This window comes from Pleurodeles waltl, chromosome 3_1, assembly GCF_031143425.1.
Source record: "Pleurodeles waltl isolate 20211129_DDA chromosome 3_1, aPleWal1.hap1.20221129, whole genome shotgun sequence".
In the NCBI taxonomy this organism is placed as follows: domain Eukaryota; kingdom Metazoa; phylum Chordata; class Amphibia; order Caudata; family Salamandridae; genus Pleurodeles; species Pleurodeles waltl.
The window spans coordinates 1,578,859,417-1,579,003,595 of NC_090440.1; positions in this window are offsets into that span (position 1 = coordinate 1,578,859,417).

A 144,179-nucleotide genomic window follows, 5' to 3' on the forward strand; every position below is an offset into this window, starting at 1 on the left:
CTCGGCTGCTCATTTCCTTTTTTTATGCTGACCTGCACCATTTTTCATTTTTTTACTTTACTTTTAATTTGACATTCTAAAATGGTTGTCTGCCATGTTAGGTAAATTGAAAATTACTGCCATATTGTCAGGCACACAAGCGCACATTTGTCATGATGGATGCATGTGCATTGGCAGCCATCTTGGAAAAAGTTTTTTTTTCTTTTTTTCAACAAAACACATTTCAAGTTTGCTGGCTCTGCAAGTGGATGTGAAGAGCAATCAAAACAAAGAAGTGTCAAAAGCAATAGTTTGCCTTTTAAGGCAGAGACCTGTTGGCTTTGCCATCCCTTATTTACCTATTTTATTCATTTATCTTTCTTGCCTATCATGAAGCTTCAAGGTTTCAAAGCATCATCTTAAATTCCATAGGATTACCCATTGCCTTTATTATTCTGTCAGACATTAGAACTTCCTGAAGACATGTTTATAGTAAATAGAAAATCCTTGAAACTAGCCACTTGCTTCAAATTCCTCTTCTTGTGAGTATAATGTGAGGTTGGTTGTAATCTTTCTACTGATGATGCTTGGGTCACAAAATGTACTTCTCACCTTCCAACTGACATTTTTAGGATGCTAGAAAAGTAAAGGAGAGTTAAAATCAACTTTTCTAATCTATTAGCAGTGTGCCAATTTGGTCACACATTAAATCCAGGAGGCGGAAAATAAAGTTCAAAAGTTTCTCACAAATTAAGAGCCAAACTAATGTATATGAATATCATGAACATGCTATTTAAGTACAAAATCACAAAAGATGAAGTAAAGTGTTGAAAGGGGGTAAATTCTACAAGCATAAGGCATGCGACAATTTCAGTGGAATCAATACAAACAATGAGAAACAGAATCTGATGAACTGTGGTCAAGCCATGGTCCTCTTTCCTAACCATTGGAGAAACTAAGTTAATCTAAGTACCTTAAATTAAAGGGAAAAAGTGTCAGCAAAACAGAAACCTCAGTTGAAGTTCTGATAGAAAGTTGATCCATAGCATAAAGCCACACAAAGAAGTAAAGAGTAGAGAGGTCTGTATCCCTCTAAGTCTCGAGAGAATCTGTGCTTGTCTAACTAGGTGACTACCACTTAAACCTACAGAACCCTTGAGAAAGCCACATCATCCACACCAGTAGTTTTTCAACTTCCTTGCACAGTTGAAATTGGCAACTTCTCTCAGGTTCCTGATCCCATGAATCGAACATCAGGATGAACTTGAAGACTTCTCGGAGTCTGCTCTCAGTTCGTTAGCACTCCTTGCCCTTGCCAAAGTATTCTCCCAAAATCAATTATCTTCTACACACAGTACGCCTTTCATTACTGTAGACTCACACAGACACATCTGCAAAGAAAGAATATTGCAATGTGAGCAAAACTTAACTTTGAAGGTTAAACACAAGAAACCAAGGGCCTCATTTAGAAGAAACTAGTGCATTGTGATCGATGCTCCAGTTTTTTTGCACTACCCTGCACCCCCCTAACACTATGGGAGCACGGTATTTACTATACAGTGTTCCATGGCACACAGTGTCCACAGCTGCATCAGAAATTCTGACCCAGTTGAGGACTAAACAGTAGCATTGCTAGACTAGCGTAAACATTTTGATGCTAGTCCAGTAATACTGGAGGGGTCCATTGAAAAGAAAATAGAAAAGTTTGTAGATTTCACTGCACCAATTCTGCGGCCCTTTTGTGGGAGAACGCCGACCTTGAATACATTATATCTGGTGCAGGTATAATGTAGTGCAAGGCTTTACAAACTGGCACAATGGTACCATTGTGCCAGTTTGTAAATGTGGTGCTGTGTGGGGAACTGTTTGCGTCACCATAGCGACAAACAAAACTGATGCTATGGCGGTGCAAGGGGTTGTAAATGAGTGCCCAAATGTTTCAGGCCTTCGTTTATGCTAACTTAATATGACATCCAATGCACATTTAAAACATGTGATTCTAAGTGCATCTTGCAATTATAAATAAAACATGATTATAAATGAAACATGATTAAATGCAGTTTCACCATGATACCATAATCAGAGTACATGAATATAATAAACATGCAGGACTACTACATTGCAGCATATTAAAATTAAACATTAGAACACATACATAAATATGAACTTCTAATCACCTACTCTAAATGCACCTTCAATAATACAATTTAGATGCTCCACTTTACATTAGTAATGTTATGCTATTATGTCACTCCTGTAACACAATACGAATAAAGTGTACAAATAAAGTTATGCGTCATCACTCCATCCTCTGATGACAAATTATCATCACAATCATGATAAAATCCTTTAAGGAGACCGACTAATACCTTGTAGTTTTCATCAATTTCCATTTAGACACCTCCAGACGCTTCATACCATCATAATATTAGTACTTAATGAGTTCCAAAAACTTGTAAGAAAAAGAGGCTGGAGGCGGAAGTAGCTCCTGAACGACAAATCCATATACAAAAATGCCTTAAATGATTATCATAGAGCAATTAATAAAGCTCAAGCTGACCTTTTTACAACACAGTTAGATTCATCCCACAATTGATAAAAAATTTACACAGCCCTGCTTCAGACCCTTGCAGCTTCTCCTAAGCTTTACAGCCAATTTTCCATTTGACACGAAAGCCAGCACAATTCTGGACTCTTTGCACCTCACAAACACCGTTCCCATGAATACTGACAGCTCATTAGCTCAGTGGGAGGTTTCATTGCCACTAGGTGGCCAATTATTGCAGGAATTTGTTTCCATCTCCAGAGGACCCTGCTTACGCTTTAAAAGCTTGTAAATCAGGGTTGACAAGCAACCCCTGGCCCCCTCATATCTTGGTCTCCAATTGCACTGCTATTAATCCACTTCTAAATCAGCTTTTATATCAGTCAATTCAACTAGCCACAATGCCTAGTGCGTGGACACAAGCTAAGCTGATCCCAATCCTAAAGAAACCATTGGCTGATAAATCCAATCTTGCCAGCCATTGCCCTCTCTGATTCCAGCCTTCACCACAATGCTGGAGAAGCTCTTTAACAAACAGCTCTCTGCCTTTTTAGAGCAGAGAAAGCTACTCCATCCCCCCAGTTGGGCTTAAGCCTTGGCGTGGTTGTGTTCATTTCTGGAAGATAGATCCTAATCTGTTTGGATGGCCCCTTTCACCTCAGAACCCAAACCATTGGTTTTTGGAGTTCCTTAGGGGTCCACATTGAACCCTACATTGTTCAAAGTGTATATAACCCCTCTGGCAACCCTGATAGAATCGTTTGGTATACGAATTGTTTGTTACGTTAATGATACACAATTGTGTCTCACTATAGACCAAAAAACTCCCAATGCATTGAGTAATTTCAATGTATGTATGACCGCCGTGTTCCTATGGATGCATGACAGCAGCATTCAATGTAATTCCAGCAAGACATACATCTTGCACTTTGGGTCTCCCCTTCAACTGCGACATTGGTCTTTGGCCAAAGGATGTCCCCCCACCACCCTCCCGACTACAATAGTGCATAATTTGTAGGTAAAATTTGCTTTTGGACTAGTTGGTACTTGCTTTGCCTGCTAAAATGCTAAACAAAATCCTGTATCTTCTTCCTCTCCCAGAACAAAAATGAACGGTCCAGGCATTGATCACCTCTAGGATGGACTAGGCCATGGCACTCTACTGGGGTTTGCCTACCTACCTCCTGAGGAGACTGCAACTGATGCAGAACGATTCTGCAAGGCTCTTCCTGCAATTCCCAAGGAGGGCTCACATCCAGCTCTTCTGGGGATTCTAAATGACCTGTACTGGCTGTCCGTTGATTAATCTGTGAGGTTCAAAGGCTTAGTCCTAACTCATAGAGCTTGTCCAACAAATGTACCCAGTATCAACCAATTTTAGGCCTCAGTCCTGTCACAAACATTGACACAAAATGTCCCATATCCTTGGGTTCAGGCATCTCCATTCCACTATACTGCTTGAGCCCATGCAACAGTCTCTCATGGTTTTCCCCGCCGCTGCGTCACCTGCGGCCCCTCACGCCTCCTCCTTCCTCCTCACCGTCTCTGTTTTCCTTGTTTTCCCCGCTGATGTGTCCCCTGCGGCCCCTCCCTCCTCCCCCTCCTCCTCACCGTCTCTGTTTTCCTTGTTTTTCCCACCACTGCGTCCCCTGCGGCCCCACCCCCCTAGCCCTCTCATTCATCAAGCCCTCCCTCCTCCCAGCTGCCACTCACACCCTCCCGTCCTCTTATGGCAACCGCGGCGCGGCCGCGCCGCTGTCGTGCCAAAGGCAAGCCTATCTGCGCCCGTCCGCCCCAAGGCCGCGCCCAGCGCCAGTCCCCCTGGCCCTCTCAGACACACCTACTCCCCCCTCACCCTCCACTCTCTCAACCCAGGCCCCCGCCCCACATGCACCCCATCTAGCCCCACACACACTCATGGCCCCTTCACCTGCCACACCTGCCACTTCTCCTGCTCCTCATCCCTCACACCACACACCAACCATAGCGACCCCACCTTCAACAAACACAACACCCCCAACACAAAACTCACCCGCCCTGCCCCCACCAACCAACCCCGCCACACACCATCCCACAACCAGAACACACCCTGCAACAACACCCTCACGCACCACACCAACGCCACCCACCACAACCACCTCAACTGCCTGCTACTCAACACCCGCTCCCTTCACAAACATGCCATAGAACTCTGGGACCTCATCACATCACGCTCACTTGACATCGCCTTCCTCACGGAAACCTGGACCAACCCCTCCTCAGAACCTGACATAGCCATCACCACCCCCAAGGGATACAAACTCCAACGCAAAGACCGCCTCAACAGGCCAGGTGGTGGCATCCCCATCCTACACAGAGACACCATCAAAGTCACCACCAGCTCCCAAGACACTATCGACAACACTGAACACATGCACTTCCTAATCCACATTAACAACAACTCCACCCTCAGAGGTACACTAATCTACAGACCACCAGGACCACGCCCCGCCTTCTGCGACACCATCGCCGACAGCATCAGCTCGCACGCCCTCACCTCCACAGACTACATCCTCCTCAGTGATTTCAACTTTCACTTAGAAAACCTACAAGACCACAACACTACCTCCCTCATAGACAACCTCACCAACCTCGGACTCAAACAACTGGTCGCCGCACCCACCCACTCAGCAGGACTCACGCTCGACGCAATTTTCACTGCAAGCCAACACATAGCCTACACCCACACCACCGAACTCCTCTGGACTGACCACCACTGCGTCCACTTCTCCTTCACCAAACCCCCCAAACACTACCATCAACACACCACACCCTACCGCATGTGGGACAAGATCCCACAGAACGACTAAACTCCCAACTGGCCCATAACCCCCCCCACGCCAACGACCCCAACACAGGAGCACACAACCTCTCCAAATGGATCACTACCTGCGCATACACACTAGCCCCCCTCAGAAAACACATCGCCACCTGCAACATCAAGAACACCCCATGGTTCACCCCTGAACTCCAAGACTCCAAGCGCAAATGCCGCCAAGCTGAGAAAATATGGCAACTAGAACCTTCCACAACCACCTTCTCCACCCTCAAAACCACCAATTCGCACCCATCACCAACTCATACGCACCGCCAAAAGAGATCACTACAAGACACGCCTTGACAACAACTCTCAAAACAACAAAGAACTCTTCACCATCATCAATGAGCTTGCCAAACCCAAAGCCAGCAATATAGACCTTGCACACACACAGCCCCTATGTGACGCCCTTTCCAACCACTTCCTTCACAAACTCCTGGACATCCACAACAGCTTCATACCACACACACCCACCACACACAACCCTCACTCACCCAACCCAACCCCCACTCATGACCCCCCCACCACACTCTCCACCTGGACCCCCACCACACACGAAGAAACCGAAAAAAACATGAACTTCATCCACTCCGGTGCCCCCTCTAACCCCTGCCCACATCGCATCTACAACAAAGCCAGCCCAACCATCGCCCCATATGATACAACATAATCAACTCCTCTTTCGACTCCGCCACCTACCCAGACCCCTGGAAGCACGTGGAAATCACTGCTCTCCTAAAAAAAAAAAAAGCCGACCCGGAGAACCTCTCCAACTACTGCCCCATCTCCCTCCTCCCTTTCCCCGCCAAGGTTGCAGAGAAATTAGTCAACGCCCGCCTATCCCACTTCCTCAAAGCAAACAACACTCTTGACCCCTCACAATCCGGGCTCCGCAAGAACCACAGCACGGAAACTGCCCTCATTGCATGCACTGTCAACATCAGGACCAAAGTCGACAAAGTCGACAAATTTAAAAATGAAAAAACGGTGTGGATTTCGGATACGTTCAGGTGCAATATAGGTGCAAAGTCGACAAAGGCGAGACCGTCGCACTCATCCTCCTAGACCTCTCTGCAACCTTTGACACCGTCTGCCACCACACACTCCGCACACACCTCCACAACATAGGAATTTGCCACAAAGCCTTAGACTGGCTCACCTCCTTCCTCACCGACCGGACCCAGAGAGTCCGACTTCCACCCTTCCACTCCAACACTACCAAGATCACCTACGGAGTCCCCCAAGGGTCCTCCCTCAGCCCCACACTCTTCTACATGATCCCCCTAGCCAACATCCTCCGAGCACACGGAATCACTATCCTCTCCTATGTAGATGACACCCAGCTCATCCTCTCCCTCACCCGCAACCCCACCACCGCCAAAACCAGCCTACACGCTGCTCTCCTCGACACCGCCAACTGGATGACCACTAACCACCTCAAGCTCAACTCAAACAAAACTGAGATCATCATCTTCGGCCCCAACAAAACCACATGGGACGAGTCCTGGTGGCCCACCGCCCTAGGCCCGCACCCACCCCCGCAAACCATGCACGCAACCTCGGCATCATCCTAGACCCCTCCCTCTCCATGGCACAGCAAATCAATGCTTTAACCTCCTCCTGCTTCCACACACTCCGCACTCTAAAAAAATCCTTCAAATGGATTCCCCCAGAAACCAGGAAGACAGTCACCCACGCACTCATGAGCAGCAGACTGGACTACGGTAACGCCCTCTACGCCGGCACCACACTCAAACGCAAACTCCAGAGAATCCAGGACACAGCCGCATGCCTCGTCCTTGGCCTCCCCGGCCACGAACGAATCTCACCACACCTCAAATCCCTCCACTGGCTCCCCATAGACAAGAGAATCACATTCAAGATCCTCATCCACGCACACAAATCCCTCCACAACACCGGCCCAACCTACCTCAACGAAAGAGTGAACTTCTACACTCCCACACGCAACCTCCAATCAGCCGACCTCGCCCTAGCCACAGTCCCCCGCACCCAATGCACCACCACAGGAGGCAGGTCCTTCTCCTACCTTGCCCCCAAAACCTGGAACTCCCTCCCCACCGACCTTCGCAAAACCAAAGACCTCCTGGTCTTCAGAAAGAACCTCAAGACATGGTTGTTCGATCAATGACCCTCCCTGCCCCCCCCTTGCCTTCCCCCCCCAGCGCCTTGAGACCCTCATGGGTGAGTAGCGCGCTCTACACATTTTTTGATTGATTGATGGTAAGCATGAATCAACTCATTGGGTTCCTGAGTTGTTCTGTCAATTTTGATGCAATCATTATCTCTGGTCGACACCTTTGACTTCAAGAATGTCATCACCTGCTGATATTTTCACATCACAAATGGAGAATGATTTTTCATTACTGGGTCTCTCATTGGTTCTCTTTCAGGCCATTCAATGGCTAGCTTACATTCTGCCCACAACTCACTCAGAACCACAACGTCAAACAGAGTATTCAAATTGACCCACAATTCCTCTGAAATCTTCACAAATCACTCATCCTGCTTGTATCAGTCTACTGGCTTTTCCCTCAGCTTCGGAAAGTCATTAGTGAATGATGCAAGATCACTTCTGCTCCAAGGCACATGAACATAACCTTCAATTGGCACTTCTCTCAGGGGGAAATTTGATGTGCTCACTGCTCTTTCTACAAGAGGAGGTGGTTCTCCTGTCTGTCCTTTTGGTTCTTTTTGTCTTGCTCATCGACTTTCTCATTTGTCTAACTCATTCCATTTCTGAATGTTTTGATTTAGCTTTTAATTTGTATTTTCATCCCTGAAGTTTTCATACAGGTAATGTCTTCTTCATTAAAGCAGACAGAGTACCTCCTCTGCAATGCTTTGTCTTGTTAAAGTCTATCTCATATTTTTGAGCCAACTCAGATAGTTTGTCATAAACTTGCCATGCAAATTTGGTAACATTCTTTCACATGAATACAAGGTCATTTTCTGGGTAAGAGTCCAATTCTAACTTCAGTTTGGCCACTTCGACCAAGTTCTCTCTCTCACTGGTGACTGAATCATTCTCTGATTCCCTCTATTACTCGAAATTATCGGAATTTAAAGGTGGCTCCCCTACAGTCATACCAGAAGTTGGCATTCCCTAAAGTGTAGGTATTCCACCTCATCCTGTGTAATGCAAAATCGAATCCGCAATCGCCACACATAGAGAACTTGTATTTGTTAGGATTAGAGGAATAAATCCTCCCATATCAGGACTCACAGCAGCATTAGCTGAAGCGCCTGCTGCACAGGGGACAGCCAAATTATAAGTTGTCTTTCCTGGGAAATCAGGCTTATACATGGGGACCACATGATCAATAGTTACTGGGACTGTAACAGCATTGGCAGTTTTGGGGAATGTAGGATTAACAGGAACATGAATTCCTGAACCTTCTCATATTGGTTCATGATGCAGATTCACCAGAGTACCCCCACTGAACTAGAATTCACGTTGATTGGGGCAGTAGCTTATCCGAGATTCCCACCACCATTAGTGCTATCTCCCCCCTCCACTCGGGTCTTGTTGTACAAAGGAGGATGTTCTGACAATAATACATCTAGAAGGCTATCACCAGAATCACTGTCACAGATTTCTCCTTTGTCATCTGCCTTCTTTTGCTTTTCATCCTTCACTTTCTTCTCCTTTTTCTTTTCCTTCTCTCTCTTGAGTGCTTCACTTGTTAAGGCTGGGTACAATCTAACTCTCTCTATCATGTCAGTCCTCCATCTCTTTTGTTCAGAATCCCCTCTAGCATCCGCATAGGTATGCACTGCTTTTCAAGCTATTCCCTGATACTTCACTTTCTCTCTGGCACGAGCAGCATGTTCTCATGGATTTAGCATCTCGTACTGTGCAGGTCTAGGAGGTGGTTTAATCTTGCATAATACCATCCTCAAGTTTTCAATAGTTCTCAGATTAAATGTGCCATCTTATAAAAACCTCAATGCACCTTCCTTTTCTGTGATCTTGTGCCACTGACCAGCCCAAACAGATGTGTGAACCTTATATTTACTGCCATATAATGAGCTGGGGTATGTTCGACTGGCGCCTCATCTCCCTCTCTAATAGGCACAGCCACATCTCATCTAAACAAGTCTTGTATGACCTTAAAACAATTTGTTTTTCAACCAAATATCAATAATCATGGATACTATTTTGTTCTGGACCAGGATATAACTGTTTGTCCATAGTTCTCGTTCAACAGCACAACCAATAGTAGCACAACACCTTGTGACGTAGACAACCAATACCAGTATGGCACTACACCGACTGACCAATACCAGAGCGGCAGGCTGTGACACCAATCTCGTCCCTTGCAGTGGTTTACCTTCCTTTACAATCTGCACGCACACACTGTTCTCTGCATCAAACACGAATAACAAAATACAATACAAACAACTTTTGTCTGCTCCACTAAAGAATTGACAGTATTCAGTCATATAAGGTTCAAAGTAATCAAGCACTTCAAACGAAATCTCTACCTGCAGGGTATTATTCAGACTGTATAGATTCACTATACCAACCACATCTCACATTCACACGAAGATAAATGTCCCTATCGCAATTGTGCCGTCGACGAAGTCGCACTACAAGCACCACCAAACTTAGCAGGCAATTACAATATAGTGTCCTGTACACTTTTTAATACTATCCCAGGCTCTTAGGTCATGTTGAACTCAATAGCAACTTAAACTTCTTTTACTAAACATCACACTAACACAACATTCAAAATATCCCAGTAAACTACCATCCAAACTCCGAACGGCATAGCTTGATAAGACTGTGGGGTTGTGGGCTTCAGATTTTCCAACAATCATGCTGGCACATAATGTTAAAATACATTATACAACAAGCAGGGTGCATGAGAGGAGCCTATGGGACAATGGCAAGGGAGATGAATGTGGATTATTAGGAGTGCTAGGTGAGAGAAAAGGCAATATATTGTAAAATAACCAACATTTTCGAGGATTTTGAAAACAGAGAGGGATTGAATGTGTGTGCGTTTCTGTCTTTGTATATGTGAAAATTCCTATTTAAATCTGACAGACACCTCCCCATATCTGACTGAAAACATCTGTACCCAGCTATTTATCAGAAAATACATTTATTAGGGAGATGTAACACCCCAAACTCCCTGCTGATGCTATGCACCTGCAACTCCACATAGCACTGCAAACTAAGCATGAACAACTACAACTCATTACCCTATTTATACTCACTCCTCTGCTGACACAGCTCTTTCCTGAACCTCCAGAACTCTTCCAATCTTCCAAATTCTGGACGTGGCCACTAGTAACTGAGCTCTAGGGACTAAATAATCTAGAATTGAGGGTTCCAGCTCTCCTCACTTTTAGACCCAAACCATCCTTACTCTGCTACCATCTGATAATGCTTGGGCCCATAAATGTATTTCTGTTCTTCAGACTGACCTTTTTAGGATGCTAGAGAAGTAAAGGAGAGTTAAAATCGACTTTTGAAATATATTAACAGTGTAACCTATTTGGTCACACATTAAATCCAGGAGACAGAGGATAAAGTTCAAAAGGTTATTACAAATCACAGCCAAACTAATGTATCTGAATCTCATGAACATACTATAAAAGTACAAAATCACTAAAGGTGAAGTAAAGCATCAAATGAGGTTAATTTGCAAAAACATAAAGCATACAAGAATTTCACTTGGAGCAATACTAAAAAATGAGAAAGAGAATTTGGTATTCATTATATAAGTCATGGTCCACTTGTCTAATTATTGAAGAATCTAAGTACCGTAAACTAAACTAAAGGGAAAACCTAATTAACGGCCTGATCTTGGCAAAGGGGAATGCTCCATCACAAACCTGACGGATATTCCAGGTTCTTGTAAATTTGAAAATGTGTCTAAAATCCATAGGTTTTGCGTGGGATAACCCACCACAACGTCCATGGTATGCTTCTCTGACGTAATGTAAGGCAACGCAGTGACTTGTGTTGCGTTGCCTGCCACCATATCTACAAGGACATGAAAATACCATTCTAAGTGGCTTTGCGTGGCCTTCTAGATATGAGTCTGCACCATGGGCTGCCAGTGTGTCACAAAAAGTGACTCACGGTGGTGCAGGGGGCTTGCAAATATTCCCCCAAATGTTTCAGGTCTTTGGGTATGCCAACTTAATATGGCATCCAATGCACAATCAAATTACATAATACTAAGTGCATCTTGCAATTACTAATGAAACATGATTATAAATGAAACATGATTCTATGCAGTTTCACCAAAATGCCATTATCAAAGCACATGAATATAATACATGTGCATGAGTACTACAATTAACATTAGAACACTCATGTATATGAACTTCTTAACCCCTACTGTGAATACACGTTCAGTAATACGATCTAGATGCTCCTATTCACATTAGTAACCTTAAAGCACACAATATATGTATTGTCCATTACATTAATATGTCAATCCTGTAGCGCTTGATGGTATGAGTCAAATTATGCATTACCACTACTGCAGAGGATTTCTGTTTACAGGCATATTCGGTTGTCTGAACATGTTTCAAATAGGAGAACATTTGTTGCCTGTAGTGACATCATAGTGGTAGCCCGAAATATTACCTTATCACCTGTTATAGGATACAAATGGTATGCTTTCCTACCTTTCCTCACCTGATGACATCACCCAGCACACAGATGGGATTAAAAGCCTGAGTATGGCCTGGGAGCAGACGGAAACACTGCCAGCGTCCTGACCAAGCTAATACATTAAATTTAACAAAACCATTTAGGCTCTCCCCATGTGCGGAGGACATTCTTAATCTCATTATTCACCAGAGAGACCATTGTGTTACCTTCATTGAAGAAATACACTGCATGCTAGATGCTGCTCTGCGCCTAGCTTTGTGTTGTATTTGTTGTTTCGCACGTGTTATTGACGTACCCTTTATGCCTTCGTTTGATCGTCAACTTTCCCATCCATTTGTGGTTCTGTATTTGTATTATTATTCGTCGGTTCTCCAAGAGTTGCCGTACGTACTTCAGGAGGATGCATCGGTCTTGATATGACACATTATCATGGATAATATGGGACAGAAAACAGCGGACATGGGACAAAAGGTAAGACACTATAATCATATAAAGACATGTCAGCACTCGGTGTCTGCATAAAGTCTTCATAAGTCGCAGCACGTTTCTCAGGAAGCTTGATTTACTTGCTCCATGCATGCATTTTAGGGCGTTTTTGAAGATCCTTAGAGACTCTGACGAGTTAAGACAGGCAATCCAAATTACGGTCCCCAGCTCACAAGCCCTCATCTTGAATGAGCACACGGATCTTTGTAGCCGAAAGGAGGCTGAGGTTATCTTAAACGAAAGCACAAGATGTAGTGTGATGTGTAATTAAATGGATGGGGAATGGATAAGTACGGTTTAGCGTTTTAAAGATAAGAATGTGGACTTTGCGTTGGGCATTGATTTTCACCTATAGACAACCGGCTTGACATTGGAAGAGGGTTTTTAGAGTGAATCTGGAGAGTTTGAAAAAAGTCCTGGTTGCCTAGAGTGACCAAGTGACACCTTTGCAAAGGGCAAGCAGTCTTCCTCGACTTTCATAGAAACAAAATCGGTGCCGTCAGAGAGCTTAACCATTTTTTGTTAAATTAAATAAGTGGAGTAATGCACCAGATAACAGTGACTAATAAAAGGAAAGAATTGCTCAGCATAAGTACTGTCCTTGTGACGTGGAGTCATATGATGTCATGCAATGGTCAAGTAGGTTCCTTGTGCCTACCAATTCCAAAGGAGTGCACTTTATTTGAGAGAGGGTACACCTTGGTTTAGTTGCATGGCTGTCCACTGGCTCTTTATCCTGAAAGTTGTTTGGAGACAGTCCTGCCTCTCAACAAGTGCTTAATTTGAGCCGGTGATTACCTTTTGGGGCCACCAGCACTTATTTTTGGTGCCCGGAATTTATTTTCCTCATCTGACATTTCCAGACAGCAAGAAAGGGAAAAAATACAAGGGGGAAAAGGGAGAAAGATGGAAAACCATCACAAAGGGAGAAAGCAGGCTGACGAGTGAAATAAAAAGGCAGGGAGCATTTGGCAGTGGACCAAAGAGTTAGGAGTATCATCCTTGGCACTGGGTGGACTGAGGTTTAATAACGCTGGCCGTGGGCTACTAAGCAAAGGTTTGGGCACTGCCACTCATTGTTTTACAAACTAAGCGCTGCTCTCTGCCAACAGCCCATCACTTGCAGTGCTGCTACTTATAGGCTCAAACCTATAATCTGAAAAGTGACACTGAGGGGCAGATTTAAGAGCCCCTAACACCTCCTTGCGCCACATAAACTTTTTTTTTTACACTAATGTGGCCCAATGAGGCCAAAATGACTGTGCCAAATTTACATAGTGGCGCAATGCATGCATTGTACCACTTTGTAACCCTTTGTGCTACATTATTCATGGGTCAGGCATAATGTATGCAAAGCGGGTGTTCCCCTGTTAGGGGAGGTGAAAAAAACAGAGGCACACCATTGTTTACAATGGGCCTCAATGGGCTTTGCAGGATTACCGTCAACATTTTTTACGCTAATGCTGCAAAATCTCCTAACTTGCATCAACATTTTTCATGATAGTTTCCTAACTACGCCCATGGTGCGATGTATCTTAGATACGGCGCACATATGGTGGCATTAGGGAGGCACTAAGGGCTGCTAGAAAAGTGGCACTGCACTAGATGCAATGCCACTTTTCATAAATCTGGCTCTAAAATCACAGCAGGATAAATGCTGATAATTGAAAATCCAGCAGTAGCTCAAAGTCGCCTCATAGAAATGTGATTGCTAACTGGCAGGGGTCTGAAGTTATCCATGGAAGCTACACCTACCTAAAAGTCTTAATTCATTCTTATCCCTTCTTGAATTAATGTATCTACTCACTCTCACTATCCCAAAATTGATTTATTGAGCCATGCAGCTCAGTCTTGAGTCACCATCAATCCCTACAATGACTGGTCAAGGTTAATTGTTAAAAACTGTGTTGTGGCACCCACCACATTTGCAGTTAAACAACCAATTTGAGGGAGGACCCCTCTACTAAAACCCACTAGCAATGGTCAGGTTTGGTTTCTGCACTCACTCACTAGTATGGGGCTGGTCTGACAAAATTTGCCAGGCTGGCATTTGGTTTCCATGGTAGCCCAATTTGTGAACTGTATAGTTCTTAGCCAAGGCATCTTAGCCAAGGCATGTACATTTCACTTCATTTGAGATAAATCATTTTTGCTGTTGTCTGTGGGTTATGGGACGTTGTCTCCAACAAGATTTCAGACACACTGATTTCATATCAGTCTCTTTGTTTTACATATTGTGCTTTGCTTAGCTGACACTTTGTATTCCACCTCAACATAGCACAGCTCTTCCCATCTCTTGGAGAATGTTTTCTTCTCCTTAAACTATGATTAAGAGTGCAAGCCGTTATTAATCCGGAAACTGGGAATTTCAATTCCTTTTCATAGTCATTTTTTAGAAGCCACTACGTAATTTTCTGCCTATGCTGGCAGTGTGAACATATGCCATGGAATGTGGCTGAATTATTTAAAGGCATCAGAGACCTTGGTCTTCTTGAGTAATGTAAGAAATTTGGTTGGTGGTTGACTGGGGTGCGGACTCTAGTCAAGCAGCAAACACAATCATTGTCAGACAGAGTGCAATAAACCACAAATTAACCTGTGCTTACCCCCTTGGTAGGTTGGCATAGAGAGCTGTCAGGCTTTGTTTAGAGGCAATGTGTAAGGTATCTGTGCAACACTTCAAACAGCAACACAAAGTAAACACACCACAAAAAGAGCCCACAACAGAGTAAAAAAATAGAATAATTTGTAAAAGAAATAAGTCCAAAACAACACAAACTCAATTAGTAGAACTAGAGATGTTGAATTTTAAGGTGTTTAGGAAAAATAGCACCAAATGGCTTAAAGCGCCAACTGTGGGTATCTGGTCATGCCAGACAGGGATAAAGTCACAAGTTCAGGCTGACCCCGATTGAGCGCAGACTGGCTCCAGGGACCCAGTTAGGGCCACTGATTGTTTTATACCCTGGTTTGCATAGCGTTGCGTGGATCTACTTCAAAGATGCGTTGTGTGGCCAAAGTGGTTCTGAGATGCTGGGAGGCTGCAGTGCGATGTCCTGATAGCATCAAAGTTGAGGAGCCAGTCAACGGCGACTTGTGATTTGAAGTCTGGAGTCAGGGATGTGTTTTGCAGTCAGGAGGATGTGTTAGTTCCGAAAAGCTGCAAGGCTGCGTTGCAGTGTCCGGCATTGTCATTGAGACTGCCAATGAGAGACGTGAGGGCCTGCGCTGAGGGTGCATCCTGCAGCGGTAGCTCTGAAGGTGAGATGGGCTGCAGCAGCAATGCAAGTCTTTGAGATGGGTCCCATCCGCACAGCACCAGAGATGAGGCCAGCCAACTAACCCTTGGAACCACTCCGGGTTCTGGGTTCAAGAGATGCAGATCCAGTCCTTCTCATCCAGGCAACAGGGCATCAGGCAGTAGGTCAGCACAGCAAAACAGGAGTGTAGCAGAGTGCCAGTCCTTCAGCAGCACAGCAGTCCTTCTTCCTGGCAGAGTATCCACAGGTTTAGTAGTGTTCTGTAGTGGTAGTGTTTGAGGTCCAATATTTATACTCAGTTGTATAGGGGATATGTAGCCGTTTGTGCGGGGACAGGACTACTTCTTCAGATATAAGCAAGGTTTGGCCCAGCTCCTCCCTCCCATCCTGCCAGTGATGGCCCATCCAGTCACACCTAAGCTCCCATTGTGTGTGACTTTCTAGGTGGAATTCACAAAGCCCAACTGCCAACTACATCCAGTATGTGACCAGAGGGTGCTGCAGGCACCAAAAGGCTAAGACAAGAAAATGCCATATTTCTAAAAGTGCCATTTTCTGAATTGCAGTTTGACATGTGACCTCGCCATAAGTTAAGATTTTAAATTGTAATTCTAGAGACACGAAACATAAAATGATTATCCCTTCTCATTTGGATATTACACTTATAACATGTAATAAGGCAACTCCAATGTTATCCTAGGGGTGAGATAGGCCTCATAGTAGTGAACATGCATATAAGTGTATTTCACATACAGGACATGTGAAACTTAAAAGTACATGTCCTACTTTTTAAATGTAATGCACCTTGCCCTCTGGTGTGTCCAGGACCTACCCTAGAGGTAACATATGTATTAAAAAGGAAGGGTTGAGCCTGGCAAAAGGTTTATTTTTCCAGGTTATAATGGCAGTTTAAAACTGCACACACAGGGTCTGCAATGGCAATCCTGAAACATGTGAAAAGGGCCACATAAGTGGGTGGCACAATCAGTGCTGCAGGCCCACTAGTAGTATTTAATATACAGACCCTGGGTACCTATAGTACCACTTTACTAGGGGCTTATCAGTAAACTAAATATGCCAATTGGGGTTATGCCAATATTTCCATGTTTAAAGGAGTGAGCACATGTACTTTAGCACAGGTTAGCAGTGGTAATGTGTTCAGAGTCCTAATTCCAGCCACAATGATTAAGAAAACAATGGAGGAGGAAACCAAAATGTGCAGTGGGGTGAGACCATCCTAAGGATGACAGGTCTAACATGCAACCTTGAGGATGGCTTTGTTATTGATGAAAAATGTTTTGGTCACCATCCTGAGAAACACAATATAAACAAGGTAAGCATATAGTTAAATATAGGTTTACTATACTTAACTTCACGTATAAATGTACATTAACAATATCTTAGTGGTAGTTCCCTTGAAGAACTTAATTTACCATAGGTGTATGGGAAAGGGTTTTATTTTATTGTATCAAACATAAGAAGGTTTTGCTTAAATATTATTATTTATTCCGCATGAGATTATTAATCCCTGAGTTCCTTTGTGTATTTTTTGCATTTGGGTAACCCAAAATAGATTGCTGTTTGAAGGATGTTTGCAGGAGAATTTCTATTTGGATGATAATATTGTGTGGAGATATAGTTATATCATTTACTATATACTCGAGACTCTAATATATTTTGCATTTGCAGGATGGAGTCCTCGAAATACACTGCTTGATAAACAAATACTTAACCACTGAATATACTTGTTGAACAATGATGACTTAAGAATGAAATATTGGCCTTAATAAATCAAATTGACTCACCAGTTCTTATGGAGTAAAATTATAATATAAAAATGTTTTTCATTCTGAGTAACTCGAATACAAAGTGATTTTTTAAAAGATTATTATTGCAAGGAACATTATGATTTAGTGAAGCAGAATAACGCTTTGTAACTTTCTTTCTTCTCTATATTCACAAGGCTTTTGGTGATGGTTCTGTTTCCCTGTGGTGTTTGCTCTAATGTATATAACTTGGGCGAAATTAGGTGCTCTATGAGACCTATTTTTTAAGGCCCTCAAATGGATGTACTCATTGGTTTTAATCTGCATATGGTGATTTTTTATGTAAAACAAATACATTGAACTTTTGCTAATGTATATTTTGTAACCCTGAAGAATGAAACACGTTGGCTGCTTTTGGCTGCAATCAAATCATTGCAATGAAGTTGCAATAAATAATTGGCAACAGTTCGTGCTGAGGGCCATCCTTGAATACATTGGACGTGAATGGATGTGAACTGCGCGAAATGGAGCAATTCCACACATGGAGATTTAGGGCCAGATGTAGCAAAAATTTGCAAGTCGCAAATGACCCGAATCGCAATTTGCGACCCCGCAAAATCAGAAATGGGATGCAAAAACCCCATTTCCGAATTGCAAATTGCGACGCGACCCATTACCGACTCACAAAATTTGCGACCCCATTGTGCGACCCGCAAATAGGAAGTCGCAATTTGCGAGTCGCAAACCATATGAAAAAGCCACTCGCAAATTGTGACTAGTCGCAAAAAGCCCATTTTGCACACCCAATTTACCACTAACTCAGAGCAGGTGGTAACCAGAACCAAAGTTTAAAAGGAGACCCAGAAGGCATCTGGGTTACTCAAGATGGCGGAGATATATGTGATAGCAAGGAGGAGGAGAGTCCACGCCGCACAGCAGAGGAGGAGGAGGAGCCAGAGACAGGAGAGGATATACAGAACCAGGCAGACACTTTTCCAACAAACAGAGGAGGAGATATATGATAAATACAGACCCAGCAGTGCAGCTATATTAGAATTAATTGATCTACTCAATCCAGAGCTGCAACGCCAGACTGTGCACGGCAGCACCATCCCCACACATGTGCAAGTGCTATGCTCACTGCACCTCTTGGCCTCGGTAGCTATCAGGGGGTCATTGCTGTGGCAGGTGGGGTATCCCAAAGTGCACTCTCACGGTTCTTCAGATGTTTCTTAGATGCCATACTCACACACACATGTCCAGATACATATACCTACCCAGGAATGAGGCAGAAATCAACAGCACCAAGTTAGAATTCTACAGGATTGCCAACTTCCCTCATGTGATAGGGTGTGTAGACGGGACACATATACAAATATGCCCTCATGCAAATCTGGAATATCTGTTCCGCAACCGGAAGTGTACCCACTCACTGAACATTCAGGTGGTATGTGACGCCCATTATGTTATCACTGACATGGTAGCCAAATTTCCAGGGAGTACACATGACTCTTACATTTTCAGGCACAGTGGGATACACCAACGCCTAGAACGTGGGGAGTTTGGAGACGGATATCTCTTAGGTATTGCTGAATACACTCTGAAGCCATACACACAGGTCACTGTAGAAACCATCCATGCCCTGCTAACATTGTCCATTTATGCCAAACAGGTGACAGTGCATATGCGCTACGACCATGGATACTTACCCCGTACCTAACACCCAGCAATGAGAATGAGAGGCGATATAACAGTGCACATAGAAGGACCAGAAATGTCATAGAGAGGACCTTTGGACTGTTAAAGGCAAGATTCCGATGCCTCCACAGAAGTGGAGGTGCGCTCCAGTATGCCCCAATAACAGCATTCAAGATAGTTGGCGCATGCGCTATACTGCACAACATTGCCACCAGACGTGGGCTACATCTCACCCCTGAAGACCCAGATTCGGAGGATGACGAGCAAGAGCTACCACATTGCCATCCTGGGGATAGAAGCATTGCAAATCAAGGCAGACAGAGACGGGACCACATTGCAAACCAATACTTTGGAAGGTACGTGCTAACTGTCACCACACACACTAATGTCACACACAAAGAGCCCAGTTGTGAAGTGGAACAAACAAGAACTTTTATTTAGTGAACCTAAGTAATGATAAACTGAACTTTTGAGAAGGGGCTGTAAATGTCCACCTGCAATGAGGACACATTCACTTCATGTGCCTCAAGTGTCCTACAGTGCATGGACTCATCACCTCCGCCTGGGACGCCCAGCATGGCTAGTGCTTGGTGTGTCAGCAGACCCCTGACCTGCACTGCCACTCCTCAAGACACGTGTGTCTGTGGCAGATGCGCTGCTGACGGTGGACCCCTCCTCACTATCCTGAGGTGTCTCTGCCGTGCCCCTAGCCACCTGTCTAGCCTCCATCATATCCACAGCGTGGCTGATGCGACCCAGTCCCCGAGCCACATCCCCTGCAAAGTGGCCCAAGTCCACCTGCAAACTAACTGTACGGAGTGACAGCCCTGTGGTGTTGACTGCCAGGCGGACGATGGATGCAGCCATGCGGTCCAGTCTGTGTACTAGTTGCCGCTCACTGTGCCTTGCACTCTGTCTCTCAGACACTAATTCTGTGACCAGTTGACGTATGGAGAGTGGTCACCAACATTATCGTTCAATCGTGTGAACTGTGTGTTCACCTGTGCCAGCCCAGTGGTGAAATTATGCTCCATCCATCGCATTGCCCCAGATATGACTCTCATCTGCCTTGTTTGCAGGCGCTGACCAGATATGAGTGCTGCCTCCGCTGTGGACATAGACGAGTCACCTACATCCTGCTGGGACACTGCTGGGACATGGAGTCTGCGTCTGCGACGCGGTGGAGCTTCAGGGTCCTGCTGTATGACACTGTGGCTGGGACCAGGAGCTGTGTCGATATCCACAATGTCCATTGGTGCAGCTGGAGGGGACTGTGGTGGGGTGGTGCTGGGACCTGTAGTGGCTGCTTCGGACTCCTGTGCTGCCTGTTGGCTGCTCTCTGCACCATGGACAGACTGGCTGGTGGGGGTGTCTTGTGGGAGACCTGTGGGACATAGGGAACACACTGTCAGTATCTAACATCTGTTGTATGCCTCCTAATAAACTGTTGCCTATCATCTGACTACTGAACTACATTGCCCATAATGCACCATTCTGGTGGTTGCAAGTCTGGAATGGAGCTAGTTTGGTTGTGCATACTGCTGTGTACTGGGTGGGTGGGGGTATGGCAGTTATGGGTGTACATGCATGTTTCATGGTACTCACTTGTTGATGTCCCTGGTGCTGACGTGTCCAGCACTCCCATTCCAGCCACTGCCTCAGGCTCAAGGGTCTGTTCCACAAGTTCCTCCATAGGTGTGGGGGGTGGGACGGTGGATGGGCCTCCTCCTGTGCCCCGCATCTCCCTGAGGCGTTCTGACACCCTCTCCTTGGTCCTGGAGCGCAGGTCATACCATCTCTTTTTTATCTCCTCTATACTCCTGTGGCTCACCCCTATGGCGTTGACCCTCTCCTGGATGTCATTCCAGATCCTCCTTTTTTCCGTGTCTGGAACACTCAGGGCAGCCCTTCAGAAAAGCTGGTCATGGTGCTGGCAGCATTGCTCTGTCAGCACCTCAAGTTCCTTTTCAAAAAACTTTAGTTTTCTCTTCCTGCCTGCACTGCCAGAGTCTTCCATTCTTGCTGCTGTTCCTCCAGGTGGTTGCTCAGCAGTTAGAAAAGGGTGTGGTCCTCCCTCGTCCCAGGTGTATTTGTTAACTTCCTGGCTGTGATGTCATCAGCAAGAGCCAGGAAGTGTTTTTCATACTGTTATGCTGCACCTGCAAGCAATTTGCGGCACAGTCGCAATTTGTGACACCCACTCGCAATTTGCGAGTCCGTTTTTAGCGAGGTCGCAAAATTTGCGAGTTGCAAAATTAAGTCGCTTTTTCTTGTTGAATACCGTTTTGCGAGTCGGAAATTGCGAGTCGCAGCGACTCGCTATTTCCGACTCGCAATTTTTTAGCTACCTACATCTGGCACTTAGGCCCATATTTATACTTTTTTAGCGCCGCATTTGCGCCACTTTTTGATGCAAAAACGGCACAAACTTACAAAATACAATCGTATTTTGCAAGTTTGCACCGCTTTTGCATCAAAAAATTTCGCAAATGCGGCGCTAAAAAAGTATAAATATGGGCCTTAGAATATTGGACACTGTTATTACAAACGTATACAGTGTGCTGAGTAACGTTATTTCATTTGTAAATGGAGTTTCCCCTGGAAGAGAGTGTGTGGTGGCTGTTCCCTCATACTCTGGCACCTGTTTTATTTTTATCTTTTTTTATTTGTAAATTATTTATTCTTTGTTTTTGGAAAGAGTTGGTGACACTTTTAGGTGTGGGTAAGTTTGTGCCCCAGCCAGTCATTTTTATCATTATATCAAGTAACAGTCATTTATAAATGGGTTCCCTATACTGCCTCCATTTTAGTCTAACCCAGATGTGTATATCATCTTTCCGACCTGCAAAATATTTTGGCCCATATTTATACTTTTTGACGCTAAACTGCGCTAACGCAGTTTAGCGTCAAAAAGTTTTGCGCCGTCTAACGCCATTCTGAAGCGCCATGCGGGCGCCGTATTTATGGAATGGCGTTAGACGGCGCAATCAGACCGGCGCTGCCTGGTTTGCGTGGGAAAAAACCACGTAGACCAGACAGCGCCGGCGTAGGGGGAAAATGGCGCATGGGCGTCTTAAAATGGGGCAAGTCAGGTTACGTCGAAAAAATCGTCTTAACCCGACTTGCGCCATTTTTTAACGACGCCCATCCCCCATCAACATGACTCCTATCATTGTAAAGATAGGAGTCATGCCCCCTTGCCCAATGGCCATGCCCAGGGGACTTCTGTCCCCTGGGCATGGTCATTGGGCATAGTGGCATGTAGGGGGGCACAAATCAGGCCCCCCTATGCCACAAAATATTATTAAAAAAAAAAAAAATACAACTTACCTGAACTTACCTGAATGTCCCTGGGGTGGGTCCCTCCAGCCTTGGGTGTCCTCCTGGGGTGGGCAAGGGTGGCAGGGGGGGTCCCTGGGGGCAGGGGAGGGCACTCTGGGCTCATTTTGAGCCCACTTGTCCCTTAACGCCATGCCTGACCCAGGCGTTAAAAAGCGGCGCAAATGCGCCGTTTTTAGCCACGCCCACTCCCGGGCGTCGCTTTCCCCCGGGAGTATAAATACCACGTAAAGGCCTGGGAGTCATTTTTTAGACGGGAACGCCTCCCTTGCATATCATTAACGCAAGGAAGGGGTTCACGCTAAAAAATGACGCACATTCCGGGAACTTTGGCGCTATTCGCCTCTAACGCCATAGTATAAATATGGCGTTAGTTGGCGTTAGTTTTGCGTCGAAATTGCGTCAAAAAAAACGACGCAATTTCGGCGCAAACGGAGTATAAATATGGCCCTTTATCTCATGGCTTCAATCCGCTCTGGACGAAGGGTCACGTTCCTTCCGTTCTTTTGTTATTCGTTTAGCAGGCTACCAAGCAACCTAAAAAGAGTTTTATGGGCATTTTTTAGCAAGATAACTTTGATTTGTAAAGCAATCCAGTAAGGACAGCCTTAAAAGATGAGGAACGATTAAGTTTAGTAATTTCGCTCAAAGTCTCCTGCAACTTGAGTCTGTAATTCCAGGAGAATCAGTTTCCACATATCATTTTGCAGAACATGGGGTTTTGGAGTAGCACCAGGGAAACATGAGTGGCAGAACCTATCCGTGCTAATACAGAGAGACCATCAATTAATAACTTTTTGTAAAAGTATGTGAATTTTAGCAGCGGCGGCTACTGTGAAGTAAAATGGGGGAGGCAGCTTGAGGGCAGCGTGGGAGAGAAAAATAAGACAAAAATTAAATACCACTTACCTAGCGCTCACCACTTCGGTGGTCTTCTGTTCCTCTGCTCCACTGGAGTCTTGACACTCCATGCACAGGCTCCCAGACTCCCTACACCAACCCAGACGCTGCTCTCATGCTGGTAACACCCAATATGAAAGAAGCACTGTGATTGGTCTGAGCGGTCTGGTTTGACACTCAACCAGGCCCTGGGAGCCTGTGTCTGTTCTCCACCTGTCTGTGCAGCACAGCTCAGGTGGAGAGATCTAACTGCACACATCGGTTTGGCCATTTTAGGATTGCCAGCCAAACCAACGTGCACACTTGCAGCAGTGCCCACCACTCCTCCCTGCTGCTGCTGTCCCTTAGGATGGCCTGGCCCCTCCCCATTCTAGACTCGGCTTAGCGAGTAAAATAAAATCATAATAAGCTGTTTTATTATCATAATATTTTCCATATTTTCACTGCTGAGAGAGCAGTGGGGCGAGGCTCCTCTGCCTTAATGGAGGAGCCACCACTGGATTTTAGAACATACCTTTAAATTTGAAAACAGTTACAATTATTCCTGCTTTGCAGCATTTTCTATGGATTTCCTCAAATATATCATCAGTCCTGGGTTCTCACAGTGAAACTGACATGGTATTTTTGTTGTTCTACATATTTCATTAAAACCAGCTTGACCCATTATGCTCCTTTAGTGAATGTCCCACCTCCATACCTAAAGATACTCATAAAAATCCCAGGATTAGGAAGCCCGTATTATCTCTGTAACCTGCCAAAGGATTTCACTGTGTCATTTTGATTTTAGCTGCATTTTTTAGACCTGTAGTCTATCCAGTTCTGCTTTTCCCTCTGTCACTTCTAATGGAAGTTTGGGATTTGACTGCAAGGGGGTTAATATATGCCATATGGGGCCTGAAGATTTTAATAATGAACTCAAATATTCCTAAGGAGCATTGCATTATGTGAAGCACATTTATAAGAACGGGGTTGGTGGCCTCAATTGGCACTCAGACATATACCATGGTCTCCCTATGTCCACTCTTCGGTGTTAATTTTTAGGAGTCAACCGTCAAAGGTATGACTGCACAATATTGTAACTACGGATGAATTTGTTCCAGTATCTGCAAAGAACTGAAATGGTACATGTTTGGATGTAAGTCTGGCTCATTCTTTCTTGTGGAGGTGAGCTTACTGTAGGAGACATATGTCATAACCACTCTCTAGCAGGAAGTTAAGTAAAGGCAGGCTTTTCTCGGGTGAGCTCCGGCCCTTTACAATAAGGCTTACATTTTCAATCATTCCTAAGCATGTTGCTTGACCTGCTTCTGGAGGAAGCTATTACTGCTGTTTCTGTCCAACCCTCTCCCTCCTTCTTCCCGAAGTTCTGATAAAGTCCACAAACCAATGTGTTGAACACAATACATATAAACGTAATCAAATTAAAAATCCCTCCCCTGAGAACTCACGTAATGGATCCGGAATGAACTCCCATGGTTCGTTTGGAACCATTGGTCTTTGTTATTCTCTGGATTGGCAAGTGAACAGAGGACATGTGGGCTCCCAAGTCTCTTTTTGAGAATGGTCATCTTCTACAGTCCTGATGTGACCTCACTGCCCCCTTCCTCCCACCTTTGTCTCCCTTTAGGTCATCCATCTTGAAATGTTAGTAAGTGACTGCAGCTTCATGGGCCCCCAGGTCCTCAAGGGTTATTGGATTTGCATCTGCTGGGGGTCTGATAATTTCTTCTCTGGATCTTTTCAAGCTCTCCAATTACTTCATGGTTGGAGTGCTCGATTTCTTTTTAGAGGGGTAGTTTCTTTTGCTACAGCCTGCAGCTGTAGTCAATTTCTTTGTGTGTTTCTCTGGTGTAATGTTACTGCTTTTAACCAAGGATGATCCATTGATGATACCCAATATGGTTTGGTCTTCTTTTGGAGGCTTGACAACATCCTTTAGTGAATACAAGGAGGCAATCAGCCAAAATGGATGGGCTCACTGATAGGGAATGCCAAATTGTTGAATAAGGATAGTTTATGACCGCAAAAGCTGATGGTGCTAAAATTTCACATCACCCTCATAACTTCTTCCTTTTCCTTGAAAAAGTGAACTCTCACCACTATGTCCAGAGATGGCTCTCATCTGTTTTCAGACATTGCAATTGTGGGTTGTATCGAGGCAGAATTTTTGCTTACTTGGTTTATTGTATATTGTAAGAACCTCTAAATTAAGCCTTGGTCATCCGGGCCCTCAACTCCATTTGGCAGACTTCTAATTTGTATGTTGCACTTCCTTCTGTGGTTTGCAAAGTATTTCACTTAATGATGAACTTCTGGTAGTGCTCCTCTATAGAGGAAGTTCTTTCCTTGTTGTCTACCCTTGTCCCAAGCTCATTTGCATGTTTCTGTCTTTTTCTCAGATATTCCTTTAGGTTCGTCCATATAGCAGACACTTCATCCTTTACTTTCTTCAGTAATTTCCCAAAATGTAGTCATGAGAGATGTTTTCAGTTTTGGTGTGCTCATCTTTTTGCTCTGAAGTTGAGGAGGGGGGTCGGCCTGTAGCTTCAATCCTCTCTCCTTCCCTTTGCAGTAAGCATCACCTTTTTGATGCTCCCTACAGGTGCTGTTTGCCTCCATTTTGTGATTCACTATTGTGTCCCCTGTACATCAAAGTGTGTTCATACAAACCTCTATTGGATTTTCTTGTGTGACTGGACTGCATGTCTTGTTACTCGGGCATGGGAGAAACCCTCATTTTCTGTGCACTGTTACAGGAGAGGCAGCACTCTCGTTTATGTTCTGCAGTGCCAAAATAATTTACAGACATTTACCAGATGTGTGGCATCAGCTCACCCACTTTGACCCAGTTAGGCTATAAAAGCATGTGTTTCAGCTGTCTGCGAAGATCAGTGTTTGTTGCTGCTATAGAGCTTTGACCTCTTTTTGTACACCAGGTGACGATCTGAGCCACAGCACTCTTACTCCATGGGCCAGCTCCAGTGCTTTGCACGTCTGAGGTCATGCTCAATGAGGCACATTGGGATAGCCTAGGATAGGCGTCACGTCCTGCCTACTGCAAGGGCTCACTCTACCCCACAGCCACTGTCATTCAATTCTCCATGCTTCCACGTGCCTACCTCTTTCCAAGTCCATACCTGCGGACATGCAGTGGCCAAGGCTGAATCTCCAGCTCTGAAGTCCTATCACTGCTGCCTCTATCACATGACTCTGGTAGCTCCAGTCTGTGGGCCATGCTATACGCTGTCATGTTTATTCCACCTAATTTGCCCAAAGCACTCTGTGCACCACTGAAAGATGTCTCAGTCCCAGGTGGGGTGGGAGCCTACCCTGAAATTTCTATTGGTGATTCCAATACAGCAATCTGTAGAGAAAGGCCACCAAAGATGTCTTCTTTAGGATCAGAAACAGATTCGTTGTCCTGAATGTATGTCCTAGTAAAATGTTTGAAACACTGAAGCAGTCCTATCATACGTCTGACTTCATTCTTACTAATTGGGTCCTTGATACACTCAATTCCTGTCTGGGATTTCATAAACTCTGCATACCATGCTAAGAATGTCCCTATCTTGCTTCTTTAAATAGTCACTCCCGTACAGAGTAGTTTGTACAGTACACTTCTTCTCATACTGCATTCTTTTTTCAGGGTGCATTTCCTCTGCTTCCCTAGGAGTTAGCAACATCGAATTGGGCTACTAATCCCTCAAAAACTTTATTTGTTTCTGTTTTTCTGCATTCCATTATAAACACACCCGCTACACCACAGTGTTATACCAGTAACATACAAATCAGTGTAGTTCACCTGCAAAGAATAAATGTAGACAATCCTTCACTTTTTTTTTAAAGTTGTCTTGTCAAGTAATCACTCCTTAAATGCCCATCGAAGTGACCGTTTCAATATGGATTTCATTTACATTTTGGTCCATAAAATAAAAGGGCCAAGATTAGAAAATATAGCAGCAATATCTTTTTTTATCTGTCTCCAGTCACTTAGTTACTAGAAACAAAGTCGAGACTGCATAGAGTACCTGCGTTCCTATATGGTTATTGGCATTTTGAAAGCTGCTTCTTAAGCCACACAACATACAAGTGGTATTATTGAGTCACATCCTTCATTCTCTTCTAAAAATGTATTACTTTGCCCAATTCAGTGAATTGGGACAGTGAACGTCACCAAATATATTAGGAGCAACAAACGCCACCAAAATAGATACCAATTGCAGAAGAACCTTTGGGCACAGTACTTGCTAGAATTTAACCATGATTCAACCGCACTAGCACACAATCTACTTGGTATTTTGCTGTCTGCATTCCAGTGAGCTGCTGAAAAATAATAGCAATGCCCTAGGGGCATCAGTGATACAAGAGAATCATACATCTTGTACCTAATGATGACATCAACCCCAAGTAATGTTTGCATTCTTGCTTTGCGATATACGTTTGTTTTTTTTGTAGCATAACGACAAATCCCTCAGTGCACCTAAAAAATCATAACACAGCAACACACTTGAAACTAATAAGACTATTTACATTGAATGTAATAACTTTCAGATATGCCATCAGTTCGACTGAAGCCAAATGACGTTACCTTTGACTGTCACTTGATTTTGTTCGCTAAGCAGCAACTTTTTTTGGCACATCTCCCTCCACCCAGAACTCCCCATTTCAACAGATGAGTATTGGAATGAGTTCCGATATCTTCCTATTTCCCTCTCACAACCAACCCTGAAATTGATGATGTACATTCGGTGTGGAATGAAGACATGTTCAACCCCTGAGGCTCTACCTCCAGAACTACATCCAGTGTATGCAACAAATACGTTAAAAACAACTATATAATCTGCCTCTTGGTGACTCATATGCAGGCAGTTCCTCATCTCCTACGCCGACGACACCCAGCTGATACTTTCCCTCACCAAGGACCCTACCATCGCCAAGACCAACCTGCAGGATGGAATGAAAGATGTCGCAGAATGGATGAAACTCAGCCGCCTGAAGCTGAACTCAGACAAAACAGAAGTCCTCATGCTCGGAAACACCCCGTGAGCCTGGGACAATTCTTGGTGGCCCTCGGCCCTGGGCACCGCACCAACCCCCTCAGACCACGCACGCAACCTCGGATTCATCCTGGACCCGCTTCTCACCATGACAAAACAAGTCAACGCCGTCTCGTCTTCCTGCTTCCTCACTCTCCGCATGCTCCGAAAGATCTTCCGCTGGATCCCCGCCGACACGAGAAAAACTGTGACCCACACCCTCATCACAAGCCGCTTGGACTACGGAAACACCCTATACGCAGGAACCACCGCAAAAATCCAGAAACGTCTTCAGCGAATACAAAACGCCTCTGCACGCCTCATCCTCGACATACCCCGCCACAGCCACATCTCCGCCCACCTGAGACACCTGCACTGGCTACCCGTCAACAAAAGGATCACCTTCAGGCTACTCACCCACGCACACAAAGCCCTCCACAACAAGGGACCCGAATACCTCAACCGTCGCCTCAGTTTCTACACGCCCACCTGTCAACTTCACTCCGCCACCCTCGCCGCCGTCCCTCGCATCCGCCGCACCACGGCAGGTGGGAAATCCTTCTCCTACCTGGCGGCCAAGACATGGAACTCCCCCCCGCCAACCTCAGGACCACCCAGGACCACCTCGCATTCTGGAGGCAGCTCAAGACCTTGCTCTTCGAGCAGCAGCCCCCCCCCCCCTCATCGCCTTGAGACCCTCACGGGTGAGTAGCACGCTTTATAAATATTATTGATTGATTGAAAGGTGCCTGCAAACCTCAAACACTAATGTCGAAATCAAATCATTATTTTTATAGCTCCCTTTTTCTAAAACTTTCTGTCCTCTTAATCTTCATAAAAAATATAGAGGGTTCCCCTCCAGTTGATTTTCAGATTACTGATAGAGCTGTAGAGGGGCTGAAAAGGCTGAGCTGCCTAATTCAGAGAGTAACAGTTTAATTTCTTTCTGTCTCTTTACTATTTGTAATGCCAGATACTGAAATGTAGAGAAAGTATAGCCAGTGGGACAGCAGGGCTGTTATCAGCCTATTCTCCCTATCCTTAGCAACAAATGTTCCTTTTATTATGAATGCGTGGAAGAACACTACCAGAGCACGTGGATCTCTTCCATGCTTCTGTGGAGTGGGGGGTGGAGGGAGAAAAAGGAGGATATGTGTTTCCACTATACTCAAGCTCTAGAAAACAAATTCTTCTCCACTCCCATTCTAGCTTTCTCACAGTCAGAACGGACACAGCGGATCCTGTGGAACTCTGCTCTCGGACCAGGTCCCACACTTGCTGACCCTTTGGGTGCCACCAGAATTCTTAGGTTGGACCTGCAAGATTAATTTTCCGAATCTTAGCATTTTTTACTAACTTTTTAGATTGATCCTCCAGCTGGCTATGTCTGGGGCATGCTGCCTCTCCTAGATTTTTGATATGTTGTTCCCCACTTCCACATGCCCCTTTCAATGTCCCAAATACTTCATTACCTTTGTCTATTTTCATGTTTAAGTTATCTATATTAGAAACATGTACAGTGTGCACAGTTTTATTCTCGATTTCCTCTCTCAAAATAACCTTGAATATACTTTTGGAAGAGGATTCATCTGATTGGACTGAGGGTTCTGCTGTATCCTGCTTGCTGCCTCAATCTTCAGAGAGTTTTTCTTTCCATGAGATTTGTGAGACTGATTATCCTTTTGAACGTTAATTTTCCTCTCTCCTTCCCTGCTACTTGAGTCTTCAAGATCACTTATCCCAGGAGAATTAGTTGACTGGTGCAGAAAACCCTAACTGGAGCCTTTATCTAGTACAGCGGTTCTTAACCTTTTGACTTCTATGAACCCTCACTGAATCATTACTGGACTTGGGGATCCCCTCTGAGTCATTATTGGAAGCTGGGGACCCCCGGCTTAAGCAAGTTCTATGATTTGAATCTCATAACAATGCACGCAAATACAAAAACTATTATACACCAAACAAATGCTCAGACATTTACATATTTTGTTTAATTCACTGTCAAATGTAGAAAAAGTTTTCACAGTTTACATTTTGTTCCTTAAATTGTGTGTATTTTAATTATAATGTATTCATATTAACATATTAATTATTGTAACACAGTCGCGGACCCCAAGTAGGCCTCAGAGTCTGGAGGGGTTTCGGCAGCCACGCATATATTACTTTTTATACTGCTAATTTCTTGACTGTGCTATAAAGCCACCTCAATTCATTCTTCCATCATCTGGCTGTTATAACCGGGTGGTTGCATCACATTAAGGCCCTTCTACTGACCTTGAACGAAGAGGCAGAAGAGGTAGACTCCCAACAGAAGGGCTTGAGGGTGTGGGGTGATTGCTATTACTATTGACATCTGGGCGCCTCATCAATGTCATAATTTCAGCTTTGATGGAATTCCATTCCAAAAAAGGAATTTCTGCTCCAGAAAGTTTAGTGTTGTCTTCAGTTATGGCTGTAAATATCAGACTTTCCTCTAGTGATCGACGTTAGCCTTCTTTCGCGAGCAGACGTCATCTAAAGCACTACCTAATGAATTTTGAAGTTGCTTCTTCAATGGCTATGCATCACTCATGGTGTACGACATGAATTTTAAGACTGAATATTACAGTGATATTCTGTTTTCCGCTGTCAAAGACACACGCAACATACAGACATAAAACAGATAAAGGTGGGGGCATTAGACATATTCAGAGAAGCAATATTATGAGTGAAAGTTTAGAAATAAAATGAAAACTATTTAGCAAAGTTTCAAAGACACATGGCAGATTGTTAACATTTTTGAGTTTTAGGAAGTAAAAATAGAGTTAAGGCATTACAGATTTTGTGTGCATCATTGTTTAAGCAAGAAACACTGTATTGTGCATTTGCCTGTATCAAACTTGATTGTACGAAATATCTTCAAAAAGAAGGTGCCTGCTTTAATTTCTTCTAACTTCAATGCACATACCTTATGGGTCATAGCACTTAAGGTGGACCAGTGTCTTATTCCTGTGCGAATTCTTGGAAGTATTCCTCCGGCGGGATAATTTTCTCAGTAATCATTATACTCAATTTAATTAAATAGTAATAATTCATCTTTGAGTCATCAAATGAAGCGCATGAACTAAACGTCTCTGGAGTGTAATAATGGCATTCATTATTGAAATGCTTAACTCACGTTAATGAATTTCACTTCAGCTCTTCAATCTTTCAGAATGATATTGCTTTACATGTCCTCATGCACCTGATGCACATGAAGTCAGCTTGTTTCAGGTGCAAAATTGCTTACACATAGCACCACAGAATTAAACCTAAGAGACTGAACACATCACGTCTTACTGGCTCGTGTCCTACCCTTATTTACATGCACCACTGTTTTCAGGGTTAAGGCTGAGTGGCAGATCAGTGACCCATAACGTGAATGCACATATTCTGCCGGTTCAGTTACCAGACTTGCCAACCTTAAGAAAACATTCACTGTTTGAGAAGGACCTAGCTTTGGAAGGGCCAGGGGCCTTGTGCCCAGAACTACATAGAAGGCACTTGTTTGCCCTCCCCCACCAAACATCCTTCTCCTAAAAGCACGCCTGCTGAGTCTGGCACCTATGTCCTGGGTTGTTTTCACACCCTGTAGTGGACGTCGGATGTTAAAAGACTCCAAAAACAAACAAAAAAGACGAGCCGGAAATCGACTTTTTGCAATGGTGTCTATCTTTTTTTTTTCCTGTCACCATGTGATATCGGCTCCTCACTGGGTGACAGTGTAAGGAAGCCAATATTTGAGTTGGTAGGTGTGAGTTAAATACATTTACCAGGGCTCAGAGTTTAATTTGTGCTGGTGATCGGCACCATCTTCTATTTCTAAACACTTGCAGTTTTTAATCAGTCTACCACATATTAACGCCGCCTACCCTTTTTTTAAAGTAGGGCACCTTCGTAGCACATTAAGCATATCAATATACTTTTAAAAATATGATAAAACTGGCACATCCAAGCCTTCCATACTGATTGAACAGAGCTAAAGAGGCCAAAATGTTGCACTTGAAAGAGTGTGGTGGTTAGAAAGCTACTACTGGTACCAGCAATCTGGAGAAGTGGCAGGAGCTGTGGGTGATACCAACTGCAGTAAACTCCTGCAAAATACCTCAGGCCCTGGCACTAACATTTTTACAAATTAAGTACTGCTTTGATTTTAGATCCATGATGCTTACAGTAAGGCACCATTTAACCTCTTCTTAATGTAAGTGTCTGAGGACCTCATTACGACTCTCACTGTCTTAAGACTGCCAGGGCTGCGGTGGCAGTCAGACTGCCACCAATGTGGAGGTCCGACAGCCACAGTACGACCGTGGCATTTGCGCCATAGTCGGACCTCCAGCACCGCCACTTCTCCTCCACTGGAGGGGCTGGTGGTGCTCACGGTCCTAATCTACCAGGGCAACGATGCAAGCAGTGCTGCCCTCGAGATTACGAGTCCCCTCTCTGCTGGTGATTACATGGAGGTAGCCCTGCCATGTAAAGGCTGGTGGAGATGGGGTGCCCCGGGGGGGGCCTGCACTGCCCATGCATTTGGCATGGGCAGTGCAGGGGGCCCCCGGCCAGCCCCATTGCGATTTTCACTGTCTGCTTTGCAGACAGTGAAAATCACGATGGGTGCTGGTTCACCCTATGTACTACAGCATTGCCGCCACCTCTATTACTAGCCAGCGTCAATGCTGTCGGCCATTTCCTGCTGGCCCAGCGGGAAACTCCTAATGGGGCTCGCTGGAAGAATCCGCACAGGTGGTAACATGACCGCAGAAGTTTGGCGGACAGCCTTTTCCATCCGCCAAACTCATAATGACCCCCAGAGTCTTCTGTGCATATCATACTCCTACCTTGCCCCCCTCCCTTCTGCAGTTACTCCACTTACAGAGCTTAACCTCTAACCTACATGTTTACTCTTGTCTTTCTAAGTTAACCACTTTTCCTTCTCCCATTAGTCCCCTTCTTCCTCCTGACCTGACCATGTTTAATGTTGCTCTCTAATGCCCTGCACTTGCTACCTGCTTCTTGTTTTCAACCTTTTAAATGTGTTCCTGCCCTTCATACATAAATCATCTATCTTGAACTCATCTTTTTTCTGTGCTTAGTCTCTCCTTCTCACAATTACCACATCCCTCAGTCATCAAGCTCTCCATGCTGGGTTAAAGCCTTTCTCTCTCTGGCAACCACCCTCCTTCACCAGTGCCTTTCCGTTCCTCCCTGCACTGTACAATGCCATCATACCTCCTCCTTTTCTTCCTATCTCTGTTGGTGCTCAACGTACTCCTGAGCCTCTTTTTGTGGACGCATTCTTCCTCTCCCCCCTATTATGAGTGACTCCTCACCTAGGCTAATTTCCTACTCTAGCATTCATTCTCTCTTGCTTGCACGCTCGTTCCAGCCCCTAACCATTGTCACCCTCTCCTGTTCAAGCTCCTTTTTAGGTCGAGCATAGCAGCGCACAAGCTCTGCTTTTCCCACGTGTTGTAATATATCTGGGCTTTTAACAATGCCCACATCACACCCATCACTACCACTCATTCGTGTGCTTGCCCTTCAAAAATCCTTTGATGACATTTATAAATGGCTTACTTTTGTCCCTCCTTGGAGAGGTTTTGTTACTGCCTTGGCTATCGCCCCTGTTATACGGCTAATTGCACTTTTGCCGATAAATCTAACTGCGAAATTATTTTTCCTTTTGTGTGTCTCTTCACGCTGATGCTCATGGTGGCCATGGCACTGTGAATTGGCTCGCTTATGTGAAACTGTTTTACTTTTAATTTTCAATTTATGTGGCAAGAAAAGTCCGGCTAGGAGGTTACAGTGCCAATAGCTCTAACTCGAGCAAATGCGAGACCCGTTGCATTGCAAATGCTTGTTTCACCTACTTCCTCCTACATGTGTTTCTTTCTTCCAAAATTAATAATCTTTTTTCAATGCAGATCTTTTCCTGCCCAGGCTCAGCCTCACCATTCCCTCTAGATTCATTCCCTTTCGTTTGCACTCATCCATAATGCTTACCATCTAACTGCTGTGCCACACTCTTCCACCTGTGCTTATCCCCTCTCCTGTGCCAGCCAACTGTCCAGGCTCACTCCCTTTGCTTACCTCACCCTTCCAAGATGGTCTTTACTTGCTGCGCTCACCACTTCTTACATTCCCTCTAACTCACTATTAAGGGACGTGGAGAAAGAGAGGCGAGGATAGGTAAGAGGGTACCTACCACTGTACAATTAAGTGTTAATGTTGTCTTTGGCGGCAGGGATGGAAAGTTACACTAGTTATTCCTACATTGCTTTTTCATGAGTTCTTGCTTTCACCTCAGGCACATGAGTTGGGTGGTGGCTAGGAATGGGAGTTTTAGACCCTCGTTAACTTCCATATGACTACAAAGTTTTAATATTATTAACATTCTATCAAAGCTATGAACATAGAAAGAATATCGCCTCAAAAACAAAAACATCCTTATTTGAGGAGCCAGCTGAGAGTAATGTTTGACAATTTATAATGTAAACCAAGTCGCTTTTCTGTACTGGATTGACTGATTCAATAAATGAACACTGACACTTTTATGGTGTTTGCTTAATGACGCACAATATGTACGCATTTATCAGTAGAGATCAGACACTAGGAAACTGAATCATCTACCTGCAGAGGGATGAGTGAACAGAGGAAAGGTTAAATGTTGGATGAGTGGAAGCAGGTTAATTTCACCTTAGTCCGTTAATGAGGAAATTACATTTTCAGTGAAGCGTTACTGGGCTCACTGGTTATTCATCCTTTGACTTCACTTTGAAGATTTCACCTATATGAGCAAGGGAATACGTCAGTCTCCATGGCTAGACCATCCATTTCTTTCCCTCTTTGAAATGAACACGGCTGGCAGGTAACAACGTAGAGAGCTCAGCATTCATTCCATCCTTGGCATCTTTATAATCATACCTATGTTGCACTGCAATTCAGTATCTTCATTTCTGGATTTCACACAGTGTCATTTCCCTGGAAGTCGCAAAACGCTGTGTATACCATCCTGGACATTTCCTTTATCTAATCCTCTGTATTAGATGCATTGGTTCAATTAGGACAAAGCAAGACTGCAATCACAGACTGCACTGATTTCTTAAAAAATAGTCCCAGGCCCAAAGCATTGATGCATGACTTACAAGCAAGGTAGCAACCCTTATGCAGCACGCAATCATTACATTTAGGAGGTTTACATCTTTTAAAATAAAACGTACATTTAATTTTTATGATGTTAACTTATTCACATATTGCTTCTTTTAAATAAGTCAAGCATGTTTTAGGGTTTTGAAACAACTTAAAACATCAAAAGCTACACACACATGCGCTTTAAATTGAATATACATTTCTCATTTATACAGTAGTTCTATTTTTGTATTCATGCTTTCAAAAATGCTGTTGCATTTGGCAACCAGATGGGAAAAAGCAAGCACTCCATGTTTTAATAATTTTTTTGTACTTATCTATATGCATCCCTTTCTTTTTCTTGTTGACAATAGGTTTCATGCAATTAATCCCTGTATTGGGCCAAGGGATGTAACACAGGCCTAAAAAATGATAGGACTAGATTTTTAAAAAGTGGCGCTGCACCCAGTACAGCGCAACTTTCCTTGCACCGCTTAGCGCCTCCTAATTCCACCTTTTGTGCCCTGTGTCTAAGAATGGGTACACCATAGCGGTAGTTAGGGAACTAGCTTCAACATTTTTGACCCTAGTTCAGAGCTTTTCAGGATTAGCGTAATTTTTTTTAACTTTAATCCTGCAAAGCCCATTGAGGCCCTTTGTAAACAATGGTGTGCCTCCTTTTAACGGCTGCTCTGAGCAGGCGTTAAAAGTGCCTAAAAAAATAATGCAAAGAAATTTCTTAGGGCCAGATTTAAGAAAAGTGGTGCTGCACCCAGTGCAGCGCCACTTTTGTTGCGCCCCTCAGCGTCCCCCTAATGCCACCGTGTGTGCACTGTATCCAAGATACGGCGCACCATAGCAGTAGTTAGGGAACTAGCGTTTTGGCGTTAGTTCGGATCCTTGCAGGATTAGCATAAAAACCTTTCACGCTAATCTTGCAAAACGCATTGAGGCCCATTCCAAACAATGGTGTGCCTCCTTTTAATGCCTGCTCTGGGCAGGCGTGAAAAGTGCCAAAACAAATGATGCAAAGAAATTGCTTAGATTTCTCTGCACCATTTTTTTGGCCCCCCTAACTGGGGAATGCCCTCCTTCCATACATTATCCATGGTGCAGGCATAATGTAGCGCAAAGGGTTACATAGTGGCACAATGCATAAATTGCACCACTTTGTAAATTTGGCGCTGCGACTTTGGCATCGTTGGGTCACATTAGCGTAAAAAAATTATGCTAATGTGGCACAAGGAGATGCTAGGGGCTCTTAAATCAGCTCCTTAGATTTATTGGCACCTTTTTGTTTGGCTCCCCTAATGGGGGAATGCCCCCTTTGCATACATTGTGCCTGGTGCAGGCATAATGTAGCACAAAGGGTTACAAAGTAGCGCAATGCATGCACTGCACCACTTTGTAAATATGGCTCCAGGAAAAGGCCACCTTAGTGTGAAAAAAATGACAATAAGGCACTAGTCCCTCTTAAATCCGGGCCATAATGTATTGTATTTTGCCAGTAGGGATTGCTATTGATCACGTAACTTTCACAACAAAGGCCTGCCTCAGAATGATCTCTATATGCGCTGAGCTTTGCTTCTACGATCAGCACCACCAATAAACAGAATATGTTGTATTAGCAATGAGAAGAGGCTAAAATACATCCCTAAGACATGACTCTTACACTGTTCTGTCACTCAACTAATGCCACAGCTAGTAAATCCACATATCAAACAATCCCTTCTTTGCATATTCTAAGTAGCATTGCCATATCCCCACTTGGGCTTTCTTACAAAGTCAACTGAGTGAAATATGTAAATGTGACTAATGATTTACAACCATGATTATTGAGGGATAATTGATTTTTGATAACGGATTTCTAATTAAATAATCTGTCACCAGCATTAAACATGGTATTTCAATTTAGCATGGGGTGTTGTTTTTTTCTTTCTTCAATGCAAAGGACTGCAGTAACATTTCACAGAACCAAATGAGGGACTAATTACGAGTGTGGCGGTCCGACCACCACACTCCAGGTGGTCCGACTGCCACATTACAACCCTGGCGGGAGAACCCACCTAAAGACTGCTGTCCCTGCCAGGTACATGGTTGCCGACGTGGTGACGGCAGCCTAAGCTGTACGAAGCCAGGGCGCGCTGAACTCAGCGCCACGTGGATGATTACAACTCAGCTTTCCTCCAGCCTTTCCATGGCGAGGATCCCGCCATAGAAAGCAGTCCGAAGGTAACATTGAAGTAAGCTCGGGGGGGGACATCACTGCCATGGCGGTGGAATCCCCCCTTCGAGTTTGCTGGTCCCGTGGTGGGACCGTTCAAACTCATAATGAGGCCCAAAATCTGCCAGGCACCAGTGCTGCCAGCAGTGTAGTGGCTCTGACAGACTGACACACACACACCTGTTGAAATTGTATATAATATAATGGTGAAATATTTAGTCTATTATTAGGAAAGTTAATAATAGTTTTACATTTAAAATTAATCAAAGACATACTTATTAACAAAATTTACTATATAATAAAAACAAATATGTGAGGGTTAGAATTTTTTTAAATATTGTTTTGAAATTATATTTTAAATTAAATAAAACAATTACATTTATTTAAATGAATTATTATTTAGGGCACCTTTAATTTGATGGACTGATGTGTTGTACCGTGTTATTTCTACATTAAAAATAAGTATTTAAAATTAACTTACACTGACATTTTACATTTAAATATGTTTTGATTTTTTTTTACAGAAAAATAAACTTTGTTTTCCCTATACTTTCATATAGGGAGATCTCCAGCGCAGTGGTAGCGCTCGCCACCTAACAATGCAGAGTTACTATTAGTAACTTTACTCTCATAAATCCTTTTGTAGGAAGTTTTACCCATCTGACTTCAGTGCATGGATACACGCACATATAGGACATCAAGAAAGGGGGAACAGCAAAAAAGTGTCACATCTAGGACTAGTAGCAAATATAAACATAAATAAATGTGCATGTGCATACCTACCTTTGTGAGTAAGCTCCTAAGCGTTTAACAGCAGGGTTCGTCTGGAAATCCATAGTTGAAGGAGCTAGACTCATTCTTTTCAGATTAGGATATAGTTTGAGTACTTTCAAAAATCGATTTATCATCAGTCAAGAAGGCCTGTTGAATCATCTGGTTCAGAAAAAGGTTTTATGAGTTTGATGAGAAAGAGAGCTATATTCATTTACCTACTGCAATGTTTGTATAGCAATGACCTAACAACAAATATAGCTGTGTCATTTAAATAAAATATTTAATAAAGTGCAGTCTAGTGCAAGAAAAAAGATCAATAATCGAAAATAATAATGAGTGAGTACAAATGGATAAATATTCAGGGGGGTAGAAAGGACAGCTAGGTGAATATATGTTTGATTTATTCTGGCAGAATGATACAAGGGCTTTTTGCATAAGTATTTTTCCAAAGATTTTATGTACTGAGTTGTAGGAATGTCAGGGATGAGAAACCAGTTGCTTCTGATCAGTTTATAGCCTCTATCATCTGTTAGTTTCTCTTTGAGTTAGGTAGTTTGCTAGGCTAAGAGCCTGTAGGGTTTTTTCAGCAACACAATGTAAATAGTGCAGAAGTAATATGGTCCATCACTGCCACTGAGGGTTTCTAGTATCATCATAAGTCCCGAGATGGCAATATAGGACCATATTTGAGAAGCTACCACTTTTGTATTGTTATGGTACATGTTTATTTAGAGTTAGCATAAAAAAAGCTATTTTCGTCAAATGTGTAGCTTACAATAGGCATTGATTGGAATTCAAATGTTTAGGTTTACATTCCAGGAATAAATTTCTGAAAAAACAGTGGACACCATGACGGCTAGCTGATTTATGTGAATCTATGGCTGCACCGCATAAATATGGATTCATAACATTTACAGGTTAATTAGCATTATTCACAGATTTCACACAAAAACATTCTTCGATCACAAATGGATGAAAATGATGATGCCAGAGAAAGTGTCACAAAATTAGATTTTTTTTGCTGCATTTTGCGGTTTAGATAACCTTGCTCCATAATTTGGTCCTCAATACTGCATAATCCTAATAGTCCAGGAAATGGTAAGGTTTTTATGTCCGGGCTCAGCACCCAAACTCCACATTCAAACAACCTCCTCTGTGCATGGCGTTTGGCCTTGCACAGTGAGGAAAGGCTGCAAGGCCTTGCCTTTAGACAGGGCCTGACCTCAATGCCAGCTGGCAGAAATGTACACAACCTTTGGTATAGGACGTTGTTCAGAAGGCCTGGTGAATAGACCAGATCCTGCACCCAACCCTCCATTCATAGAGGGTCGGGCCTCTTTTTATGGGCGAGCGCAAAGCTCCGTCCATCCTGTAATCTCTCTTTGGGCTTCAAACCACGCCCACGTCACGTCAGTCACTTACATTGGTTAGTGGGCTTGCCTTTTAAAATCCGCTGGCTTTCATTTGTGAAAGGCATGCATATGTCATGCCTTTTCTGGTATTTCGCCCACCTACACAGCACTGGTAAACTACTAAAAACATACGAGGCTCGATGTTTTCAGCCTGGGGTCCGGATTACTTTATATGTTTATTTTCCACGCAGCACGATCACGCTGCTTATTACATAGTGCGATCGCGCTGCGTTTTTTTCTTTACACCGCTAATAGCTCTAACTCGAGCAAATGCAAGACCCGTTGCATTGAAAATGCTTGTTTTCCTTATTGTTTTTTTTTTTTTAGAGGTGGGGGAGTAGCATATCTTTGGGCCTGATTCGCAAACTCTAAACGGTTTGTGAGGTTGCAAACCCGGCCACAGGGTTTGTGAATCATGCAATAAAACATGTTTGTTCATTTAAATAATAGGAATGTCCCCTTTGCCTCTCTTACACATGAACCTGGTGATCAGAAGATGCCCCCCTGCCCTTTTACATTTTTTTCTGGACATGGAGGCAAAGCCCCATGAGCCGTAATTGTGGTTCCAGGAGAATATTTTCTCTTACAACCCGTCATTTTGAGTCTTTGGGTTCACAGATCCAGTATTGGGTTTCCTGATGGGAGAAAAGGTTTCCTTGTCCAATCACTCTAGTGTATTTTTTAGGCAAAAAAAATAGAACGACCATTTTGAAACCCATGTTCAAGACAGTTGGAATAATCTGAGTTTGAGACCAATTCTTTGTAAACTTAAATCTCAGTGTTGTTCCTCTTGGCCCTGTTTCACACGAGCCAGTGAGTCAGGGGATGGTCTCTCTGCCCCATTTATATTTTTCTTCTGGACTCATGGACAGAACAACACATCCTGTAACGGCAAACTCAAGAGAATATTTTCTATTGCAACCAGTCAATCAGAGCTTTCGGGTTGTTAGATCCATGTTTGGGTCTGCAAAGTGTAAAAAGGGAGAAAAATATCATGTTATACCATGGTATGTTATATGTAATGTATGTTATGGTAATTTTAATTGTTTAGCACGCATTTACAAAGAACCTCCTGGCAATGTAAAGTATATTTTTTTCTACCAGGTTAAAAATGTAGAGAGCACAGGAAAGGGAATAATAGCACTGGACAACATTTGTGAAAATAAAAATCATATTTAAAATGGAATAGTAAACGGCCCAAAGAAAGTCAAAGTAAGTCGGAAAATTACGGGAGGCGGTATCTGTCTGTGTCTGGACATAATTGTCCAACTTTCTAGAATTGTAAACATTCCAAGGTGCAGGCTTCAAGTAACAGTAATTCATCAGTTATAGATTTCAGTGTACTTGTTCACAAAAATGTGCATTATTTGATAAATATGTAGAGACAAAAAGGTATAATAGAAATCCTAAATACGAATACATTTGTATTGAACATGAATGCAATAATTTGTTGAAAAAAATAATAATTGCCCGTCAACTGATTTTAAGTTTTGACTAAAATGCATTCCACCTGGCAATCGTAGTTTTTATTCAGGTACAAGGGCGGTGGGCAATCATTAACCATGTAAAATATTTTTTTATAAAAACTAACATCAATTGTCAGGCCAGTCTGGCACAAGCTGTCTCCCACGGTGGCATGTTGATGTGATACTACAGCTATGCATGAGGTGGTCTATGGTGACAGCTTGGGTGGGCTGCATGCACTCGCATTTTGTTCAGCCAGTTTAATTGACTTCGTGAATTCTCGCTCCACTGTAGGCCTTCAGCCTCAACAGAACCTCTGTTCATCTCCCGAGGCCACCGCTGATGGCACTGGTGAGAGGGTGCCATACATGATTTGCACTCCCACTCACTGTGGACAGAGGTCTTGGATCCACCTAAAGTGTTCACCCAGTGATGTACCTGCATGCTATGTGTGCAGCTAACAGTTCACGCGGCATGAGTCAGTAACTTTTGAAACCCATTCTTGACTTTCGTGCCAAACTCTAGTGATAAATGCGGGGAGGAGTGAGATAACTGTTGACTCAACAACAATGGTATTCCCATACGCTTGATTCACTCCAGTGCAGTACACATTAGAAGCTACATACCTATCTTTCAGTGATACAAACACCATCATGTTTAAGTCAGGAATTAATTGTGCAGTAATGCATAAATCTAGTAGTTTGTTCAAGACGAAATTGAGTGCAAAGCTTACTGGAAAATTCATCACAGCCCTATTAATTATAAAGAAGATGATACTTTCTGCAATCCTTTATAAAGCCATTTGGAAAGTGAAATGTGTATCACATTGTACAACAGGCAATTAAGCTCCCCCACAGTCTCTCCTTATATAATGAATAGTAGAAAATGTATCGAGTCCATTGTAAACCAGACAGCTGAACACTACCAACATTTTGTATTTTGATTGGCTCCTAGGGGGTGACCACTACCCATAACTAATGCCTGAGATAAGCTTCATTACAGTATCAACTCAAATATTGCTTTATCTTCTGCTGCTTGCGGGGATTACAATGTTCTTACAAAAAATATAGTTTTCATCTAACTCACAGAATTTGCTTTTCCCTGTAAAATCATGAATATGTGTATGAAAATAGTTTTCATCTCTACTGCTACAAGTTCATGAAATGAGACTTCGGAAATAATATTTTGCTGAGGTTTTATGATTTAAAATATTAAAAGTGAACGTGTTGTGGTCCATGAACGTTTTCACTGTATTTTAAAACTGTTGCCTAATTGTTCCATCTGATTTTCAATTTTAAAGAAGCTTAAATATATGTTTTAAATAATTACCTTTGAATATAGTCATTTATAAGGTATACAGAGGGGCATCTTTGTTTAAAATAATTATAAACGCGGTTAATTATTTCCTTATATTTAACTTTAACAAAACGTTTTCTGAAGCCAGTGTATTTTCATGCAAGGTGATGCAACTACTGACAAATAGAAGTGGGAGAAGTAAAAGGGAAAATAAAACGTCAGTACCCACAGGAGTACAAATCTGTGCATTTTATTATGAGATTGATGCACAAATAGTTTTGTGTAGCTCTAAAAATGTACTTTCATGCTTTAAAACAGAAGAAATAAAAAGCCTTCCAGGTCTACCAAAATTGTTCTATGTTAAAATTAAGACGGCATAAATCAACAGAGAGAATGAGTAGTCTGGAAAATAAATGTGGAAAAGGGGTATTGGGTTAGCAGGAAGAGCTCTGAATGGGACATATTTTAAATCTGAGGGAGCTAAAGTTCACTCACTGGTAAGATTACTAGGCCACCTTTGTTCAGTTTCTATGCTGCTGCTTCGTCCTTTTTCTGAAGCTCGAACTCAGCCAGACAGACACTCTGGTGCAAAACCGCTGGGCCAGCAGCCAGATGGCTTCCCCTGGAAGGCCGCTGAAGTGTTTTTACTGGGAGAAAAGAGTTCTGAGCGGCCCAAACCCATTTTCTGGCCTCCAGAATTCACATCTTTTTTGCATGGTCTCAGCCGATAGTTCTGCTACTCAGCATGTCAAAATATTTTGAACTCCCAAGTTTTTCTTGTTTTTGCAATAGATCTTCCAGATCACTCCTTGGGTTCCAATGACCTTAGGGACAGCACTAGAGAAAAATAACTCACTCCAGCATGAGCCACCTGCAGGTTCCAGTCAGGATCCACTTGTAACTGGTCAACAGGTCTCTTTCAGAGATGGCCTCTTACAACTTGTTGTGTCCATGCATTAACACACGGAATTAGACAACTGACCCTTGGAGCCATCTTATGCTCTGGATACAAGTGAGAGAATGTCCAGCCCCCCAGGTCTCCTCATTGGTCACAGAGAACAGGCTTCTTGTTCTTCTTTTCTTTTCTTCCACAGGTTCACATGTGTTCTGAAGAGGTGGGAGAGGTTTCACTTTTGTGCAAGTCACTAACCAGTTGGTGAGGACACTTGTCTGACACAATATTGATGACAAAAATATGTATGGAGAGAATAGTGTGTCAAAAATATTGAGAACCAAAATATTGAAAAGGTAAGTGTAAATAGGCAAATATAGATTTACTATTCTTAACTCCACATCTATGTACCTTGAAGTAAAACTTTGCTTACTGAGAGAGACGTACCTTTATGATATTTTTCTCATCAATATTCGTAACAGAATATTTTGTTCATACAAATTTGTTTCTTCGATATTTTGCTAAAAAACTGGTAGGGAGAACCACCTAGCCAAAATGGTTCAGAAGTTCCCAAGGATAAACCTTCACCTTTTTACAGCATTTCCTCAAAGCCTCCATTTTGACTTTTGAGCTAGCAACATTACATTTTCATTTTGACATGCATGTCCTCTTATCAGCTGATTATTTGCAACAATCAAACCTATAACAGACTTGATTGTGGTATTGATTGTCAGAAAACCAATCACTAAATTTTCATGCTTGCATGATCATTATTGATGTTGCACTTGAAGTGATTCAATTTTTTTTAATTTGTTGGACATGTCCATCAGCAAGCATTGCAATTTAATTGTGAATAGAAAACTAGCTTTGTCGTATTTCTCATTCATAGGAAGCTGAGTTTTCCTCAGATTTCTTTTTCAGCAAACAATTTAGCTGCAAACCACTGTTTCCGGGCTATAATTTGCAGCTAGATTAACTTCTATGATTTTCTCTTAATCTAGAATCATATTAAAAATCCAGATGTTACTCTTATGTTATAGGTAAGACTGTGCTATGTTTATAGTCGTTACTGGAACAGAAGCTCACACCATTATTGGTTCTTCACTTTTGTGCTATTCCTTACTGGTTTTCTATCTTCCTTGTTGGTATTCTTCCTCATAACTAAGGATGAAATATTGAAAAGGAAGTGTAACACAAGAAACAAGGCAGCCAGAGCAGTCGAAGCATGAGTCACAGGGGAACATGAAGTCCTGCACTTGCTGCAATTATTAACAGTTTGTCTCCATGAATTTTCTTTCTGAGTTGACAATGACCATGGTTTTTAGTGTTTGCATTTTTGGGTAACTGGGGCAGCACTATTAGTAGGATAGACGCCGCCATTCAAAGATAAGAGCTGAGTTGGTAGCCTGCCAGTCTGGCAGGACAAGTAATTTAAGGTCCACTCTCACCCATGAACATTAATGACTGGTTCTCCATGAATGAAGTAGAGCATGTTAGAACTGAAAACAATGGTGAAGGAAATAGTAAACTATGTCGATATTTTTCTTTAATGTGCAAGAACAATTTTTTACAGAATAAATATATTTTCCTACCGACTATGAAGCCTGAAGGTTTTTGTACCTCTCCCATTGTTGATGTTTTAATTAAAATAATTAAGTGGGTCAATATGTAGGATCGAGTGTATCTGAGTCTTCATAAGACTGAGGGGGTCATTCCGAGTTCCGCCCGCCAAACTCAACCCGCCACCTGACCACTGGTGCCGTCAGGATACCGCTGGCCCTATTCCGACTTCACCGCAGGGCCGGCAGGCGGAAACAGAGTTTCCACCCACCGGCCCTGCAGTGAAGAGGGTCTTAACATTGACGCCGGCTTGAAATCAAGACAGCGCCAATGTGGAGGTGCAGCGGGTGCAGCAGCAATTCGGGCAGTGAAATGCGCAACGGGGCTGTGCATGGTGGCACCCCCATTCCGCCAGCTTTTCCACCACAGTGTGAATTTCCATGGAAAGGCTGGCGGAATGGAACTCGTAATCCGGCGGGCAGCACTGCTTGCGCTGCCCTGGTGGATTACAACCGCTGGGACCGCCAGGATGGAGGCTGACCGCAGCCTGGCGGTGTCAGCGGTATTACCACAGCGTTTTGGTTGCAGTCAGAATGTGGCGGATCGGACCGCCACTACCGCAGTGGTCCGATGGGCACCCCGAGTCTGGTGGTCTCAAGACCGCCAGACTCGGAATGACCCCCTGAGTCTAAGCCAAATCAAATAAACTTACTGGAGACAGAGTTCCAAGCCATATCTCGTAGGTTTCTTCAAAATTAAAATCTTTACAGTAGGCAAAAAGTGGTTAGTTAGTCAATAGCAATCAATGTCTCTATAGTAAATTAAAATCACATATTGTGAGACGATCAATATGAAGTCAAACTCACAATAAGTAAGCATACAGCCAGAACTAAGAATGACAAAGAGTTTGCCTCCAAAGAAAAACCAAGAAAGACTGGAACCTGGCAGACAAAAAAGAAAATCCCAAAGCTGGATTTTCTTTTTGAAAAAAAAAAATGCCTCCTCACCATGGGAATTTCCTCCCATTACGAGGGGCAGTGAGCACTTTTCAATGCCGCTTGCAGTCAGATTTTTCATGGTGAAGACGAGCATTACAAATCAGCTGCATGTCCACCCATCTAAATTAGGTGGTCGAACATATAGGCAAATCTCCAATGACTCTTACTCCGCCAGTCTGTTGGAGGGTTTTGGCCATGGGGGAGACAAAGTAGCCTCTGTCTCTGTCAAATGTATGAATCGTCCAATACTAAATTCAGTGGGAAGACCATAAAGTTGTCTGGGAGGGGACTCCGTGAACGATGAGATGGAGTTCCTTCTCTGGCAGCATTTACATCAGGCCTTAAGTGTAAATCAAATGACAGACTAGTGCAAAGGGCACCTTCTATGATAGCCCAGACAAAACTGGCCCATATCCAAAAGCAGCAGTTTTTATAAAGTTTAGAGTACAGAAGTCACACAAATTCAGTGATAAAATGTGACATAATATCAACAAATCTTTCCAGTAAGCTAATAAACATTCTAATATATGGGTTCTCGCAAACATTTTCTCAGGGACCAAAAAGTATGGTCGTTGGCATGCCCGAGGGCCACATTGGTAGCAGCAGGGTGGGAGTAGTTCTTTTTGGAGGCAGGTGGGGGTATATTGTAGGAGTAGGAGAAGCATGTACATTGTGTGGACAGTAAGTCATGGGGTTATTTTGAGCGTTTCATTCTACACAGTCCTCTAAATTAAGCCCCTAGTCTCTAGAAGAGTCAAAGATTTGACAATACTGATTTATGCTATACCTGAATGACCATCCCTCTACCTCACCTTGGAGTAAAATTTCTCTGCTTACTATTGCTAGCTTGGGAGAGTCAAGTGTACAAAGATAGTAACTTGGTTATTGAATTGGAATGAAAAAAAAAACAGAAAACCTGGCCTCAATCTTACTTTCTCCAAATGACTAAATTGTGTGATCCTAAGCAATTGTTCTATTTCACTTTGCCTCCTCTTTCTTCATTATCACATATAAACATATTGAAATACACTGAAAAAATATTCTACAAAAATGTAAATTATCCATGTATAGTAACAACCCAGGCCATCCAGAGGGGTGGGTTTAAATGATAACTGACTTGTCTCTTTTTCCACTTTTGTCAGGGTGGGGGGAGCCATGAATATTTTGAGCTAAGTTTGTTAAAACAATAATTTTTAAAATTCTCATTCCCGTGATATAACCTGTGCTAGGGTGAATGCTTCTGCCTGTTAACCCCTTCGCTGCCAGGCCTTTTCCCCATCAGGTGCCAGGCCTTTTTTGGCTATCTGGAGCAGTTTGCGCTTAGGCCCTCATAACTTTTTGTCCACATAAGCTACCCATGCCAAATTTTCTTCCTATTTTTCCAACATCCCAGGGATTCTAGAGGTACCCAGAGTTTGTGGGTTCCCCTGAAGGAGACCAAGAAATTAGCCAAAATACAACAGAAATTTCGTTTTTTTAAAAACAAAATGGGAAAAAAGGGCTGCAGAAGAAAGTTTGTGTTTTCTTCCCTGAAGATGGCATCAACAAAGGGCATGTGGTGCTAAAATCACCAGCTACCCAGCTTTCAGGAACAAGCAGACTTGAATCATAAAACCACACTTTTCAACCCAATTTTGGCATTTTACTGGGATATACCCAATTTTAAAAAATGCTTGTGCTTTTAGCTTCCTTCCAGTTAGTGACAGAAATGGGTGTGAAACCAATGCTGGATCCCAGAGAGCTAAACATTTCTGAAAAGTAGGCAAAATTCAGAACTCAGCAAGGGGTCATTTGTGTAGATCCTACAAGGTTTTCCTACAGAAAATAACATCTGAAATAAAAAAATATTGAAATTGAGCTGAAAAAAACAACCATTTTTCTCCATGTTTTGCTCTGTAACTTTTTCCTGCGATGTCAGATATGTGAAACAATATACCGTTACATCTGCTGGACTCTTCTGGTTGCAGGGATATGGCTTGTAGGTTTATCAAGAACCCTAGGTACCCAGAGTCCATAAATGAGCTGCACCTTGCACTGGGTTTTCATTCTCTACCGGGTATACAGCAATTCATTTAGTGAAATATAAAGAGTGAAAAATAGGTATCAAGAAAACCTTTGTATTTCCAAAATGGGCACAAGAGAAGGGGTTGAGAAGCAGTGGGTATTTGCACATCTCTGAATTCTGGGGTCCCCATACTAGCATGTGAGTTACAGGGCATTTCTCAGATAGACGTCTTTTTTACACACTGTCTTACATTTGGAAGGAAAACATTTATAGAAAGACAAGGGGCAAGAACACTTGTTCTGCTATTCTGTGTTTCCCCAGGTCTCCCAATAAAAATGGTACCTCACTTGCGTGGGTAGGCCTTACGCCCGCGACAGGAAACCCAACATGGACACATCACATTTTTACATTGAAAACTGACGTGTTTTTTGGAAAGTGCCTATCTGTGGATTTTACTTTCTAGCTCAGCCGGCACCTAGGGAAACCTACCAAACCTGTGCATTTTTTAAAACTAGACACCTAGGGGAATCCAGGATGGGGTGACTTATGGGGCTCTCACCAGGTTTTGTTACCCAGAATCCTTTGCAAACCTCATCATTTAGCCAAAAAAAACCTTTTCCTCACATTTTGGTGACAGAAAGTTCTGGAATCTGAGGGGAGCCACAAATTTCCTTCCATCCAGCGTTCCCCCACATTTCCTGCTAAAAATGGTACTTTACTTGTGTGGGTAGGCCTAGTGCCCGGAAAAGGAAATGCCCCAAAACACTATCTGGACACATCAAAATGATCAAATACAAAACTACCTGTTTTTTGCGGGGGGCACCTGCGTTTTTGGTCCTGTTCTAAGCAGCCATACAGGGAAACCTACCAAACCCAGACATTTCTGAAAACTAGACACCAAAGGGAGTCAAGGGAGGTGTAACTTTCGTGGATCCCCCAGTGTTTTCTTACCCAGAATTCCCAGCAAACCTCAAATGTAGCTAAAAAAATCATATTTTTCCCACATTTCTGTGGGACAAATTTCCTTCCACCTAACGTTCCCTTCAGTCTCCCAGTAAAAATGATACCTCACTTGTGTAGGTCGGCCAAGTGCCTGTGACAGGGAAGAGCCAAAAACATGTCAAAATTGAGGAGGAACCAAAGCGGGTCCAAAAGAGCAGTTTGAAAAAAAACATTTCTAGGCTAACAAGTGGGGCAGAATATTTATCGGTATAGATGAGACAATGCTGGGTGGTAGGAATTTTGTGGATTCCTGTAGATTCCGGAAGGTTTCATCACAAAAATGAGGAAAAAATGTGTGATTTCCAGCAAAGTTTGAGGTTTGCAGGGCATTGTGGGTAAGAAAATGGTGCGGATGCATGTGAAGCACATCACCCTGGACTCACCCAGATGTTTAGTTTTCAGATGTGTCTAGGTCTTGTGGATTTTTCTACATGGCAGCGTCCCAAAGTCCAAAAAGTGCAGCCCTCACCATTCTAAGTGGGACGATTTTGAGAGTTAGCCAAGCTCTCATGGCCCAAATGTAAAACCAACACACCGAAATAATCAAATGTCCTCTTGCTGTTTCAGCACTGTTTCAGTGTGCGGGGAGAGAGCTGAAAGACTGTTATCCCCTTCCGATGTGGTATGGGCATAACCATGCCCATACAGGTTGGTAGCCACCACCACACTATTTTTTAATTCCCTGGCATCTAGTAGACTTTCTGCCCCCCGGGGGTCAGATATGTCCAACAGTAATTGGCCCCATGGGGAGCGACCCTTCCCCAAACAAAAAATACACATACACACACACCAATCCCTGGTGCTTAAGTGGTTTATGCCCCCCCAGTGGCAGATCGGCCTAATAGAAATAGGCCGATCTGCCCCCGAGGGGGGAAGAAATGGGCTAAAATTAATTTGCCCCCCAAGGGAATGACCCTTGCCTAACAGGTTGCTCCCCTTGCATGAAATTGATGCAAAAAAAAAAAAATCCCTGGTTTCTAGTGGTTTCTGCCCCCCTAGGGGCAGATCGGCCTAATTACAATAGGCCGATCTGCCCCCAAGAGGGGCAGAAATGTCCGAAAACAAATGTGACCCCCGCCAGGGGAGCAACCCTTGCCTAAGGGGTCGTTCCCCTCACATGAAGCTGACAAAAAAAAATCCCTGGTGTCTAGTGGGGGGCAGATTGGCCTAATAACCTGCCCCCAAGGGTGGCAGAAATGGCCTAGAGTTGATTTTGCCCCCAGGGGAGCGACCCTTGCCTAAGGGGTCGCTCCCCACATATAAAAAAAATAAACACAAACAAAAAAAACAACCCCGGTGTCTAGGGGTTTCGAGCTGCCCCCGGGAGCAGAAATGGCCTAAAAATAAATTGCTCCCCTTATTTATAAATATCAATAAAAAAATTAATTCCTGGTGTCTAGTGGTTTCTGCCCCCCTTTGGGGCAGATTGGCCTGATAAAAATGGGCCAATCTGCCCCCAAGGGGGTCAGAAATGGCCTCAAATAAATTTTGGCTCCAGGGGAGTGACCCCTGCCTAAGGGGGTCACATATATAAAAAAAAAAAGAAACAACACATATATAAAAAAAAAAGAAACAAAAATAAATTATCCCTGGTTTCTGCCAATTATAATAGGCCGATCTGCCACCGGGGGGGCAGATATGGCTTAAGAAAATATTGCCCCCCTGGGGAGCGGCCCATGCCCCAGGGGCCACTCCCCTTATTTAATAAAAAAACAAATTAAAAAAATTCCCTAGTGTCTAGTGGCATTTCTGGTGCCGGATCGCATCGCAATCAGGCGGTAGAAATGCTGAGAGAGACATGAAAGGCCTTTCCTCTACTTTCATGCCTCTCTCGCCCCCTTCACATTTCGTGGGGGTAGGCCTCCGATGAGGTCAGCGTTCGATCGTGCGTTCGATCACGCGCTGATGTCATCAGCCGCCACAGGGGCCTGGGGTGGTGGAAGGGGAAGCGATTCCCCTTCCATCCCTGCCCTGGGGGCACCGAGGCAAGGCTCATGGGGGGAGCGCTGAGCTCCCCCCATGAGCCGGTCCAAGGAAGTAACGGTTACGTCCTTGGCTCCTCAGTGCCGTAGCCAAGGATGTAACCATTACGTCCTTAGCTGCAAAGGCGTTAATAAAATACTCTTGAATTTCGAAAAGACTTTATCATATTTTACAAGATGTCTTTGAAAATCAATATTGTTCCTAAAATTAAGCAATGCAGACACCTCATTTGCTTCTTTTCTTTTATTTCAGTTAGTGTTTAAATAAGTGTTGTAATAAATGCTTGCCTGTTTATTTAACACCTTTCTTAATGGCAAAGCTCTCTCAAGCAAGCAGCATCCTAGTGCTGCTGTTTAGCAGGGTGGCTATTGTGAAGGTCAGGAGTGCTGCAAGCAGCCCCATGACATACTTTGAATATCACTGTTCTAATATATGAGGTACATTCATTAAAATACATCTGTGAAAACCTACTTCTACTGCATATTAACCCCTTAGATACAGGGCATTTTCGCCCAGTGCTGAGCCTTTCGTTGGCTATTTGGGGTAGTTCACATATAGGGCTCCATAAATTACTTTGCACATAAGGTATCCGCGCCAAATTTGCAACCTTCATTTCCAATATTCTGTTGATTCTAAAGGTAGCCTGGGTGTGGACGTTTTTGAGAAAAATAGAAGAAAAGTGCTCCAGACAAAAGCGTCTGTTTTTTTCCCCCTGAAAATTGCATCAAACAACTGTTTGTTGTACTATATTCAGCATCTTCCCAGCTTTTAAGAACATGCAGAGCTGAATCAAAAAACACATTTTATACCACAGTTTTGCTATTTTCCACAGAGGTAGCCCATTATTCCTAAAATCATATAATTATTCTTTATTCAGTTTAGAAAATAAAACCATAAAAGACAGCAGCAGACTAGAAACAGTAAAATAAAAAATAAAAAAATCAGCCCACAAGGAGTCACAGACATCATCCAGGGTGCTCTGAATGGACCCTGAAGCACTCAAAAAACAGGTCATTTTGGTGAATACAAGATCACCTGACAGCATTTGCAAATGTGGTCGAGCTTGTTTAAATCCACCCCTTTAGACAAAGGAACACTAAAACAGAGTCTTTGGTGCCTGGTAAAATTTTCAAAATAGCATGGAATACAATGTATCCCAAGGAGTCTTGTTATCACAAACACACGGGCCTAGCAATTTAAAATCATAGCACCTTAGTGATGAGGCTAGAATCAGGTGCAACAAGTTTAGCGTAATACCAATCAATAGATATCTGTTCCTTTTATTTTTCACCACTGGTAGGGTGGAGTCCATATCCCATACTGTAGTTATCAAAACGTACTTACAGACAGAGAGTTTTACCAGCTCAGCCTCTTCTATGAGTAAAGTTGCTCATTCCCTAAATGATTCTTTAACCCATTTCAAGTTTCCCTTGCCATTACCCTCCGGGTTGAAAAATACACCCTTTCTACCCAAATTTGTGAAGTAATCCCTTACATACCTTAGCTAAGATACTTTTAAGGCACGGACAAGGGACAAACAATCCCTCATTATTAATGATATGCAGCCAGCTCCTCCCTTGAACATGTCCTAATCCAAGTCTGCAGTGGATGCAATGCTAGTTGGTCACTTAAGTACTTAACCTTTAGCTCCTCATGCACAACATAGGTGGGTGTGCTCTGTGGAACACAGAGTACGCACCTTAGAAATATATTTTCCTCCATCTGCTGCTCGCTTACTGAGAAGTAGCTCCAAATGTCACACGCGTACATGACTTTTGTCAGGCATTTGGCCTCATAGATTTTATTAGCGCTTTAAGGGGTCTGCTCTTACGAAATGGAAAAGCACACAGCAGACATGCAAGTGGTAAAGCATGTTCACATAGAATAAAAGTGCACATTTATTTCTTCAAGTATGAATCGATGTCAATGCAGACTGTCCAAGGCCTTTGCATGCTAATTAAACCATATCTGAAATTAGCCATTACTTTTTAATTAGTAAAACTGCTTTAACAGTTAGCCCTACATGCATGCCTTGGAATGTAGCTTGTCTGAATGATAAATTGAGTGGCAGTTATGGATTTCTGGGGTTTGGACAAAACATCAAGATTTAAATATTGAGTTACGGAACAAATGGAAAAACATTTTGTGACACAATGATAATGTGATGTAGAAATATCATCGAGAATATTGATTTTTCTAGATAAGTAATATTGTTTTTATAAATATTGTTGTTAATATCATTTTCAATAATATAGTTGTTGAAAATTATCTTTATGGATTTTAGTTCAAATATCAATTTAATGTGGTATTATTGCTTGTATAATTGTTAGTATTTTTAAATATAGTTTGTAATTTAATATATTTTAATTCAAAGTGATTTATATTTTTAAACTTAATTGCTAATAGTAATTTATAGTGTTCTATCGGGTTGCTAGGTTTCTATGGGCTTATGGTTGGAAGTAAATTAAGTATAGTTAATTAACAATTAATTATTAATTATTAATTTATTATGAATTATTTAATTGATGAATAACAATGAAAATGGTGTATTTAAATATATTTCTTAAGTTATATATTAGGTGCAGGCTTCTGGTTTTGTAGGGGTATAGGGTGGCAAGTAAATGAAGTGATCATTAATTATCAAGTCATTATTAATTTATAATTGATTGTTTAACTGATTATTACTTATGTGAAATATGTAATCAGTATACTATCTCTCTCTGGATATATGTATATATATATATATATATATATATATATATATATATATATATATATATGTGTGTGTGTGTATTTATATATATTTTTCTAAATCATTGGTCTGCAAAGTGACGCACCAAACTGCTGGTGCCAGCATGGGGTCTCAGACCATAACACATATTCATTGAACAACCAAAACGTGCAGCACTCTCTGAGGTTGTTTTATTTAAGTGATATCCATTTATTAGCATTTCTTCAGACTTCATGACATGTTTTGACTTCTGTCTTCATCAAAGTGATTCCGTCTGTTTGTACACCTGTTAATAACGTTTGACTTTCTTACACATCAATTGCATGCTGGGATACTTAGTTCAATGCCTTACACACCTGAGGGCCATTAGTTCTCTGTTAACTCTACTGGTAATCACCACATGATTCCACCACCTACATTAATATTACAACTCCAACTCGCGTCTTTTTCAATAATTTAACTTCTAATGTTTTATTGATATTTTTATTGACGTTATAAAAGTTGTCATGAGTGCTGTAATATGTGTGGTAATTAGTAGTGCATGTCGAGGGTGAGTGTTATCCTATGGTGTGAGTTATAGTTACTTGAAATAACTATAACTATAAGTGCTGAATTCCCATGGTTTTGGTGAGTAAATTCAGAACCTAACTATAACATCCCTGCAACCTTTGTTTTAAAATTTTTGTTTAATTTCTAAGCTTTTTAAATTTTATTTCCTAACTATAATGTCCCTGTAACCTTAGTTTTTTTCCAGTGAATTTCCATGTTTTTTACATAAAGTAATTTTCATTACTATACGTTAATGCAACGCCTGCCGGGGGTTGGCTGCAGGGCTTGGACTGCGGCCAGTCCTTGCAGTCAACTCCCCCTAACCACCTAACCCTGCCCTCCTCATAGCTTTTTGTACATGCGCAGTGGGAGTTGGCCCCAGGGACTGTCTCTCTAGGTGTAAGAATAGGTGTAAGAGGGTGTTTCTGTGTGTGAGACTGGCTGTGAGAGTGTCTGGCTGGGTGTGAGAGTGGGTATGAGACTGTCTGATTGCACTACAATAGATGTAAGATGCATTCACCTTCACAAGGGATTTCGGATTGTTTCAATATGGAATCGCCGAGTAACCACACTTGCTTTGCCTTCACCAAGCCCAGGAGTTAGGATAATTTGTCCCTTCCAGAAGTGGAGATTCAACTGGGACACCTGCTATGTTTATATTTGTAAGTGATTCCTGTTGAGGTTTAATTTCTTTGAGATGAACATAATGGCCAGAACAGAAGCTAACCTGCCTGTTTATCCAACCAGAGTCCACAGCTTTGCACACAATGTCTATCCAACTGGAGTGCTTCTTTTACTTGTTAGGAAGTAAGTGCTACCTTGCTGGGTAAATGTCTATTGTGGGGGATGATGGGGCTGTGCAGCCTCCCTCCCTTGGCTGATTTCAGCCCTTGGGACTCCATCCCCCAGAGCCCAGCCACACCATGTACTTTTTTTTTTAGTAGGGGGGCCAAGTGGCCCCACTCCCCAGGCCGATTTTGACCTTGGGGACCCCATCCCCTGGGGCCCAGCCATCTCACCCAGTGTGCAATGAGGCCCCTGGGTCACAATGCCAATTCCAACTTCAAAGCACCGTCACAGCTTAGTGGCCTTTATTTTAGCAATCCTTTCATAGATTTCCCTCAGCACAACACGTTTCAGTTGTGTTATCCAGCCTTGTTCACACCTTGAGCACCATTTTGCTTGCATTGTTTATACAGTGACATATCAGCATGCTCAACATAAAAGAAATGCTTTACTTTTTGCTACGTAAGTTGTGCCCCTTAGTAATAAAATAGACAAATGTTAAGTTATGTGCATGTAAGATAACTATTTCAAAAGCAAAAATATAAAGCAGTGAGATCAGTGAATTCCACAAAATGGTAAAACAATAAGCTCATTGGTGTACATTGCTGTAGAACATATTTTTGATTATCAAGTCTGTAGGAATTCATTATACATGATTATCTATTTCGCCATATTTGAAATTTTAAAATATCGTAAAGTAATAGGCATTCTTGGTGTTCATACTTGTCATTGCAGGATAGTGTGTATGATTGTTACGGTGGCAACATCACAATTGTTTTGCACAGCTGTATTGATTACGTCCACGCCCGTCAGAGCCCGGAAGAGGCTGGGCTGGGCCACCCCCCTGACATCGACCATTCAAGTAGGCATAATTGAACTTAGCTCTATGCGCTGTTGCCAATACTGTGCCTCCCGTAGGCTGTATTATTATATTGACACTCTGTAGATCAATTTTTCACCAATAACCATCCCAGATGGGTAAAAGGAAAGCAATAGAGGCTGGGGCAGGGGCTGTGCTAAAAGCTAAGCGGAAAAGACACAAGCATGCAGCTGGTAACTGAGTTATGGACAGAATTGACTCTTTTCTGGATGAATGTAAGGGAATTTTAACTACTCCTCAGGGAAATAATTCTAATGATACTGGGGGGGAGCTCTCCCCAACCAATAGGAGGGCTGGTCCAAAGAAAATTGCTGAGATTTCTGTGAAACGTGGGCAACAAGACACAGCCACTACAGGGCAGGGAGATGGCAGGAATGTTATCACCCACACTGCTCCATCTCTAGTGGAAGAGCTACCTCTGGGCTCTAACAACCTCATCCAGTGCAGTAACGGCTTTAATCCATTAATCAATGCCCCACATGACGACATCGACCCAGGCACCTGGGTGGATGGGCCAGTAGCCGCAAACACACACTCAACTCACATAAACCCACAGCACATTCAATGCATACAAGAACTAAAAAAGGAAGTACTAGAACTCAAGCCTATGGTTAACTCCTTAATTGCAATAGTAAAACAGTTAACTCTTGCAGATAACACGGCCACCATGAACCTTACCCAAAACCCAACCCTACCAGGCACCACGACAAATCTGCCCATTCTTTCAGCACCCAGTTGTGACGGCCTCCTCCCAGTCGGTGCTAAGACCAAGAACTCATCCCAGCCTCCTTTACTCAACAGTTTAGGCGTAGGAAATACATGAGACGTCCATCACAAAACCCCCAAACCTATGAGCAATACTGCCTCAAAATACTCTGCACAGCCTGCCATTGATTGGTCTCAAACAGGTAATACAGTTCTAATGGTCAACGTCCCCAAGTTAAACACATGGACACATAAGGAAGGGGCAGTCTCTATTAAAAACAAGGCAATCCATTGGATTCGCCACGTAAGAGGCTGTCGCTCCATAATACGCAAGAACATAATTAATGTAGTACGATGGCCAGACCCGGGAACACATTTTGACATTTTAAAACTGACACTCAAGGACGTGACCATGGTGAACAATTTGGTGGCTCTAGATGCAAGAAAAAGCCCACCAGCATACTCACGCATCCAGTTTAAATACCCTAGGCCACCTATGCTCTACGGGGATTGCCCGAGCTACCGCCCAGCAGAAAATGTATCCACCCTTGGCGAAAACGATTGACTTACAGCTTCATCTAAAATCTATGCTGATAAACCACATAACCAACTAATATCAATCACCCCCAGGCCTGCCTTAAGCCCTACCACTATCCATGACATATCCACCAAGACCATTGACAGTTTACTGTGCAAACACGACAATGATGCATCTTTCATCATGCGGGAATATTGTCCACCAAATCAAGAACCGATGGCTAAGCCTGCAAGCACTTCCCGCATCAGCACCAGGTCAGCTTCATTAGAGGAACATCACCACTCACCCCAGGTCTCACTGACCAACATTGGTATTGACCCACTTCTTACCACTCAACCACACCCGCCAAATCAACCTCTGGCAGCCAACCATGTAAATACCAGGCAACTAGACAGGATAGTTCAAGCACTCACTGGGGTACGACTTGTCTCATGGAATGTGGCAGGTTTGAAATCTATTCTCCCTCTTCCATCCTTCACCTCCTTTATTGATGAACATGACATATGTCTTTTCCAAGAGACATGGTCAACCGATCCACTTTTTCGAACAGGCTATTCAAACTTCCACATCCCCGCCGTGCCCAGCACGGTTTTGCTTAGACACTGTAGGGGCATAGTGCTCATGCACTTATGCCCTCACCTATGGTATAGTGCACCCTGCCTTAGGGCTGTAAGGCCTGCTAGAGGGGTGACTTATCTATGCCATAGGCAGTGTGAGGTTGGCATGGCAACCTGAGGGGAGTGCCATGTCGACTTAGTCGTTTTCTCCCCACCAGCACACACAAGCTGGCAAGCAGTGTGTCTGTGCTGAGTGAGGGGTGGCATAAGACATGCTGCAGCCCTCAGAGACCTTCCCTGGCATCAGGGCCCTTGGTACCAGGGGTACGAGTTACAAGGGACTTATCTGGATGCCAGGGTGTGCCAATTGTGGAAACAAAGGTACAGGTTAGGGAAAGAACACTGGTGCTGGGGCCTGGTTAGCAGGCCTCAGCACACTTTCAAATCATAACTTGGCATCAGCAAAGGCAAAAAGTCAGGGGGTAACCATGCCAAGGAGGCATTTCCTTACAACCTCATAATGACAAGCTCTGCATTTATGGCATTTTTTGAAACCCATGTTTCTGGCTAGCCAATCATGTGTTGTTCTCATCTCAGGGATGCTACTCACTGCTTCTTGCCACCTGAACGTAGCCCTTCTGAATTTCATCTGGGGTTTAATGTGCATAGTGTGCCTAGTAATGGGATCACTCTTAACTAGATGCCAATGTTTTGTGAGTATCCTCTTGATTTTCTGATGTTCTACAAAGTATTCTGTGATCATCCTGATCAACTGTTCATGATATGCTTTATGAGCTTTTCTTGAGAATAATAAGGTTTCTCATTTCCTCATATTGGCCTTATGCTGAGCAGTCTGAATAACATCTTGGCTACATCCTCATTCTAGGAAATTTCAATAGTTCCTCATCACTGCAGTCATGCCGCATGCATAGATTTATATATATGCACTAGGGATTTCACTTTCCTGATATACACTTACCATTTCGTTGTAATAGCAAGTGTGGGAAAAGCCAATGCATGGTAAAGAATTGTGTGGTAAGGGCAGTATGTGGTAAAAGCATGCATGTCCAAAAACTTTCGTTGTACTGTCATATATCCCACTGCGGTGCTGTTTTGAATAGCTCAGAGACACCTATGTGCCATGACTGTGAACAGTTTCCCTGCTTGATAACCCACTCCTGAGAGGAGCCACCATTTAATGATAAGCAGTCAGGGTTGTCGCCCTCAACATCCCTCCTTCGGGCAGCAGCAATTGTATGTATGATAATGGTTAAACCTAGGAGCAGTAAGTTGGCGTCTCTCAAAGGTATAATTGAAATATCAATTGAAACCACCTTCTATGTTGATCCTCTGTGGCAAATGAAATCAATATTAGAGAAACACATGGGGAAATTTGACAAGATCCTGCAGGCTATCCTGAATATGAAGGGTTCCCTGGAATCAAAGATAGACAATATACTGATTGATGCAGGTTTGCTAAGTGCTGACCACAAATAAATGGTTGGAAGGGTTGAAAGTAATAAATCTACTCTTACAGTCATGCTCCCAACTATGAAGGAGATGCACGTCCAACTACAGATTCTGAAAGGAAATGTGAAGCAGCTTAAGCTGAGGGCACAAGATGTAGAAGACTGCTTTATTGTAACATTTTTAGAGTTATTGGGATGCCTGAGCGGTAGTATGAAGGGACTGAATATGAATCTGTTTGTGGAGGAAAGGCTAGTTGAGACGGTGCCTACATTCCCAATAGAGGCCAGGTTCCTCCAATATCTGGACAGAGACCTAATCCTTCAATTATCCAGAGCAAAAGGCCCTTGGACCCTAGACAACAATACCATCAGCACTTATCCAGACCGCACATCTGAGGTACAGAAACAGCTGGGTTCCTTCATAGAGGTCTAGTAACAGTTACACCAGTAGGGGTTGACATTCGCTCCCCCGGTCTCCAGTGAAGCTCAGAGTGGGGGAGAGTAATGAAACCTCTTTTTTCCAAACCCCAAAAGAGGGTACCCCCCTTTGAAATTGGCTCCAGTCAAATGGGTGTACCTACAGTCCCAGAAAATGATGATCTTGGTTCTTGCTCAGCCCTGTAACACTCCAAGAGGCAGACTGGGAACAGGAGGCCAGTGAAAAAACACATGTGGGAGTAGACGTTTTGAAGGTGAATGTCTACTTTAGTCATGAACTGCCCTCTGAACTGTAATCTTGTCCCGGTAATACTAGTTCAAGTGATTCCGACACTGAACTGACTGGGGGACCCGCCTTAACACCAGAAACTGTTGCCATTATTTATAGTGCCAAACAAGTTTTGGCTGCTATAGTTTGCTGTACTATGTGTGGTTACTCCAACCAGGGAACAGTGTAGAGAATGGTGAAGATTTAGTTGCACATGTCAAGGGGAATAAGGAAGGGACCATTATGGAAATGAGCAGTGTGTGGGTCATGTCTTCAATATCGATCAGAGGCACGAACTATTATATGCATGTTTCATTATTGTTTCAATTTAAGTTTTATCTTGATAAAAAGCACATTCTTCACTTATCCCGGGGGAGGGGGAGGGGGAGGCGAAAGCTACTGTTCCTACTTTTGGACCCATGTATCATGGAGGAGCATAGGAGTTCTGGAGACATGGAGATACGGATGTGTCTAGGACCAATGCAGGTATTTTGAGTTAGGTACATTGATTGACAGCTATGGGATACAGCCACTGGACATAGCATGTTGACATGGAACATATGTGGGATGGCCATGCCGATGAAACACCACAAGATCTACACATATCTTCATTGCAGACAAATAAACATAGTCTGCCTACAAGAGACACTCTTGATAAGTGCTAAACTCCGAAGGATGACCTTGAGGTGGAGGGGATAGACATGTGGTACATTCTATGCAGCATTTGCAAAGGGTGCTTTGATATGGATCAAGTCAGGGATTCCATATATGTGTGAAGCAACAGAGTAGACCCTGAGGGTGTGACATTATGGTTGATGGGATTTTGAATGGGGAACTAAACACCAATCATTCAGCTTTTTTGGAGAAGCTTACCATGTCTCTTACACATGATCTGCAGGTGCCATGTGTTTAAAGTGGAAGCTTTAACAGCCTTGCGGATATTGGTTTGGACAGATCCCACTACCTTGTGCCCCTTGCCCTAAAGTGATGCAGAGTTTCAAAGAGAGGATGAATGTTTGGCAATTACATGATGCATTGAGAATAATGCACCAAGGTAACAGGGAATACTTTTTTTTACTCCCCATTCCACGACCTCCACACATGGCCAGACCTGACGTTGTGTATTTACGCTCTATGGCTTAAGGTAATTGATGCTGACTTTTTGCTGCACTTTATTGTACCATTGTTCCTTGAAGCTGGTGGTGACATGAAGCAGAGGTCATGCTTGAGTTCCAACCTGGAGGTTACGTACAGAGGCATTATTGTATGTCCATTTTCATGATCTGATAGGCAGTCACATTGTGCAATACTTCACAGAGAATGAGGGATCAGTCTTGGACAGGTCAGTTGAGTGGGGGGCTTTAAGGGAATTGTCAGGGTCTCTGCATCAAGAACACATGGGACATCAAATGAACAGTGAACATGGATATTCTCAAGACAGAGAACGAAATACGATGTTGGAGATCTCAGCAGCTATGCTGGTAGACTTGGCAAGACAAATGAAAGAGTTACAGCATCTACATCTAGACCTGACCGGCATGCTGGAGAAACTTGACTGCAAAGAATATGTGTAAGAGCAGTACTAGGAGAGGAACAGAGCAGAAATATTACTGGCTTGGCTTCTCAAAACAGACCTCATAAGAAACCCAATTGGTGATAGTTGGTTTCCAAACAGAGTGATGACTAACGCACATTTAGGTATTAATGAGGCCTTTGTGAAGTGTTGTCACATTTTACATACTGGCACCCCCGGTTCTTGACTTGTTCATAATAAAAGCATTTGAGACTGCATTGTCTACCTCCCACATTGCCCAGCTGCATTATCAAGAACAGGAAGAACAGATAAAAAAAGAAGAAATGTAAAGCACTATAGATCAAATGGTGAGAAACAAAACTCCAGAGTTGGATGGACTCTCTGTTGTGTTTTATGCTACATGTAAAGACCATGCTGTACAAAGCTGCGAAATATGTATTGTTGGGCTTGTGGATATCACATTTTACCAGAATCCCTTAAGGAGGTGAGGCACTCTTAGTGATCCAGCAGGGTATGTGCAGTCAAACGGCCTGCTGTCCCTCCTCAACATAGATTGCAAGATCCTGGGTAAAATACTGGCAAATACATTACTCCCCTTCATTGAGGCATTAATACACACAGAACAAAATGGGTTTCTTCAAGGGAATGAACACCTTCTCATATTTGGTGGGACTGATGGATGTGCGTGATGAAGATAATGTTGGTCACTTGGCTGCCCTAAGAAAGGTGGGTTTGGGCTTGATCTTCCTCAGTGGATATAACTATTATATATGGACTAGTTGCCAGAGTCAAAATGGGCCAGATTATTTCAGAATGCTTTAAAATGAAATGAAGCACCATGAAAAGGTGCCTACCATCTCCAAATATCTTTGCTCTGGCCCTGGAAATTCTGGCGGGCCTGTTGCACACAAAAGCCCCAGAATGGAGCATTGACGCATTTGTCAGAAGGAATATGCTGATGATGCACTTTTTATGTGCATCATACCCAAGTGTAATTTCCTGGCATAATAGAAATGTTGAATAATTTTGGCTTAATATACTCTCTGGTGGCAAAGATATCTTTAGGGGACGGGACAATAACCTCTGTATGCACCATAGTTGCCTCCTTGGAAGCACCCGAGGTGAGGAGTGTGAAGGGGTGCATTAAAAGGCACTCTGGTCTGTGGCAGGGGTGAATTAGTGGGGGACCTATATGTGAACAAAGTGTATTGCATGTTTCAAGAGTTGAGTGACATAGAAAAGTTATCAACAGGATTCTTCTTCACTTTTAATGTTCCAGTGTGCAGGCTACATTACAAATGGGGTGGAGAATGGCCTATATCCACTGTCTCTGAACCCTCACAATGCCTGTTAGTGGACAGGAATGGGAGACGGGCTATTACGATGCTTTATAATGCACAAACTCATCAACACTCCACAAACAACTATATACTGAGAGGAAAGTTGTCATACAACATAAGACTTAACCCCTTCTGTGCCCAGGACGTAATGGTTACGTCCTGAGGCACAGTGCTTGTGTGCCCAGGACGTAACCAGTACATCCTGGGCACAGAGCCCAGAGGGAGCGCCTGCGCTCCCTCTGTGGGGTTCCCTCCCACCCCCCAAGGCAGGGATGGAAGGGGAAGCCCTCCCCTTCCACCCCCGACCCCCCCCACCCCCCCTGTGGCGTCTGCGCGCGATCACGCGCTGATTGTCACAGAGGGCCTCCTCCAACGCGCTGGAAGCTCTGCAAAAGCATTTCTCTTCCGATCACGTGGAGGAAGCCGGGAGCCTTCAAAGGGAAGGAAAGTTATTTCCTTCCCTTTGCAGTCTCTCTCAGCGTCTTGGCAGCCGGATTGCAAGCAATCCGCCTGTCAAAGCGCCCACTAGACACCAGGGATTTTATTTTTTTTAATGAAATTGGCATGAGGGAGCGACCCCTTGGGCAAGGGTCGCTCCCAGGGGGGGAATTTTTTTAAAGGCCTTTTCTGCCCTCCCTGAGGGCAGTTCGGCCTATAATTAGGACCGATCTGCCTCCAGGCACCAGGGATCATTTTTTAATTTTTTATTTTTGGTATTTTTTAGGTGGGGAGCGACCCCTTAGGCAAGGGTCGCTCCCCTAGGGGGCAAATTATATTTAGGCCATTTCTGCCCCCCTTGGGGGCAGATTGGCCTATTTTTATTAGGCCAATCTGCCCCCAAGGGGGACAGAAACCACTAGACACCAGGGAGTTGTTTTTTTCCGCGAATTTCACGCAAGGGGAAGCGATCCCTTAGGCAAGGGTCGTTCCCCTGGGGGGAAAAATTATTTTTACCATTTCTGCCCCCCTGGGGGGCAGATCAGCCTATTTTAATTAGGCCGAACTGCCCACGAGGGGGGCAGAAACTACTAGGCACCGGGATTTTTGTTGTTGTTGTTGTTTTACAGATGGGGAGCGACCCCTTAGGCAAGGGTCGATCCCCTGGAGGGGCAAATTGTATTTAGGCCATCGGATGATTTTAGGTCAATCTGCCCCCCGGGGGGGCAGAAACCACTAGGCACCGGGGATCTTTTTTTTTTTGCACCAACGTCACGCAAGGGGAGCATACCCATAGGCAAGGGTCGCTCCCCAGGGGGTGGGGTGGCGGGGGCAAATTTCTTTTAGGCCATTTCTGCCCCCCCTGGGGGCAGAAACCACTAGGCACCAGGGATCTTTTTTTTTGCACCAATGTCACGCAGGGGGAGCGACCCCATAGGCAAGGGTCTCTCCCTGGCGGAGTTGGGGGGGCAAATTTATTTTAGGCCATTTCTGCCCCACCTGGAGGCAGATCGGCCTATTGTTATTAGGCCGATCTGCCCCCGGGGGTGCAGAAACCTCTAGGCGCCAGGGCTAATTTTGTTTTTGTGTTTTTTTTTTGTTTGTTTGTTTTTTTAGAGCTGGGGAGCGACCCATTAGGCAAGGGTCGCTCCCCTGGGGGGCAAATTGATTTAGACCATTTCTGCCCCCCTTTGGGGCAAATCAGCCGATTTTAGGTCAATCTGCCCCCAAGGGGGGGCAGAAACAACTAGGCACAGGGGATTTTTTTTTGCGCCAATGTCGCACAGGGGGAGCGACCCTGTAGGCAAGGGTCGCTCCCCGGGGGTTTGGGGGGGCATATTTATTTTAGGCCATTTCTGCCCCCCCTGGCGCCGGCTAAGCTAGAGGCCAATATCCACAGGTAGGCACTTTGTAAAAAAACACCTCTGTTTTCTGTGAAAAAATGTGATGTGTACACGTTGTGTTTTGGGCCATTTCCTTTCGTGGGCACTAGGCCTACCCACACAAGTGAGGTATCATTTTTATTGGGAGACTTGGGGAAACGCTGGGTGGAAGGAAATTTGTGGCTCCTCTTAGATTCCAGAACTTTCTGTCCCAGTAAAATGCCAAAATTGTGTTGGAAAATTGGGTTTTCTGATTCAAGTCTGCCTGTTCCTGAAAGCTGGTGATTTTAGCACTGCAAACGCTTTGTTGATGCCATTTTCAGGGAAAAAAACACAAGCCTTCTTCTGCAGCCCCTTTTTCCCATTTGTTAAAAAAAATGAAATTTTCACTGTATTTTGGCTAATTTCTTGGCCTCCTTCTGGGGAACCCACAAAGTCTGGGTACCTCTAGAATCCCTAGGATGTTGGAAAAAAAGGACACAAATTTGGCATGGGTAGCTTATGTGAACAAAACATTATGAGGGCCTAAGCGCAAACTGCCCCAAATAGCCAAAAAAAGGCTCGGCACAGGAGGGGGAAAAGGCCTGGCAGCGAAGGGGTTAAAAATAGATAATAGATAGGCAATGGAAGTGTCACTAAGATATGTAAAGAAGGGTTTAAATACATGTTGTTCAATTATTTACTCCAAACCTATCTTACCCCCAAGTTGCATACATCACCTGTTTGCGGGAGCGTTATCAGACTGCCCAGATGTCCACATCCTAATGCCGGCCTTTACCACATTGTGTGGTACTGCTCAATACTTAATGATGTGTGGTCTGAGATCATGGAGACACTTCCTTAGGTTGATCCTCAAAGAAACAGACCAAGTCACAGTTGAGACCAACTGAAACACAACACCTCATCCTAGAGGACATAAATGACATCAGGCCACTATGACGATGCTGAGTGCAATGATGTGTCTTATGACTGCACAATGGAGCACCCAGAGGGTACCCAAGTTGTACAAATTGCGTCACCTCCATGATGGCTTCCGGGCTGTGTTGTTCTAATGCCTTTATGTCTCAATCAGTAATTACAGTGCATTACACTGTGTCTGGGAGGCATTCCGTGGTTGGTGCACAGGCGTTCCCATGCACCTACCCATGAATTTAGGTGTATTCCCATATTTATTAAAGCTAGTTAACCCGGGAATGTGTCAAAATTCTAAGCTGTGAGGAAAGCAATTTATTATATGGTGTGGTTGTTTGACCCACACTGTGAAATAAAATCACCAACCCGTCTTGGGTCTAGTCAGACTTATTTACATAACCTTAGCTCAAGCCTGGATTGCTGTGGCTTCGAGCAGTCAGCCTTCCTCAAAGGAACATGTGCAAAGTACTAAACCGGTTGAAGGAACACAACACACAGAAAATCCAACACCAATGTATACATCTGGTGGTTTTTTTCATTATTTTTTATACACCAAATCAGACAAAATCCACCAGAGGATCCCAAAATAGAAAGCAAATGGTAAATCACTGCTTTTCTTCCAAACTGCAAACAGACATTGGTAACGACTGAGGTCAGTGATTATTTAGAAAACCTAGAAAGCTTTTGCAAATTTGTGTTTGACTACTGCAACCCACTTTGGGAGACCAACTCCACCAGGGCGCACGTCACAGGGGACATTTAGGCTTGGCAGGACAGCTACCTTGTAATTGAAGCAGTCTCTAGACCAGTATCAGGTTCTATGGGCAAACCACCATAGACAACAATGGATTGGTTTTGATGCAAGGGACACAGGATGCTGCAGATACTGTAAGATGTTGAGGGTGCTGATCAGGTAACAGAGGTTTTCCTGGGGCAACCCTTCAGTCCACAAACGTGGTGAATTTGGCTACAGAGGAGGATGTCCCTTGAAGTCCAGTTGAAGTCCACCCAAAAACAATTGTCACAGGTCTCTTGGTTTCTGGTTACAGCAACTTTGAACTTTGACTAAAGATAGTGGTCATCTTGAGAAACCAAATTTCATTCTGATGACTCTCTCCGGTCCAGAGGACTGGGGTGCAACTTTGAATGCTGATGCTCAGTCTCCCAGGCTGCACTTCAGTGGTCATTGACTGTAAACTGGTTGTGGCTACCGACCTGCCAAGACAGACTTCTTCAGCTTTTGTGTCTCTGTAGCTGTAATAGGAAGTTAGTCAATTAACTGTTGGAGTCACTCTTCAGTCTGGATCTCGGGGATGACTTTTTCTCAGGAAGGGCACCACTGGAGGGCACCATAGGCACAACACTCTCTTTGGTATCCCAAGGATCAGCAGGTGCAGTCCAGACTTTGGTGCAGTCTGTCTATGCTGTTTCCATGGAACAGCATGGCAGTCCTTTTTCTCTCTCCTCTCCAGTACAGACGTGATCTGAGGTCTTGGTGCAAGGTTTGGCAGTTGTAAGCCCAGGGGAAGTGGTGACTGCTGGCCATTGTGCTACCAGGTTCCCTCCTGACTGATGAGTTAGGGATCTTCAAAGTGCAATATTCTGCACACTTCCAAGATGGCAGGACCCCTCTCTTGCTGTTTGGAGCTTAGTGGCCCACCCTAGAGGTGTGGCTACCTGGTGGCTACAAGCCCATGGGAAACCTGGTTGGCAACTGCATACCCCTCTCTGTCCACCAACACCAACCTGTCCACCAGAACAAGAGACCAGCTTTTTTTGTGTATGCCCGCCATTTGCCCCAAAAAGGCAGCTTCCCATTTGAAGCTCGGCTTTTGGGCTCACACCCTGTTTGTTATCCTGCCAGGGAGAGGTAACATCTCTTCCAACAGCAGGCTTTTTGTGTTCCTTTCTGAGAGTCATTCACACCTCCCTTAAGGTGGTCAGAAGGCTGCTTCATGGCCAAGAACCACAAGAGAGTAGCAATTTTCTAAAGCTGACATTTACTTAAAAATTACATTGAATTCAACTTGGGCCTACATTATGGTGCAAGGGTGCCTGCATTTGAGCTAGGCTAAACACAGTCTACCAGTGCAAGAGCAGAAATAGATATATTTGTAAATATGGAACATATATGCTCTCTCCCTTTCAGAAACACAGTGCAGCAACTTTGCTTGCTGCTTTACATGAAATATTAATAAATATGCCCCAATGTCATAACCACACTACATGTACCAGAGCTGTATGATCCACTGTGCCCTTCTGTGTTTAGTTTGTTTTCAACAAGTATTGTTGCTGACTCTACTTCCTGTGCAGACATGGCAGGTTTGTTCCACACTGTAGTTTATTGACCTGTATATTTGTATTTGAATTGTTGTTGTAGGTTTTTTTACATGGTGTAATATGAAGTATACATGAGATTTTTGTAAAGTCTTTCATATTACTAAAAGTTAATAAATAAATACTGGGAAAATAAGAAAGAATTGGTTGACATCTCCATTGTTTCGCCTATGAAAAAGCAGGAAATTTGCACTGAGACCCTTGGCTAGGGTTGTACATTTGTCACTGCAACATATTACCTTACTCCTGAGCCTGGTCATGAATCACTCATTTCTTTTGGCTCAATCTATGGGTGTGGACTCCCATCTTGATGTCTGTGTCCAATGGACTGTTGCCCTGATGAGTGTTTTAGCCAACATAATAGCACCTTTCCTGTATATTTGGGCCTCCATGTGACTCATCATAGGGGTCTCAATTGGGTTGAGAGGGGCCCAGGCATTGCAGGGGTGACAGAGGACTATATTACACCCACACTCAGGTGTAAAGGGTGCTCTTCCACCCCCAAGAAACTTCACTCCTCCGGATCAGTGCTGTGCCCTTGTGTGCATTGGAGCTCATGTTCTGCTAGCCAGCGGGTCACTATTATGTTATAGTGTTAGGTCAATACTCTGGACCCTAGATCAGATCGTAGTGAAAGCTGTCCAAGAGTAGCAAAGCTATTCTTGCAAAGCTTACTCTTGAAGGTTTTGTGCACAGATACTGTTTACACTAAAGGGGTGATCAAAACATGCATAGTTCGAAAAGTATTATAATTTTTTACTAAATGTATGCAATTTTTACTTATAGTTAAAGCTTCAATAGTGAAGTGGCAATGTTGCACTTCCCTCTACAATACATTAAGTTCACCACAGTTCAATACAGACTGCTCACCTCTCTCAGGGAAGCAGGGAATGTTACACAGCCAGGCAGGCGCCAAGCACTGGAAAGTATTATTGTTCATGAAGTCAGATGCATGTCTGCACATCCAGTGGCATAAAGAAACTTGAGGGAGCTCCTCCCTGCAAAGTACATGGAAAGGGTTCTCTTCAAACTCACTCAGAAGCTCTCAGGCCAGGGTACTGTCCTGAGGGAGCCCCCTGGAGCTGGCCCCCCGCACCACGGGGGCTGTGGGTGTATTCCCATGTGCACATAAATGGTGGTGGCAGCTGCAGGAGTAAGACACATGTTGGCACAATTCTTTAATGTCAATGGCCAAGTTCTGCATGTTGGTAGGTTGCATACTAAAGAGGGAGTGTCCTTGTCTGTGTGGCACTTGGGTGTCTTCAGTCCTCTTCTATGGGGAAGATAGTGGAGGGATGAGGAGCCCTTCGTAACTGGGTGAGTGTCGACTGGGAAAAAGTGCAATTTTCGTGACCAGGTCTTTGAGGCTGCACTCAGTACACACAAGGAAGCTATAGATTAAGAGGGAGACAGAGCGCCGTGAACAACCTGCAGAGCACAGTGAATTACCCTCAATGCACTACAGCTTGTCTAGCTCACTTCTGGTGGCAATCAGTCAGGACCTCCTTCTCATCCCCAGGGAGATGTGAGCCTTGATCTCTGCTGTGTACATCGTCATACTTGAGGTTGACCCAACTTGCCTGTTTCGGCAGTAATTCTCAAGGCAACACTCAGTCTGCTGGACCTCAGGGTTTTGCAGGAATAAGGCATGTTCTGAGCATTAAGGTCTGCTTAAGATCTTCTACTCTTTACATGTGTGACCAAACCTGAGTGCCTGTGTTGGCACTAGGCAGCCCATTCTGCACCAGCACAGGGGGGAAGGACAGGAATGTGCTGTATGCCTTAAATATGGTTTCCTGTCCTTTCCCTGTAATGCAGTGCAGCACGGCAAGATGACTTGCAGCGCTTCACTGCCCCACTTTGCCATAAATATGGCCCGTGGTGTTTGTTGGTGGGACTAAACCAGCCAGTCAGAACTGGTGCCGTACTTGAAATTATGGGGGCATCCAAATGAATTCAAGTGCATCTTAATCGGGTTCGAGTTGAGCCTAACATTTAGTTTTTACTCTGTACCTTAATGTTTGATTCCAAAATAGTGGCAGACATCCCTTAATTTTACCATGTATTAACGATTCTACTCAGAAGGTTCTTCAGACGGTCCGTACTTATTGCAGGGTTTAAGACAACTTGTTCCCCAACTGACCACTGGTAGCTTTGGGAGTAACTTAGCTTATCTTCTTTCTCGGGTGTTCAAGTGGCCTTGCCCAAAGACTTTGTCAAGGCAATGCTAACTTTTGAGCCAGAGGCTGATCTGTGCAAATTCTGATCTTAAACAGCGAATACGTAGGGTCCTCTTCAATTTAATTAAGTGTTTGTAGTTCTAACCCATGCACACAACTTGACTACAGTGACTTGTGCTGTTAGGTCAGAGAACAAGAGAGAAGTGAGCAATGCAGAAATATGCGGGAAGAGTAGACAGAAGAGACAGCTAACTTCACATATGCTGATTAAAGTGTCAACCCACAAACAACCGAGAGCCATCAGTAAGTGGAACCTAAATTACTTCCAACGTTTACATTCTATGATGGCTATATTTTAACATCTAATGGCACTGTAATTGTTTGGATGCCTAAAATGTGATTATATCCTGCAACTACTGTAAAAGACTTGACAAGAGAGTACCAATATACAAGGAAATAAAAGAACAGACAGCAGGAGGATGACAATTCTGGATCAGATGCATCTGTGACAAGTTTGGTATCCTTTACACAAACTAAAGAGAAAGACCAGTACATACTTTAGTCTGAACACCCACTGAGGACTCACGGTTTGAGAACATTAATTTTGCACTAATGTACCAATCATATTCTAAACATTTCCTTTTTACAAAATCGCAGAACAGAAGAGCAGGATCACATTTATAACCCTATAACATTACTGAAGATTTAAAAGCTTGATTTCAAAACAAAGCACTCTCTTGACCAACACATTATTTATCTGAAAGGCATTTATTTTCAATCAACATGCATTTACATAACAGGGAAATTCAAGTCAATAGCGCATGCCACTTAGAAATAAAGTGTGGTCGCATGAAGCGAGCAAAGTGGTACTTCCCGTTAAATGTATTTGTTTATTGGATTTCGTTTGAATATATTCGCTTTTCTTTGAAAGAAACTGTATTGATTATTATGAACCCAGAGGAAACATTGACATTTCAAGCAATTACTAATATTACATTCTTATATAGAGCTGAGTGCCGCAGTAAAACGTTAACACCAGCTAAACTATATCTGTAAATATTTCCATGAGGGATAAAAAGAGAAAAACATCCTGAAAATATATATTACATTTCTCAAAACATTCATGGTTCATATCACTGCTTTAAAGTGACACGCTCAAAACAGGTATCTGAATATTTGATAGGTGAAGGAATATGGAAGGAGAGTACAAAAAAAGGCAAGGGAGGTCTGTATTACGCATATAGGTTAATATTTGACAAAACATGCTCACTCATGACAAGAAAGATAATCCTGATTGTTGCTTTTTATTATGTTTAGTAACCTCAGCTAACAGGACAAACTTGAGGCATAAAATAAACCATGAAAGGAACTGAGTGAAGCTAAACCATTAAATGCTCGGTGAGGATTTTGGAAATTAATGGTCCGTAAATTAAAGTAATTTTGGCTGTATTTTCAAGCCTACACTGCCTGTTGTACTATTACTGTTGTGGTCACTTTTTAGATAAACGTGTACATTCCCTGGTTAGTAATCCACCTAAATGATTAAACAAATTGTCATGATGCTTGAGAAAAAGGTTTACGCCTTCACCAGAGGGGCCAATACTACTAATACTTTCAATGAGTTCAGCCACTTTATTATAAATTTAGCCGGGGGAGGAGGCAAAATGGCGGCCGGTAAGGACGCCTAGTTAGCGAGTTCCGTCCCGGACTTGCCATAACTATCCTGAAGGGCGCCTCCCGGGAAACCCATCGGCGCCACGGAGGGTGCGAACTGCCCCCGTTAAACCGGCGTGGTCAAGAGGAGCCCTCACCCGGTGAAACGGGTGCGAACAGCCGGGGCCTGCCTCATGGCCGAGAGACGGCGCTCGGGGGTCCTTGAATGGTGGCGCCCGGCGCGAAGTGAATTGCGATCAGTGGCCCTGATCGCGTCCCCCAGTGGGGCCGGAGCGCTGAATTGACGTGCCGCTGCCCACACTCGTGAGCGCTTGGAGCGGTCGGCGTACAGAGAGGAGAGGTGGGCCCCTCTCCCTCTCCATCTCACCCCCCTGACGGAGCCTCACCGAATTGTCGAGCCTGCCGGAGGGACAGGAGTGGCATAAGGCACGCCCGAGGTGCGGTGCGGTGCCGGAGGATTGAGGTGGCGGCGTCCCCGGGCTGGGGCATCACGTCGGACTGGGCGGGGCCCCGCTGGGGGCCGATCCGCCCGCCGGGCTTACAAGGAAGCAGGAGGGCCTGCACCGGATCGGGCTGGAACGCCTGATTGAAGAGTGGGGCGCCCCCCGGCTGGCAGCGAGGACCGCGGCGCATGCAGCTGACAGCTGCGCGCTTCGAGGTGAGAGGGAGGCTCGCAGGGGGGACCCGGCTCCCTGCTGTAGGTGCGTGGGGCGGTGGGGAGCGGTGGGGGCTCCCCCCTCCTCCCCCCACTACTGATTGGATCTACCGAGGTGCTCCTGACCGGGAGCCCAAGCGGCGGGTTACCACGCCCAGGACAATAATCCCCCCCCACTACGGCTGCGGGGCACACTCCACAGAGCGCCACGTAGTGGCCTTACTGGCCCCATCCTAGCAGAACGTTGGGTGTAGGAGCGGGCCCGGTCTACAGGGGCAGGGGGGCCACATATCGGACCAGCTAGCGCCACCACGGGACGCAGAACACCGGCTGCTATTTATCATTGGACCTCGGCCGACAGGGGCGGGAGTGGATGTGAGCCCGCCCGGGGGTCGGCTCCCTACCCCCCCTTTTTGACTTGACTTGATTTGCTTCCCCCTTTCTGAGCCCCTTGTTACTCCCCCTTCCCCCTTCGAGCAACTGTGGCCCGTCTCCACCGTTGCCCCGGGGGTGACTGGATCTACAGCGCAGCAGGCACAGGATCCCGACCCTACAAAGGACACGCTATTAGCTCCCAGGGCAACTCGACGCTGGGCTCGCCAGCAGAGCTGACAGCTCCCTGCATTAGCCCGTGAACAAGCAGACGCATGTTCTGGTCAGTTAAAAGTGAAGAATAAGCTCCGTTCATACTCCACTAGCCAACGCGAAGCCCGGTGGGCAAGGGAGTAATCACTGTGTCTAGGTCACACGGCATAGGGGCAACTCACTGAGAGGACAAAGCTAAGCTGTGCGCCGCTGTATCCCGTAAGGCACCTCTCAGGCAGGCACAATGGCAGGCAGGCTTAAATCAACTAAGAATCAAGATCGGAATGCCCAAGGCGCGGCGCCCAGTGACCAGCTGTCAATCCCGACTCTACAAACATTAGAAAGCACACTCTTGTCACACTCCGCACAATTTGAGAAAGTATTGCAGGCGATCATGGACACTAAGGCCCTCATTCCAACCCCAGCGGTCATAGACCACCAGGGTGGCTGTCCACGGAAGCACCGCCAACAGGCTGGCGGTGCTTCATGTGGTATTCCGACCGCGGCTGTAAAGCCGCGGTCGCCCAGCCTGGTCCGGCGGTTTCCCGCCGGATTAGCCCCGGCTGGGAGAATCCTCCATGGCGGCGCTGCAAGCAGCGCCGCCATGGGGATTCCGACCCCCTTCCCGCCAGCCTGTTTCTGGCGGTTTTCACCGCCAGAAACAGGATGGCAGGAACGGGTGTCCTGGGGCCCCTGGGCATGGGCAGTGCAGGGGCCCCCTAACAGGGCCCCAGCATGATTTTCACTGTCTGCATAGCAGACAGTGAAAATCGCGACGGGTGCAACTGCACCCGTCGCACCCCTGCAACACCGCCGGCTCCATTCGGAGCCGGCTTCTGTGTTGCAGGGCCTTTCCCGCTGGGCCGGCGGGTGCTCTCATGGCGGGCGCCCGCCGGCCCAGCGGGAAAGTCTGAATGGCCCCTGCAGTCTTCTGAACGCGGAGCGGTCATTTGGCGGCGTAAGTTTGGTGGGCGGCGACCGCCGCCCCGCCAAACTTAGAATGACCCCCTAAATCCTCCCTGGAAAACAGAATAGATGCAGTCTCTCAAGACCTGAATTTACTCCGAGTGGACCACCGCAAATTGTCGGAAAGAGTGAAAACAGCAGAAGAGGGGATATCCAAACTGGCACCCATGGCCCAAGATAATCAAAAACAAATACAGCGCCTGGATGCGGAGGTGAAGGTGCACCGGAGGAGGTCGGAGGAGGCGGAGAGTAGATCGCACCTCAATAACGTTCGCTTTCTGGGGTTTCCTGAAAATATGAGGCAACCGAACTCGGAAATATTCCTGGAACAAGGGCTAATCAAGGAAGTACTAAATGGGGCTCCATCCAAGTTCTTCTCCGTGGAAAGGGTGCACAGAATTCCGGGCAGACCTCCGGCCCCAGGTCAACCACCCAGACCACTGATCGCTAGATTTTTAAACTACAGGGAACGAGATGCAATTTTGCAACAGTTCCGCAATAAAGGCCCATATAATTATGAGGACTCAACCATCAATGCATACCCAGACTTCACACAGGAGGTGCAAAATCAACGTAACTCTTATGTTAAAATCAAACAGCGCCAGCGAGAACATGATATTAAATACGCTCTGTTGTTCCCTGCTAAACTACGAGTGGTGTCGGAAGAGCGCACCCACATCTTCACCTCCCCTGAGGACGCCTGGACATGGCTACATGCCAGGGGCCTGGCGCGCCCCCGGGAGGGTGCGGAAGGAGACGAGGAATGGTTGGCCCCCACATCGAGGAAGCGCTCTAAGAGGCGCACCAGGGGCCAACCTAATGATCAACAGGCAGCAGAAGAAAGGGCAAAAGTGTTGAAGGAAACGCCTCTGCTGACGCAAAGTAACTTTGTGTTATCCAGGTCGACCCCCGAGATCAACTTGGACTCCGACAAGGCCAGCTCCGACTTTACAATAACAGGAGCGTGGAAAGGACCGATCGTTACCCCCAGAACTGCAGACGAACTTTAACTATACTCCACTGCTCTGCCTTTCCGCTAGTACCAAGTTTGTCTGGGACCGGATGGCACCGAGGGCCTCGGAGAAGAGGTGGTCCCCGAAGATTGGGCACCCACAACAGCGTGAATCTTTTGCATAAACTCACTCCCAACTGTTGGGCACGTTCTATGGGTTTAGGGGGGCGGGCGCGGCTGGGGGGGGTTCTTTCTTTCTCTTTCCTTCACTCTGGGGGGGGCACCCAATTGTATCAGCAGATTAAGTCTGCGGAAAGATGTGAGCCCCGCAAAAGAGCCACATCTGGTTGTCAACATTACACCATCACGGATATCCAGTCGGATACAGTTTTTTTCACACTGTTATGGGTTAAGTAGTGTTAGAAATGGGGTTTTTGGTTGGCAGTCAGGTTACCCTCTGTCCAAGCAAAAGCCCTCACTCTAGTCAGGGTAAGTCACACACTATCCAAGATTATCCTGTGCCCACCCTCTGGTAGCTTGGCACGAGCAGTCAGGCTTAACTTAGAAGGCAATGTGTAAAGTATTTGTGCAATAAGTCATACAATACCACCATATAACACCACAAAAATACACCACACAGTGTTTAGAAAAATATATAATATTTATCAGGATATTTGTAGGTCAAAAAGAATAAAGATGCAATGGAAAATTGTAGAACTATCACAGGAAAGTGATATAAAGTGTCTTAAGTCTTTAGAATGCAATACAGTGTCTTTCAAGCACAAAGTACCTGGTTTCTGGTGGAAAATCTCCTCAGAGGGCCACAGGAAAGTGGATGCGTGGAAAAAGGGTGTGTGCGTCGATTTCTTCTCAGCACACAAAGACTTGCGTCGGTCCTTTCCACGCGGGGAAGACGGGCGTCGTTTTCCGGCGCGCAGACAGTCTCTTTTTGTGGATCGCGGGGATTACCAGATGTCCCGGGTCTGTGCGTGGATTCTCCTGCTTGTTTTCCAGCTGCGCGTCGTTCTGCGGGGCTGCGCGTCGAAGTTTCGATCTCACGGTAGGCGTCGCGTCGATTTCTCCTTGGAAGTCGGGCGGCGTTGTCCTTGCGAGGCCGTGCGTCGAAAGTTTGGTCTCACGGCAGGCGTCGCGTCGATTTCTCCTTGGAAGTCGGGCGGCGTTGTCCTTGCGAGGCCGTGCGTCAAAGTTTCGCACTCACGGTAGGCGTCGCGTCGATTTCTCCTGGAAAGTCGGGCGGCTTTGTCCTTGCGAGGTTGTGCGTCGAAGTCTCGATCGTCCCGAGGGCGTCGCGTCGATCAGCGTCGGTGTGCGGCGTTTTTCTCGCCGCGAAACAAGCTGTGCGTCGAAATTTTCGGCGCACGGAGCGTCCAAGTGAAAGGAAGAAGTCTTTTTGGTCCTGAGACTTCAAGGAACAGGAGGCAAGCTCTATCCAAGCCCTTGGAGAGCACTTTCACAGCCAGACAAGAGTTCAGCAAGGCAGCAGGGCAACAGCAAGGCAGCAGTCCTTTGTAGAAAGCAGACAGGTGAGTCCTTTGAGCAGCCAGGCAGTTCTTCTTGGCAGGATGTAGTTTCTGGTTCCGGTTTCTTCTCCAGCAAGTGTCTGATGAGGTAGGGCAGAGGCCCTGTTTTATACCCAAATGTGCCTTTGAAGTGGGGGAGACTTCAAAGAGTGGCTAAGAAGTGCACCAGGTTCCCTTTCAGTTCAATCCTGTCTGCCAGGGTCCCAGTAGGGGGTGTGGCAGTCCTTTGTGTGAGGGTAGGCCCTCCACCCTCCCAGCCCAGGAAGACCCATTCAAAATGCAGATGTATGCAAGTGAGGCTGAGTACCCTGTGTTTGGGGTGTGTCTGAGTGAATGCACAAGGAGCTGTCAACTAAACCTAGCCAGACGTGGATTGTAAGGCACAGAAGGATTTAAGTGCAAAGAAATGCTCACTTTCTAAAAGTGGCATTTCTAGAATAGTAATATTAAATCCGACTTCACCAGTCAGTAGGATTTTGTATTACCATTCTGGCCATACTAAATATGACCTCCCTGCTCCTTTCAGATCAGCAGCTGCCACTTCAACAGTGTATGAGGGCAGCCCCAATGTTAGCCTATGAAGGGAGCAGGTCTCACAGTAGTGCAAAAACGAATTGAGGGTTTTTTACACTACCAGGACATATAACTACACAGGTACATGTCCTGCCTTTTACCTACACAGCACCCTGCTCTAGGGGATACCCAGGGCACACATTAAGGGTGACTTACATGTAGAAAAAGGGGAGCTCTATGCTTGGCAGGTACTTTTAAATGCCAAGTCGAGGTGGCAGTGAAACTGCCCACACAGGCCTAGCAATGGTAGGCCTGAGACAAGGAAAAGGGGCTACTTAAGTGGGTGGCACAATCCGTGCTGCAGGTCCACTAGTAGCATTTAATCTATAGGCCCTAGGCACCTTGAGTGCACATTACTGGGGACTTATAAGTAGATTAAATAGTTCAATCAGGTATGATTCAAGGTTACCATGTTTACAGAGAGAGAGCATATGCACTTTAGCACTGGTTAGCAGTGGTAAAGTGCGCAGAGTCTAAAAACCAGCAAAAACAGTATCCACAAAGTGGAGGGAGGCAGGCAAAAAGTTAGGGGTGACTACCCTAAGGCTGTCAGGTCTAACATGTGTCCCCCCCAGCTGAAAGTGGGGAGAGCTACCCGACCTCTTGGGAGCTCTCATCGCTAAGGCGGAAGTACCTGGAGAGACCATCAGCATTGGCGTGGTCAACCCCTGGGCGATGTTCCACCGTAAAGTCCATCCCCTGTAGGGAAATGGACCACCTCAAGAGTTTTGGATTCTCACCCCTCATCTGCATGAGCCATCTGAGGGGCCTGTGGTCTGTCTGAACTAGGAAGTGAGTCCCAAACAGGTAGGGTCTCAGCTTCTTCAGTGCCCAGACCACAGCAAAAGCTTTTCTTTCAATAGCACTCCACCTCTGTTCCCGTGGTAATAGTCTTCTGCTAATAAAGACTACCGGTTGATCTCTGCCCTCCTCATTTAGCTGTGCTAGAACTGCCCCTATGCCATGCTCTGAAGCGTCTGTCTGCACGATAAATTCCTGGGAGTAGTCAGGGGCCTTGAGCACGGGGGCCGTGCACATGGCTTCCTTCAGGGCGTCAAAGGCTTTCTGACAAGCCTCTGTCCAATTCACCAACCTAGGTTGCTTCTTGGAAGTGAGTTCTGTCAAGGGTGTTGCAATGGTACCATAGCCCTTGACAAATCGGCGGTAGTATCCTGTGAGGCCTAGAAAGGCTCTCACCTCCGTCTGTGTTCGGGGTGGTTGCCAGGCCTTGATAGTTTCAATCTTGGCCTGGAGTGGCTGCACCTTGCCACCACCCACTAGGTGTCCTAAGTACACCACGGAACCCTGCCCAATCTGGCACTTACTGGCCTTGATGGTCAGGCCTGCCTGTTGCAGGGCCTGAAGCACCTCCTTGAGGTGAAGCAGGTGTTCCTCCCAGCTGGAACTGTAGACAGCTATGTCATCCAGGTAGGCTGCACAGAAGGCATCCTTGCCAGCTAGGACCCCGTTAACCAACCGTTGGAAGGTAGCGGGGGCATTTTTCAACCCAAACGGCATCACCCGGAACTGGTAATGGCCATCCGGGGTTGAAAATGCGGATCTTTCCTTGGCCCCCTCAGTTAGGCCGATCTGCCAGTACCCTGAAGTAAGATCAAACGTACTCAGGAACTTGGCAGCGCCTAGCCTGTCCACGAGCTCATCAGCTCGGGGGATGGGGTGAGCATCAGTCCGTGTGACTGAGTTGAGACCCCGGTAGTCCACACAGAACCGTAGTTCTGGCTTCGCACCTGGGGCAGTAGCCTTGGGGACCAATACCACTGGGCTGGCCCAGGGACTACTGGATTTCTCAATGACCCCTAGAGTCAACATCTTGGAGACCTCCTCCTTGATGCTGGCCTTCACCTTATCCGACAACCTGTAAATTTTGTTTTTCACAGGGAGACTGTCACCGGTGTCAATATCATGAACACAGAGGTGGGTCAGTCCAGGAGTAAGGGAGAACAGGGGGGAGAACTGCTCCAACAGCTCATAACAGTCTCCTTTCTGATTTAGAGTCAGGGTGCCAGACAGAATGACCCCGCTTACTGACCCATCACCTTCTTGGGCAGAGAGGAGGTCGGGGAGAGGTTCACTCTCCTCTTCCGTTCCCTCATCTGTGACCAGAAGCATGTTGATCTCCGACCTCTCACAATGAGCTTTTAGTCGGTTCACATGGAGCACCCTTAGGGGATTCCTAGGGGTTTTGAGGTCCACTAGGTAAGTGGCCTCCCCTTTCCGCTCCTTTATTTCAAATGGGCCAGACCAGCGGTCCTGGAGAGCTCTGGGCTCTACTGGCTCCATTACCCACACTTTGTCTCCAGGTTGAAACTCTACCAGGGTGGCCTTCTGGTCATACCATTGTTTCATCACCTCTTGACTGGCCTCAAGGTTATCTTGGGCTTCTTTCCAGAAGCGGGTCATCTGGTTGCGGAGGGCCAACATATAGCTGACCACATCCTGAGGGGGTGCCTTTGGAGCTTTCTCCAATCCCTCCTGGACAATGCTTAAGGGTCCCCTGACAGGGTACCCATAGAGAAGTTCAAAGGGACTGAACCCTACCCCTCTCTGGGGGACCTCTCTGTAAGCAAAGAGCAGGCATGGTAAGAGGACGTCCCACTTACGCCTCATGGCCTCAGGGAGGCCACCAATCATGCCTTTCAGGGTCTTGTTGAATCTCTCCACAAGACCGTTCGTCTGGGGGTGATAGGGTGTGGTGAACTTGTAAGTTACACCACACGCATCCCACAGCGACTTCATGTATGTGGACATGAAGTTAGTGCCTCTGTCAGACACTATTTCCTTGGGGAACCCCACACGGGTAAATATCCCCATCAGGGTTCTGGCCACCACCGGTGCAGTTACTGTCCTTAGAGGGATTGCCTCTGGGTAACGGGTGGCATGGTCCACCAAAACCAGGATGAACCTGTTGCCTAAGGCAGTTTTGGGGTCCAAGGGGCCAACAATGTCGATGCCCACCCTTTCAAAGGGGGTGCCAACGACAGGAAGTGGAATCAGGGGGGTTTTAACCCTTTTTCCTGCTTTACCACTGGCCTGGCAGGTAGGACAGGATCTGCAGAACTTGTCTGAGTGTGTCCTCATTTTGGGCCAATAAAAGTGGGTGACAAGCCTGTTAAAGGTCTTGCCCTGCCCCAAATGTCCTGCCAGGGGAATGTCGTGAGCCAGACCCAGTAGGAAGGTTCGGTAACATTGGGGGACCACCAGCACACGTGCTGCCCCAAAGCCCGGAACCTTAGGCTCACTGTAAAGGAGATCATTCTCCCAATATAGGTGGTGATCGCCCGAGGCGTCGCCGGCTGCCTGGTTTGAGGCTTGTTTCCTCAAACCTTCTAGAGTGGGACATTCTTTCTGCGCCTTGCAGAAGTCCTCCCTGGTGGGTCCACCCTCAACTTGCCAACCAGCAAGCTCAGGTAAGTCACCTAGGGCGGCGATGTCTTCCCCAGTTGGCTCGGAAGCCTCCTCCTCAGGAGCCCCGTCAGCCACTGTGGGAACAGCGGGGGCCGGTTTCCCGCACCCCTGGTCCCTCCTCCTGGCAGCTCTCTGGGCCATCGTTCCAGGCTCCAGATGCCCTTGACTTCCCTCTCGGTCAGCCATGGACCGTGTGGTCATGCAGACCCACTCAGGTAACCCTAACATCTCCAGGTGAGACCTGAGCTCCACTTCTTTCCAAGCAGTGTGCTCAAGGTCATTGCCTAACAGACAATCTACAGGCATGGCAGGACTCACAGCTACTTTCAGAGTACCAGAGACCCCCCCCCACTCAAAGGGAACCAGAGCCACCGGTAGGTGACTCTCGCGATTGTCAGCTACTCTGACCTGGTGGAATGTATTAGGCATTATCTGCTCTGCTGACACCAGCTGACTCTTGATAGTAGTCATACTGGCTCCTGTGTCACGCAGAGCCTCCACCCTCTGCCCATCAATGGTGACCCACTGCCGGTACTTGGAAGTATTTCTAGGCATGTGGGCCTTGGGCACCATTTCTCCTTCTCCCAGGGACACTAGGGAAATCTCTACCTGTTCCCCAAAGCTAGTTGGGTCCATCTCCCCCCCGAGTGCTACACTAGTCAACCCAGGTGCCTGTCCGGTAGTGGACGGTGCCCTCTTGGGGCACTGAGGATCGCCTTTGTAGTGACCATATTGGTAACATTCCATGCATTTGGGGCTAGATTTTCCTGACTTGTCAAATGTCCCTGGCTTTCTCCCAAATTTGGAAAAGGAAGGGTTGCCACCCCCTCCCTGGGAATTCTTTTGGGGGCCTTTAGAGAGTTCCTTATCTGTAAGTTTATCTCCCCCCTCTTTCTTCTGTTGGGAACCCTGACCACCTTTGTGGGAGTCCCCCCCAGGTACCTTTTTGGACACTCTGGTGCTAACCCAGAGGTCCGCCTCCTCAGCAAGCTTCCTGGGATCAGTCAGCTTACTATCCACTAGGTGCTGGCGCAAATCTGTATAAGTAACATTAAGCATATGCTCTCTCAGGATCAAGTCATATAAACTTTTATAATCTGCTACTTTGTTGCCCCGCACCCATCCATTCAGTGCCTTACTAGAGAAATCAAAGAAATCTACCCATGTTTGTGTGGTTTGTTTGGTGCTGTCCCTGAACCTCTGACGGTATCCCTCAGGGGTCAGCCCAAACTTGGCAAGTAAAGTGGCTTTCTGGAGTGGGTATGTGTTTTGATCCGGTGGATCCAATGTGAGAAGTGTGTCCCTCCCCAATGGCGGCACATAACCCCACATAGCTACCCCCCATTGCCCTTCAGGAACCTCATGAGCCCTTAGTGCAACTTCATAAGCAGCTAACCATTTATCTATGTCATCTCCCACCACAAAACTGGGCACCACATTTTTGGGTATACGAACCTTCTTTTCTCCAGCAGGTCCTGTCTGTATGCTGCCACCATTATTGCTGGATTCAGACTGTCTTGCCTTGATCTCCAGCTCCTTGAGACTCAGTTCATGAGCCAACAATAGTTTCTTTTCAGCCAAAGCTCTTTCAGCTTCCACTTGTTTGGCTGCTCTTTCAGCTTCTGCTTGTTTGGCTGCCCTTTCAGCTTCTGCTTGAATCTGTTTGGCTGTCCTTTCAGCTTCAATCTGTTTGGCTGCTCTTTCAGCCTCAGCTTGTTTGGCTTCTCTTTCTGCCCTCCTCTCCTCCTGTTGCGCCTCAATTTTCAGTTTTGCCATTTGCAATTGGAACTCCCTTTCCTCTCTCCTTTCCTCTGCGGTCAGGCTTTGCATGGAGACACTGCTCCCTGGTCTGGAAGGGTGCACAATTGCAGTGGTAACACCATCCATAGATAGTGAAAATCCTTCTGAGGGGCCATTTTCTGGCTCCCCTTCCTCATCATCCTCTAAATGGGCTTCTGCCCAGGCCCTCAGCGCCACTTGAAAGTCCTCCTTTCTGGAGGCCCCTTGGGTGGGTACCCTCAATGCCCTGCAGAATCCTCTTAGTTGTTTGACCGTGTATGTATCCAACTGGACTAGGTCAAAGTCCCCTGTCTGAGACCCAGTCAGAGACATGTTGAGTGAGGATTTAGTTTTTGAAAATTGTCAGGAAAAAACGGATTTTCAAAAAGAGATAAAAACCAAGTTGACCTTCAACTGTGGGTAGGTAGTGAGATACTTAGCTACTGTATGTCACTGCACAAATACAAGTCCTATCCTCACCGCTGATCACCAATGTTAGAAATGGGGTTTTTGGTTGGCAGTCAGGTTACCCTCTGTCCAAGCAAAAGCCCTCACTCTAGTCAGGGTAAGTCACACACTATCCAAGATTATCCTGTGCCCACCCTCTGGTAGCTTGGCACGAGCAGTCAGGCTTAACTTAGAAGGCAATGTGTAAAGTATTTGTGCAATAAGTCATACAATACCACCATATAACACCACAAAAATACACCACACAGTGTTTAGAAAAATATATAATATTTATCAGGATATTTGTAGGTCAAAAAGAATAAAGATGCAATGGAAAATTGTAGAACTATCACAGGAAAGTGATATAAAGTGTCTTAAGTCTTTAGAATGCAATACAGTGTCTTTCAAGCACAAAGTACCTGGTTTCTGGTGGAAAATCTCCTCAGAGGGCCACAGGAAAGTGGATGCGTGGAAAAAGGGTGTGTGCGTCGATTTCTTCTCAGCACACAAAGACTTGCGTCGGTCCTTTCCACGCGGGGAAGTCGGGCGTCGTTTTCCGGCGCGCAGACAGTCTCTTTTTGTGGATCGCGGGGATTACCAGATGTCCCGGGTCTGTGCGTGGATTCTCCTGCTTGTTTTCCGGCTGCGCGTCGTTCTGCGGGGCTGCGCGTCGAAGTTTCGATCTCACGGTAGGCGTCGCGTCGATTTCTCCTTGGAAGTCGGGCGGCGTTGTCCTTGCGAGGCCGTGCGTCGAAAGTTTGGTCTCACGGCAGGCGTCGCGTCGATTTCTCCTTGGAAGTCGGGCGGCGTTGTCCTTGCGAGGCCGTGCGTCAAAGTTTCGCACTCACGGTAGGCGTCGCGTCGATTTCTCCTGGAAAGTCGGGCGGCTTTGTCCTTGCGAGGTTGTGCGTCGAAGTCTCGATCGTCCCGAGGGCGTCGCGTCGATCAGCGTCGGTGTGCGGCGTTTTTCTCGCCGCGAAACAAGCTGTGCGTCGAAATTTTCGGCGCACGGAGCGTCCAAGTGAAAGGAAGAAGTCTTTTTGGTCCTGAGACTTCAAGGAACAGGAGGCAAGCTCTATCCAAGCCCTTGGAGAGCACTTTCACAGCCAGACAAGAGTTCAGCAAGGCAGCAGGGCAACAGCAAGGCAGCAGTCCTTTGTAGAAAGCAGACAGGTGAGTCCTTTGAGCAGCCAGGCAGTTCTTCTTGGCAGGATGTAGTTTCTGGTTCCGGTTTCTTCTCCAGCAAGTGTCTGATGAGGTAGGGCAGAGGCCCTGTTTTATACCCAAATGTGCCTTTGAAGTGGGGGAGACTTCAAAGAGTGGCTAAGAAGTGCACCAGGTTCCCTTTCAGTTCAATCCTGTCTGCCAGGGTCCCAGTAGGGGGTGTGGCAGTCCTTTGTGTGAGGGTAGGCCCTCCACCCTCCCAGCCCAGGAAGACCCATTCAAAATGCAGATGTATGCAAGTGAGGCTGAGTACCCTGTGTTTGGGGTGTGTCTGAGTGAATGCACAAGGAGCTGTCAACTAAACCTAGCCAGACGTGGATTGTAAGGCACAGAAGGATTTAAGTGCAAAGAAATGCTCACTTTCTAAAAGTGGCATTTCTAGAATAGTAATATTAAATCCGACTTCACCAGTCAGTAGGATTTTGTATTACCATTCTGGCCATACTAAATATGACCTCCCTGCTCCTTTCAGATCAGCAGCTGCCACTTCAACAGTGTATGAGGGCAGCCCCAATGTTAGCCTATGAAGGGAGCAGGTCTCACAGTAGTGCAAAAACGAATTGAGGGTTTTTTACACTACCAGGACATATAACTACACAGGTACATGTCCTGCCTTTTACCTACACAGCACCCTGCTCTAGGGGATACCCAGGGCACACATTAAGGGTGACTTACATGTAGAAAAAGGGGAGCTCTATGCTTGGCAGGTACTTTTAAATGCCAAGTCGAGGTGGCAGTGAAACTGCCCACACAGGCCTAGCAATGGTAGGCCTGAGACAAGGAAAAGGGGCTACTTAAGTGGGTGGCACAATCCGTGCTGCAGGTCCACTAGTAGCATTTAATCTATAGGCCCTAGGCACCTTGAGTGCACATTACTGGGGACTTATAAGTAGATTAAATAGTTCAATCAGGTATGATTCAAGGTTACCATGTTTACAGAGAGAGAGCATATGCACTTTAGCACTGGTTAGCAGTGGTAAAGTGCGCAGAGTCTAAAAACCAGCAAAAACAGTATCCACAAAGTGGAGGGAGGCAGGCAAAAAGTTAGGGGTGACTACCCTAAGGCTGTCAGGTCTAACAAGTAGTTTCACACAAGTTTTTAGTAGGGTGAAGGTTGCAGTTGAGGAGGGAGGGAGTTGTAAATTAGTAATAAGGCACACGACAGATCCACTCAAAATGCCGAGAACACTGCTGCAAACGGAAACTTTATTAAATAGCACTGTGGAAGGGGCGGTTGAGCGTAAGACTAAGGTAATTGCCAGGTATCTACGAATAGGCACATCTTATAAACCCATATGGCACCTCACGTGAAACGTAATATAAACCAATATGATATTGTGACATGGAATGTGAGGGGCATGGGAGCGCCGAGTAAAAGACCTCGGGTGTACACACGCCTTAAACGTCTGGGAACACACATTGCTATTATACAAGAGACACACATGTTGAAGCCAGACCTGCAGGAGCTGCACGCGAAGTGGGGAGGACAGGTAATAGGCACAACATACTCGGCCTTCGCGAGAGGCGTATTGATCTGGATAGCAGGCGGTGTCCCATTCCTCCAAACGGCGCACAGAATAGATCAAGGTGGAAGATTTGTAGTGGTGGAAGGCCAGCTAGATGGCAGACAGCTGACGGTAGTTGTCATATACGCCCAAACAGCAGGATTGCAGGCTTCCTGAACACTCTTACTCCGTCACTACTGACTAACCCGTCGGCTCCGGCCATCTGGGGCGGAGACTTTAACAGCATACCAATTGCATCACGAGACAGGTCCAACGCCCAAGTGAGCCCGATATCAAAAATAAACACCACAAGTCCATTACAAACATGGGCGGGTGATATGAGATTATATGACTTATGGCGCATGAGACATCCGCAACAGAGGGAATACTCATTCTATTCAGCCCCACACAAAACACACACTAGAATAGATATAATATTGGGAACCCAGGACATAGGTGCACTGGTTAATGGGTCGGAATACCTAGCGAGGACATTGTCAGATCACTCACCACTGAGAGTGACACTGGACTGGGGTAGGAGGCGGCAGGCGATCCCCACGTGGCGCCTTCAGGTAGACGCTCTACAAGACCAGGGATTTGTGGAAACACTGAAAACCACACTGAATCAGTACTGGGAAACAAATGACTCATCCGCAAACTCATGGGCGGTTGAGTGGGATGCCCACAAAGCGGTGGTACGAGGACAATGCATATCCGCCACGTGGGGAGTAAGACGCACCTTGCAGGCGGAAATTGGTAAACTAGAAAAGGAGCTCAGGGCAGCAGAAATAGCAGTAGCGCGCAAGGAAATCCCCCATACAGCGCTAAAAGAAGCGAGCTCAAAATACAATGAAGCAGACAGCAGACTCCGATGTCACGATTATAACTACCACTTAACGCGCCTGCACACAGAAGGCGATAGGTCGGGAAGATTGTTGGCGTGGCTGCTATGGGAGGACAGACAGCAGTCCCCTATTGGGGCCATACGGGTTGGCATACATACCACGGTTACCACACAACTCGAAATAAATGAAAAGTTCCGAGAATACTATACAAAGTTATACACTAAACGTACCTCGTGCACGTCTCTGCAACTTGAGTCCTTCCTCAGGGACTCTCTCCTACCACAATTATCCCCAGCAGACAGGGACTCCCTCGAAACCACCGTGACAGCGGGTGAAATAGACTTAGCCCTGGCGCAAATGCCCAGGAACAAAGCACCTGTCATAGATGGCCTCCCGATAGAGTATTACGCCACCTACTCTTCTCGCCTGAAGCCCCAACTGTTGAAGGTGTTTGAAGAGGCGTGGGCCAATGAACAACTGCCCCCATCCCAGAGAGAAGCCATGATAGTGGTTCTCCCCAAGCAGGGACGGGACCCCACGGATGTCAAATCTTATAGACCGCTCTCGCTCCTAAATTTAGACTGTAAAATATTGGGTAAAATACTGGCAAACAGTTTAGCTCCCATCATACACACCCTAATACATAACGATCAAAATGGCTTCATCCCGAAGCGCAATACTTTCTTAAATATCCGCAGATTATTGAGCATAATGGGTGACACCCCCCTGGATTCATACGACGAAATGGTGCTGTCATTGGATATTGAAAAAGCGTTTGACACGCTGGAGTGGGACTTCCTCTTGGCCACAATGCAGCGAATGGGAATAGGCCCCAATTATATTCGCTGGGTCCGTACACTCTACTCCAACCCCCAAGCCAGAGTGAGGACGGGAGGAGTTATATCTGACAGTTTCCCAATCTCCAGGGGCACAAGACAGGGTTGTCCTCTATCCCCGCTATTGTTTGCTATAGCAATGGAACCACTAGCAGTAAGAATACGCTTGATGGAAGATAATTGGGGGACAGTCAGGAACTGGATTCATCATGCAATCTCGCTATATGCTGATGATGCTTTAATCTACATCTGGAAAAGTAATGAGGTGATACCCTCAGTAATGCCATTGCTGGGCGAGTTTGGAGGCATATCCGGCCTAGTGGTAAACTGGGACAAGTCGTGCGCGTTCTCGCTGGTCAGGTGGCCACCAGCGAGGCAGGAGACTGCCCCGCAGGGGCGTCTTAAATGGTGTTTCGAAAAGTTCAAATACCTCGGGATAAATATATACCACAACACAGATTACCTCAGAGACGGGAATCTGGGGAGAGCGCTAGCTTCCATAAAGGGCCTGCTACGATTCTGGAACAGAATACCGCTCTCGCCTCCTGGCAGGGTGGCGGTCGCGAATATGCTAATATTACTGAGGCTGCTATATTACTTTGCGGCCTTGCGACTAACATCCCAAGGAGCTTTTTCAGAAACCTGAATACAGCGCTGCTACAACTCATATGGGGCGGGGGCAGAGCGCGTGTGGCACTAACTTCACTGCAACACCCAGTGGACGCGGGTAGCTTGGGAGCTCCCAATTTTGAACTTTATTATGCAGCTGCACAGTTGCAGTGGCTACAGAACTGGATCCACAGACCAGCGTCGGCAGAATCCAAATGGCTGGAGTCCTGGTTAAGAGGCACTTCACTGTTAGCGTGGCTGTCAATCAAACACCCCAAAGCGAATCTGTTAACCCACTGCTGGCAGTGGCACATGCATGCTGGGGGAAATATGTCCAAAAAGGGCACAAGACGATCCCCTACTCCCCGCATGTCCCACTGGACCTCCTCCCCGGGTGGATCGAGGCTGCAACGCGCCCGCTCTCTGTGTGGACAGAGGCAGGCATACAGTCAGTGGGCGATTGCTTTGAGGACGGTAAGCTAATGTCATTCGAAGCCATACAGGCTCTCACTGAAGTGAACCCCGGTCAATTCCTGACACATCACGCCATATGCTATGCAATCAAAAAAACATGGGGGGCAGGAGTCCTAGAACCAAAGACCTCTCCCATAATTCACCATATACTACAACATGATGCCCAAACAAAAGTAGTATCGCGTCTATACAAGCTCCTTAACAAGCCCCTTGAGCCGCACATGGAGAGGGCCAGGGGGAGGTGGAATACTGTCCTCCCTGACCCGGTACTACAAGAAGATTGGCCGAGAGCTCTGCAATATGCTCGAGGTGTGTTGAGGAACCCCAGATTTCGATACACCCAGTTCAACTTCACACAGCAAACATATTTGTCCCCAGCCAGGATAGAGCGAATGTTTCCCGGCTCGGAGCCGACATGTCCTAGATGCAAAGCGCCACGGGCACACTTCTACCATATGGTCTGGGAGTGCCCTCAAATACAAAAAGTATGGAAAGAGGTGGTACTAGAGATCTCGGAATTGACAGGACTCGTGCTGACAGTGGACCCTAAGTCCTGTCTACTGGGGCTGAGGACAAGAGCAAAAAAGCACAGGCACTTACACAAATTTGTCAACCTAGCATGCGTGATGTATAAAAGACTGATTGCAATGCACTGGAAAGCGCCTAGAGCACCCGATCAGAAATCATGGCATACCCTTACACTGCGCTGGGCCCGCACAGAATATCAAGTGCTGAGGAAATTGGCACGGGAGGGGCAACAACATACAGGGTGCGATGCCTGGGAAGCAGTGGTGACCAAACTCAAGGCTAAAAACGATGATAAGCCCCCATGAAGTGGGCAACCTATTGAATAAACATATTAAGTAGTAATACGCCTGCACATTCCACGACAGTACAGTCACCCGATGTGTAACTCACTGTCAACGAGTAAGCCCAATAATCCTCGCCCTAGCTGTTCATCCGCCCGCTGGCTCTAGTACCCCAGTCCACACACACTGCAAACACACAAGCATAGACACCGCTCCCCATAACTGAATACACATAAAGGAACCACTATCCAACATAAAAGGAGGACCCAGCAGAAGATAGACCATCCCAGAAAGCGCATGCGTGGCTCCCCAACATCACACTACATGCGCAGGAACCCAGCTAACGCAGAATGTAATAATATTGACTATCACAGGTGGATCTGAAGTGTGCACCAGTAGGGGGGGGGTTAGTTGTTTGAATGTATCCAACTCAGATAAATGGGATCCTGTTGTATATTTGTGCAAAGTTTATAATATGTATCTGAAAAATAAAACCAATAAAAATATATATATTTTTTTTTTATCAATTTAGCCATTGGACTAGATTCACTAGATACATATTGACCACTTTAGGGCCTTCTTGTTATTTGAAAAATTGATTTCCCCCAGTAGCCTGAAATTATAGACATTACAATTTGGTGACAGATACCCTTTCATTGTTAGCTTTAATGTGTTATGATCAGTATCACTTTGATATACGATTTTCATGCCCACCATGAGTGTCCACAATTATAGGGCTAGCAAGATATAATCTATTCTGCTAGATTCATTGAGCCTCATAATAGTATATGCACCTCCTAAGTCAGAAAGCGATCTACCATTACAGGCTCTAAGGCCAAGGTTCATTGTTTGGCCCAGTAATTGGGTGGAAAGTATGGACCATCTTTTCACTGGGGTAATATCTAAGTGTGGGACTCCCCATAGGACATCTTTCTCCTCTGATATGCCTGAGTCAGAATTGTCAAATGGCTCAAGGTGACTTTGAAGTCGCCCTCAACTATCACAGGCTCCCTCGGGGAAATATAATCAATAAAATGCTCAAGGGTAGTAAGAATACTAGTTTCCTTATTCTGTCCATTAAACCTATTATAGATGTTAAAAATGTAAAGGTGCTTATTGTCTGTTGAGCTAATTAGTAAAGCAAGTATCTCTAATGAGTTTAGAGGTAGAGTCCTAATTCTGCAGTTAACTGTAGTTATAGCTCATATTACTAGCCCACCGTCCAGCCTCACTCTCCCCTGTGAAGTTTCTACACAACTAAAGTTTGTGAAGCCCGATCTGTGTACCACCTCAAATCCCAGGATTCTTGGAATAAACGAATGTCAAAAGAATCAGCAAAATTCCCTCATGATGGATCTAGTAATTTGAACTTAAGACCGGCACTGTTCCAGGAAAGAACACTGTGCTCATTGTTAGGGATTGTAAAGGGAATAAGAGTTGGTTGATTGAGATCATACATGCAGAGGAAATCCTCTCTTACCACCTCCTTGTACAAGGACTCTGGGGGATTTGGGATTGGCCTTTGCCGAGGGAGAGTTATACCTTAGACAGATGTCAGCAAGCTCATCTAGCAGACCCTGTGATGTCAGCTGAATTTCAACATGGTCTAATTCATCACATGATGTTTCACTGCTTGTGGAACTCACTATGTCTGGACTGAGACAATGGGTCACTTTGTTGGTCACGGATTAATTGTTTTCTCTTGTGCCTTGCAGTAGCCTAGGAACATTATGCATGTATATGACCCCTCTCAAGTCATTTCCACATGCTCATGGGCTTATGGAAGAAACTCTATCACACAAAGACAAGGAGCTGGTACATTGCTTGGAAGGGGACTCATTGATGGCAATTTGCCAAGCCATCGAATTGGGCAAACCGCAATGAGTACGACCATTTCCTTTAGCCAATGAGTACTTCATGCAGGAGAGAAGGAGGGATTCTGTGGGAGGCCAAACCACCCTGGTTTTGAAGACTTCCCTTTTAGGGGGGACAGTGGCTGCTGCTAGACTCCTGGGGCCTAAATGACTGATAACCTCAGAGGGTGGAAAGCATTGATTAACTGTACAAACTTTCTTTCCGAAGTTCAGAGGAAATTTAGGTTGAGAATGTGACAGAACCAATTGTTGCAACAGATGGATAATTGTTGAGAGTTGGGTTCTTAGTAGCTGAACCTGTGTCCTAAGCTCCACAAGCCCGGTCTTGAGGTCATTCACATCCTGTGACATCCTATGACGAGACCCAGTTTGTAGGTACCTGGTGCATAGAGTTGTTAAGAGTAGGGAGGAGAGGGCTTAATATATCAGATTCATAGGGAATAATTGGTTCCTGCAATGTCAGGACAGAAAAACAATTTTCGCAAGCCAATGTCACTTCACAGGGGGCATCACAGAGGCAGGTTTAAGATTGTCTCAGTTTGAGAAGGGTCCATCAGAACACACCCGTTTGTGATAATTGGGGAATTACTTGCCTGAGGGTCATAAGGCCAAGACATTTTGCTAGTCTTTTAGTAAATATTTTGGCCATGAGTTTCCCTTTTCCCTTGAATCCAAAGAATGAAGTAAGGGTAGGAGAGGCTGACTTTAAAATTGTTTCAACTTCTTCAATCAATTCAATGATTTCTCTCAATGTAGGTGGACCGTTTTGCTGTTTTTGGGGAGGATGTCCCTGTAGGAGCCTCTGAGTCCTTCCTTATACCCCATTTTTGTTAGGAAGGAAAAAGCTTTGGGGCTCTTGCTTCTTAGCTACAATAAGCAATGGGGGAGAATGGGGGCTGATATTAATATAAAAGAGAAGGTATCAAAAAATCAAACAGGTTATGAGGTCCTACCACAGGATAGTGTTCACTCAAGTCAGCAAGCTCTATTGGGGCCAGAGCACATACCTTCCAAATAAAAGCAGCTTCAAACTGCCAAGGAGGTGGCTTAGCCTAGCCTCTTCCTGGTGATGATGGGTGGAAATGGGCTCTCTCATGGTCAGTCTTCACCCGAGCACGCTTCTTGGTGCATCCTGTGCTGCAGTAAGGATGACCAGTTTTTGAAGGGCCTGGCCCCGCCTCCCAATGCTGGTGATCCTAGGCCAAGAGTCCTGCCCCAGGCAGCTATAAAGTGGGTCTCTTTTCTGGTGTAATCATCAATTAACCCCCACCACTGGTCGTATGGACCTGTGTTTAGTTCAGTCAATAAAGAGAATTAGTGTGAGTGCAAAAGGTTTTATTTTCAATCCTTTTAGTTTATTCATCATTTTTTTTAGGGATTAATATTTAATTTTCAGCATTAATGGTTGAAATTATCCATCAATCAATATTTGTTTGAATCACAGTTAATATAGTAATAATGCAGCAAGTGCGTTCCATAAAGGAAAATTCCCTGATCTATATTAGAATTTAGAGAAAAGGTGTCAGTTCAAATACCCATATAAACTACTGATGACAGAAATTCTTTACGCAAGCATAAAACTTTTTATATTATAAGCTGGAAAGTATTCTCAGCTCAATAATGTCAGCATGCAATTTGAGTAAAATCTAAGTAAGGCCGTTTCTCATGAAGAAAAGCATCAGAAACTCAAAGGCAAGTCTCTAGGCAGGGAGTGGTGGAAAGATTCCTAGGATCTGGCTGCTACTCTAGGAACACACACTAATATAAACACACAATATTCTATTTTGAAACATTAGGTTTTTTTTCCTCTGGGCCTCCAATAAAAATTCAACAAACTCCTGAGAATAAGCAAATTTCCTATTTTCTCATCAGAGCATAATAGGCATTCAGATATTAGTAATTGAAAAGTTACATGTTGATTTCCTGCGGCTTTCCCATGACTCATTCTTCCCTTCGCTTCCTCTTCTCCAGATGAGTATCTTCCTGTCAGTTGTCTAATACAAAACAAATATCTATTCACTAGATAACCATAGGCTGCTGAGGTAGCAACATCTGCAGTAAAGAGTAGAAAACATCTTGCACACAGAACTATTCAATGTGATAGCAGGGCTTTCAGTTACAAATGCATTATTTTTCATTGGACATTGTATCAACAGGCTAACTTAAGTTAGTATTCCTATTCATTTTGCAGACCTATAACTATGATTACCTACTGCAAAATTTGCATTTAGCAAATGCTCTGTGTAAACATAAAATTTGAATATTAATTGAAAAAGCATTTTGTCAGCGAATAAATTTGTGTCACCATACGGAAATTTATATAATGTCAAATATAAAAAGTACAGCATATCATATTTTTTCTTGCTGCTGTTTATTGTATGTTGTAGAATGCATCAGAAATATGCTGAACCCCGATAGGTCCTAGTACATTTCTGTCCTTATTTTTGTTGCTGTTTACACATATTTTGATGCACAACTAGATGGAATATACTCATGTTAAGTACTTGTTTCTGTGGATCTTGGAGTTAATTTTCTCCACCACTGTGGGAGGAAAGCCGTGGATTCTCTGCTTGTTATTGATTTTGTGTTCCTGCTTATAAGCAATGCACGGCTCTTTAACTGATATACCCTGCTGCATCTTTTGTGGAAGAAGGAAACAAGGATTAATTTTTGGGACACAGAAGGAAAATTACAAATTAAAATGTCATTTACATATTACATTTGAGAGCCACAGAAGCATGGATGTCATTTAAGGGTCACCCGGGGTCGCAAATCCGCTCCCGGGCTTGCTCCTTGCGACCCCTGGCACCTCCCTGGCGAACCCTGACCTCAGAGGCAGCAGAGGCAGCGCATTACACAGAGAGGAAAAAGGGGGCCTGTTTACCTTTAGCACCGGCATTGAAAGAACTGGTCTCTGCTGCTTGGAGTTCCATGAAACAAACATTATCGCACACATTTGCTGCTTCCATCACCTGTCTGTAGTGAAATTGTCTCGTTCTCCTTAAATGGGGGTGGATTAGCCATGGGGCCTCAAACTGGAGGAAGTCAGCTCTGAAGTGTGCTTTTTAACCTCAGCTTGTCTAGTGCAAATTAACTGATAATTTTACAAACTGTTCTGAGCCCTGAAGGAGGGAAAAAAAGAAACAGGAGCACAGACGAAAATATACTATGTAGCGAAATACAGTAAACAAGCTTTTATTTTTTAGCTATATTTAATATCAAAGCTGAAATCAAAATAAGAAATAACAATTTTTCATTCAGTAAAAGTTTAACTCCAAAAGCCATGTACACAGAAATCATGTTTCAATCTCCCTTTCCAATTCTGCTGCAGCTTGTTCTTCATGTGACATAGGTGCATTTGCTAAAAACTTGTAACTGACTAGGAAGACTGTGTGTGTTACTGTCTTTCAAGGGTAATGTAGCCCTGCTTATTGACGGAAGACTCACCTAGACCGAAGGCTCTACATTGTTTCTGTACAGCCCAGTCAGAGGCAGGCACCCAAGGGAATTACTGCTAACGTGGAAGCGGTCCTCCAGCCTGTCCAGTGCCTGCCTGGTATGCACACAGCTGCTATTCAGAGAGAGAATGACCACTTTCTTGGACTGGAACCCAGGTAAATAAAGGGGCATGTTAGGTAGGGACAATTTCAGGTCTACAAAATTCTGGCATATGTTAACCTGGTGTGGCTTAGAAGCTCTGTGTTTTAATCATATTTGGGCTCAGCTACACACTTGTACCATGCCGGGGAGGCTACCTTAGTTTTTTCCTTGGATTTCCAAAGCTATACCACTGGATGTACTCACATTTGGGATAGGTGTTTTGTATTATATTCACTTCAGTCCCATCCCCCTGAGCCTGTGGGAAACAGAGGCAAGAATTACAGTAGAGATGTACATTATCCGAGAGTTGCTTTATAGTAGGGGTTGCATTACAGGAAAGTTGTATATTATAGGAGATGTGCTTTGCAGGAGAGGGAACCATGCACTTTTGAGGACAGGAGCTCAACTGGAGAGAATTTCTTTTTTTTAAAGAGGTGATTTACTAAATAGAGGTATTTACAGGAGAGGGACACTTTACTCAAGAGGGATTATTTACATGAAATGTGCTTTGCATGGCGTGTAGTTTACAATAGGTGTACCTTACACAATGGGATGCATTGCAGGAGAGAGGTGCTTACAGGAAAAGCCTGTTTTAAAACATTGAGGTTCTTTACCAAAGACAGGTGTCTTTCAGGAGAGGGCTGCTTTGCACAAAAGGGACTGCTTATGCCAAAGGTACTTCACAAGGTGTCTGTTTACAGTCATAGTTTACAGGGATGGTATCCATTACAAGAGAGAGACGTTTACAGGAGATAAGTGCTTTATGAAACAGGTGCTTTACCAACAAAATCTGTTTTACAGGAGAGAAAGGCTTTACACAAGAGAGATTTTTTTTACAGGAAATGTTATTCACATGGGGTGGGATTTGCAGTGGGTGTACTTTATAGGAGTGGGATTACAGAAGAGATGTGCTTATAGGTGACGAGTGCTTTATAAGACAGAGGTGCTTTACCAAAGAGGGGAGTTTTATAAGAGAAATGTTGTTTATAGGAAAGGTTCTTCAAATGGTGTGTGCTTTACAGTAGGTGTACTTTACATACTGAGGGTACATTACAGGAGTGGGATGCTTTATAGAAGAGAGGTGCTTCAGAGAAGTGATGTGCTTTAGAGGAGAGTGGTACTTTAGAGAAGAAGTGTGCATTACAAGACACATGTGGGCTAGATGACAGAAATGTTCTGCAAGAGCAGGTGCTTTACAGCCACAATGTTCTTTCGAAGGCAGAGGCCCTTTGCCAAAGAGGGATGCTTTACCAATAAGAGGTGTTTTACAGCTTAGTTGTGCGATGAAGAGGTGGTGTGCACTGAAAAAAGGTAATGATACACAAGGCAAAGTGTTTTAAAGGTCAATGCTTTAAAGAGCTGCATTGGAAAAATTGGATAGTGTTTTGAAGATGTGCTTTAAATGGGGACAGCCTTTGAATGGCCGAGAGAGTCTTTAAATGAAATCAGTGGTGTAAACCATAATTGTTCATATGTCACAGGACTGCAAATGAGCGTTAAATCCCCAGATCCAAACATGCATCCAGTGTACCCTAATCCACTTCTTACTGTTTGGTAGTAATGCTTATCCTCCTTTTGGAATGATCACACATACATCCTCAATTCATCCTATCACTATTTGTTCTAGCATGATTATCTATTGTGCATTTTGGACCCTTCTATCCCTAAAATGGCATAAGCTTAAACTTTACATTTGAAAGCTGAAGAGTCTGTAGAAAGGTTGTTGATGACTAGGGTCCTTAATTTACCTGTCTTATTAGCCAATTGTTACTGGAAATGTTACTTTATTATAAGGAAGAATTAAGGAATACACTTTCAGATCCATCTTGCAGAGTCTTTTGGAAGACAGAAAGCTAGTTTGCTTGTGGATGCCAGATAGAGAGAATATTCTGACTGCCGCCTAGGTGGAGGCTTGAGCTGCCCAGGTATCTGGCTAAAATGAGGACTATTCCTTGTGATACCAAGTAGTTAGTGTGGCTACTGACAGGTACCTGGCATCTCATCCATTGGATAGTGGTATGTGGCAACCAAGACTTAGAGGCATATTTATGAGGGGTTTGTGTAATGCTTGCACAACACAACGTGGTATATGTGTGACGTAAATCTTTATGTCAGATTTTTTAAGCCACGCAAAGCCACTAAGCGTGGATTTGAATGGGTTTAAACATCTGGAGTAATACAACACAGTACAAATCGCTTCATTGCATTACTCTTCTCAAGGAAGGCATTCAATGGGCATTGCATAGGTGTTCCCACACAACTCCCGTTTTTTTTTACACATTCCCAGATCTACCAAACCCGGTAAAACTGGGAATGTGCCAAAAAGATACGCCTCCCAAGGAGAGGCGTAACAAGGAGGAATATATTTCTCCTTGATATATCCTGTTTATTGATTGTTTTTGTGCAGAAAGGGGCCCTTCCTGCACAAAAACAATCCTGCATGCAACGCCGGCACCCTTGCACCATGGAGCAAGGGTGCCTGCATTGGTGCTAGGCAGCCCATTGTGAGCCAGCACAGGGGGGAAGGACAGTAATGCACAGTATGCTTTAAACAGGGTGCAAACCTGCCATTTCTTAGTGATGGAGTGCAGGACAGCAAGGTAACTTGCTGCACTGCACTGTGCCACTTTGCCATAAATATGGCCCCAAATGTTTTACAATACATAACTACCCTCTCAGAAAAGTAGCTCCTCATCCACCCTAAATAATATGCAGACCATTTCTTTGTGGAGGGGATTAAAGTTCTGTGCACACAACTGGCTCAGTAAACTGCACAAAATACTATTCTCCTTTCAGATTCCTCATTCCTTTACTATCAGTTACCTTTGGATTTTTTTTGTGTTCATTGTTGTTCTTTTACCACAAAATACCTATATACAAAAGTGTTTCTCACTTTGTTTGGGCTAAACGTTAATACGTTTCCTAGGAGCTGGATTCAGGATGTAACTGGGCATATGACAGTTAATCCTGGACTTTTGCGATTTCACTTTTGCATGTCAGGTACTTATCAGACATTTAGGTTTCTACATGATGATTGTCTAAAATTGTACATTTGGACATGACTAGGTTATTGTTTTACCCCTAGCAGATCTTTGCTGTTCTCTGTGTAATTTTCACGTGGCAACTTAACTACTTGTGTTATTAAATGTTTGGTTGATTTTATATTTATTGTAGTTTTTGTCCGTTATGTCACTTTCTGTGATACCTTCAGGTCGCGGTTGAAGGATGTAATGCCACATCCTGTGATGTCACTGAGGTCAAAGGTCATGTGATTTCACGTCCGCTACCCCTGGCATTTTGATGAATTCATATCCATGTAACTAGCTTTATTCATTAATCATGCTTGATGTTGTAAACTAATCTATAGATATTTTAATCGCAGTGATAATACTGGACATAATGTAGATTCTATAGAACATACTACATTCTTATTCTACTGTTGTTCTTAATCTACCAAATACACATTTAATCAAAAAACTGTCAGTAATAAATTATCACTTAAATTATAATGATTTTCATTTTATATTTAAGGATACGAAGACAAAATGTTTGCCATGCTACAGCACTTATGCCGCTGCTATATTTGTTCAGTTTACTATTGTTTTTGTTGGATTCTCTTCAACCGGAAATATGTATTTTGCCTGCCGCCTGACTTTTCTGTACTCAGCATTTCCCTATTTGTGTTACAGCCGGCCTGGCGACGATAAAATACAATGTTCTTTATGAATACAGTGATTTTGGGTGACTGCAGCTTTACAGTAATAGCCATGCTTGCATGTTTACCTTAATTAAAATCTGCTCAAGGATGAGTGAGCTGCCTGGAGCCACGTCACATCAGTTTAAAAACAGTAAGGCAGCAAGGAAGGAATGACTGAATCACAGTGAGAGCCACAGCTTGCTTCAAGCCTTAGTTGCAGAGGTACACAATACAGATAAGACAGATGCATAGGGGCATTGATGATAAACTGCAAATATCAAAGTATTTTACTGCAGTTCAAGAAATGGAGCAACTAACGTGTAATCCGGAATTTAGTTATGTGGAACGGAGACGATGCAGAAGTGTGTGTTTTCTGGAAGCAACACGTTTCGTTACGCCACTGCTGATATTCCATAGTCTCTCCTTCGCTGGGATCCAATTTCAATAATTTGCCACCGAATTTCAGTGCTTTCCCTGCTCCCCGATAAAAAGTCAAAGACGACTGTTTATGCATCGCCGGAACATTTCAACCCATACCATGCTGTGTACAAGAAAAATGATACCCGATGTTTGGAAGGGCACAGATTTTAAGTGTGTTAGTTCTATCCTTGTCATCAAAGTCAACTTAGCACGTACTCCACATTCATCTTTAATTTTTTAAAGAACCTGTCTGATGTTAACCTGCGAGAACGTATGTAAAATACAAATAATTCCTGCACTCCCAGGGGGCCTATTTACAAGCCTCCGTGCGCCGCTGGAGGTCACTTTTGTGACGCTCCTGTGGCGCACAGTGCGGACCCATATCCACAAGGCCACGCAGCACAAGCCCTTGACACTGCCCCAGATTTACAACATAGCGTAAATCTGAGGCAGCACCAAAAACGTATGCCTGTGCAAAGCATGTGTAATGAGGAGAAATGTTTACATTTCTCCTTGTTTTTCCTCTTTCCATGTGTGTTGCATTCTAAAGCTGACATGGAATGAGGAAAATTCCTCTCATGATTGTTTTTGTGCAGAAAGGAGCCATTTCCTGCACAAAAACAATCATGCCAACAACACAGGCAACGTTGCACCATGGTGCAAAGGTGTTTTCATTGGCGCTCAACTGCAATTAGTGTTAGGATAGGAAAGCACTGCATCTTCTAGATATGGTGCATTCCTGCCCCTTCAAATTGGCGTAGAGCAGCACAGCAAAATGACTTGCGGCACTGCCCTACACCAATTCCTTGTAGATAAGGACCCCAGTGCTTATGTGTACATGGGGCATTATCTAATAGGATGTGTGCTGGTGCTGTAACAAGGTGCCATGTTCTTTCTGCATTATGATAATGCATTATCGTCAAGTATCTGATTTCTGACAGGAGTTACTTATATGTTTGAGCTTCATGTGGAATAAGGATATTGAAGGATTGTTTTGCCTTTATCAGACAGGGAGACAATTTCATATCACTAGGTCCTTGGGAATGTAAATTTGTGATTCGTGCATTAGTAACTGCCAAAAAAGTATTTATTTAAAAAGCAAGGAAAAAGTCAGAAGTGGACACCTCACTGAAATTAATTAACAAGATTGGCTAATATGCCAATATATTTTATTAGCATAAAGGGGCACTGTACAGTTTTGACTGCACATGGATGGAATCCTTGCATTAATCTCAGCCCTGTTTAATTTCTCTTGGTGTCAATATACCACTAAAGGTGTGGGGCAGTGGGTTAGAAGGAACTGGGTTAAAGAACCCTGTTCAAGAAGCGCTGGATACGCGGATAATTTCTGGGTGCAGGGCTAAGTGTAGGGTGGATGTGATTATGGCTGTGTCCACAGGAGGGAGTTTCCGTTATGGACTAGGTGGTCTCACATACATTATAGTGTCATGCTTCATCATTTGACCACCTAGCCCCACCCAGGTAAGATGATACTACCTGGGCGGACTCAACCTCGTTGTTAAAGGAACTACAGAGGGAGTGTTGAAATGTCTATCTGACTGGATATTTTGCAGGGATCCAGATGAGGTGTGGATAAAATTACCTTACAAGTCACCTGTCACAGTTAGAAAGATACTTTAATCAAGGTGTATGTAGGTAAGGATAAAACATATATTCGGGACTTAGTTGAGCTTGATTTGATGGCTCATAAAGTCTAAAAAAACAGCAAGGACCAACATGTTTCTGCCCTCTCTATGTGCTGGAAGGTCAGGGGCATTCATCAGAGTCATGGATCCCCTAGGGGTAAAAGCATGGCTACATGCTCAACAGATGGTGAAGAAAAGAGTAAGTAGCCTACCTGAACAGTTCGTTCATATTAGGGTAGACCTGGTAAAAGAATGAAAACAAACAAAGGTGAGTAAGGTGTCACTCCACACAGCACACAACACAGCACACATGGTGATAAAAAAGAGTGTAAAAACACATGCACAGTGGGGTAGGGAGACTTACCCCGGGGCATAAAGCGAGTTGCCTCTGGTCTGGGAGTTGCCAGAGGGAGGGTTTCCTTTGTAGTCACAATCTGTTAGGAGAGTGAACAGTAGTACTGAGGAAGCAAAAACTAAAAGGATATCAGGGAAGGATAAACAGCAGGCAGGTAGGAATTAGCATGTATGAGCATAAAAAAGTATAAAGGCACTTTGCATAAATAAGAGATCGCTAGCTCAACTGGTAACACAGGGATAGGATCCACAGGTAAGGAAGATCGATGTGGGCTCCGATGGAGGAGTGAACTGCCTCCACTCACGGGAAATACAATTAATAATGAATCAGGACTTACCACATCAAAGGGAATACCAGTAAGTATACCTATCGTCCAGCTCCCAGCCGCTCGAAAGGTGGAAAGGACAAGCGCTGGGAATATAAAGGTTATTGAAGTGCCAATTAGGCGATGCGGGCTGATTAATCAGATGCAGCTGAAGCAGGTGAAGGACGACGTGGTTAAGCCGTCATGAGGAGCCTCAAACCGTGCCAGGGACAAGCACACGGCCGGGCGATCCCATTGGACACCAAAAACTGTCCCCGGCATCCAGTTCCTATATGTTTTGGCCCAGCATGGCCTTATCCCACCTTTAATTTTATTTTTACCTTCACTCTCTCTGCTTTCCTCCTTCTTTTCCTTTTTTCTTTTTCCTTTGCTTGTATTCCCATACCCTTCCCCCTAGTTTTATTCCCCCCCCCCTTCTCTCCCCCCACCCTTTCCCTGGTTCTTTTTGACCCTTCTCTTTCCCTTCCCCCCCTCCACCCATACCTTCCCCCCATGCAGCAGGACTTTACTCCGCTTGCCTCTCTTTATTTTTTTGCATCATTCTGGTTCTATCATTAAGCCAATAGCTTCGATATTGGTTAGCTGGCCGCTGCCTAGCGACCTCTCTCCGCTCGGGAATTAATTTCCCATCAATCCTTGGGTTTTGTACAGACACATTGCGTCTCCCTCTAGCGCGCCGCGCCACTTGGGATCTGTAGGAAAGTACCATCTTGCCTGGCATGTTACCCCCATTTTTCACTGTATATATGTTGTTTTAGTTGTATGTGTCACTGGGACCCTGCCAGCCAGGGCCCCAGTGCTCATAAGTGTGCCTGAATGTGTTACCTGTGTAGTGACTAACTGTCTCACTGAGGCTTTGCTAATCAGAACCTCAGTGGTTATGCTCTCTCATTTCTTTCAAATTGTCACTAACAGGCTAGTGACCAATTTTACCAATTTACATTGGCTTACTGGAACACCCTTATAATTCCCTAGGATATGGTACTGAGGTACCTAGGGTATTGGGGTTCCAGGAGATCCCTATGGGCTGCAGCATTTCTTTTGCCACCCATAGGGAGCTCTGACAATTCTTACACAGACCTGCCACTGCAGCCTGAGTGAAATAACGTCCACGTTATTTCACAGCCATTTTACACTGCACTTAAGTAACTTATAAGTCACCTATAGGTCTAACCTTTACCTGGTAAAGGTTAGGTGCAAAGTTACTTAGTGTGAGGGCACCCTGGCACTAGCCAAGGTGCCCCCAAATTGTTCAGGGCCAATTCCCCGAACTTTGTGAGTGCGGGGACACCATTACACGCGTGCACTACATATAGGTCACTACCTATATGTAGCTTCACAATGGTAACTCCGAATATGGCCATGGAATTGCCCCCTCTATACCATCCTGGCATAGTTGGCACAATCCCATGATCCCAGTGGTCTGTAGCACAGACCCTGGTACTGCCAAACTGCCTTTCCCGGGGTTTCACTGCAGCTGCTGCTGCTGCCAACCCCTCAGACAGGCTTCTGCCCTCCTGGGGTCCAGCCAGGCCTGGCCCAGGATGGCAGAACAAAGGACTTCCTCTGAGAGAGGGTGTTACACCCTCTCCCTTTGGAAAATGGTGTGAAGGCAGGGGAAGAGTAGCCTCCCCCAGCCTCTGGAAATGCTTTCATGGGCACACATGGTGCCCATTTCTGCATAAGCCAGTCTACACCGGTTCAGGGACCCCTTAGCCCTGCTCTGGCGCGAAACTGGACAAAGGAAAGGGGAGTGACCACTCCCCTAACCTGTACCTCCCCTGGGAGGTGCCCAGAGCTCCTCCAGTGTGCTCCAGACCTCTGCCATCTTGGAAACAGAGGTGCTGCTGGCACACTGAACTGCTCTGAGTGGCCAGTGCCATCAGGTGACGTCAGAGACTCCTTCTGATAGGCTCCTTCAGGTGTTGCTAGCCTATCCTCTCTCCTAGGTAGCCAAACCCTCTTTTCTGGCTATTTATGGTCTCTGTCTCTTGGGATTCCGTAGATAACGAATGCAAGAGCTCATCCGAGTTCCTCTGCATCTCTCTCTTCACCTTCTGCCAAGGAATCGACTGCTGACCGCGCTGGAAGCCTGCAAAACTGCAACATAGTAGCAAAGACGACTACTGCAACTCTGTAATGCTGATCCTGCCGCCTTCTCGACTGTTTTCCTGGTGGTGCATGCTGTGGGGATAGTCTGCCTCCTCTCTGCACTAGAAGCTCCGAAGAAATCTCCCGTGGGTTGACGGAATCGCCCCCCTGCAACCGCAGGCACCAAAGAACTGCATCACCGGTCCCCTGGGTCTCCTCTCAGCACAACGAGCGAGGTCCCTTGAATCCAGCAACTCTGTCCAAGTGACTCCCACAGTCCAGTGACTCTTCAGTCCAAGTTTGGTGGAGGTAAGTCCTTGCCTCCCCACGCCAGACTGCATTGCTGGGAACCGCTACTTTTGCAGCTACTCCGGCCTCCGTGCACTTCCGGCGGAAGTCCTTTGTGCACAGTCCAGCCTGTGTCCACGGCACTCTAACCTGCATTGCACGACCTCCTAAGTTGTTCTCCGGCGACGTGGGACTCCTTTGTGCGACTTCGGGTGAGCACCGTTTCACGCATCCTCGTAGTGCCTGTTTCTGGCACTTCCCCGGGTGCTGCCTGCTGTTGAGAGGGCTCCTTGTCTTGCTTGATGCCCCCTCTGTCCCTTGACACAATTGGCGACATCCTGGTCCCTCCTGGGCAACAGCAGCATCCAAAAACACTAACGGCTTGATTTGCAGCTAGCAAGGCTTGTTGGCGGTCTTTCGGCGGGAAAACACTTCTGCACGACTCTCCACGGCGTGAGAAATCCGTCCTCCAAAGGAAAAGTCTTTAGCCCTTGTCGTTCCTGCAGAAACCTAAGCTTCTACTGTCCAGTAGCAGCTTCTTTGCACCCACAGCTGGCATTTCCTGGGCATCTGCCCATCTCCGACTTGCTTGTGACTTTTGGACTTGGTCCCCTTGTTCCACAGGTACCCTCAACTGGAAATCCATCGTTGTTGCATTGTTGGTTTGTGTCTTTCCTGCAGAATTCCCCTATCACGACTTCTATGTCCTTTGGGGAACTTTAGTGCACTTTGCACTCACTTTTCAGGGTCTTGGGGTGGGCTATTTTTCTAACCCTTACTATTTTCTAATAGTCCCAGCGACCCTCTACAAGGTCACATAGGTTTGGGGTCCATTCGTGGTTCGCATTCCACTTTTGGAGTATATGGTTTGTGTTGCCCCTATCCCTATGTGTCCCCATTGCATCCTATTGTAACTATACATTGTTTGCACTGTTTTCTAAGACTATACTGCATATTTTTGGTATTGTGTACATATATTTTGTGTATATTTGCTATCCTCATACTGAGGGTACTCACTGAGATACTTTTGGCATATTGTCATAAAAATAAAGTACCTTTATTTTTAGTATATCTGTGTATTGTGTTTTCTTATGATATTGTGCATATGACACTAGTGGTACTGTAGGAGCTTCACTCGTCTCCTAGTTCAGCCTAAGCTGCTCTGCTAAGCTACCATTATCTATCAGCCTATGCTGCTAGACACCCTATACACTAATAAGGGATAACTGGGCCTGGTGCAAGGTGCAAGTACCCCTTGGTACTCACTACAAGCCAGTCCAGCCTCCTACATTGGTTGTGCAGTGGTGGGATAAGTGCTTTGAGACTACTTACCACTCTTGTCATTGTACTTTTCATAAGAGAAAAATATACAAAACAAGTTCAGTGTATGTACACCTAACCAAAAAGTTTTGCATTTCTTTTCTCACTCTTTTCTAAGTGCTGAAAAGTACTTCTAAACTTTCTAAAAGTTCTAAAAAGTTTTAAAAGTTTTTTTTCTGTATTTCTAAAAGCTCTGACAAACTTTTTTCTCTTTTTCTATCACTTTAACTCTCTCTAAAAATGTCTGGCACAGGCCAAAATGTTGATCTGTCCAAACTTGCATATGATCACCTTAGCTGGAAAGGAGCAAGGAGTCTCTGCATAGAGAGAGGTTTGAGTGTAGGGAAGAATCCTTCCTTGGAACTATTGCTTAACATGCTTAGAGAACAAGATAAGGCCAAAAAGCCCCATCTGTTGAAAAAGTAGCTAATGGTTCACAATCTGATCCAGGGACCCCCCTAGGAAAAGATTCAGGAAAGAAACTTCAGAGCCTGCCCATTACTAGACAGTCTAGCATAGTTGGTACTGATGTAGAGTCACGCCATACAGATAGTGTTGTCTCACATCATAGCAAGAGTATTCATTCTCACCACAGTAGAAGTGATGTTTCTGTTAACCAAGCTGTTAGGGTGCCTTCTGTAAGGGACAGGTCTCCTTCTGTCCATTCTCACCATACTTCTGTTTCAAGGCATGTCCCTCCCACCCACCCTGATGACAGATTGTTAGAAAGGAAGCTCAATAGATTGAGAGTGGAACAAACCAGACTGAAGCTCAAAAAGCAACAGCTGGATTTGGATAGACAGACCTTAGAAGTAGAGAAGGAGAGACAGAAGTTGGGTTTAGAAACCCATGGTGGCAGCAGCAGTATTCCCCATAGTCATCCTGCAAAAGAGCATGATTCCAGGAATCTGCACAAGATAGTTCCCCCTTATAAGGAGGGGGATGACATTAACAAGTGGTTTGCTGCGCTTGAGAGGGCCTGTGCTGTACAGGATGTTCCTCAAAGGCAGTGGGCTGCTATCCTATGGCTATCATTTAGTGGAAAAGGTAGGGATAGGCTCCTTACTGTGAAAGAAAGTGAAGCCAATGATTACAAAGTTTTTAAGAATGCACTCCTGGATGGTTATGGCTTAACCACTGAACAATACAGGATAAAGTTCAGAGAGACCAAAAAGGAGTCTTCACAAGACTGGGTTGATTTCATTGACCATTCAGTGAAGGCCTTGGAGAGGTGGTTACATGGCAGTAAAGTTACTGATTATGACAGCCTGTATAACTTGATCCTGAGACAGCATATTCTTAATAATTGTGTGTCTGATTTGTTGCACCAGTACTTGGTGGACTCTGATCTGACCTCTCCCCAAGAATTGGGAAAGAAGGCAGACAAATGGGTCAGAACAAGGGTGAACAGAAAAGTTCATACAGGGGGTGACAAAGATGGCAACAAGAAGAAGGATGGTAAGTCTTCTGACAAGGGTGGGGACAAATCTAAAAATGAGTCTTCATCAGGCCCACAAAAAAACTCTGGTGGGGGTGGTGGGCCCAAATCCTCTTCTAATCAAAACAAAGAAAATAAACCATGGTGCTATTTATGTAAAATAAAAGGCCATTGGACAACAGATCCCAGTTGTCCAAAGAAAAGCACCAAGCCTCCTACCACTACAACCCCTACTGCTACACCTAGTGTCCCTACTAATAGCAGTGGTGGTGGGAGCAAACCTACTAATAGCCAATCCAAGGAAGTAGCTGGGCTCACTTTTGGTAACTTAGTTGGGGTTGGTCTGATTAGGGAGACCACAGAGGCTGTGTTAGTCTCTGAGGGGGCTATTGATTTAGCCACCTTAGTTGCTTGTCCCCTTAACATGGATAAGTACAAGCAGCTACCCCTAATAAATGGTGTTGAGGTTCAGGCCTACAGGGACACTGGTGCCAGTGTGACTATGGTCATAGAGAAACTGGTCCACCCTGAACAACACCTACTTGGTCACCAGTACCAAGTAACCGATGCTCACAACAACACACTTAGCCACCCCATGGCTGTTGTAAATCTCAACTGGGGGGGGGGGTTACTGGTCCAAAGAAAGTTGTGGTAGCCACAGATTTACCTGTAGACTGTCTACTAGGAAATGATTTGGAGACATCAGCTTGGTCAGATGTGGAGTTGGAGGCCCATGCAGCAATGCTGGGCATCCCAGGGCATATTTCTGCTTTAACCAGGGCTCAGGCCAAAAAGCAAAAAGAACAGGGAAACTTGGATCCTGGAACAATGGACCAAGTGCTCCCTAAAGCTAGGGCTAGTAGAAGTAAAGCACTTCCTACTATCCCTCCCTCTACAGTGGATTCTACTTCTGAGGAAGAAGAATTTCCACCCTGTGCAGAACCTACACCAGAGGAGCTGAAAGCAGACACTGCTGAGCTTTTGGGTGAAGGGGGGCATGCCAGGGAGGAGCTGAGTGTGGCACAGCAAACCTGTCCCACACTAGAGGGTCTAAGACAGCAAGCTGTCAAACAGGCTAATGGGGATGTCAGTGACTCTCACAGAGTTTACTGGGAGGTCAACCTCTTGTACACGGAAGCAAGGGATCCTAAACCTGGAACTGCCAGGAGGTTAGTGATTCCTCAGGAGTACAGAAAGTTCCTCCTAACTCTAGCCCACGACATTCCCCTAGCTGAACATCTTGGACAAATGAAAACATGGGACAGACTTGTTCCCTTGTTTCATTGGCCTAGGATGTCTGAGGACACAAAGGAATTTTGTAAGTCCTGTGAAACCTGTCAAGCCAGTGGCAAGACAGGTGGCACTCCAAAGGCACCCTTTATTCCACTGCCTGTGGTTGGGGTTCCCTTTGAAAGGGTAGGGGTTGACATAGTTGGCCCCCTTGACCCTCCTACTGCTTCAGGCAATAGGTTTATCTTGGTGGTAGTGGACCATGCCACAAGATATCCTGAAGCAATTCCTTTAAGGACCACTACAGCACCTGCAGTGCAAAGGCCCTCCTAGGAATATTTTCTAGGGTGGGCTTCCCAAAGGAAGTAGTATCAGACAGAGGAAGCAATTTCATGTCTGCTTACTTAAAGGCCATGTGGAAGGAGTGTGGTGTGACTTACAAGTTCACTACACCCTATCATCCACAAACAAATGGACTGATGGAGAGATTTAACAAAACTCTCAAAGGCATGATTATGGGACTCCCTGAAAAACTCCGCAGGAGATGGGATATCCTTTTACCATGCCTCCTTTTTGCCTACAGGGAGGTACCCCAAAAAGAAGTGGGCTTCAGCCCCTTTGAACTCCTCTTTGGACACCCTGTTAGGGGTCCACTAACACTTGTCAAGGAGGGTTGAGAACAACCTTTAAAAGCTCCAAAACAAGATATTGTGGATTATGTACTTGGCCTCAGATCAAGGATGGCTGAGTATATGAAAAAGGCCAGTAAAAACCTTCAGGCCAGCCAAGAGCTCCAGAAGCAATGGCATGACCAGAAGGCTGTTTTGGTTCAGTACCAACCAGGGCAGAAAGTGTGGGTCTTGGAGCCTGTGGCCCCAAGAGCACTCCAAGATAAATGGAGTGGACCCCACACAATTGTTGAGAAAAAGGGTGAAGTCACCTATTTAGTTGACTTAGGCACTGCCAGGAGTCCCCTTAGGGTGCTCCATGTCAATCGCCTGAAACCCTACTATGACAGGGCTGATCTCACCCTGCTCATGGCAACTGATGAGGGACAGGAAGAAGACAGTGATCCTCTACCTGATCTCTTCTCTTCCACAGAACAAGATGCTCTAGTGGAAGGTGTAGTTTTGGCTGATTGTCTTACTGCTGAGCAGAAAGACCATTGCATAAATCTCCTGGGTCAGTTTTCTGAACTCTTCTCTACTGTGCCAGGTACCACTTCTTGGTGTGAGCACACTATAGATACTGGAGACAGCTTGCCTGTCAAAAGTAAGATCTATAGGGAGCCTGACCATGTCAGGGACTGCATAAAGCAAGAGGTGCAGAAACTGTTAGAACTGGGAGTGGTTGAGCACTCTGAAAGTCCATGGGCTTCTCCTGTGGTACTTGTACCAAAACCTCATTCCAAGGATGGAAAGAAAGAAATGCGGTTTTGTGTAGACTACAGAGGTCTCAACCAGGTAACCAAAACTGATGCTCACCCTATACCCAGGGCAGATGAGCTCATAGATACACTGGCATCTGCCAAGTATCTAAGCACTTTTGATTTGACTGCAGGGTATTGGCAGATCAAATTATCAGAAGATGCTAAACCTAAAACTGCATTTTCAACCATTGGAGGCCATTACCAATTTACAGTAATGCCTTTTGGATTGAAAAATGCACCTGTCAATTTTCAGAGGTTGGTGAACACAGTCCTGCAAGGGCTGGAAGCTTTTAGTGCAGCATATTTGGACGATATAGCTGTCTTTAGCTCCAGCTGGGATGTTCACCTGATCCACCTATGGAAAGTTTTGGAGGCTCTGCAAAAGGCAGGCCTCACTATCAAGGCTTCAAAGTGCCAGATAGGGCAAGGAAAGGTGGTTTATCTGGGACACCTTGTTGGTGGGGAACAGATTGCACCACTACAGGGGAAAATCCAAACTATTATAGATTGGGTTCCCCCTACTACTCAGACTCAGGTGAGAGCCTTCCTAGGCCTCACTGGGTATTACAGAAGGTTCATTAAGAACTATGGCTCCATTGCAGCCCCTCTTAATGACCTCACATCCAAGAAAATGCCTAAAAAGGTATTATGGACAGCAAACTGTCAGAAAGCTTTTGAGGAGCTGAAGCAGGCCATGTGCTCTGCACCTGTCCTGAAAAGCCCTTGTTACTCTAAAAAAATCTATGTCCAAACTGATGCATCTGAATTAGGAGTAGGGCAGTCCTATCACAACTTAATTCTGAGGGCCAGGATCAACCTGTTGCTTTTATTAGTAGGAGGTTGACCCCTAGAGAAAAGCGTTGGTCTGCCATAGAGAGGGAGGCCTTTGCTGTGGTCTGGGCTCTGAAGAAGTTGAGGCCATACCTGTTTGGCACTCACTTCATTGTTCAGACAGACCACAAACCTCTACTTTGGCTAAAACAAATGAAAGGTGAAAACCCTAAATTATTGAGGTGGTCCATATCCCTACAGGGAATGGACTATACAGTGGAACATAGACCTGGGAGTAGCCACTCCAATGCAGATGGACTCTCCAGATATTTCCACTTAGACAATGAAGACTCATCAGGTCATGGATAGTCTTATTGTCCTTCATTTGGGGGGGGGGGTTGTGTAGGAAAGTACCATCTTGCCTGGCATGTTACCCCCTATTTTCACTGTATATATGTTGTTTTAGTTGTATGTGTCACTGGGACCCTGCCAGCCAGGGCCCCAGTGCTCATAAGTGTGCCTGAATGTGTTACCTGTGTAGTGACTAACTGTCTCACTGAGGCTCTGCTAATCAGAACCTCAGTGGTTATGCTCTCTCATTTCTTTCAAATTGTCACTAACAGGCTAGTGACCAATTTTACCAATTTACATTGGCTTACTGGAACACCCTTATAATTCCCTAGGATATGGTACTGAGGTACCCAGGGTATTGGGGTTCCAGGAGATCCCTATGGGCTGCAGCATTTCTTTTGCCACCCATAGGTAGCTCTGACAATTCTTACACAGACCTGCCACTGCAGCCTGAGTGAAATAACATCCACGTTATTTCACAGCCATTTTACACTGCACTTAAGTAACTTATAAGTCACCTATATGTCTAACCTTTACCTGGTAAAGGTTAGGTGCAAAGTTACTTAGTGTGAGGGCACCCTGGCACTAGCCAAGGTGCCCCCACATTGTTCAGGGCCAATTCCCCGAACTTTGTGAGTGCGGGGACACCATTACACGCTTGCACTACATATAGGTCACTACCTATATGTAGCTTCACAATGGTAACTCCGAATATGGCCATGTAACATGTCTATGATCATGGAATTGCCCCCTCTATACCATCCTGGCATAGTTGGCACAATCCCATGATCCCAGTGGTCTGTAGCACAGACCCTGGTACTGCCAAACTGCCTTTCCCGGGGTTTCACTGCAGCTGCTGCTGCTGCCAACCCCTCAGACAGGCTTCTGCCCTCCTGGGGTCCAGCCAGGCCTGGCCCAGGATGGCAGAACAAAGGACTTCCTCTGGGAGAGGGTGTTACACCCTCTACCTTTGGAAAATGGTGTGAAGGCAGGGGAGGAGTAGCCTCCCCCAGCCTCTGGAAATGCTTTCATGGGCACACATGGTGCCCATTTCTGCATAAGCCAGTCTACACCGGTTCAGGGACCCCTTAGCCCTGCTCTGGCGTGAAACTGGACAAAGGAAAGGGGAGTGACCACTCCCCTGACCTGTACCTCCCCTGGGAGGTGCCCAGAGCTCCTCCAGTGTGCTCCAGACCTCTGCCATCTTTGAAACAGAGGTGCTGCTGGCACACTGGACTGCTCTGAGTGGCCAGTGCCATCAGGTGACGGCAGAGACTCCTTCTGATAGGCTCCTTCAGGTGTTGCTAGCCTATCCTCTCTCCTAGGTAGCCAAAGCCTCTTTTCTGGCTATTTAGGGTCTCTGTCTCTTGGGATTCCGTAGATAACGAATGCAAGAGCTCATCCGAGTTCCTCTGCATCTCTCTCTTCACCTTCTGCCAAGGAATCGACTGCTGACGGCGCTGGAAGCCTGCAAAACTGCAACATAGTAGCAAAGACGACTACTGCAACTCTGTAACGCTGATCCTGCCGCCTTCTCGACTGTTTTCCTGGTGGTGCATGCTGTGGGGGTAGTCTGCCTCCTCTCTGCACTAGAAGCTCCGAAGAAATCTCCCGTGGGTCGACGGAATCGTCCCCCTGCAACCGCAGGCACCAAAGAACTGCATCACCGGTCCCCTGGGTCTCCTCTCAGCACGATGAGCGAGGTCCCTTGAATCCAGCAACTCTGTCCAAGTGACTCCCACAGTCCAGTGACTCTTCAGTCCAAGTTTGGTGGAGGTAAGTCCTTGCATCCCCACGCCAGACTGCATTGCTGGGAACCGCAACTTTTGCAGCTACTCCGGCCTCCGTGCACTTCCGGCGGAAGTCCTTTGTGCACAGTCCAGCCTGGGTCCACGGCACTCTAACCTGCATTGCACGACCTCCTAAGTTGTTCTCCGGCGACGTGGGACTCCTTTGTGCGACTTCGGGTGAGCACCATTTCACGCATCCTCGTAGTGCCTGTTTCTGGCACTTCCCCGGGTGCTGCCTGCTGCTGAGAGGGTTCCTTGTCTTGCTCGACGCCCCCTCTGTCTCCTGACACAATTGTCGACATCCTGGTCCCTCCTGGGCCACAGCAGCATCCAAAAACACTAACAGCACGATTTGCAGCTAGCAAGGCTTGTTGGCGGTCTTTCGGCGGGAAAACACTTCTGCACAACTTTCCACGGCGTGGGGGATCCGTCCTCCAAAGGGGATGTCTCTAGCCCTTGTCGTTCCTGCAGAAACCTAATCTTCTACTGTCCAGTAGCAGCTTCTTTGCACCCACAGCTGGCATTTTCTGGGCATCTGCCCATCTCCGACTTGCTTGTGACTTTTGGACTTGGTCCCCTTGTTCCACAGGTACCCTCGACTGGAAATCCATCGTTGTTGCATTGCTGGTTTGTGTCTTTCCTGCAGAATTCCCCTATCACGACTTCTTTGTCCTTTGGGGAACTTTAGTGCACTTTGCACTCACTTTTCAGGGTCTTGGGATGGGCTATTTTTCTAACCCTTACTATTTTCTAATAGTCCCAGCGACCCTCTACAAGGTCACATAGGTTTGGGGTCCATTCGTGGTTTGCATTCCACTTTTGGAGTATATGGTTTGTGTTGCCCCTATCCCTATGTGTCCCCATTGCATCCTATTGTAACTATACATTGTTTGCACTGTTTTCTAAGACTATACTGCATATTTTTGGTATTGTGTACATATATTTTGTGTATATTTGCTATCCTCATACTGAGGGTACTCACTGAGATACATTTGGCATATTGTCATAAAAATAAAGTACCTTTATTTTTAGTATATCTGTGTATTGTGTTTTCTTATGATATTGTGCATATGACACTAGTGGTACTGTAGGAGCTTCACTCGTCTCCTAGTTCAGCCTAAGCTGCTCTGCTAAGCTACCATTATCTATCAGCCTATGCTGCTAGACACCCTATACACTAATATGGGATAACTGGGCCTGGTGCAAGGTGCAAGTACCACTTGGTACTCACTACAAGCCAGTCCAGCCTCCTACAGGATCGCCCGGCCGTGCTCTTGTCCCCGGCACGGTTCGAGGCTCCTCATGATGGCTTAACCACGTCATCCTTCACCGGCTTCAGCTGCATCTGATTTATCAGCCCGCATTGCCTAATTGCCACTTCAATAACCTTTATATTTCCAGCGCTCGTCCTTTCCACCATTCGAGCGGCTGGGAGCTGGACGATAGGTATACTTACTGATATTCCCTTTGATGTGGTAAGTCCTGATTCATTGTTAATTGTATTTCCCATTAGTGGAGGCAGTTCACTTCTCCATCGGAGCCCACATCGATCTTCTTTACCTGTGGATCCTATCCCTGTATTACCAGTTGAGCTAGCGATCTCTTATTTATGCAAAGTGCTTTTATACTTTTTAATGCTCATACATGCTAATTCCTACCTGCCTGCTGTTTATCTTCCCCTGATATCCTTTTAGTTTTTGCTTCCTCAGTACTACTGTTCACTCTCCTAACAGAGTGTGACTACAAGGGAAACCCTCCCTCTGGCAACTCCCAGACCAGAGGCAACTCGCCTTATGTCCCGGGGTAGGTCTCCCTACCCCACTGTGCATGTGTTTTTACACCCTTTTTTATCACCCTGTGCGCTGTTTTGTGTGCTGTGTGGAGTGACACCTTACTCACCTTTGTTTTCATTCTTTTACCAGGCCTACCCTAATATGAACGAACTGTTCTGGTAGGCTACTTACTCTTTTCTTCACCATCTGTTGAGCATGTAGCCATGCTTTTACCCCTAGGGGATCCATGACCCTGATGAATACCCCTGACCTTCCAGCACGTAAAAAGAGCAGAAACATGTTGGTCCTTGCTGCTTTTTAGACTTTATGAGCCATCAAGCTCAACTAAGTCCCGAATATAAGTTTTATTCTTAACTACATACACCTTGATTAAAGTATCTTTCTAACTGTGACAGGTGACTTGTAAGGTAATTTTATCCACACCTCATCTGGACCCCTGCAAAATTATCCAGTCAGATAGACATTTCAGCACTCCCTCTGTAGTTCCTTTAACAATAAGGTCGAGTCCGCCCAGGTAGTATCATCTTACCTGGAGAGGCTATGTGGTCAAATGATGAAGCATGACACTATAATGTGTGTGAGACCACCTAGTCCGTAAAGGGAACTCCCTCCTGTGGACACAGCCATAATCACATCCACCCTACACTTAGCCCTGCACCCAGAAATAATGTGCGTATTCAGTGCTTCTTGAGCAGGGTTCTTTAACCCAGTTCCTCCTAACCCACTGCCCCACACCTTTAGTGGTATATTGACGTCCTTAGTCCTTTCGGGAGCAAGTGTGGGGTAGTACCTTTCCCGTTACTCTCTTTTTGTGTTGTAGTAATTACTCTTGGCTGCATCCCAGTAAATCATTATTTTGCACAGCATGCCACCTCAATTATACGCAATTCAGCCTTCAACCTGCTCCATAGGAACTGCCAGGCCCAAACTTCAAGGCCATGTCCTCCCGGAACCGTAATACAAGCAGCACAATACTGGAACAACTTACCGCTCTCTTTTGGAGCATGTCAGGGCATAATGACCTTCAGAGAAGCCTTGAAAGCTTTGCTCTTTCCTTTTTAAGGTGTAATGCTGCTTGAGACTTATCTGTGGGATTTGGTGAGCTAGCAACAGGATACCTGTGATGTCACAACAGTGCTTTATAAATATAATTTGATTGTACTTCATTACATATATATATATACTGTATATATATATATGTATATATATATATATATATATATATATATATATATATATATATATATATATATGTATATGTATATATATATATATATATATATATATATATATATATGTCTAATGAAGTACAATCAAATTAATAAATATGTATATATATATATATAAATATATATATACATATATATATATATATATAATCTACTGGCAGTTGCCAATTGGTAGTTATAGTTAGGACCCAGTTTCCATAGGGAAAGCATTTATAATTTTGGTGCCATTTGACAAAGCTTCACAAAAGTTTCCAAAAATGGTGCCCTACTTTGTCTAGTTCTGCATGGAAAGTTTCAGGGCGATCTGTCAATCAGGGCCCGAGAAAAAGATGAGTCAAAAAATGTGTGTTTCCCCTGTTATTTCCCACAGAGATTTTAGAAACTACAATAGCCTGATCAGCTGAAGGGAATTACACCAAATTTGACAGAAAGCTACATCTTGGTCCAGAAAGATCTCTTTTTGTGACCTGATATAAACCTGTTCAGTAGTTTTGGAGAAAATAAAGGAAAAAGAAATATAGATAACTAGAAATGTGTGAATCTGACTGATCTCACGCTGAGGTCTGAGGTCTGATTTGCTGCCAACCCTTTAACCAGGAGATGTTGGCAGCCATCTTGCGACAAGTCCCAAGAAAAAGAGTAAAAAAATAATAATACCCTGACCCCCTAGGCCTGATGTTGAGGTCCCACAGGGACCTCGCTACGGTAAAAAAAAAATGTCTTAAAATTCATGACGTGATAATCGTGGAGGATCAGTGAATCATGTCAAAATAAAAATAAAAAAAACACAGACTCTCACCTTTGTTTATGCTTCAGCCCCCAAGTGGCCCAGGCCCCAGGGGCAAATGTAAATATGTATTTTTGGAAGGGGGCTCATGCCTCCCCACTCTTCACCTCATCCCCAGAGCAAAGCCTATTTAAGAAATGGGTGGGGGGGGCACGCAGATGCCCCTCCAAGGACCTTTTAAGACTGAGGATCACCAGCTCCCATGGGGCAGGTGGAAATTTTTAATGGGGAAAAAGGGGTCACCCTGCCCCCTTCCCTGTGGGTTTTCAGCCTTAGGAACCACCACCTCCCTGGGGCCATCCTGTGCACCAATAAAGGAGGGGGCATGAGGCTGGGTATAAGCACCCCCCAGGGCCGGTTCACTATGTGCCCACACTCAGAACATAGCTTTTTGTTTTTGGTTGACAGGAGCTTCGATAGCTACTGCCAAGCGAGGGTCACTCAGGGCCGAAATTGGCCTGGGAGGGGGCCACATCACTCCCCTCCCTCTTTACTAATTTGCTGGGCCCTGGGGGATGGGCTCCCCAGGGCTGAAATCGGCCCTGGGAGGGAGGCTGCACAGCCCCCTCCCCTTGTAATAATTCATTGAGGCCTGGGATCCCTTGGGCCAAAATCTACACGCAGAGAGGGGTTGTGCACCCCCTCCCCTTTTAGTAATTGGCTGGACCCCGGGGGACGGATCTGCATGCCCTACTCTATGATTGCTTGTATAAGGGGGTTGGCCACAGGGCTTGCCCAGAGGTCACGCCCTGCAGCCCGAACCCTGCAGAGCACAGCCGAAGGCCATTCGAGGCACGGCGGGTGCCTGAAGGGGGCTTTTGCAGGGCCTGCGGCTGACCACGCACCTAAAGAAACTTTAACTTGAGACGTTAAGTAACTTTAGGCCATGAGTTATAGTTTCTTAACATATTTATAACTATAACTGCTGAATTTCTATGGTTTTGTGTGGGTAAAATGACAACTTAACTATAATATATATATATATATATATATATATATATATATATATATATATATATACACTCACACACACACACACACACATATATACATATATATATATAAAAAACGAAGTTGTCCTCATGTGAAAGCGCACTCCCAACAGGTTAATATAAACGGGAAGAAAAAGCAAAGCCAGCAACTCACAGTGAATTCTTTAAGCAGTTTCATTATTCCAGGCCTTAAGTTATAAAATCATCTCTGGACACGTGTTTCAAGGTCAATCCTTTCTTCAGCAGAGAAAAATATAAAAGTGTTTCACCCTCGTAGGTGCAGCCAGTGCTGGAGGTGTTCCAGGCATCTCTTTCTTACTGAAAAGACCGGCATGGCTTCAGCTTGTCTAATTACAGGCACCTGATTAGTCTCTTTAAATACTAGTCCGCCCCAGTGGGCCTCTCAAGTGAGCAGTGCATGCTGGTTGTGGTGGTCCTGCAATTTTTTCATTGTGCCCCAAGTGGGTTGCTGGAGCCAAACAAAATAATGACCCAAAGTGCAAAACCTTTGTAGGCGAATCCAAAGTAAAATTGTCAGATTTGCTGTGAATAACCCAACCTCATTGCTCTTATGTGACAATCCATTTTTAGTCACACAGACCTGCTTCGATGTGCAGTGGTGCTGCCTTCCCAGCTGGACAGGCCGGTTAATTATCAAAAACGAAGTTGGCCTCATGTGAAAGCGCACTCCCAACAGGTTAATATAAACGGGAAGAAAAAGCAAAGCCAGCAACTCACAGTGAATTCTTTAAGCAGTTTCATTATTCCAGGCCTTAAGTTATAAAATCATCTCTGGACACGTGTTTCAAGGTCAATCCTTTCTTCAGCAGAGAAAAATATAAAAGTGTTTCACCCTTGTAGGTGCAGCCAGTGCTGGAGGTGTTCCAGGCATCTCTTTCTTACTGAAAAGAACGGCATGGCTTCAGCTTGTCTAATTACAGGCACCTGATTAGTCTCTTTAAATACTTTTTTTCTCTGCTGAAGAAAGGATTGACCTTGAAACATGTGTCCAGAGATGATTTTATAACTTAAGGCCTGGAATAATGAAACTGCTTAAAGAATTCACTGTGAGTTGCTGGCTTTGCTTTTTCTTCCCGTTTATATAACCTGTTGGGTGTGCGCTTTCACATGAGGACAACTTCGTTTTAGATAACATATATATATATATATACATATGTATGTGTGTGTGGATATATGTATATATATATATATATATATATATATATATATATATTACTTAGTGTACTTAGTGGCAGTCGCCACTAGGTAGTTATAGTTAGGACCATGTTCTCATAAAAAAGTGTTTTTTGACTTCCCTATATCTTTGGAATTGTTTGACGAATCTTCACAAATTTATTTTTAAAAAGTGGTGTAGTGAAAGTTTCTGGGTGATCCGTTAAGTGGGGCAGGGAAAAAGGAGGGGTAAAAAAAGTTGTGTATCCCATGTTAATTCCCATAGGACCTGTAGACACGTCTACACCCCAAACCGCTAGGCACAATTTCACCAAATTTGACAGAAAGCTAGCTTTCGGTCCTCAGATCGTGCTTTCACTTATTTGGTTAAAACCTGTTCGGTAGTTTATGAGATATTACAGGGAAAACACATTAGTATATCTCTGACAGTGATGACTTCACAAATATTTCATGAATAATTTGCGAAGAGTTGCAGGAAAAAATAAGCATTGCAAATGGCTGACCGCAACCTGACTACATAGTTGCAGCTGCCATTTTACTTCACCGGATATAGTCCGCGAGGGTGACAATCGAAACTGAAAGTAGCATAGGGGTCAGGGTGAAGGTACCCTGACCCCAGGCATGTGATATAGGTGTGCTTTAGGGGCAAATTGTAGGTTAAAAGTAATATTTCATCACCATGTGCGGTATTTGAGCAAATTCATGAATTTTAGTAAATTCCACTATTTATTCCCAAAATATTCACAAATATGAACAAATTTGAAAGAAAAACCACAGACTCATTCAAACACTAATTCCTTCACTCATACATGCACTCAGAGACTCAGGTGCCCACTCACACACCCACTCAGACACTCATGCACCCACTCAGATCCACTCACAGACTCACACACCGACTTTCAGACCCACTTGGACACTAACACACCCACTCAGAGATCCACTGACAGAGACAGGCCATGTGGCCAACTTGCGCTGTGCACAGCCACAGGCCGTGCGTGACCCATGTTGGGTGGTTTAAAGAGCTTGGCTGGAAGGCCTGGCTGCAGGCCAGGGTTTGCAACCAACATGAGCGCCCGGGGTTGGAATACCATATAGAAATTAAAATTACTTTATGTTAAAAAAAATATATCAATTCCATGAAAAAAACAAAGGTTACAGGGACGTTATAGTTAGGTTCTGAATTTACTCGCACAATACCATAGAGATTCAGCAGTTACAGTTAGAGGTCTTTCAAGTAACTATAAGTAACTAGAACTCGCACCCTAAGGTAACTATAACTTCCCCATGCACAGTTAGTTACATTAAATTATATAATCAATGAGATCTTGTATGGCATCTTTGATATTATATGACTGATAAGAAAACTGTGCATGGCAAGGGCGCAAGTTAGAGTTACCTCAGGGCACGAGTTATAGTTAGGTTAAACAACTCTAAGTAGCGTTTACAGAGCGTTCACATCTAAATATATACAAATCAGTTTTTTGTTTGATTACTCAAAAACTAATGAACGGATTTACACTAAATAACAAAGAGGTCGTTTTCTGGACCAAGAGATGTCAATCTGCCCAATTTGGTGTAATTCCATTCAGTGTTTCGGACGCTATTCCTGTTTGAAATTTCTATGGAAAAATGCACCAGGAAAAAGCGTTTTGGGACCGCCACTTTCTCTCAACCCTCGCTTGATGAATCATTCCAAAACTTTCTAGACAGATGCTGAAGTGAGTGCCTTTTTTTGGAGAAAATTTTGTGAAGATTCATCAAACGGCACCAAAGTTATTAGCAAAATAAAAACACTTTTTCTATAGATACCACGGGCCTCATTACGAGGGTGTGAAGAGAGACCGCCATGAAGTTGGTGGCTGCTGCAAAGGCTGTTTACAAGGTTTCCACTGGGCTAACCAGCAGAAACCTCTGAAAACAGAGGTTTCCGCCGGTCAACCCAGTCGAAACCATGCGGCATCATTGGCCTCGGCTCCTCATGGAGCCAAGGCCAATGTTGTCGCACACAGAGTGCCCCCAACACCCTCTGAAAGTGCACTGTCCGCTGTAGCAGACAGTGAGCATTCCAAGGGTGCTGGGCAGGGGGGCCCATGCACTGCCCATGACATGGTTGTGGGCAGTACAGGAGCCACTCCTGTGGACCCCAGCACCAGCTTTCCGCCAACCTTTTCACGGCAGGGTCCTTGTCATTGAAAGGCTGGCAAAAACTGGACTCATGATCAGCACAGTGGCGCCCAACTCAGTGCTACCTTGGCTGACCATGACTCCGACAGCCACCATGCCACCAGGAACCCGGCAGTGGCAGCAGTCCCCTGGCAGTCTCACCGTCAGGGTATTTTCCCATGCAATTCCCCTATGGAACTTCAGTCCAAGCTACAAAACAGTGTCTCACACTGTTGTAACCAAGAAAGCATACTTTTTGCAGTTTGATGTAAATCTGTTCAGCTGTTTTTAAGAAATTAAGATTCAACATTTATAGATATTTCTTGCCTTGGGACTATATGAGGATAAAACAACAAAAAAGAAGTATGATTGCCTGCGAGTCCAGCATCCAAGGAAGTGATTGGTGGCTGCCTCAAGAAGGAAAGTGTGGTGGCCACCATTACAGGACCCAGAAAACCAGTCCCATAATCCTGAAAATGAAAAGAAAGGGCATAAGACAGCATCGCCCTTGTAGGGGCACCCAAGGCTTAAGAGATCCCCCACCAAAAAAATAATGGAAATTTATTGCTGTGATGCTATTAATTGTGTTTGGCCAATGGCTTTATGTTTCACCACTGCGCATATTAGTTGCTCAATGTTCACCAGGAGCACATTCAGTTTAGCTGCCTATTGGCTTTAACATGGCATTAGACATTACATTTGGTATTTAGGTTAGCTGCCTATTGGTTTTAACGTGGAGTTAGACATTGCAGTTAAGACATTGCAGATGAGCTGTATTTTTCCAAGCTGTGTTTTTCCACATGATAGACCAAGCTGGGTTTTTCACACCAAACCCTAGCTGATAAGAGAGCGTAGATTTTGTGTTTACCTCTCAATCCAGTCTGGGAACAAGTGAAGTTTGGAGAATTGGCCACTCTCCAAGTTTATTCGGTTTTCACACTGAGTTTGCTGTTAACGATGGCCCTGGGCAACAGTGAGGGGAGAAAGATCTTGACTTCAGACAGGAACGGACGTCAGTTGCCTGTCTCCCGTTTGGGTAGAAAATCTCTTTCTCGCAGTTGAACCGGAGTCATCAACTTGCAGACCTCAGAAAGATGAAGCGGAGTGATAGGCCCTACGGTGATGCAATTTTGACTTTTATGCTTTGCTTTGAAGTTATGCTATGATATAATCACATGTATTTGCTGTGTACATTGCAACTGAGGAGTACTTTGATATATTTTTATTTCATTGCTGCGACTAATTTTAAACGTGTGCTTCCAACCTACTAATTTCGTCTTTCAGGAACCTCGTGGTGAAGTAATAATAATAATAAATGTCTTCTTTAAACTAAGAAGTGCATTCCAGAGAAGTTTTGTAAGCTCGGTCATAAGATAAGAGAAGGAAAGCAGAACAATTGCACAGCCTGTTGTGGAAAGCTCTTTAAGGAGAGTTGGCCTGTAATACAATATGAAGCCCCATTATGCACATTACTATGCACAGTCTGTGCATGATGCCCACTCCTTCCATACATGGAAAAGCTATTAGTTGAGTAAGCACCTACTAAATGCAGTCAGATCTGAGTGGACAGAATGTGGTAGATCCCACTCCTTCTAGAGAGCTAAGACTCATTAAATAAGATGCAAGTGCTATTAAGTGAGCAAGTCCTCACTAGGCACATTAAAAACTGAGCCAGTAGAGTATGGTTCTGATTCACAAAGGAACTTACGAGTGCGGAGCTTGTGCACATGTGGTGGAGTCTTTGCACTCATGGCAGAATCTCTGAACTCGGGCGGAATCTCCACTATACCTTTGTGAATATGGTCCATAGTGAGCTGTGTGGTTTTTTTTTAGACCCAAGTGCAGAGATTCTGCTGCGAGTGCAGAGACTCTGCAGTCATAACTACCATTGTGAATCGGGCTCTGTCTTTGGAGTCCACTCCCTCCAGAGGCATAAACTCATTAGGTGGGCAAGACTCCTGTACGCACAATCAATGCTCAATGCACTGACTGGACATAGATCCCACTCCCTGCAATCACGCAAGCGCTATTAGGTGGACAAGTCTCTACTATGCACAGTCAGCACTGAGTGCATAGGCTATGAGTCAAGTTTATGTCTTCTAGAGACCAAAACCTCATTACGTGGGCAATCCCCTACTATGTACAATCAGTGCTCAGTGTGCACATTGTGCATAGAGCCCACTCTTTACAGACATGCAAGCATTATTGGGTGGGCAAAACCATGCTTCGTACAGCCAGCACTGAGCATGCAAACTGTGCATAAAGTCCACTCCCTCCTGAGACCTAAACCCCATTAGCTGGGCAAGCCCCAACTATGTACAGTTAGCAATCACTGCACAGACTGCTGGGCACTGAGCCAACTCCCTGCAGACATTCAAGCGCTATTAGGAGGGCAAGCCCTTAGTATGTGCAGTCAGCATTGAGTGCATAGGCTGTGCACAGAATCCAATTCATTCAGAGACCTAAGCCATGTTATTGGGGCAAGCCCTACTTTGCAGAGCCCATGCTCTCTGCACTGCTCGAGATCCCACTACATACAGACACCCAAGCCAGTTAGGTGGATGAACCATTACTACAGAAAGGCTGCACTCTCTATGCAGCTCTTCATTGAGAGCTCAATCCGTCCACATATTCAAGCATCCTTACGTAGCAAAGGTCCTACTATATACAGTTAGGTATGTTAGCAATATTTTACTTTATGTTAAGAAAAACCTTTCTGTCTTTGGATGATTGTGTTGATGTTGGAAATGAGTGCAGTGATGGTTCTGTTGAGTGTGTAGATGCACCTGTTCTTCAAAAGAGGATTAGGAAACCACCTTCTTGCTTGGAAGATTTCATTAGATAAAATATTATGTTAGAGGTAGTTTTATTGTAACAGAATTAGAAAACCATCTTTTATGTAAAGGTTTTCATTTATTATGATGTGTTTATTGGAATGATTCTTATTGCTATTATTTTATTTTTATATTTTTGCTTTTTTCCTCATATTTTCGATGTCTGCTATTGTGATATAGATTATCTTTCTTATTTGTGATTTGATGATGAACGGGAGAGTGTTATGCATACTAGGTTCTATGCATTATTCATTCTGGAAGGGGAGGTTCACGAGATTCTGCGGTTGGCGGTTGACCTGGAGCCGGAGTGGGAGCAAGAAGCCAGGTTGTGTCATTGACAAATAAACTTAATTACATAAGTTTATACGTTTCCCAACTTTACTTGTAACAGGTTGCCTTCCCAAAGTATTATGTCCCCCGTGGCCTCCTATCCCCCTGGAGCCACTGTATTTTCAAAGTGGTTCTGGGACCTCATCATCTAGACCCCAAAGCACTTAGAAGGTGAGGGAGTGTATGGGGAGCACTCTCCCAAAACTGGGTCCTCCCCTGGGTCCCCATCTCCCCAGCCACCACTGCTTTTTATATGGGTCACTTAACCTCAGCTCCTGGGCCACAAAATGCTTCCACCTGGGGGATGGCACTGCAGCACACACCCTTATTGTGGTATGCCCTCCCGCTCCCCATTACCTGGAGAGCTGGGGAACACTGCACATTCACTACCTGCCTGCATGGAGAGAGCAGGGAGCAGAAAGGTGCCAGCTGCTGTGGCGGCATGGACTGTGCTGGCCAGGCAGGGAGCTGGGTTGGCAGCACAGGAGTAAGCTCCCTTGGCTGCCATTAGCTGTTGAAAAAAGACAGCTCTGGATTTCTCAGCTGGGACCTGGGCACCCAGAATAAGAAAGCAAAAGTCATGGCCTCACTGTTTCAATACATTAAAAATGCACTGCTCCCTCTCAGACCCCCCCCGCCCCCAAATGTCCTTAGTGGGCTTTTATTTTTTTTAGAAAAATAAACTGTAGTTGTCCTAGCACGCCAAGGAGGGGCAAGTTCACCACCGCCAAATTAATAAAGTGTTGTGGGGGTTGAAAGAAGTACTGCATCCACCCAGAAATGTTCCAAAACAGTGTAGATCTCCTGGGTTAGTGAATGCATGACCCCAGTAGAGTTTACCACAATTTTGTAAGCACTCTAAGTGGAAGCTGTATGCTCTTCAGCTGGTATGCAGGGGCCCATTGTTTGTTCTATGGCTACAATTTCTGGTCTGAAGAATGTTAAAGAAAGGCTCAAATACATGTTTATGATTATTTCAAATAAAACTTCTTTACGTAAAATATTTGTGTGGCAATTATTCCTATTAAGCATTGTGATGTGTTTATTAATGAAGAATACATTGGATTATGTTATTGATCAATTATTGTGGTGACGCTCTGGCAAAGCCAATAGGCCTGCTTTAGATATGTTGATGTGTTGAACCCCTGGTAAAACTAATAGGCTTTCCTTTTTTATATTTTGGTGTTCTGACCCTTTGACAAGGCCAGTAGGTCTGCCTTACTTAAAATGGCACCCCTTTAAATTGTTAATCTATGTTAAAAAAGGTTAAAGTGGCCGTATAGGTAGGTGAAAAGGGCTGTTAAAATGTAACATTTAAAACTAAAAAATAGACTGAAATTCTCCAGTTACAGTTAACTGAAGTAACTTTAACTCAAACCCTCGCTGTGCACTGCTTATCACAACACATATTACATCACTCATGACATATTCTAGGACATCATTCATAACATCACTGATGACATCTGAAATGACATCATTGATAAAAACTCTGTGCATGACCAGGGCACAAAAACACAAGAGGACAATTCTATTTATATAGACCAAATTGGGAACAAAGAAACAAAATCCAAAAGGTTTAATGGATATTGTCAAAATAGTAGTCAAGACTACCTTGAAATCAAGTCTCCAAAGTCCAAGAGAAAAGTAAAACCAGTCCTTCAGCCGAGATGGTGTACTGCATAAGCTGCTCTCACTTGAGGGCTAACTTTCCTGCCCATCCTCAATTTCCTCAATTTCTGATTTACCGATCCTCAATTTCTGAATTAATGATCTCGACCAAATTCTCAGATGCTGACAGCTGGACTAACAGTGCAGGCCAGGACAAGAACTGGGACACCTCCTGAGGCAAAGACACACTTGGGGAGGTGTGGAATCAGCCTGAACAGACATACAGGAATATACAACATCAGATGTATAGGGGTGGGTTCCAAGAAAATATGCTTGCTGTCCAGCACGTCAGGAGTCTGCAAAGTTCTCAGTGCTGGTCACCTCTTTGGTAGCATGCAGCTCTTCAATCATTTGTTTTGCATCCTGAAAGAGTGTAGAACGAGTGCCTGCTAACCAGCAATCACATGTCTTGTGGCCTTCTTGAAATCAGCTGCAGTGACATGTTCTGCTGGTGGGTAGGGTCCAACATGTGAGTCCTCATAGGTGTATGTAGCAAATGTTTCCCTCAGCTTTTGATCTTTTAGACAGGCACTTATAGGAGGAGGAGGTAGAGCACAAGGTGCCACTGGAGGTCCAGTTGGATTGAGGGCCTCTGGACAGGTGGAGGGGGTTTCTGTTTTCACCGGGGACAGAAGGCCCTGCTTCTGGAAGACCACTGAAGCATTTTCTTCTGGGCTTTGGTGACCACATCAACCAACTCATCCTGGCCTGTGGTGTCCAGCTCTGCCACCCCCCTCAGTGGGCTCCACAATCTTTTTCCACCAAGGGTGTTTTAGAATGAGAGTGTGTTATTAACTGGGTGGGTGCACTCTTCCTACTGATGGTAAGTTTCTCATCCTCAGGGGCACTACTGTTTTCTTCCTATACCCACCGATCAGTCAAGGTCTTTGCATCCTTTTCCCTGACTCCTGCTCTTGTTTGTGTTCACCAGCACTGCCCGCTGAAAAGGAATAGTGGCAAATAAAATCATGAGTATATTTGTTGAAAATGTTATCTAAATTAAAATGGATTAATTAGAAAACAGCATTTAATGTGACTAAGAGTGATATTGTTAAACAGGTACTACTCTTTTCATATGCAAGGAGGTGTTTTTCAACTTCCAGTTTTAACACTGACTATATAAAGGGCGAAACTAGAAAACAAAACCAACATGCAAAAAAAGGTCAAACTAACCCCACACTGAATGAGACTGTTATTTGACCCTGGGGAAGATTGGGTCATGGCAGTTCTTCTAGCTTTGGAACCAGCCACCTAATCTGCAGCTTAAAAAGAAAATGGCTTTCTAGATTAACCAATGTGCAGCAGAAGGATCGTGGTACTTCTCCTTCAGAAGTTGTCATTTGTTTCTGCTACACATGGAAAAACTACAAATCAGCACATGGAATACCTTGAATTGCTTCATTATAGTCACCCTTGTATTCACTTATTATGGCAAAGAAGGACCTAGATATGTCAATGGTCAAAAGAAAATGACTGACTGGAGGAGCCGACATGGCTAGTTTTGAACATGAGTTAGTGGATAATATTTGGTGATCAATGAATGTACATCACTTAATAGCGATCATTCTGTGTGTGAAAGTGTTAATAAGACTGACGTGTGTGTTGTACCATGAGTCACATCAGTATTAGGCATGACATAGAGTTAGGAAAAAAATATGTTAAATTTTCAGTAGTGTGTCATTTACACAAGTTATGATTGTTTGCAATACAAATGAGTTTGCATTGCAAAGTTCCTTAGTGTCAACATTTGCTTCATATTATCTGCACTATCTGTCTTTTGAAATATTTACAAATAAATCCACAAAACTTTTTCAAACGTTTTAAACACAACAGGTGGGACAGCCAATGTTGGAATGTCTAAATGCATGGGCAGTGAAGGGGCCCCTAGGGGGCCCGAGTCACTCATTCCGCCAACCTTTCCCAGGCAATGTAAACCACCAGAGAAAGGCTGGTGGAACCTGACTCATTATCTGGCAGACAGCGCTGCTGCCCAGTCAGATCAGAAATTCCGCCACCGCCAGGCTGCCTGGTGGCGGAAGCCTAGCGGTGGCGGAGTTTCATACGTGGCGGTTCAGCCACGTTCATTATATGGCGGTCCAGATCACCATGTTCATAATGACCACCAAAATATATTTTTTATGGCTTTCTCAGAGGAAAAGATTAGATTGAATTAATGTACTAACACTATAATTTAATTAACAATACCAAAAGTGAAAATATTCCAAATGTGATTTTACTTTCCTATTTTGTCACCTCAATCATGTGTTTAACCAATATATGTTGAGAGCATTTTATGTCCCTATTTGTACAATTTATTGTTTAGTAACCAATAAACCTGAAAGCACATTTAGAAGTCATTTTCATAAAACCAGCCTGTAAATCTAAACAATTTCATTTTTATTTCACATAGTCCTCGGGTATATTCTGATATGCATGCTCCTAATTTAGAGCTGCTAATTTAGAGCTCCATTAAGATTAAAGCCATTTTTCTTTAGAACGTCATCCAAATGAAAGAGTTGGTCACTTTTGAAAAGAGCAAAGGACACAGCCATTCCTATCCATAATTTTGTAAGTGAGCAGTGGATTGACTTGTGGGCTTTTTCCACATGTTTCAGCCCTTCAATGACGTCCCAGCCTCATTGGGACCTTGGAAAAGGCTTATGATTATGATTATTTGCATTATGCACTGCTGAAAGAGGGAAAATTATACTTGGAAGATTGAAAATAAAAGTAAATAACTGAACACGGGTAGAGGAAGTGGTATGGATCCATCACAGTGAATAATGGTCACTCTCAAAATGAAGTGAAATGGATTGCTCCAACTTTATGCATTTTCCATCTGGTTGTGGGACACTGCCATGAAGCAGCTTGACCATGATGCTTCAAATCAATGCAGTGGCCTCCTCCTGCTTTCACATCCTCAGCATGCTCTGCAGTATCTTCAGATCTGGTCCCAGTCAACACCAGAAAGGTCAACAAGGCCCTGATCACTAGCCACCCAGACAACAGCAACGCACTCTACGTGGCATCGCCTCCCAGCTCCTCAAGAGACTCCAGACCATACAGAACATGGCAGCCAGACTCGTCCTGTCCCTCCCTAGGCATACCCAAATCACTCCCCACCTCTGGCTTCCCAACCAGAAGACATGCCAGTTGAAGCTCATCATGCATGCCTACAAAGGCTTACTCAATCAAGAACTGGCCTACATTAACCACCGACTAAGCTTCCACCAACCCACAAGACACCTGCGCTCCTCCTCCCAGGCCCTCACAAACACACCCAAACTCCATCACAACCTCAGTGGCCCCTCCTTCTCCTACATCTGCCAGGGCCTGAAAGGACCTGCCCCCCTAAGAACAGCTCCCTCACTTGTGGACTTCAGAAAGAAGCTCAAGACCTGGCTCTTTGACAAAGCCTCCGCACCCCAGAGCTTAGATACACCCAGTGGTGGTAGCGCAGTGCTCTACAAATACTGGTTGACTTCCAAGCAAGTAATAAAGTACACTGAGGGATGTATATGTTGTGCGAACAGAGTGGAATGTTATGTTTAATTATAAAAAAATGTTGTGTGAATGGTTAAATTCAAAGAAAAGTGTCATGCATGCCTTGTGTCCAACTGTTTGCTTTAGCATGCTTGCTGGAAGTGTCACTAGTGCATGGATAGCGTGAGTGACCTAATTTGTATTGGCATTGTATCAAGGGCATACCTGGTGTTCTAGTGCCCTTGCCATGTCTTCTGTGTTTTACCTATTGCAGAAAAAAATAAAATATTTTTAAGTGCACTCTAACCTGTCATCGCAGAGAACATCAATGAGTACAGTTGGTGTTTTTACCTGCAAGCCAATTTCCCGTGGCATATGGTATATAATGTCATTGTGCCAAACTATTATCCATAACGATGTTTGGAAAACTAGCTCTGTCAGTAACTGTAATCCTGTGTATTGCCATTTGCACAGCCTGTGGCTACCTTCACAACCACGCTCTGGTGGGTCCACATTGGCGGCAAGGCATTAGAGACCACGTTGGTGCCTTTGACATGGTGGATAGAGAGCTTACTGTGCCACCCATGGTGCGGTATGCGAGACGGCTCCCTCAAGCCTCAGCTTTGTTCTGTGTCTACTACTAGGGCTATGGCATAGCCCCTCCCCTGCTGCCTGCGGCTGCCCTGGTATCCGGCACCTACTGGCTCTGTCTGGCTGCATGTGAGGGCAGAGTGCCTGAAGCAGCAGTGGAGGAGAGAATGCAGCACCACCTGCTGGTATATTGGGAGCACCATGCTGTCTAGTTTGGCTTACAGATTGAATCATGTCATGGAACTGTTCTAAGGGCTAAAATCTTGTGGGGGTGATCACCAATGTGAGGTGAGGATTGTTGATGTGAGGTGTGTGCCTCAACCGCCTCCTTTGCCTGCCTGGGGAAATTTCTTCTGGCCTTCGCCCTTGTCTGCCCAGAAGTCAGGGGAACAGCAGCCTGTACATCCCACATGTGGGTTAGACAGTGAACAGTGGTACGCGCTTCAGTCCCCAGCAAGGAGGTGCTCAGTTGGAGCAAATAGTCTTGTGAAACACTGGTATAATGACCAACTGCAAATTCGCTGTCTGCTAACAAATGCAATAAAATAAATAAAATAAAAAACTGCATATTTGCTCAGGTCCAAAAGGCAGTTGGAAGCCTTCTGTCTATAGGGTGTGGCTCAAGCATTGTCCGAGTACAAACAGGCCTCACCCCACCGCCTCCCTCCCCATGTGCCTGCTTGTCTGTTACAGCATTGTCACTGTTCTGAGAACTGGTGGGTCCAGCGAGAACCGCGCCATAAATGGGAGACTGCAATAATACTTCAGCGTCACATGTATAAAGGATGGGGCGATTATGTGATCACTGTTGCTACAGTTTGGAGAGTCAGAGCTGTGTGAACTGAACTGCATAAACCCAGTCTATGAGCTGTTTAGGCTGCGGTAGACCAGGAAAACAGAGGATGAGTATGTCAATGTTTCTATACATGCCTCAGGAAACTGGCAAACAGGTGCATTAACATTAACCAATCCAAGGAGATCAAGGTGCAGCTGATACAGGGCTGCAGGTCAGCAGTCCTGTGAAGGCTTATCCTACATTGCGGGGGCCCACCCTGTATACCATCCTGGTTCTGGCAAGGTCACATAACCTGGCAAACAGCTGAGCTGATGACATGGAGGTGACTCTGGCAAGAGCAGTGGTCCTGTCTGGTGCGCCTCAGGAGCTGAAGGTGAAAGAGGAGCTGGTGGATGCTGTCCTTCGGACATCCAGCACTGCCTGACAACTTGAGAGCAGATGAGGCAATTGCGGCCTTCAGCATGTGAATGCCAGATGTCTGCCCAGCTCAAGGTACTCATGCTTTGCTGTGGGTGGCCGAACTATTTTGCGAAAGTATACTAGAGTGAAGGGAGATGGTCGAGAGTAGTGAACAGGGGGAAGCTAAGGGCGGCCTTCCACAGCTGTTGACCAATGAAAGGGAACTTGAGAGCCAGCCATTGTAGAGCAGCCTGAGAGTCCATCCTGTGGCCAACGAAGATGATGACAGCAAGGTGTTCACCATCTCCTTTATGGGCATTGAAAAAAATTGGAAAACACCTGCTTCCCGTGTGCACCTGGGAGGTCGGAGACACATTGGTGAGGGCTATAATTGACACAGGAGCCACAATCAATGGCATGAACACCACCAAGCTTGACAGGATAGCCCACAGGCCCACACCAGTGCAATGTTATACATCTACGGAGGCACAGGATTGCTGCCACTGATAGGAGTAGTGGAAGTGGTAGTGATAAGTGAAGGGCAGATGACACAGGCCCACTTCCATGTCATGGAAGGCGACAACTTCACCCTCCTGGGCAACCACACAGCTGAAGACCTGGTGCTTGTATTCTTTGCAAGACAAATCCATGAGTCACATGCCATGGTGATCATTCAAGGGTTTCCCCAGCTGTTTGAAGGGCTGGGATGGCACAACCAAGATGTAGCTGCACATTGATGACACAGGGAGGCCCACAGTGCTACCCCATCGGAGAGTACCCTTCAAACTGCGGAGCATGGAACAGCAAGGGGTGATCAAAACAGTCACTAGACCTATACATTAAGTCTCTCCCCTCATAATCGTGTCAAAGTCAAAACAACCTGGGGTATTGGCTTAGTGTGCACCTCTTCAATATGGCCATTTGGCGTGAACAGCACATCAACCCTATTTTGGATGACATTGTGGCAGACTTGAACGGCACACATTAGTTTTCAAAATTTTACCTCAATGCCGGCTACCACGAGCTGGAGCAGGATCTAGCCAGTCGTTACATAGCAACATTTCAATTCACATTGGCCTCAGGATGTACCAGCAACCAGTGGGCGGCAGAGGTGTTTCAGAACACCGACCTTCAGACCCTCTCCGGACAGTTTTAAACATCAGTGACAACATCCTGAATTTTTCTTAGACCCTGGAGGAAAATCATGTATGGCTCAGACATGGCCCTCCTTGCATTGAGTGGTGGGCAGTGCAGCCTCAGCCCTAGTCCTGTGAAATGGTGTCCTGCCCCAGTGTGGAATACCAATCTCGCCACCCCCAGGAGCAGCCTGGCAATGGCCGAAGTGAGATGGATGAAGGTGTATAAGGATTTGTATGGATGGTTGCACATGAGGCATGTCCAGGGGCACTGTAGGTCGAAGAAATCATGGATGCAACCATGATGGACACCAGTTTGTCAAAAGTCAAAGAGGCACTCCTCCAGAATCAGGGGCAGAACTTCCTAGACAGTTCTGTGTCACTAGCTCTCATTGAACAAACAATCATGACCCAGCTCTGGAGAGTCAGGGATAAGCGAAACACCAGTAGTGAAGGACTGTTGTTAGGAGGAAGATGCATCATAATTCCCCAGTGCCTGTGGCCAAGGGTTGTTGACTTGGCTCACCAAGGTCACCAAGGAGTAGTGAAGACCAAGGTATGACTGCAAGACAAAGGCCCTCATTACAACATTGGCGGTAAATCCCGCTTACCGCCCTGCAGAAGACTGCCAACACACCGCCGCGGAATCATGACCCACAGTTCGGAATCTGCCAAACTTCAGACACCCACACAAGTCCGCCATACCAAAGGTCAGTGCTAAACTGCAGATAACAAAACCTCCACCGTCACGCCAACAGAAATACGCCCACACTATCACGACCCACGCGTGTCTTTCAACCGCGGTATTCCATTGGCGGTGCACACCGCCGCGCTCAAAATACACACACATTTACAAAACACAGCCACATTGGACAATTCCAAATACACACGCCTGATACACATACACACACCACTCCCACACACCCAATACAATATAAAACACACACCCACATCACCCACAAACCCCTACTACCAAAAATCCTGAAAGAAGGCCAGAGAGAGACAGCACCAGCAAGAACAACAGCATCCACAGGCACACAACACCATCACCCACAGAACTTCCACGCACCTCACACAACACACCACTACATATCAGCACACTTATCACCACACACTCCACCCCACACATCACCTACACCACCCCGTGGCACGGCAAAGACACCCCAGGTTCTCGGAGGAGGAGCTCAGGGTCATGGTGGAGGAAATCGTCCGGGTAGAGCCACAGCTATTCGGATCACAGGTGCAGCACACCTCAATTGCAAGGAAGATGGAACTATGGCGAAGAATCGTGGACAGGGTAAACGCAGTGGGACAGCACCCAATAAATCAGGAGGACATAAGGAAGAGGTGGAACGACCTACGGGGGAAGGTGCGTTCCGTGGTCTCAAGACACCACCTGGCGGTTCAGCGGACTGGCGGGGGACCCCCCACCTCCTCCCCCACAACTAACAACATGGGCGGAGCAGGTCTTGGCGATTCTGTATCCTGAGGGCCTCGCAGGAGTAGGTGGAGGAATGGACTCTGGTAAGTCAAATCTTAACTATTACATCCCCCACCCTACCTGCATGCCAGCACATACCCCCACCCTCACCCTCTCCCCATCACTCTAACTCCTCACAAATGTCCCTACATCACAAACCACACACCCTAACACCAAGCCCTGCATGCAACAACAAAGCATGGACACCCATCACCAAAGCATGCCCACTGCACATACCCATACAACCCCATAAACCATCATCACACACAGGTCCCACACAGGAATGCAAGCACTGGGGTACACGGTCACCCACCCATTGCACACCATGGCACACACAGATGGAATAACCATCCTTTTATACCCCTGCAGGACCCCTACCCAACGTCACCGGACAGGAGGGTCCACACATGTCCACACCACCAACAGAAGAGGCCCACAGTGATGACAGCACCTCTGTCCAACTGGATCTAGATGACCAGCCCGGACCATCGGGGACCTCTGGACAGTCGGTTCCCCTGACACAGTCACAGGCCACTACAGACCTTCCCCCCTCTGGAAACACCAGCACAGCACCCACCCAGTGGGCCCAAACCTCTGTCCCCAGGACACGTCAAGCAGCAGTGTGTCCACCACTAAAGGGAACCCAGGCTAACCCACCACCCCTACAACAACAGGGACCTGGGGGCAGTGGCAGTGGGCACACGGTCCAGGGGACGGAGGCCCAGGAACACAGGGGAACTGGGAGGGCTGCTGTGCGACAGGGGGCGGACAGGCCAAGGGAACCCACTCTCCACGAGGCCCTCTCCTCCATCATGGGAGCCTACCACCACTCCCAGGAGACGATGGCAACGGTACTGGCCAAGTTTCAGTAGACCCAGCGCCTGCAGGAGGAACAGTATATGGGCTTCAGGGAGGAACTCAGAACCATCAGCTCCACCCTGGGCACCATCGTAGGGGTGCTGAAGGAGCTTGTGAACACCAGGAGGGACACTGTGGCACTACAAGGGGCCCCTGATACTGGCATGGACGATGAACTGCCCACCACCTCCGCCGGCGCTAGTGGACAGGACGCCCCGCCACAGGACCACAACACCAACACCCCACCCCCTGCAGAGGGAGAACCACCCTGCAAACGGTCCCTGAGATCCAGGACAAAGACAGATCACGATGCCAAGACCCCGCCAAGAAATGAGACCACCCTGATTGTCATCCTACTGTCCCACTTTGTCACCCTGTCCATACTTAAACTGCCCCATATCCACTTCCTATGCCCATATGGGCAGTGCACCTGTGAGACTAATAGACTGGACTCTGCCATGGACATTCCTCCGCCATCACCCCTCACCATTTTACTACCCCCTCCAATATTGAGCACTTAAATAAACACACTTAAAGCACAAAACAATCTGGAGTCTGTCTGTGATTTCGAAATAGTGTATTAGCAATTACAGTGACAAAATGCTCTTACAATTGTAATGTCAACATACCTATGTCACACAGCTCTAATCCATGAGGAATCTAAGCAGATGTCACACAGTGGGACCCACATCTGTGAAATTGTAAGGGAAAGTGACAACTCAGTGCCAACACACTGGGTGAAAAGGACAGACAGTAGAGGGGTAGTAGTATTAAAGTACATGTAGTAGGCAGGTCTGTACTCTTACCTGTGCCACACTGGAAATATTGCTGGATCACTGAGTCCCTGTTGTTCATGTCTTCTTCCTCTGCTTCCTCGTCTTCACTGTCCACAGGCTCCACTGCTGCCACAACACCGCCATCTGGACCATCCTCCTGCAGAAAAGGCACATGTCGTCGCACAGCCAAGTTGTGAAACATACAGCAGGCCACGATGATCTGGCACACCTTCTTTGGTGAGTAGAATAGGGATCCACCTGTCATATGGAGGCACCGGAACCTGGCCTTCAGGAGGCCGAAGGTCCGCTCGATCACCCTCCTAGTTGGCCCATGGGCCTCATTGTAGCGTTCCTCTACCCTTGTCCTGGGATTCCTCACTGGAGTCAGTAGTCATGACAGGTTGGGGTAACCAGAGTCACCTGCAAATGGTGAGGGACAACTGTTAGACACGCACTAACCTGTAGGGATATCCCCAGACCCAGGCAACCATTCCCACTGTCTTGCTCCCAGGTGCTCACCTAATAGCCACACACGGTGCCTCTGGAGTTGCCCCATCACATAAGGAATGCTGCTATTCCGCAGGATGTAGGCGTCATGCACTGAGCCAGGGAACATGGCATTCACATGGGAGATGTACTGGTCGGCCAAACATACCATCTGTACATTCATTGAATGATAACTCTTCCTGTTTTTGTACACCTGTTCACTCCTGTGGTGGGGGACCAAAGCCACATGGGTCCCATCAATGGCACCTATGATGTTGGGGATATGTCCCAGGGCATAGAAATCACCTTTCACTGTAATCAAATACTCCACCTGAGGGAAAACAATGTAGCTCCGCATGTGTTTCAGAAGGGCAGACAACACTCTGGACAACACGTTGGAAAACATAGGCTGGGACATCCCTGATGCTATGGCCACTGTTGTTTGAAATGACCCACTTTCAAGGAAATGGAGCACTGACAGCACCTGCACTTGAGGGGGGATTCCTGTGGGATGGCGGATTGCTGACATCAGGTCTGGCTCCAACTGGGTACACAGTTCCTGGATTGTGGCACGGTCAAGCCTGTATGTGATAATCACATGTCGCTCCTCCATTGTCAACAGGTCTACCAACAGTCGGTACACCGGAGGATGCCGCCATCTCCTCACATGTCCCAGCGGACAGTGCCTATGAAGGACAACAGCGAGCACAGAGTCAAACAACTCAGAGGTACGTACCCACAGTTTACACAGAACACCATTCATACACAAAAGGTGGTCTGTATGTGTGTTGAGTCTAGGCCTAGGTATGTGTGACGCAGTTGAAAACTAATCCATGTGGGCCCCTGAAATGGCGGCTGCCTGACCTCTAAAGTGGGACAATGGGATGTGAGGTAGCTGCGCTGGCGTTGTACACCGTCGCGGTAGGCGGTCGAAGACCGCGGTGCAATGCTGCATTGGTTAGCATTGGACCCTATGGGTCCCAGGAGCCAATGGCGATGTACGCCGGCGGTGACGGTACGCACCGCCGCGGACGTGACCGCCATTTTCTATCTGCTCAATCACTCGATACCTGATCTTCGACAGGAGAGGACCTACACTGCAAGTGCTGCTGTGACCTCGGTCTGGAAGAGACAATGGCTCGAGTGTCTGGGGAAAGGGCCCCTACCTTCACATCGGAGGAGTTGGAGAAACTCGAGGATGGGGTCCTCCCCCAGTACACGCTACTCTACGGTCCTCCAGACAAACAGGTAAGTACACTGGGAGCATGCTGTATGGGCTATTCCTGTGTGGAGAGGGCTGGATGTAAGAAGGAAGGCGGGAGAGTGCGGTGTGCATGAAACGACAGTGAATGCATGTGCCACATGACAAGGATAGGGATGGGGGCCAATCACTTTGACGGTGCAGTTGGTAATAACTTACTCTTCCCCCTGTACATTTCATGTAGGTCAGCGCCCACCAGAAAAAACATATTTGGCGTGCCATGGCCAAGGATGTCCGGACCCTGGGGGTCTACCACAGACGGAGCACCCACTGCCGGAAAAGATGGGAGGACATTCGCTGCTGGAGCAAGAAGACTGCGGAGGCTCAGCTGGGGATGGCCTCCCAACGTGGGAGGGGTGCCCGACGCACCATGACCCACCTGATGTTCAGGATTCTGGCGGTGGCCTACCCGGAGTTTGATGGGCGCTTGAGGGCATCACAGCAGACACAAGGGGGTGACTACACTCTCATTCTGCTGACTTTACGTGCAGTGGAGGGGTTTGGGTGGGGGAGGTGGGCTGTGGGTTTCCCTAGGTCAGGGTGAGTTCCGTAGGCAAGGTCCCTCCATAAGGCAGGCCATGTGGCACCCCACCCCACCTCTGTAGAGTGCCAAGTACACCTAGTCATGCCCCTGTGTCATCTATGTGTGCAGATGTCGTCCATAGCCTTGTAGAGCATTTCCCAGGAATTGAACAGTGGAGCCCAAGAGCGCGGCGTAGTGCAGGGGGCTTCTGTGTCTGTAGTGTCCGCCAACGGTAGTGGTAATGCATGCACTCAACATGTCTTTCTTCTGTCGTCGTCCCCCCCTTTTTGTGGTCTCCCTGTTCTTGTGTGCATTAGCATCATCAGGCGGAGGAGCAGTGGCACCGGAGCACCAGGGGGCTGCATCCCACATGGCCATGGAGGGCCATACTACGGACTCAGACTTCACCAGTGGGATGGAGGGCGGGGGGAGCTCCACGGCGAGAACAGGAGCTGACACCAGTGACACTGACTCGTCCTCTGATGGGAGCTCCCTTGTGGTGGCGGCAACATCTGTGCCCCCCCCATCTACAGGTACAGCCGCCACCCCCCCTTCCAGCACCGCCCTCCCAGCAGCCCCTCAGCCTTCGCCCCGTGTCCGCTCACCCGGGAGGGTGGGCATCACCTTCGCCCCAGGCACCTCAGGCCCTGCCCCAGTCACCCCTGCTGCCCTCAGTGAGGAGGCCATTGACCTCCTCAGGTCCCTAACTGTTGGGCAGTCTACCATTTTGGATGCCATCCAGGGTGTAGAACAGCAATTGCAACAAACAAATGCATTCCTGGAGGGCATTCATTCTGGTCAGGTGGCCCTTCAGCGAGCTTTTCACACTCTGGCCTCAGCATTGATGGCAGCCATTGTCCCTGTGTCTAGCCTCCCTCCTCCAACTTCCTTCACCCCGACCCAATCCCCTGTACCTCAGCCTATCCCAAGCACACCTACAGACCAGCATGCACACACCTCAACACACAAGGGAAGCTCAGGCAAACATAAGCACCACACATCCCACAGGCACTCCCGCAAGCATCACACACATGCAGACACACCAACATCCACTGCCTCCACTGTGTCCCCCTCCTCCTCGTCTCCCTCCTCCCTCCCAGTCTCGTCTACACTCACACCTGCATGCACTACCTCTACAGCCATTATGTCCCTCTCCAGCACACCCACCAACACACCCCTCTCACGTGCAGTCACCACCCCCACTACCATTCACACGTCCCCTGTGTCCTCTCCCAGTGTGTCTGTGACGCCCCCTCCCAAGATACACAAATGCAGGCACACACCCATCCAACAGCCATCCACCTCACGACAGCCTCCAGCTCATGCACCTTCACCCAAAGTCAGCAAACGAACACCTCCTACAACCACCACCTCTTCCTCCACTCCCAAACCCCCTCCAGCTCCCCGTCCCAGTGTGTCAAAAAAACTTTTCCTGTACAACCTTGACCTCTTTCCCACACCTCCCCCACCCGTCCATCTCCTAGGTCCCGAACTAGCACCTCAGCCACAACATCTATGGGACCATTGGTGCCTGTAGTCACTGGAATCCTGCCACCCGGGCAGCCAGTGTGGCACGGAGCCACAGCACAGACAGTCCCCCACCTGTGAATCATCAGAAGTTGGCCAGTGCCCGGCGGGAGAGGAGGAAGACTCCAGCCACCAAAGCCGCTCCCAGGGGTCCCGGTGGGAGTGTGGACTCAGCTGTGACACCCTCCAAGGTGGGGAAGGGCCACAAGAAACCAGGAAAGTCTGGGAAGAGCAGCACGGCGGAGAAGTCCGCCATCATCCCTGCTGCCCAGGAGGCCACCTCCAGCACCAGCCCAGCTGCCCAGGACAGGACCACCAGCACAAGCCCAGCTGCCCAAGACAGGACCGCCAGCACAAGCCCAGCTGCCCAGGACAGGACCGCCAGCACAAGCCCATCTGCCCAGGACAGGACCGCCAGCACAAGCCCAGCTGCCCAGGACAGGACCGCCAGCACAAGCCCACCTTCCCAGGAGGCCACCGCCAGAAAAAGCCCCACTGGGCCATGAAGGACCGCCAGCAGCTGAGTCCCTGCAATGGAGACCGCCGCCTCAAGCACTGCTGCACAGGGCACCACCATCTCAAGCACCGCCTAACAGGGCACCGCCGCCTCAAGCACCGCAGAACAGGGCACCGCCGTCTCAAGCACCGCTGAACAGGGCACCGCCGTCTCAAGCACCACTGCACAGGGCACTGCCCTCTCAAGCACCGCTGGCCAATGAGCGGCAAGGGCACTGACGCAACTGAGTCCGTCACAGGGTGAAAGATGCACTCTGGGCACCATGCCCCCTCCAGAACCAGTGGAGACTGTCATCCACTACCTCTGTCCTTAGCAGGATGAAGCACTCTGGCAACAAAGCCCCCTCCAGAACCAGTGGAGACTGTCATCCACTACCTCTGTCCTTAGCAGGATGAAGCACTCTGGGCACAAAGCCCCCTCCAGAACCAGTGGAGTATCACATCCACTACCTCTGTCCTTGGCAGGATGAAGCACTCTGGGCACAAGCCCCCCTCCAGAACCAGTGGAGCCTGTCATCCACTTGAGAGACTGTGGCTTTGCACTCCCCAGGATTGAACAGTGGGCAAACCACCCACTGAGAGACTTGAGAGACTGTGGCTTTGCACTCCCCAGGATTGAACAGTGGGCAAACCACCCACTTGAGAGACTTGTGAGACTGTGGCTTTGCACTCCCCAGGATTGAACAGTGGGCAAACCACCCACTGAGAGACTTGAGAGACTGTGGCTTTGCACTCCCCAGGATTGAACAGTGGGCAAACCACCCACTTGAGAGACTTGTGAGACTGTGGCTTTTCACTCCCCAGGATTGAACAGTGGGCAACCCACCCACTGGAGAGACTTGTGAGACTGTGGCTTTGCACTCCCCAGGATTGAACAGTGGGCAACCCACCCACTGTAGAGACTTGAGAGACTGTGGATTTGCACTCCCCAGGATTGAACAGTGGGCAAACCACCCTCTGGAGAGACTTGTGAGACTGTGGCTTTGCACTCCCCAGGATTGAACAGTGGGCATGTGGCCCCCTCGTGGATTTGGCATTGTGCACTCACTGGCCGAGGTGCCCCCCTTTCCCTCCCTCTGAGGTGCCTGTTTAGTTGCTCTCTGATGCCCCTGCAGTGTTCTCTCCATCATGGTCGGGGATCTTGTGTGGGCCTCGCCCATACCGTGTGGTCCCAGTGTTCCACGGACTTTATTAGAGCACTACCTGGTCTACTATGCTTGGTATATATTTTGTACATGGTGTATATATATGTTTCTGCCTACTTGCTTTTAATATATTACAATGGTTACACTCATTTTCTATTGTCTTTGCATTCTTCTGGGGGGTTTGGGGAGTGTAATTGTGATGTATTGATATGCATTAGTGTGTGTGTTGTGGTAGGTGAGGGTGGGGGTGTTGCGTGTTGCGGGTCCCTGTTTTTTCCCTCCCCCATCCCCTGTGTCGTAGGTGCAGTACTCACCGTGGTCTTCGCCGCCGGCGTTCGTGCTCCTGGTAGAGGAGCAGGAAGACTATTGCAGGTAGAATTTGGAGTTCCGGATCCATGGCGTCCTCGTTCCTCGTGGGGTGTGTAGAGGTGAGCGTTTTTCCTTCGGGATTCCTGTTTCTGCTGTGTTTTTATCCGCGGTGAATCCGCCCCGGAAAAGGTGACGGATTGGCCTATCATAATAGTGTGGGCGGTACATTGTCTCCCGCCTGTCTGTTGGCGGTGACCGCTGCGCTGTTTGTTTGTACCGCCGTGGCGGTCGGAATGTTAAAGTGGCTGTCTTTGTTGACAGTTTCCGCCACGGTCGTAATTGCACATTTTTTACCGCGGCATGCTTTAACACCGACCGCCAGGGTTGTAATGACCACCAAAGTCTGGTTACCAGGAATGGACACCGTCATAAATGAAACGGTGTGTGTAGGAGGCTGGCCTGGCTTCAAGTGGGTACCTGATGGTACTTACACCTTGTGCCAGGTCCAGTTATCTCTTATTAGTAGAATAGTAGTGTTCTAGCAACTTACGCTGACAGAGGTAGCTATAGCAGAGCAGCGTAGGCTGAACTAGGAGACATGCAAAGCTCCTACTATACCACTTATATCATATAGCCCTATATCGTAAGAATCACAATGCTCAGAGTTACTAAAAATAAAGGTACTTTATTTTAGTGCCAATGTGCCAAAAATATCTTAGAGGATATACTCCCTTAGGAGGTAAGTAAAATAGACGAAATATAGACACAAACCAAAATCTGGTAAGTAAACAGTTAGAAAAGTAGTGCAAACACTGTAGAATACAATAGGATGCAATGTGCCTAGGGGCAACACAAACCATATACTAAGAAAGTGGAATGTGAACCACTTAGGGACCCTAGGTCTAGTGTAGTGTGTAGAGGGTCGCTGGGAGTGTAAGAAAACACGAAGGGTGTCCAAGATACCCCACCCCAAGACCCTGAAAAGTAGCAGTAAAGTGACCCTACTTTTCCAGAAAAACACTAAAGTTGTGATAGGAGATTATGCAAAGACAACAACTGACTGCAAAGCACTGAAGATCGATTCCTGGACCCGAGGACCTGTAAAGGAAGGGGACCAAGTCCAAGCATCACGAAAGTGTCCGGGGGGGCAGGAGCCCATTAAACCCCAGATGAAGGTGAAAAATGGCTGCCTCCGGGTGGAAAAAGCTAAAGATTCTGCAACAACGGAAGATGCCAGGAACTTCTCCTTTGCACAGAAGATGTCCCACAGCGTGCTGGAGGATGCAGAGTTGTTTCCATGCAGAAAGACCGCAAACAAGCCTTACAAGCTGCAAAGGTCATGGTTGAAGAAAAGGGGTGCTACCCGGGCCCAGGAAGAACCAGGAGGTCGCCCCTTGGAGGAGACAGAGGGGGTGCTCAGAAGAACGGAAAGCCCAGGCAGAAGCAGGCAGCACCCACAGAAGCACTTGAACAGGGGTTCAAGAAATCTGAGCACAGTGGCCATCTAAACACTACAAAGGAGGGTCCCACGAAGCTGGTGGTCAACTCAGTGAGTTGAGCAATACAGGACTGAGCGCTGGGGATCTGGGCTATGCTGTGCACAAAGGATTCCTTGCAAAAGTGCACAGAAGCCCTAGCAGCTGCAGTTCACGCAGTACACAGGATTGCTGTTTGGCGTGCGGAGGCAAGGACTTACCTCCACCAAATTTGGACAGAAGGACCACTGGACTGTCAGGGTCACTTAGATCCAGCTCCTGTGTTCCAGGGACCACGTTCATCCAGATGAGAGGGGACCCAGAGGACCGATGAAGCAGAAGTTTGATGCCTGCGGTAGCAGGGAGAAGATTCCGTTGACCCACAGGAGATTTCTTCTAGGCTTCCAGTGCAGGGTGAAGGCAGTCAGCCCTCAGAGCATGCACCACCAGGAAACAGTCAAGAAAGCTGACAGGATTAGTTGCTACAATGTTGCTGGTAGTCATCTTGCTACTTTGTTGCGGTTTTTCAGGCATCCTGGAGCAGTCAGCATTCGATCCTCGGCAGAAGTCGAAGAGGGAGATGCAGAGGAACTCTGGCGAGCTCTTGCATTCGTTATCTGACTAGAAACCTACAGGAGAGACCCTAAATAGCCCTCAGAGGAGGATTGGCCACCTAACCAGGTAAGCACCTATCAGGTGGGGTCTCTGACGTCACCTGCTGGCACTGGCCACTCAGAGGCCTCCATTGTGCCCTCACACCTCTGCATTCAAAATGGCAGAGGTCTGGGACACAGTGGAGGAGCTCTGGGCACCACCCCTGGGGGGGGGGTGATGGACAGGGGATCGGTCACTCCCCTTTCCTTTGTCCAGTTTTATGCCAGGAGGGCAGAAGCCTGTCTGTGGGTTGGCAGCAGTGGTAGCTGCAGTGAAAACCCCAGGGAGCTAGTTTGGCAGTACTGGGGGTCCATGGGGGAGCCCCCAGGATGCATGGAATTGGCTCTCCAGTACCAGATTTGGAATGGGGGGACAATCCCATGATCTTAGACACCTTACATGGCCAAATTCGGAGTTACCATTGTGAAGCTACATATAGGTATTGACCTATATGTAGTGCATGCGTGTAATGGCGTCCCGCTTTCACAAAGTCCTGGGAATTGGCCATGAACTATGTGGGGGCATCTTTGCTAGTTCAAGGGTGCCCTCACACCTAGTAACTCTGCACCTAACTTTCAGTAAATGAAGGTTAGACATATAGGTGACTTAAGTGCAGTGAAAATGGCTGTGAAATTGTGTGTGCACTATTTCACGCAGGCTGCAATGGCAGGCCTGCGGAAAGGTTTGTCTGAGCTCCTTATGGGTGGCAAAAGAAATGGTGCAGCCCATAAGGAACTCATGGAACCCCAATGCCCTGGGTACCTAGGTACCATATACTGGGACACATAAGGGGAGTCCAGTGTGCCACTTAAAAATGGTAAATGAAGTCACTAGCATATAGTGACAATTTTAAAAGCAGAGAGAGTATAAGCGTGGAGTTTTTGGTTAGCAGAGCCACAATCTCAGTGACACAATAAAAACACACTGACACACACTCACAAATAGGCCAAAAGTAGGGGTAACCATGCTAGAAAAGGGCTACTTTCTCACAGTGGTGCCTTCTGTGGATATGGTGTTTTTTCTGTTGGGGTGGTTGAAAGGCATGCAGGTGAAATCTGGTTGTAGACCATCAAAATCCTGTCAGGCACAAGACCGCCATATTATGACTGCTGGTGGCTCTCCACCATAAATTGGGCGGAGAGCCACCAGCAGCCATACTGGTGGTTGGTGGTGCAGTGGATGTGGACTCAGTAGTAGGCGTGGCGGTGTTGTATTGGCGGGGTGCTGGCAGCAGAGCAAGCACCATGGACCCCGTCCCCTCCCAGATGACCACTGCAACCACCAGGTAAGGTGATCGACCAACAGAGGAGGGGGAGGGGGAGAGGGAGGGAGAAGGGAGGGTGTTGAGTACGTAAATGGGGGTGTGTGTTTGTGTGAAGGGAGGGGGTGCCATGTGTGTTTGTGTGCGTGTGTATGCAAGTGTATGTGTGCTTGTGTGAATGCATGTTGCGGGAGGTGGGGGGGTGTTGTGGCCGTGTGTGCATGTGTGTGTGTGAATGAGTGTGTTTATATGTTTATGTTTCTATGAATGTGTGATGTGTGCCTTTGAGGATGTACAGGGGTGGGGGGGGGTTTGGAATGTGGATCAGGGGTTCAGGGTTTGAGATGGGGATCGGAGGAGGGGGTTTGGAATTGGGATCGGAAGCGAGGAGTGTCACTGCTTAGGGGGTGGGGGCTTCAGATGGGATCAGGCAAAGGTCCTATATGGAGGGGGGGTTGGGGAGTCCTGCGGTAGCTACAGGAGTAAGCATTACCATCGCCAGTATTGTTAGCGTCAGGGATTCCATGGTGGGGCTGCCGCCACGGAATCCCTGGTGGTAAGGATGCTCAAAATACCACTGGCAGTGTTAGGTAGACCGCGGGTCGAAGGTGGTCAACCTTCGGGCAGGCAGTCCTACCCCCCTGACGGTACAGGTGGTGAACTG